This window comes from Stegostoma tigrinum, unplaced genomic scaffold (genome assembly GCF_030684315.1).
Source record: "Stegostoma tigrinum isolate sSteTig4 unplaced genomic scaffold, sSteTig4.hap1 scaffold_197, whole genome shotgun sequence".
Lineage (NCBI taxonomy): Eukaryota > Metazoa > Chordata > Chondrichthyes > Orectolobiformes > Stegostomatidae > Stegostoma > Stegostoma tigrinum.
The window spans coordinates 222,991-346,857 of record NW_026728136.1 but is presented as its reverse complement, the minus strand read 5'-3'; the positions used below and the strand labels follow the sequence as shown (position 1 = coordinate 346,857).

At 54.5% G+C, this 123,867-nt stretch overlaps 1 protein-coding gene across 2 annotated transcripts; it reads right to left on the bottom strand.

Moving 5' to 3' along the window:
- Positions 1–5,475: 5,475 nt before the first annotated feature.
- On the bottom strand, positions 5,476–120,122 carry LOC132207893 (uncharacterized). Of its 2 annotated transcripts, none has more exons than XM_059643729.1 (4): positions 119,383–120,122; positions 80,343–80,504; positions 5,724–5,885; positions 5,476–5,509 (listed from the first exon to the last, which is right to left on the bottom strand). In XM_059643729.1, the coding sequence occupies exons 1-4, from the start codon at positions 119,641–119,643 to the stop codon at positions 5,486–5,488; spliced, it is 609 nt and encodes a 202-aa protein (XP_059499712.1). In that variant the 5' UTR covers positions 119,644–120,122; the 3' UTR covers positions 5,476–5,485. The 2 variants fall into 2 exon arrangements, with proteins under 2 accessions (XP_059499712.1, XP_059499713.1); XM_059643730.1 differs by lacking the exons at positions 5,476–5,509; positions 5,724–5,885 and adding exons at positions 31,459–31,606; positions 75,176–75,235.
- Positions 120,123–123,867: the final 3,745 nt, after the last annotated feature.

The following is a 123,867-nucleotide window of genomic DNA, read 5'->3' as shown; positions in this document are numbered from 1 at the left end:
CGATGCCAATGTCCCATGAATTCAAACACATTTCTGCCATGCCACCATCATTTGAACAATGTACATCGATAATTATGTTCACACCGTGCCAAATTGCTCAGATAATAATCCAGAGATTATTACCATTCTGGTTCTGCTTTCTCACCTCAGCACCTCGGTGCTCATAATCCCTCAGGAGAACCTCTTTCCCCTTTCTTCCATATCAATGGTACCTGTGTGGACCACGATAGCTGGATTTCTACTCCTCCCACTTCAAGTTCCTTTGTAGCCGAGATGGAATCTCCTGAACCTGGGCACCAGGCAGGCAACACTACTTTCGAGACTCTCGATCCTGGTCACAACGAACAGTGTTCATTCCCCTAACTATACTACCTCTGATTATAACTACATTTCACTTTTTATCCCCTCCTGAATGTCCCACCTATACCACAGTGCTACAGTCAGTTTACTCATCTTCCCTATACCCTGCACTCTCATCCACACAGGAAGAAAGAATCTCAAACCTGTTCGATAAGATCAAAGGCCAAGGTTCCTTCTGCACTACATCCTGGATCCTTCCACCTGCCCTGTTCTTTGTCATTGGCCACTGACCGAGTTTCAGCTAGTTAATCTGAGGTGTGTGACTGCCTCCTGAAGCACAGCATTCCCTGGTAACTCTGCCCCACATGATTTGTTGATTGGTCAAAACTGAGATTCCAGTTCATCAGACGTAAGCTGGAGTATGGGGCCTGACCACTCGCCCGTCATGTAGGTACAAATCATCATCTGGCCTGGCATCTCCATTTCAATTACTTCGATCTTAATTTGATTTGAAAACATTCTGGTCTTTTAGTTTGTAGCCTGTAAATATTTCTCCGATTTACTTTCAATCTGAAAGCTACCGATAATAGATTCTTAAACCAGTAGCGATCACCAACCAATGAACCTGGTTCACCCTCTCAGTCCCTGATTCTGGCTTCAATTCACCCTGTCTCAAAAAAAAATGCTTATGAACTGTCAGGCAAAAAAAGCAAGCAAATGGCACCTCTTACACTCTGCACTGACTTACCGCATTGCCACCAAGTTCCCCAAAATATATATTCACTTGGTGCATTTCACTCGAGATGTGATCTCTTCTTCCAGAACATGCAAAGCATACTGATCCATAGCAATATACTACCTTCAAAACCTCAGCTCTTAGCTTATTACTTTTGTGTACATTCTCAATGCTTTCTCCAAGTCCAAACACAACACATTTACTGGTTTTCCTCTGTTAATTCTCCTCCCAAAACTTCCTCCAAAAACCCAAACAAATTAGCCAGACATAATTTCTCTTTCATCAGGCTATGGTGATTCTGTTTGATTAGATTATGATTTTCCAAATGTCCTGCTATTATTTTCTTCATAGTTGATTGCCACACGTTTCCAACAATATTAGACTGGTTCGGTTGTAGTTATCTTCTTTTTGCCTCTCTCCTTTTTAAATAGGGACATCACATCCGCATTTTTCCAGCCCTCAGATGCTTCTCGAGAATCTGAACCTTTTTGGGAAATTACAGTCAATGCATATACCGACTCTGAAGCTCATTGTTTAGAATCTTAGAAAGTCAACCATCACGGCGAAGAGTCCAATCTGCTTTCACTCCATTAGATTGTCTACTCCAACTTCTCTCATGGTAGTAATGGTGTGGTAGTGATGTGTTTAAATCCTCCCTGTATTCTTTAGTAATAAGGGGATCCTTGAAGTATCTTCCACTGTAAAGGCTACCCTTTTCTCATTGTCGTTGTTCCTTGATTTAAAAATTAACCTGGCCATCTCAGCCGAGCATATAATTAATGGCATTACCTCTAAAACCTTCTCTGCTAAAGTGTTGAATAGATTGCTACAACCTGAAAGAAGTAATTCTTCCCCTAAATTAATTGGCAACCAATTTGAAAATGTGGCCTCTGGTCGTAAAATCTTTCACAATATTAAGGGAGTGCTGCACTGTCACTGGAGGCCCCAAACCCCACCTCTTCCTCCGGTACATTGATGACTGTATCGGTGCCGCCTCTTGCTCCCCAGAGGAGCTCAAACAGTTCATCCACTTCACCAACACCTTCCACCCCAACCTTCAGTTCACCTGGGCCATCTCCAGCACATCCCTCACCTTCCTGGGCCTCTCAGTCTCCATTTCAGGCAACCAGCTTGTAACTGATGTCCATTTCAAGCCCACCGACTCCCACAGCTACCCAGAATACACCTCCTCCCACCCACCATCCTGCAAAAATTCCATCCCCTATTCCCAATTCCTCCGCCTCCGCCGCTTCTGCTCCCACGATAAGACATTCCACTCCCGCACATCCCAGATGTCCAAGTTCTTCAAGGACCGCAACTTGCCCCCCACAGTGATCGAGAACGCCCTTGACCGCATCTCCCATATTTCCCGCAACACATCCCTCACACCCCGCCCCCACCACAACCGCCCCAAGAGGATCCCCCTCGTTCTCACACACCACCCCACCAACCTCCGGATACAACGCATCATCCTCTGACACTTCCGCCATCTACAATCCGACCTCACCACCCAAGACATTTTTCCATCCCCACCCCTGTCTGCTTTCCGGAGAGACCACTCTCTCCGTGACTCCCTTGTTCGCTCCACACTGCCCTCCAACCCCACCACACCCGACACTTTCCCCTGCAACCGCAGGAAATGCTACACTTGCCCCCACACCACCTCCCTCACCCCTATCCCAGGCCCCAAGATGACATTCCACATTAAGCAGAGGTTCATCTGCACATCTGCCAATGTGGTATACTGCATCCACTGTACCCGGTGTGGTTTCCTCAACATTGGGGAAACCAAGCGGAGGCTTGGGGACCGCTTTGCAGAACACCTCCGCTCAGTTCGCAACAAACAACTGCACCTCCCAGTCGCAAACCATTTCCACTCCCCCTCCCATTCTTTAGATGACATGGCCATCATGGGCCTCCTGCAGTGCCACAATGATGCCACCCCAGGGTTGCAGGAACAGCAACTCATATTCCGCCTGGGAACCCTGCAGCATAATGGTATCAACGTGGACTTCACCAGTTTCAAAATCTCTCCCACCACATCCCTAAACCAGCCCAATTCGTCCCCTCCCCCGACTGCACCACACAACCAGCCCAGCTCTTCCCCTTCACCCACTGCATCCCAAAACCAGTCCAACCTGTCTCTGCCTCTCTAATCTGTTCTTCCTCTCACCCATCCCTTCTCCCACCCCTAGCCGCACCCCCATCTACCTACTAACCTCATCCCACCTCCTTGACCTGTCCGTCTTCCCTGGACTGACCTATCCCCTCCCTACCTCCCCACCTATACTCTCTCCACCTATCTTCTTTTCTCTCCATCTTCAGTCCGCCTCCCCCTCTCTCCCTATTTATTCCAGAACCCTCACCCCATCCCCCTCTCTGATGAAGGGTCTAGGCCCGAAACGTCAGCTTTTGTGCTCCTGAGATGCTGCTTGGCCTGCTGTGATCATCCAGCCTCACATTTTGTCATCTTGGATTCTCCAGCATCTGCAGTTCCCATTATCTATGGTGATTCTGTTTGATGAGATTCTGATTTTCCAAATGCCCTGCTATTATTTTCTTCATAGTTGATTGCCACATATTTCCAACAATTGATGTTACGTTGTTTCGGTTGTAGTTATCTTCTTTTTGCCTCTCTCCTTTTTAAATAGGTATGTCACATCGGCAGTTTTCCAGCCCTCAGATGCTTCTCTGGAATCTAAACCTTTTTGGGAAATTACAATCAACGCAGACACCGACTCTGAAGCTCATTGTTGAGAATCTTAGAAAGTCAACCATCACGGCAAAGAGTCTAATCTGCTTTCACTCCATTAGATTGTCTACTGCTACTTCTCTAATGGTAGTGATGGAGTGGTAGTGATGTGTTTAATTCCTCCCTGTATTCTTTAGTAATAAGGGGATCCTTGAAGTATCTTCCACTGTAAAGACTACCCCTTTCTCATTATCACTGATAATGGGAAGCTCAGATGCTGGAGAATCCAAGATAACAAAGTGTGAAGCTGGATGAACACAGCAGGCCAAGCAGCATCTCAGGAGCACAAAAGCTGACGTTTCAGGCCTCGACCCTTTTCTCATTATCATTGTTTCTTGATTTAAAAATTAACCTGGCCGTTACAGCCTAGCATATGATTAATGGCATTACCTCTAAAACCTTCTTGGCTAAAGTGTTCAATAGAGTGCTACAACCTGAAAGAACTAATTCTTCCCTGAATTAATAGGCAACCAATTTGAAAATGTGGCCTCTGGTCGTAAAATCTTTCACAAATGGGAGTAATCTCTACGGATATACACTATCAAGCCTCTTTAGAATCTTACATGTTGAAAAAACAAGATTTTTTCAATCTTATAAACGCCAATGAACGTAGTCCCAGCCTGCCCAACTTTCCTAAGCATAGCAATCCCCTACGCCATTTCCGAAATCAACCCAGTCAACATGAGGTGTATGGCATCCGCGGCATTCGCTCTGTGGCCGTACATGACTTGTCAGTTACCATCCTGCTGCTACGACTCTACTTCTATTTACGATGCAGTCCTCTGTCCATCCGAACAAACTACCCTTGAACACATGGGCTCTTTTCATTTGAGACACCTTATGAGCTGTACCTTATCAAATGCTTTGTTGAAATCTCAATGTACGACATCAACTGGTGGTCCTTCATCAGTAATGTTTGTTTCCTTCTCAAAGCACTGTAGCAAGTTTGTCAAGTATTATTTCCCCTTTATAAAAGGATGTTAACTCTGTAGGATGTTATAGCACACTAAGTACCCTGTTATTTCATCTTTCATTGCCGGCATGAACATCTACCCAGGTTGACCTAAATTGGCAATACTGGCTTGCTATTTTGTCGAAGTATCTTTGAAATAATGGTGTTATGTTCACAATCTTTCAATCCTCTGAGAATTTTCCACAATCTAAGGATTCTTGGAAGATTATCATCAGTGCCTCCATTGTATCTGTAGCTGCATTGTTCAACATGAGAGGATACAACTCATGATACCCCTTGGATATTTTCTCTACTGATTGGAGTCATGTTTGGAATTCTGTGCAGTGACATTCACTTTTAACAGTTTGCTAAATACTACCAGGAACAGAAATTGTCATCCAGCTGCAACTGAACTAAAGCTTTCAGCACAGAAGGAAGTCTTTCAATTCATTATGAACCTAACAACTCCTGTAAAGGGCAATACAATTTGCCTTAGTCCATAAATGTTCTTTCTCCAACATCCTGAGATGCATCATCTGTATTTCTTCAAATTTACCACAGATTCTGTTTCAATCATCCTTTCAGCAATACGCATGACAACAATTCGGCATTCTTAGTCCCCCTGTAGCCTCCGTTGCACACGTGCATTGTTAGATGATTATTTATTTGTGTGCCTGCTTTTTTGCTCGAATGGATAAAGGTAAATTTCTGTTCTTTTGTCATCAGAGCTATTGCCTCCTCACTCTCATCTTCCTTGTTTTATCCTGTGCTGGAATATTTAATTTGTTGACATATCTGAAATATGTGGTTGAATGGATTGGGTTTTGTAACATTGCATTCCCCATAGACCATCTACCGATACTGTTGCTTGTTCTAACAGTTATTATCTTGCAGAGTGGAAAATGCAGTTTGAAAGCAATGGAACATTATTGATGAACAAGTTGATGCATAAATTGCTGCGATCTTCCAAACTACAAACTCACCTTCAATTCTTTCTCGGTCAGAGCATTATGCCGGCGCAAATGAATCGTGTTCTCAATGGGACTTCCAAAACCATGGAATTGAATTTGCATGTTGATTTCTTCTTCCCTCTTCAGAAATGCAAAGTAGTATCGTGATGAAGCTTCCAAGGCGATGATTGTGTCCTTCAATGAACGGAAAAGTGACTCTTAGATTCATGGAAATATTTCACTACTTCTATAGACATGAAAGGCAAACATTCTCCCTACATATGACCCAGTCTCATTTTATCGTATCTTTCTGATTTTACATGCCACGGGATAATCATTGCAGTGTAACAGAAATGTTGCTCATGGAAATTTATCACTGTTTTCATAAATAATGGCAAATTTTCAACATCTTGCAATTGTATGAAGGCTCCGTCTCATCACAACTCGCCTGCTGCACAAAGACATTCTTGCACTGCTTTGAATGTTAGGGCTGAAACAAAACACAATCATGACACAAATGCATCAACACCCCACTTTCAACAGGATCTGATATCCTTGCCAGGCACTGGAGGGGTTGCGGAGACTGGTGAGTGGATAAAGTCGTTCCTCTGTTCAAGCAGGAAAACAGGGACTTTCCAGGAAACTACAGACTGGTGAGTGTCTCATGTCTCAAAGGTATGGGCTAATAAGGGACAGCCAGCATGGCATTATGCGGGGCAGGTTATGTCTTACCAAGTCAGTTGAAGTTTTCAAGGAGGTGACAAGGGTGATCAATTAGGGCAGAACAGTTGATAACATATACATGGATTTTACGAAGGTTTTCAACAAGGTCCCTCATGGTATGCTCATCCAGAAGATTAAGATCCATGAGATCCGTGGTGACTTGGCCTGCCCATATAAGGCAGACGGTAGCGGTGGAAGGCTAACAAAGAGAACACAGCAGGCCAGGCAGCATCAACAATGTCAGCTTTCCTGTTCCTCTGATGCAGCCTGACCTGCTGCGTTCCTCCAGCTCCACACTTGGTTATCTCTGATTCCAGCATCTACAGTTCTTGCCGTCTCAGTGGTGGAAAGCTGTTTTTCTGGCTGCAGCTCAGTGACGAGTGGTGTTCCGCATCGATGTGACTTCTGCTGTTTGTGATATATGTAAATGACTTGGTTGCAAATGTAGATGGGGGATTAGTAAGTTTGCAGATGATATAAGGACCAGTGGACTTGTGGACAGCATGGAAGGTTGTCAAAGGACACAGCAAGATACAGACCAATTGCAAACACGAGCGGAGAAATGGCCGATGGAATTTAATCTGGGCAGGCATGAGGTGTTGCATTTTAGGAGACCAAGTGTTCAGGAAAGGGATACACAGTTAATGGCAGGACCCCAAACAGCAGTGATGTCCAGAGGGATCTTGGGGTCCTAGACCATAACTCCCTGACAGTAGCCACACAAGTAGATAGGGTGGTCAAGAAGGCATATCGCATGCTTGCCTTTATTCAAAGGGGAACTCAGTGCAAGAGTCAGGATGTCACATTGCAGCTTTACAAGACTTTGGTGAGACCACACAGAGTATTGCATTCAATTCTGGCCGCCACATTACACGAAGGACGTGCAGGCTTTGGACAGGGTGCAGAAGAGATTTACCAGCATGCTGACTGGAATAGAGGGTATGAACGAGAGGGAGAAGCTGGAAAAACTCTTCATTTTCTCTGGAGCAGTAGAAGCTGAGGGCAGGCTTGATAGAAGTCTATAAAATTAGGAGATACATAAATACAGCTAACGGTCAGAAAATTTCTCCCCCGGAGTTGAAGTGTCCACTATTAGGGGGCATGCATTTAAGCTGAGAGGGGGGAAGTTCAAAAGAGATGTGAGGGGCAAATATTTCACACTGAGCATGTTAAAAGTGTGGAATACAGTGCCCGGGGTGGTAGTGGATGCAGATACGATGAAAGCATTTAAAAGGGACTTTTAGTTAAGTGCACGAATATGCAAGGAATGGAGGACTATGGATCAAGGACAGGCAGAAGGGATTAATTCATTTGTTGTCATGTTTGGCCCAACATGGTGGGCCAAAGGGCACATTCCTGTTGCTGTCGTGTTCCAAGTTTTATGCTCACCTGTGTCATGATTGCAAAAAGTAGGATTGGGAAGAATTTTTGAGAAGCGTTTGTGAACATTATTTCATGTAAGGACAAATGGGATAAGGATTAGGTGACACAGCACAATCAGATCTTGGAGCCCATGATGAATCATAGGGACCTCACAAGCACCAATGATCAGAGGGATCTCAGGATCTTGATGTGCATGCCTGTTGATCCCCCAATGTAATGGACCAGGTCGTTGAAGTGGTTTGGAAGGCAGATTGGATACTTGTCTTTAGTAGACTTAATATTAAGTGGTAAAGTTTCAGAATAGGCAGGGTATGTACAACACTGTTGGGCCGAACCAACATTAAGTCAACGATGAGAAAATACAGTGAGACTTGGACAACGATCAGGCTTGGCCTGATAAAGGATAAGTTACATTTGCACCATACAAGTGCTAAGCAGCAATCAGCTCCAACAAGAGAGAATATGACCATATCAAAAAAATTCCATGTCCTTACACTCACATCATCGTTACATTTATTTTTTTTTGATGTGCAAGTGCAATCCAAGCCATGCAAGGCTACGGGCCAGGTGTTGGAAATGAGGTCAGAACAATTCAGTGCTTGTTCTTGACTGTCACAGAATCTGTCAGCTTATAATGTATTTCTCCTGTATTGTAGACTACTGAGGTGCTTGGCTATCCACTAAACCAAGGTTAACACTGATCTAAAACTAAACTGGGTCAGTTATATAATCAGCAGTAGCCAGGTCCATAGTACAAACCACCCTGCTGTGGGACAGAGTAAGGCAAATCCAAGTGAGCGAACGTGGTTGGAGACTCATTCGTTGGGGGCATAGATTCTGTTGCCACATTTGAGACACAAGGGCCGCGTGTTGCTTCCCTGGTGCCAAGGTCAAGGACATCTCTGAGTGGTTGCAACAAATTCTTAAAGGGGAGGGTGAGCAGCCAGAGGCCACGGGGCACGTTGGTACCAATGACATAGGCCGAAAGAGGGATGACATCCTGCGGACTATGTGCAAGGAGTTAGCAAAGAGGCTGAAAGGCAGGACCGAGAGGGTAATAATTTATGGGTTGCCATGAGTGCCACATGTTTGTGAGCTAAGTCATAGAAAGATAGGTGAGATGAATGCATGGTTAAGGAGCTGGCACAGGGGGCAGGGTTTCCGGTTCATGGATAATTGGGACCGTTTCTGAGCAAGGGGTGACCTGTCTAAGAGGGATGGGAGGCAAGACGCTGTGAGCGGGTCAGGACGGAGGGGGCAAGTCGTTGTGAGCGGGTTACGACGGAGGGAACAAGTGCCTGTGAGCAGGACAGGAAGGAGGGGCAAGTCGCTGTGAGCAGGTCAGGGCTGCGGGGGCAAGTCCCTGTGAGCAGGTCAGGGCTGCAGGGTCCAGTGCATGTGAGCGGGTCAGGGCTGCGGGGGCCAGTGCTTGTGAGCGGGTCAGGGCTGCGGGGGCCAGTGCTTGTGAGCGGGTCAGGGCTGCGGGGGCCAATCCCTGTGAGCGGGAGAGGGCTGCGGGGGCCAGTCCCTGTGAGCGGGTCAGGGCTGCGGGGGCCAATCCCTGTGAGCGGGTCAGGGCTGCGGGGGAAAGTCCCTGGGAGCGGGTCAGGGCTGCGAGGGCAAGTCCCTGTCAGCGGGACAGGACTGCGGGGTAAATCGCTGTGAGCGGATCAGGGCTGCGGAGGCCATTCCCTGTCAGCGGGACAGGGCTGCGGGGGCCAGTCACTGTCAGCGGGACAGGGCTGCGGGGGCCAGTCCCTGTCAGCGGGAGTGGACTGCAGGGGGCAAATCACTGTGAGCGGGTCAGGGCTGCAGGGGGCAAGTCGCAGTGAGCGGGTCAGGGCTGTGGGGGGCAAGTCGCAGTGAGCGGGTCAGGGCTGTGGGGGGCAAGTCGCAGTGAGCGGGTCAGGGCTTGGGGGGCAGTGTCGTAGTGAGCTGGTCAGGGCTCTGGGGGGCCGGTCCCCGTAAGCGGGTCAGTGCTGCGGGGGGCCAGTCCCCCTGAGCGGGTCAGGGATGCGGGGGGGAGGTCGCAGTGAGCGGGGAGGTCTGCGGGGGGTATATCGCAGTGAGCTGGTCAGGGCTGCGGGGGCCAGTTGCAGTGAGCGGGCCAGGGCTGCGGAGGCCAGTCCCTGTGAGCGGGTCAGGGCTGCGGGGGGCAAGTTGCAGTGAGCGGGTCAGGGCTGCGGGGGCCAGTCCCTGTGAGCGGGTCAGGGCTGCGGGGGCAAGTCCCTGTCAGCGGGACAGGTCTGCGGGGGGCAAGTCGCAGTGAGCGGGTCAGGGCTGCGGGGGCAAGTCGCAGTGAGCGGGTCAGGGCTGCGGGGGCCAGTCCCTGTGAGCGGGTCAGGTCTGCGGGGGCCAGTCCCTGTGAGCGTGTCAGGATCGCGGCGGGCCAATCCCTGTGAGCGGGTCAGGGCTGCGGGGGGCATGTTGCAGTGAGCGGGTCAGGGCTGCAGGGGCCAGTCCCTCTGAGGGGGTCAGGACTGCGGGGGCAAAGTCGCACCGAGTGGGTCAGGACTGCGGGGGGCCAGTTCCTGTGAGCGGGTCAGGGCTGCGGAGGACAGTTCCTGTGAGCGGGTCAGGGTGTGGGGACCAGTCCCTGTGAGTGGGTCAGGGCTGCGGGGGAAAAGTCGCAGTGAGTGGGTCAGGGTTGCGGGGGGCAGTGTCGCAGTGAGCTGGTCAGGGCTGCGGGGGGCCAGTCCCCGTGAGCGGGTCTGGGCTGCGGGGGCAGGTCGCAGTGAGCGGTTCAGGGCTGCGGGGCCAGTCGCAGTGAGCGGGTCAGGGCTGCGGGGGCCAGTCGCAGTGAGCGGGTCAGGGCTGCGGGAGCAAGTCAATGTGAGCGGGACAGGACTGCGGGGGCAATTCCCCATGAGCGGGTCAGGGCTGCAGGGTGCAAGTCGCAGTGAGCGGGTCAGGGCTGCGGGGGCCAGTCACTGTGAGCAGGTCACGGCTGCGGGGGCCAGTCACTGTGAGCAGGTCACGGCTGCGGGGGCCAGTCCCAGACAGCAGGTCAGGGATGCGGGGGCCAGTCCCGGTGAGCGGGTCAGGGCTTCGAGGGCATGTCCCTGTCAGCGGGACAGGACTGCAGGGGGGCAGGTCCCCGTCAGCGGGACAGGACTGCAGCGGGGCAGGTCGCAGTGAGCGGTTCAGGGCTGCGGGGGCCAGTCCCTGTGAGCGGGTCAGGGCTGCGGCTGAGAGTCCCTGTGAGCGGGTCAGGGCTGCGGCGGGCCAGTTCCTGTGAGCGGGTCAGGGCTGCGGGGTGAAAGTCGCAGTGAGCGGGTCAGGGCTGCGGGGGGAAAGTCGCAGTGAGCAGGACAGGGCTGCAGGGGCAAGTCCCTGTCAGTGGGACAGGACTGCGGGGGGCAAGTCGCAGTGAGGGGGTCAGGGCTGCGGGGTGCAGTGTCGCAGTGAGCGGGTCAGGGCTGCAGGGGCAAGTCCCTGTCAGTGGGACAGGACTGCGGGGGGCGAGTCGCAGTGAGGGGGTCAGGGCTGCGGGGTGCAGTGTCGCAGTGAGCGGGTCAGGGCTGCAGGGGCAAGTCCCTGTCAGTGGGACAGGACTGCGGGGGGCAAGTCCCCGTCAGCGGGTCAGGGCTGCGGGGTGCAAGTCGCAGTGAGCGGGTCAGGGCTGCGGTGCCAAGTCCCTGTCAGCGGGACAGGACTGCGGGGGGCAAGTCGCAGTGAGCGGGTCAGGGCTGCAGGGGGCAGTGTCGTAGTGAGCTGGTCAGGGCTCTGGGGGGCAAGTCGCAGTGAGTTGGTCAGGGCTGCGGGGGGGCCAGTCGCAGTAGGCGGGTCAGGGCTGTGGGGGCCAGTCCCTGTGAGCTGGTCAGAGCTGCGGGGGCCAGTCCCTTTCACCGGGTTAGGGCTGCGGGGGGCAGTGTCGCAGTGATGCGGTCAGGGATGCAGGGGCAAGTCCCTGTCAGCGGGACAGGACTGCGGGGGGCAAGTCGCAGTGAGCGGGTCAGGGCTGCAGGGGGCAGTGTCGTAGTGAGCTGGTCAGGGCTCTGGGGGGCAAGTCGCAGTGAGTTGGTCAGGGCTGCGGGGGGGCCAGTCGCAGTAGGCGGGTCAGGGCTGTGGGGGCCAGTCCCTGTGAGCTGGTCAGAGCTGCGGGGGCCAGTCCCTTTCACCGGGTTAGGGCTGCGGGGGGCAGTGTCGCAGTGATGCGGTCAGGGATGCAGGGGCAAGTCCCTGTCAGCGGGTCAGGGCTGCGGGGGGCAAGTCGCAGTGAGCAGGTCAGGGCTGTGAGTGGCAGTGTCGCAGTGAGCGGGTCAGGGCAGCGGGGGGCAAGGCCCCGTGAGCGGATCAGGGCTGCGGGGTGCGAGTCGCAGTGAGCGGGTCAGGGCTGCGGGGGGGCCAGTCGCAGTAGGCGGGTCAGGGCTGTGGGGGCCAGTCCCTGTGAGCGGGTCAGGGCTGCGGGGGGCAAGTTGCAGTGAGCGGGTCAGGGCTGCGGGGGCCAGTCCTTGTGAGCGGGTCAGGGCTGCGGGGGCAAGTCCCTGTCAGCGGGACAGGTCTGCGGGGGGCAAGTCGCAGTGAGCGGGTCAGGGCTGCGGGGGCAAGTCGCAGTGAGCGGGTCAGAGCTGTGGGGGCCAGTCCCTGTGAGCGGGTCAGGTCTGCGGGGGCCAGTCCCTGTGAGCGTGTCAGGATTGCGGCGGGCCAATCCCTGTGAGCGGGTCAGGGCTGCGGGGGGCATGTTGCAGTGAGTGGGTCAGGGCTGCAGGGGCCAGTCCCTCTGAGGGGGTCAGGACTGCGGGGGCAAAGTCGCACTGAGTGGGCCAGGACTGCGGGGGGCCAGTTCCTGTGAGCGGGTCAGGGCTGCGGAGGACAGTTCCTGTGAGCGGGTCAGGGTGTGGGGACCAGTCCCTGTGAGTGGGTCAGGGCTGCGGGGGAAAAGTCGCAGTGAGTGGGTCAGGGTTGCGGGGGGCAGTGTCGCAGTGAGCTGGTCAGGGCTGCGGGGGGCCAGTCCCCGTGAGCGGGTCTGGGCTGCGGGGGCAGGTCGCAGTGAGCGGTTCAGGGCTGCGGGGGGCAGGTCGCAGTGAGCGGGTCAGGGCTGCGGGGGGCCAGTCGCAGAGAGCGGGTCAGGGCTGCGGGGGCAAGTCCCAGTCAGCGGGACAGGACTGCGGGGGTCAAGTCGCAGTGAGCGGATCAGGGCTGCGGGGCCAGTCGCAGTGAGCGGGTCAGGGCTGCGGGGGCCAGTCGCAGTGAGCGGGTCAGGGCTGCGGGGGGAAGTCAATGTGAGCGGGACAGGACTGCGGGGGCAATTCCCCATGAGCGGGTCAGGGCTGCAGGGTGCAAGTCGCAGTGAGCGGGTCAGGGCTGCGGGGGCCAGTCCCTGTGAGCAGGTCACGGCTGCGGGGGCCAGTCACTGTGAGCAGGTCACGGCTGCGGGGGCCAGTCCCTGAGAGCAGGTCAGGGATGCGGGGGCCAGTCCCGGTGAGCGGGTCAGGGCTTCGAGGGCATGTCCCTGTCAGCGGGACAGGACTGCAGGGGGGCAGGTCCCCGTCAGCGGGACAGGACTGCAGCGGGGCAGGTCGCAGTGAGCGGTTCAGGGCTGCGGGGGCCAGTCCCTGTGAGCGAGTCAGGGCTGCGGCTGAGAGTCCCTGTGAGCGGGTCAGGGCTGCGGCGGGCCAGTTCCTGTGAGCGGGTCAGGGCTGCGGGGTGCAAGTCGCAGTCAGCGGGTCAGGGCTGCGGGGTGCAGTGTCGCAGTGAGCGGGTCAGGGCTGCAGGGGCAAGTCCCTGTCAGTGGGACAGGACTGCGGGGGGCAAGTCGCAGTGAGGGGGTCAGGGCTGCGGGGTGCAGTGTCGCAGTGAGCGGGTCAGGGCTGCAGGGGCAAGTCCCTGTCAGTGGGACAGGACTGCGGGGGGCAAGTCCCCGTCAGCGGGTCAGGGCTGCGGGGTGCAAGTCGCAGTGAGCGGGTCAGGGCTGCGGTGCCAAGTCCCTGTCAGCGGGACAGGACTGCGGGGGGCAAGTCGCAGTGAGCGGGTCAGGGCTGCAGGGGGCAGTTTCGTAGTGAGCTGGTCAGGGCTCTGGGGGGCAAGTCGCAGTGAGTTGGTCAGGGCTGCGGGGGGGCCAGTCGCAGTAGGCGGGTCAGGGCTGTGGGGGCCAGTCCCTGTGAGCTGGTCAGAGCTGCGGGGGCCAGTCCCTTTCACCGGGTTAGGGCTGCGGGGGGCAGTGTCGCAGTGATGCGGTCAGGGATGCAGGGGCAAGTCCCTGTCAGCGGGTCAGGGCTGCGGGGGGCAAGTCGCAGTGAGCAGGTCAGGCAGGGCTGCGAGTGGCAGTGTCGCAGTGAGCGGGTCAGGGCAGCGGGGGGCAAGGCCCCGTGAGCGGATCAGGGCTGCGGGGTGCGAGTCGCAGTGAGCGGGTCAGGGCTGCGGGCGGGCCAGTCACAGTTAGCGGGTCAGGGCTGCGGGGGGCCAGTCGCAGGAGGCGGGTCAGGGCTGTGGCGGCCAGTCCCTGTGAGCTGGTCAGAGCTGCGGGGGCCAGTCCCTTTCACCGGGTTAGGGCTGCGGGGGGCAAGTCGCAGTGAGCGGGTCAGGGCTTGGGGGACCGGTCCCCGTAAGCGGGTCAGCGCTGCGGGGGGCCGGTCCCCCTGAGCGGGTCAGGGATGCGGGGGGAAGTTCGCAGTGAGCGGGGAGGTCTGCGGGGGGCAAGTCGCAGTGAGCGGGTCAGGGCTGCGGGGGGCAGTGTCACAGTGAGCGGGCCAGGGCTGCGGAGGCCAGAACCTGTGAGCGGGTCAGGGTGCGGTGACCAGACCCGGTGAGTGGGTCAGGACTGCGGGGAGAAAGTCGCAGTGAGTGGGTCAGGGCTGCGGGGGCCAGGTCGCAGTGAGCGGGTCAGTGCTGCGGGGGACCAGTCGCAGTGAGTGGTCAGGTCTGCGGGGGGCCAGTCGCAGTGAGCGGGTCAGGTCTGCGGGGGGCCAGTCGCAGTGAGCGGGTCAGGGCTGCGGGGGGCATTGTCGCAGTGAGCGGGTCATGGCTGCTGGGGGCAAGTCGCAGTGAGCGGGTCAGGGCTGCGGGCGGCAAGTCGCAGTGAAATGGGTCAGAGCTGTGGGGGCCAGTCCCTGTGAGCGGGTCAGGTCTGCGGGGGCCAGTCCCTGTGAGCGTGTCAGGATTGCGGCGGGCCAGTTCCTGTGAGCGGGTCAGGGCTGCAGGGGGCAGTGTCGTAGTGAGCTGGTCAGGGCTCTGGGGGGCAAGTCGCAGTGAGTTGGTCAGGGCTGCGGGGGGGCCAGTCGCAGTAGGCGGGTCAGGGCTGTGGGGGCCAGTCCCTGTGAGCTGGTCAGAGCTGCGGGGGCCAGTCCCTTTCACCGGGTTAGGGCTGCGGGGGGCAGTGTCGCAGTGATGCGGTCAGGGATGCAGGGGCAAGTCCCTGTCAGCGGGTCAGGGCTGCGGGGGGCAAGTCGCAGTGAGCAGGTCAGGGCTGCGAGTGGCAGTGTCGCAGTGAGCGGGTCAGGGCAGCGGGGGGCAAGGCCCCGTGAGCGGATCAGGGCTGCGGGGTGCGAGTCGCAGTGAGCGGGTCAGGGCTGCGGGCGGGCCAGTCACAGTTAGCGGGTCAGGGCTGCGGGGGGCCAGTCCCTGTGAGCTGGTCAGAGCTGCGGGGGCCAGTCCCTTTCACCGGGTTAGGGCTGCGGGGGGCAAGTCGCAGTGAGCGGGTCAGGGCTTGGGGGACCGGTCCCCGTAAGCGGGTCAGCGCTGCGGGGGGCCGGTCCCCCTGAGCGGGTCAGGGATGCGGGGGGAAGGTCGCAGTGAGCGGGGAGGTCTGCGGGGGGCAAGTCGCAGTGAGCGGGTCAGGGCTGCGGGGGGCAGTGTCACAGTGAGCGGGCCAGGGCTGCGGAGGCCAGAACCTGTGAGCGGGTCAGGGTGCGGTGACCAGACCCGGTGAGTGGGTCAGGACTGCGGGGAGAAAGTCGCAGTGAGTGGGTCAGGGCTGCGGGGGCCAGGTCGCAGTGAGCGGGTCAGTGCTGCGGGGGACCAGTCGCAGTGAGTGGTCAGGTCTGCGGGGGGCCAGTCGCAGTGAGCGGGTCAGGGCTGCGGGGGGCATTGTCGCAGTGAGCGGGTCATGGCTGCTGGGGGCAAGTCGCAGTGAGCGGGTCAGGGCTGCGGGCGGCAAGTCGCAGTGAAATGGGTCAGGTCTGCGGGGGGCAAGTCGCAGTGAGCGGGTCAGGTCTGCGGGGGCTCGTCCCTGTGAGCGGGTCAGGGGTGCGGCGGGCCAGTCCCTGTGAGCGGGTCAGGGCTGCAGGGGCCAGTCCCTGTTAGTGGGTCACAGCTGCGGGGGCCAGTCCCTGTGAGCGGGTCAGGGCTGCGGGGGCCAGTCCCTGTGAGCGGGTCAGGGCTGCGGGGGGCAAGTTGCAGTGAGCGGTTCGGGGCTGCAGGGGACAGTCCCTCTGAGGGGGTCAGGGCTGCGGGGGGCAAGTCGCAGTGAACGGGTCAGGGCTGCGGAGGACAGTTCCTGTGAGCGGGTCAGGGCTGCGGGGGAAAGTCGCAGTGAGCGGGTCAGGGCTGCGGGGGCAAGTCCCTGTCAGCGGGACAGGACTGCGGGGGTCAAGTCGCAGTGAGCAGGTCAGGGCTGCGGGAGGGCATTGTCACAGTGAGCGGGACAGGGCTGCGGGGGCAAGTCAATGTGAGCGGGACAGGACTGCGGGGGCAATTCCCCATGAGCGGGTCAGGGCTGCGGGGTGCAAGTCGCAGTGAGCGGGTCAGGGCTGCGGGGGGGGCCAGTCGCAGTGAGCGGGTCAGGGCTGCGGGGGCAAGTCCCTGTCAGCGGGACAGGGCTGCGGGGTGCAAGTCGCAGTGAGCGGGTCAGGGCTGCGGGGGCCAGTCGCTGTGAGCGGGTCAGGGCTGCGGGGGGAAAGTTGCAGTGAGTGGGTCAGGACTGCGGGGGGCAAGTCGCAGTGAGCGGGTCTGGGCTGCAGGGGCAAGTCGCAATGAGCAGGTCAGGGCTGCGGGGGGCCAGTCCCTCTGAGCAGGTAAGGGATGCGGGGGCCAGTCCCTGTGAGTGGGTCAGGGCTGCGGGGGCATGTCCCTGTCAGCGGGACAGGACTGCCGGGGGGCCAGTGCCTGTGAGCGAGTCAGGGCTGCAGCAGGCCAGTCCCTGTGAGCGGGTCAGGGCTGCGGGGGGCAAGTCGCAGTCAGCGGGTCAGGGCTGAGGGGGGCAAGTCGAAGTGAGTGGGTCACGGCTGCGGGGGGCGAGTCCCTGTGAGCGAGTCAGGGCTGCGGCGGCCAGTACCTGTGAGCAGGTCAGGGCTGCGGGGGGCAAGTCGCAGTGAGCGGGTCAGGGCAGCGGGGGCAAGTCCCTGTCAGCGGGACAGGACTGCAAGGGGCAGGTCCCTGTCAGCGGGTGAGGACTGCGGGGGGCAAGTCGAAGTGAGCAGGTCAGGGCTGCGGGGGACAAGTCGCAGTGAGCAGGTCAGGGCTGCGGGGGGCCAATCGCAGTGAGCGGGTCAGGGCTGCGGGGGGCCAGTCCCTGTGAGCGAGTCAGGGCTGCGGCGGAGAGTCCCTGTGAGCAGGTCAGGGCTGCGGGGGCCAAGACCTCCGAGCGGGTCAGGGCTGCGGGGTCCAGTCCCTCTGAGCGGGTCAGGGCTGCGGGGGCCAGTCACTCTGAGCGGGTCAGGGCTGCGGGGGCCAAGTCCTCTGAGCGGGTCAGGGCTGCGGGGGCCACGCCCTCTGAGCGGGTCAGGGCTGTGGGGGACAGTCCCACTGAGCGGGTCAGGGCTGCGGGGCGCAGTGTCGCAGTGAGGGGGGTCAGGGCTGCGGGGGGCCAGTCCCCGTGAGCGGGTCAGGGCTGCGGGGGGCAGTGTCGCAGTGAGCGGGTCAGGGCTGCGGGGGCCAGTCCCTGTCAGCGGGACACGGCTGCGGGGGGCAAGTCCCAGTCAGCGGGACACGACTGCGGGGGGCAAGTCGCAGTGAGCAGGTCAGGGCTGTGGGGGGCAAGTTGCAGGGAGCGGGTCACGGCTGCGGGGGGGCAGTGTCGCACTGAGCGGGTCAGAGCTGCGGGGGCCAAGTGGGGGACAGTCCCTCTGAGCGGGTCAGGGCTGCGGGGGACAGTCCCTCTGAGCGGGTCAGGGCTGCGGGGGACAGTCCATCTCAGCGGGTCAGGGTTGCGGCGGCCAGTCCCTCTGAGCGGGTCAGACCTGCGGGGGCATGTCCCTGTCAGCAGGACAGGACTGCGGGGGGGCAAGTCCCTGTCAGCGGGACACGACTGCGGGGGGAAAGTCGCAGTGAGTGGGTCAGGGCTGCGGGCGGCCAGTCGCAGTGAGCGGGTCAGGGCTGCGGGCGGCAAGTCCCTGTCAGCGGGACAGGACTGCGGGGGGCAAGTCGCAGTGAGCGGGTCAGGTCTGCGGGGGTCAAGTCGCAGTGAGCGGGTCAGGGCTGCGGGGGGCCAGTCCCTGTGAGCGGGTCTGGGCTGCGGGGGCCAGTCCCTGTGAGCGGGTCAGGGCTGTGGGGGGCCAGTCCCTGTGAGCGGGTCAGGACTGTGGGGGGCAAGTCGCAGTGAGCGGGTCAGGGCTGTGGGGGGCAAGTCACAGAGAGTGGGTCAGGGCTGCTGGGGGCCAGTCCCTGTGAGCGGGTCTGGGCTGCGGGGACCAGTCCCTGTGAGCGGGTCAGGGCTGCGGGCGGCCAGTCGCAGTGAGCGGGTCAGGGCTGCGGGCGGCAAGTCCCTGTCAGCGGGACAGGACTGCGGGGGGCAAGTCGCAGTGAGCGGGTCAGGTCTGCGGGGGTCAAGTCGCAGTGAGCGGGTCAGGGCTGCGGGGGGCCAGTCCCTGTGAGCGGGTCTGGGCTGCGGGGGCCAGTCCCTGTGAGCGGGTCAGGGCTGTGGGGGGCCAGTCCCTGTGAGCGGGTCAGGACTGTGGGGGGCAAGTTGCAGTGAGCAGGTCAGGACTGCGGGGGGCAAGTCACAGAGAGTGGGTCAGGGCTGCTGGGGGCCAGTCCCTGTGAGCGGGTCTGGGCTGCGGGGACCAGTCCCTGTGAGCGGGTCAGGGCTGCGGGGGGCCAGTCCCTGTGAGCGGGTCAGGGCTGCGGGGGGCAAGTGACAGTGAGTGGGACAGGACTGCGGGGGGCAAGTCCCTGTCAGCGGGTCAGGACTGCGGGGGGCAAGTCGCAGTGAGCGGGTCAGGGCTGCGGGGGGCAAGTCGCAGTGAGTGGGTCAGGGCTGCGGGGGGCAAGTCGCAGTGAGCCGGTCAGGGCTGCGGGGGGCAAGTCACAGAGAGTGGGTCAGGGCTGCTGGGGGCCAGTCCCTGTGAGCGGGTCTGGGCTGCGGGGACCAGTCCCTGTGAGCGGGTCAGGGCTGCGGGGGGCCAGTCCCTGTGAGCGGGTCAGGGCTGCGGGGGGCAAGTGACAGTGAGTGGGACAGGACTGCGGGGGGCAAGTCCCTGTCAGCGGGTCAGGACTGCGGGGGGCAAGTCGCAGTGAGCGGGTCACGGCTGCGGGGGGCAAGTCGCAGTGAGCCGGTCAGGGCTGCGGGCGGCCAGTCCGCGTGAGCGCGTCAGGGCTGCGGGGTGCAGTGTTGCAGTGAGCGGGTCAGGTCTGCGGGGGCAAGTCCCTGTCAGCGGGACAGGACTGCATGGGGGAAGTCCCTGTCAGCGGGTCAGGTCTGCGGGGGGCAAGTTGCAGTGAGCGGGTCAGGACTGCAGGGGGCAAGTCGCAGTGAGCGGGTCAGGACTGCAGGGGGCAAGTCGCAGTGAGCGGGTCAGGGCTGCGGGGGCTAGTCCCTCTGAGCGGATCTGGCTGCGGGGGCCAGTCCCTCTGAGCGGGTCAGGGCTGCGGGGGCCAGACCCTCTGAGCGGGTCAGGGCGGCGGGGGCCAGGCCCTCTGAGCATGTCAGGGCTGCGGGGGCCAGTCCCTGTGCGCGGGTCAGGGCTGCGGGGGCCAGTCCCTGGGAGCGGGTCAGGGCTGCGGGGGCCAGTCCCTCGGAGCAGGAGACAGTGACACCTGTCCAAGTCAGGCAGGGAATCCACTTCCATCAGTCACCACACCCTATTCCCCACAGTCACTGCATCCCATTTCAGTCAGTCACTGCATCCCATTACACTCAGTCACTGCATCCCATTTCACTCAGTCACTGCATCCCATTTCACTCAGTCACTGCATCCCATTTCACTCAGTCACTGCATCCCTTTTCTCTCAGTCACTGCATCCCTTTTCTCTCAGTCACTGCATCCCTTTTCCCTCAGTCACTGCATCCCATTTCATGGAGACAGTGAATCCTATTCAACTGCGACAGTGAATCCATTTCCATCAGTCACCGCACCCTATTCCCCACAGTCACGGCATCACATTACACTCAGTCACTGCATCCTATTTCACTCAGTCACTGCGTCCCATTTCCCTCAGTCACTGTATCCCGTTTCTCACTGACGCTGCATTCAATTTCCGTCAGGTACTGCAACCCATTTCCTCAGTCACTGCCTCCCATTTTCCACATTCACTGCATCTCCTTTCCCACATTCACTGCATCTCCTTTCCCTCACTCACCGCATCGCATTTCGCTCAGTCACTGCATCCCATTTCCCTCAGTCACTGCGTCCCATTTCCCTCCGTCACTGCGTCCCATTTCACTCCGTCACTGCGTCCCATTACCCTCAGTCACTGCGTCCCATTTCACTCAGTCACGGCATCCCATTTCACTCAGTCACGGCATCCAATTTCACTCAGTCACTGCCTGCAATTTCCTCAGTCACTGCCTCCCACTTCACTCAGTCACTGCCTCCCATTTCATTCAGTCACTGCCTCCCATTTCACTCAGTCACTGCCTCCCATTTCACTCAGTCACTGCCTCCCATTTCACTCAGTCACTGCCTCCCATTTCACTCAGTCACTCCCTCCCATTTCACTCAGTCACTCCCATTTCAGTCAGTCACTGCATCCCATATCCCATAGTCACTGCATCTCCTTTCGTCAGTCACTGCATCCTATGTCACTCAGTCACTGCATCACATTTCCCACGTTCACTGCATTTCCTTTCCCTCAGTCACTGCATCCCATTTCACTCAGCCACTGCATCCCATTTCACTCAGCCACTGCAACCCATTACCCCAGTCACTGCATCCCATTATCCCAGTCACTGCATCCCATGTCCCCACAGTCACTGCATCTCATTTCCCTCAGTCACTGCATCCCATTTCAATCAGTCACTGCCTCCCATTTCACTCAGTCACTGCCTCCCATTTCACTCAGTCACTGTTTCCCATTTAACAGAGACAGTGAATCCTATCCAAGTGAGACAGTGAATCCATTTCCAACAGTCACCGCACCCTATTCCCCACAGTCACGGCATCACATTTCCCTCAGTCACTGCGTCCCATTTAACTGAGACAGTGAATCTCATTGAACTGAGACAGTGCATCCCATTACCCTCAGTCACTGCATCTCTTTTCCCTCAGTCACTGCATCTCTTTTCCCTCAGGCACTGCATCTCATTTCCCTCAGCCACTGCATCCCATTTCACTCAGCCACTGCATCCCATTTCACTCAGCCACTGCATCCCATTTCACTCAGCCACTGCATCCCATTTCACTCAGCCACTGCATCCCATTTCACTCAACCACTGCAACCCATTTCACTCAACCACTGCAACCCATTTCACTCAGTCACTGCATCCCATTTCACTCAGCCACTTGATCATATTCACTCAGTCACTGCATCCCATTTAACTGAGTCACAGCATCCCATTTGACTCAGTCACGACATCCTATTTAACGGAAACATTGAATCCTATTCAACTGGGATCGTGCATCCATTTCCCTCAGTCATCGCACCCTATTCCCCACAATCACCGCATTCCATTTCCCTCAGTCACCACATCCCATTTCCTTCAGTCATTGCATCCCATGACCCTCACTCACTGCTTCCCATTTCACTCAGTCACTGCGTCCCATTTCACTCAGTCACTGCGTCCCATTTCACGCAGTCACTGCCTCCCACTTCACGCAGTCACTGCCTCCCACTTCACGCAGTCACTGCCTCCCACTTCACGCAGTCACTGCATCTCCTTTTGCCATTAACTGCATCGCATTTCACTCAGTCACTGCATTACATTACCCTCAGTCACAGCATCCCAATTCACTCAGTCACTGCCTCCCGTTTCACTCAGTCACTGCATCCCCTTCCCCACAGTCACTGCATCACATTACCCTCAGTCACAGTATCCCATTTCCATCAGTCACAGTATCCCATTTCCATCAGTCACAGCATCCCATTTCCATCAGTCACAGCATCCCATTTCACGCAGTCACTGCATCCCACTTCACGCAGTCACTGCCTCCCACTTCACGCAGTCACTGCCTCCCACTTCACGCAGTCACTGCCTCCCACTTCACGCAGTCACTGCCTCCCACTTGACTCAGTCACTGCATCTCCTTTTGCCATTAACTGCATCGCATTTCACTCAGTCACTGCATTACATTACCCTCAGTCTCAGCATCCCAATTCACTCAGTCACTGCCTCCCATTTCACTCAGTCACTCCCTCCCATTTCAGTCAGTCACTCCCTCCCATTTCAGTCAGTCACTCCCTCCCATTTCAGTCAGTCACTCCCTCCCATTTCCCTCAGTCACTGCATCCAATTTCCCACATTCACTGCATGTCCTTTCCCTCAGTCACTGCAGCCCATTTAACGGAGACAGTGAACACTATTCAGCTGAGACAGAGCATCCGTTTCCGTCAGTCACCGCACCCTATTCCCCACAGTCACCGCATTCCATTTCCCTGGTCACTGCTTCCCATTTCACTCACTCACTGCATCCCATTTCACTCTGTCACTGCACCCATTTCAGTCAGTCACTGCATCCCATTTCAGTCAGTCACTGCATCCCATTTCACTCAGTCACGGCATCCCATTTCACTCAGTCACGGCATCCCATTTCACTCAGTCACGGCGTCCCATTTCACTCAGTCACGGCGTCCCATTTCACTCAGTGACTGCGTCCCATTTCACTCAGTGACTGCGTCCCATTTCACTCAGCCACTGCCTCCCATTTCACTCAGTCACTGCCTCCCATTTCACTCAGTCACTGCCTCCCATTTCACTCAGTCACTGCATCCCATTTCACTCAGTCACTGCATCCCATTTCACTCAGTCACTGCATCACATTACCCTCAGTCACAGTATCCCATTTCCATCAGTCACAGCATCCCATTTCACTCAGTGAGTGCATCCCATTTCACTCAGTCACTGCCTCGCACTTGACTCAGTCACTGCATCTCCTTTTACCATTAACTGCATCGCATTTCACTCAGTCACTGCATTACATTACCCTCAGTCACACCATCCCAATTCACTCAGTCACTGCCTCCCATTTCAGTCAGTCACTCCCTCCCATTTCAGTCAGTCACTCCCTCCCATTTCAGTCAGTCACTCCCTCCCATTTCAGTCAGTCACTCCCTCCCATTTCCCTCAGTCACTCCCTCCCATTTCCCTCAGTCACTGCATCCCATTTCCCTCAGTCACTGCATCCCATTTAACGAAGAGAGTGAACACTATTCAGCTGAGACAGTGCATCCGTTTCCGTTAGTCACCACACACTATTCCCCACAGTCACCGCATTCCATTTCCCTCGGTCACTGCTTCCCATTTCACTCACTCACTGCATACCATTTCAGTCAGTCACTGCATCCCATTTCACTCAGTCACTGCATCCCATTACCATCCATCACTGCATCCCATTTCACTCAGTCACTGCATCCCATTTCACTCAGTCACTGCATCACATTTCACTCAGTCACTGCATCACATTTCACTCAGTCACTGCATCACATTTCACTCAGTCACTGCTTCCCATTTCACTCAGCCACGGCATCCCATTTCACTGAGCCACTGCATCCCATTTACATCAGTCACTGCATCCTATTTCACGCTGTCACTGCATCCCATTTCACGCAGTCACCGCATCCCGTTTCCCACAGACACGGGATCCCACTTCACTCAGCCACTGCGTCCCATTTCCCTCCGTCATTGCATCCCATTTCCCACAGTCACTGCATCTCCTTTCCTCAGTCACAGCTTGCCATTTCTCACAGTCACTGAATCACCTTTCCCTCAGTCACTGCATCCCATTCCACTGAGGCACAGCATCCCATTTCACTCAGTCACTGCATCCCATTTCACTCAGCCACTGCATCCCATTCCACTCAATCACTGCTACATATTTCACTCAATCACTGCAACCCGTTTCCAAAAGTCACTGCGTCTCCTTTCCTTCAGCCACTGCATCCCAATTCCCTCAGTCACTGCATCCCATTTCACGCAGTCACTGCATCCCATTTCACTCAGTCACTGCATCCCATTTCACTCAGTCACTGCATCCCATTTTACTCAGTCACTGCATCCCATTTCACTCAGTCACTGCCTCCCATTTCACTCAGTCACTGACTCCCAATTCACTCAGTCACTGACTCCCAATTCACTCAGTCACTGACTCCCAATTCACCCAGTCACTCCATCCCATTTCACTCAGTCACTCCATCCCATTTCATTCAGTCACTGCACCCCATTTCACCGAGTCACTGCCTCCCACTTCACACAGTTACTGCCTCCCACTTCACACAGTCACTGCCACCCATTTCACTCAGTCACTGCATCTCCTTTTGCCATTAACTGCATCTCATTTCCCTCAGTCACTGCATTCCATTTCCATCAGTCACTGCATCCCATTTCCATCAGTCACTGCATCCCATTTCCCTCAGTCACTGCATCCCATTAACTTCAGTCGCAGGATCCCATTTCAAACAGACACTGCGTCCCAGTTCACAGTCACTGCATCCCATTTCACATAGCCACTGCATCCCATTTCACACAGCCACTGCATCCCATTTCACTCAGTCACTGCAGCTCATTTCACTCAGTCACTGCATCCCATTACCATCAGTCACTGCATCCCATTACCCTCAGTCACTGCATCCCATTACCCTCAGTCACTGCATCCCATTACCCTCAGTCACTGCATCCCATTACCCTCAGTCACTGCATCCCATTACCCTCAGTCACTGAATCCCAGTTCACTCAGTCACTACATCTCCTTTCCATCAGCCACTGCATCCCATTTCCCACAGTCACTGCATCCCATTTCCCTCAGTCACTGCATCCCATTTCCATCGGTCACTGCCCCCATTTCCTTCAATCACTGCATCCCATTCCACTCAGTCACTGCATCCCATCTCACTCAGTCACTGCATCTCCTTTCCCTCAGTCAGTGCATCTCCTTTCTCGCAGTCACTGCATCTCCTTTCCTGCAGTCACTGCATCTCATTACCCTCAGTCACTGCATCCCATGACCCTCAGTCACTGCATCCCATTACCCTCAGTCACTGCATCCCAGTACCAAGAGTCACTGCATCCCATTTCCCACAGTCAGTGAATCTCCTTTCCCTCAGTCACTGCATCCCATTTCCCTCAGTCAGTGCATCCCATTTCCATAAGTCACTGCATCCCATCTCCACAAGCCACTGCATCCCATTTCACTGAGTCACTACATCCCGTTTCACAGAGTCACTGAATCGCATTTGTTGTTCTCACTTGAATGCAATGGTCATGAATCTCTGGTCACTGGCTGGTCATGTATTTCCAATGCAAAATTTTACCAAGTTTTGATTTTCAATTTTGATTACATGTGTCTCCTCTATTCTATAAGATGCTGCAATAAACTCAAATTTGATAAATCATAATTCAACCACCATTACCTACAGAGTTAATTTCATCAAACAGATCCAATTAGAATTGTCACATTCCCAAATCCTGATTCAAGTTTTTCTAATTATGGGCCACGTGGTTCAGAAAAAAGACACTGAGAATCAGAGAGATGTACAGTCGGGAAACAGATCCTTTGGCCCAATTTGTCTATGTTGACCAGATATCCTAAATTAATTTAGTCCCATTTGCCAGCATTTGGCCCATATTCCTCTCAACCCGTCTTATTCATGTACCCATCCACATGCCTTTTAAACGTTTCAGCCTCCACCACTTCCTCTGGCAGCTCATTCCATACCTGCACCACTATGAAAAAAATCCGGTCCATTTTAAATCTTCCCTCTCTCATTTTTAACCTATTCCCTCCAGTTTTGGATTCCAGCAACCCGGGGAAAAGATCTTGGCTGTTTGCTCTATCCACGTCCCTCGTAATTGTATAAACTTCGATATGGTCAGCCCTGAACTCCAAAGTTCCAAGAAATAGCTGCCTGTTCAAGCCCACGGTATACCTCCAACCTCCGATGCTGGTAACATCCTTGTAAATCTTCTCTGAACCCTTTCAAGTTTACAACAGACAACAATACAGCGCACAACAGGCCTTCGGCCCTCAATGTTGCGCCGACATCCTTCCTCTCGCAAGGAGACCAAAAGCGATTGCAGTATTCCAAAAGCAGCCGAACCAACGTCCTACATGGCTGCTAAGTGATCTCCCAACTCCTATACTCAATGCACTGACGAATAAAGGCGAGCACACCAAATATCTCCTTCATATCCTTTCTACCGGTGGCTGTACTTTGATGGAACTACGAAACTGCATTCCAGCGTCGCTTTATTAAGCAACACTCCCCACAACCTTCAGTGTAAACGTGCTGCCCTGATTTGCCTTTCCAAAATGTAGCACCTCACATTTAGCTAACCTCAACACCATCTGCCATTCCTCAGTTTATTCGCCCTTGTCAATGTCCCATTGTATTCTGAGGTGACCTTCTTGGCTGGCTACTACACCTTCAATCATTGGGAAACTTATTAAACACACCTTCTATTTTCATATCCAAATCATTGCATCACTTCAACTCCCCCTCCCACTCCCTGAATGACATGTCCATCCTGGGCCTCTTCCAGTGTCACAACCAAACCACCCAGAAACTGGAGGAGCAGCACCTCATATTCTGCCTCGGGAGCTTCCAACTCAATAGCCTCAATATGGACTTGGCCACCCTCAAAATCTCCCCACCCGCCAGCCTCATCCCAAGACTAGTTCCTCCCCTCATCCCCGCCTCCATGACCTGTCCGCCTTCTCTCCCACCTATCCACTCTTCCCACCTCACTGACCAACTCCCACCACTGCTTGGAATTATTTTTCTTTTCACACTTCATCAGCTCGACGTTATTTCTAAAATCTATTTTCCAATTGTTGGAAAAAGTGAGACAAAGAGAAGTAAAAGAAGTTACATTCTTCCCACTCGGGAAATCTCTGAATATTCTGTTGAAAGGCCGCCAAGGAACGATGCAATTCTTTTGTCACAAAAACTGTGAGGGAGACATCTTTTTCGGTTTCACTAACTCCACCCTAAGGAAGACAAACCCACGTAACATATCTAGTGACTTAAAGCATACTCTATTGTTGCCCAAGGTGGAGAGCTGGATGAACACAGCAGGCCAAGCAGCATCAGAGAAGCAAGAAAGCTGATGTTTCGGGACGAGACCCTACTTCAGAAAATTGGCGCTGGAGAATCTGAGATAACAAGGTGTCGAGCCGGATGATACTGCTTGGCCTGCTGTGTTCATCCAGCTTTACACCTTCTTATCTCAGATTCTCCAGCATCTGCAGTTCCTACTGCCTCTATTGTTGCCCTTTCACTTTACTGAACTAATATGAGCCAGTAGTTTTGTTTAGGCTCGTGTAATCTTACGGTTATTGGTCTGTACAAAATCCTGAATTAATTTTGATCGACTGACGGGAGGAGATGAATTTTATAGAAATTTTTGTTTTCTACCAATTTGCAGAGGGCATTGTGGGCGATTGAAGGACAGTGTTATTATCCTCCAGGTCTGTGGACTGCATCATTACCAACTTGCCCATTTGCATATACATACAGTATTCATGATGTACCAATGAAACATAATAAACCAATACAGCGTACTAAAAACAACGCTCACACATCAATGGAAATTTAAATATTTATCATAGAGTTTGAAGAATTGAATTCAATGATACAAAGCAAAAACCAGTGAAGATGAGTGCAGTTGGTCAGCACTTTTGCCACTAAGTGGAGGTTGGCAGTTTGATGCCACCCAGGAACAAGCAAGTTCTGTCTAACTCCAAGGGCAGCACGGTGGCTCAGTGGTTAGCACTGCTGACTCACAGCGCCAGGGACCCAGGTTCGATCCCACCGTTGGGCGATCTTCTGTGCGGAGTTTGTACATTCTGCCCATGCCTGCATGGGTTCCTGCTGGGTGCTCTGGTTTCCTCCCACAGTCCAAAGATGTGCAGGCTAGGTGTATGGGCCATGCCAAACTTGCCCATTGTGTTTAGGGATGTGTAGATTAGGTGTGTTAGTCATGGGAAATGTAGGGTTACTGAGGAAAGGGTCGGGGGATGAGTCAGGGTGAGATGCTCTTTGGAGGGTGGCTGTGGACTTCTTGGGTCAAAAGGGGCTTGTTTCCACACTGGAGGGATTCTATGATATGGAAGTATCTTTTGAAGTGGACATTCATGGGTATGCTGTAACAGAGACCTTGAAATACTGCACAACAAATATTTGGAACTAGACTGTCAATTCAGACATAGCATCAAAAAAGGTCATGGAAGTTGTCACCGATATAAAGCAGGATAGATGAAAATCCAGCAGGAAATGGTGTCAAAAGGCACAGTATCTTTTATTCATCTCCAGTTATTTTGTCCAAGGCACTGGATGCTGGCAGGATTGAAACATTTAAGAAATGCTTCACAAATCACATATAAGGACCTGCACATCTTTGAACAATGGGAGGAAACTGCAGCACCTGGCAGAAGCCTCTCGCAGACGCGGGGAGGACGTGTCAATTCCACACAGATAGTTACCCAAGACTGGAATCTCAACTGGCTCCCCACTGCATGAGCAGCTCTAACCAGTGAGCAACTACCTTGCCCAGAAGGGGTTTTATAAGCGCATACATTATTTCCATTAAGACAGATCCAATCCTCTATTTCCAATCAAAATAACATATTGTAGATATCATGACAACAATCAGAAATGATTTTGAATAAGTCAATCAAAACACTTGAAATAGTTTCCAAGCCGAAATATTAGATATGGGGCAGTTAAGATGAATAGCGCAACAACAAAAAGGCCATATTTTATGTGACCATCGGTAACACTTGAAAACTTGCAACAATTTGTCGCCAGTAGTGCTCTGAAGTGGCTTGATGATGCACTCCTTCATACACTGGAATGAAACTCCAAAGATCACAAATTCTCCTTCAATACCCTGTTGTAACAGTGACTGCATCAACCTGTGTTTATGGGCCTGACTAGAAACCCACACAACATGCATAAACAAAAAAATAATCTAAGGTAATAGGAGAAAAAAATCTATGTGTGCAACGTCTTTGAAAAGCAATTATTTGTAGCGGCTGCAAGCCCATAAGGAATCTCGTTTCGCAGATGATATTCATTTGCACTGCAGGTCATGCCAGTCAGAATCAGTTTTCGTTTCATGACAGATAACTAAAATGTCCATTACAATGAACTTTGGTTGATCAGAAGATTTTAAGTAAGGACTATGTCTTATGTGAGCTGACAGCATTCGGGGATGGAGAAGGTACACTCACTGCTGGCATTTGACACCATTGAATGAGCAAGCGTGGACGCAAAGGTTGTAACAGGTCACAATTGTACAGGCAATATCTTTTGAGCTCCTTCCCAGCAGGCCTGTAATACTGTAAAGCTGTGCTAGACCCTCACTTCCTCCACCTTACGTACGCTGCCTTTTCTTTTTGACAAGAAGCACCTCTGTACCCGTCATCCAAGGCTCCTTAATCTTACCCTTTCTTACCTGTCTCAGAGGAACAAATTTATACATCACTCGCAACAACTGCTCCTTGAACAGCCTCCACATGTCTGCCGCGCCCTTTCTGTGGAACAATTGCTCCCAATCTGTACTTCACAACTCCTGTCTGATAGTATCATAATTTCCTTGACCCCAGTGAAATATCTTCCCCTGGTAACTGCTCCTTTCCCTTTCCATGGCTATGGTAAATGTGAGGCTCTTGCGGTCACTGTCGCCAAAGTGTTCTCCCACCACAAGATCTGACACCTGTCCTGGCTCATCGCCGAGCACCAAATCCAAAATGGCCTCCCCCCTCGTCGGCCTGTCCACAAACTAAGTCAGGAAACCCTCCTGAACACACCTGACAAAAACGGCTCCATCCAAACCATCTGCACTGAGGAGGTTTCAATCTATATTGGGAAAGGTGAAGTCACCCATAACAACAACCCTGCTACGTTTGCACTTTCCAACAATCTGCCGGCCAATGAGTTCTTCGATCTCCCAACTGCTATTTGGGGTCTGTAGAAAACCTCCAGTGAGGTGACTGCTGCCTTGTTGTTCCAAACTTCCACCCACACTGACTCAGTCGACAAACGTTCCTTGGCAACATCAGCCCATACCGCCTCAGTAGACGAGTCCTCAAAGGTTCTTTCAGCCGCCGTTATACTGTCCTTGACCAACAAAGCCACACCTCCCCCTCTTTTACCACCTTCCCAGACCTTAATGAAAGATCTAAACCCGAGAACCTGCAACATCCATTCCTGACCCTGCTCTATCCATGTCTCCGAAATGGCCACAACATCGAAGTCCGTGGTACCTATCCAAGCTGCAAGCTCACCTACATTATTCCGGATACTCCCGGCATTAAAGTCGTCACACTTCAATCCAGCTTGCTGTCTGCCAGCACACTTCTGTGACAGTGAGGTCCTGACCATGTCCTCCCTACGCTCATCCTCCTGTGTACTGGGACTACACCTCAGTTTCCCATCCCCCTTCTGAGCTCGTTTAAATCCAACCGAATGGCACTGGCCAATTTCCCACCCAGGATATTAGTGCCCCTCTGGTTCAAGTGGATATCGTCCTGTTTGTACAGGTCCCACCTTCCCCAGAATGAACCCCAATTGTCCATGTACCTGAAGCCCTCCCACCTGCACCATCCCTGCAGCCACGTCTTCAGCTGAAATCTCTCCCTGTTCTTTGCCTCGCTATCACGTGGTACGGTGACAAACTAGTGACGACCACTCTGTTTGTTCTCGCTCTCAACTTCCACCCTCGCTCCCTGAAATCCTGCCTGACATCCCTATCCCTCTTTCTACCTATGTCGTTGGTGCCTACGTGTCCCACGACTTGGGGCTGGTCAACCTCTCCCCTCAGGACCCTAAACACATGATCCGAGACATTACAGACCCTGGCACCTGGTAGGCAACACACCAATCGTGAGTCTCTTTCGTTCCCGGCAAATCTTCTATCAGTCCCTCTAACTATTGAGTCCCCAATGACTATCACTCTCTTCCTATCCCCGCTTCCCTTCTATGCAAGAGGGACAGACTCTGTGCCAGAGACCTGCACCCTACTGCATACCCACTGCCAACTCGTCCCCCGGAACAGTATCCAAAATGGTATAGTTGTTTTTCAGGGGAGCGACCGCAGGGGATTTCAGGGGAACGACCACAGGGGAAGGTTAGTCAAGCTACACCGGGTAAACGTGCATTTTTGGCTGAAGAAACATGTGTTTCAATGTGAGCTAATGGAAGCAGCCATGGAGTCAAAGCTAAACGTTTTGACAATAAGACAACCATTCTTAAAAGCAGCAGACAGTGTGAAAAAGAAATGAGCTGCTTTAATATCCACTTAAAATTTATGTGGAATATCAGATGGAATTTTCTTATTGACTCCATTGTGCAATCATGTCGAGCTAAAAATGTTAACTGCATTAATTAAAACTAACCAGAAACGGACTTTGTCGTAAATGGTTTGACGATTTTCTGTATCTGGAACATCCCTTTTCCTTCTCCAACGAAGATCGTACCAACCTATGGTACCAAACTGTGAGTCAAACGGATGGGACACATAATCTTTCAATTCCTCATCAAAACAGTCTCATCGTATGGTTCTGTGCAATAAAAGAGAAAGAATAAACATGTTTCCAACAATTTTGCTGATGTTTACGAACAGAATGCTCAAATTCAAAAAGTTTGGGCTGGCATGTCTGCTTCCTCCAGCCTGTTTGAACTGTTCCATTCAATGTGAAATTTGTGTTAAGTTTTAGCACACAGGTCTATTTGATCTGCGCCACCACCTTCTATTAGTCATACATGCTTTCCCCCTCTTCCTGTAATACGTTCCTTGAAGTGTTCAATGAGATTTTGATTTTAAATCTTATCGTCATATTCTTTTGATTCTCAAGCATCAATGAATCTGATGTTGCCGCCATTCCATGCAGTGCACAGCACGTCAAACAGGAGTCTTGCTCTTGCCATGAGCACTGAGGTAGTATGGGGTCACAACTGTCTCATAGTTCGGAATGAAATTCTACATATAGGGCTATGAAGAGTCATGCAGTTAATTTTATTTGACATGCTATTTCTTTTCTTAACAAATATGCTGGATTTAAAGTGATCTTCACCCTCATTTAAAATGAATCCAACGTAAAACCAGCAAATCGAAATTTTAATTTGAGTTCAGTGTTACACAAATATATGACTTTTTAAAAAATTATATTCGAGTCAACATTAACATTTAATTCCTTGACACCGGGTGAACTTACTTTTAAATTCGAATTTTCCTTCGGTATTAACGGACAAGTGAGCCTTTTTGCAAGCACCGAAAGGCTGCACCAGTTTATGCTAAAACTTGCGGAACTGTAAGTTTCACAAATATGTTCCTATTAAACACTAATTCCTATTGAAGCAGTATGAAGCCAAATTCATTCAACTGGACAGCAAAAACGGTCAAGATTTTAAAAGCAAGCAACTATTTTGAAGTCACTCTTCGAACTAAATTCCATCTTGGTGTGTGAGAGTCCATAGGTTCCTCACTCTCAACGAACCATTCAACTGTCATGCAATTACTGAAACACACAGACAAAAAACATCAACGTTAACAGTCACTAAGATTTTGAGAGTGATTTGGAATTGGTACTAATTCCCCCCTGGGGAAAATCTGTTCCAATCTGGATAGTACTCACTTATTACCATCCAACCTACCTTCCCCAGCACCTCCTCCCCCTCCACGCTATTTGTTTCTGAGCTCCCTTCCACCCTCCATTTCTCAGGAAGGGTCCTGACCCAAAACCTCAACTTTCCTCAGCCTCTGATGCTGCCTGACAAAACGTCAGCTTTTACGCTCCTGAGATGCTGCTTGGCCTGCTGTGCTCATCCAGCTCCACACTTTGTTATCTCTGCCCATTTGCCTGTTCTTTCTATCGGACATGAATCATTGGCTATTTCGTTCCCAACACTTATCCCCTAACAACCACCTCTCTGTGATACCCAGAGTGATGTATCTGTCAATTTCAATCTGCACCACAAACTCATTCACTTTGTTTCATACACTCCCTGCAATTCAATACAAGATCTTCAGTCTGGCATTTACAGCCACCCTTCTTATCTGCTGCAGCTGAAGTGAGACTCCTGACCATTTCCATACTTTTTGTCCTATTACTTGCTCTGGAAACTTTGCTGAGCACTTACCAGCTTCTAACTTTTTCCACAATTTTCCATGCAACTGAGCTCACCCACTCCACACTTTTTATTTTTACGCCCTAGCCCCAGACCTAGCTCTGTATTTTGCCAGGATACTTGTCCCAATATGATTCTCGTCGAGCCTATAACACCAGAACGACTCCCTCCTTCCCCATACCGATGCCAATGTCCCATGAATTCAAACACATTTCTGCCATGCCACCATTTGAACAATGTACATCTATAATTATGTTCACACCGTGCCAAATTGCTCAGATAATAATCCAGAGATTATTACCATTCTGGTTCTGCTTTCTCACCTCAGCACCTCGGTGCTCATAATCCCTCAGCAGAACCTCTTTCCTCTTTCTTCCATATCAATGGTACCTGTGTGGACCACGATAGCTGGATTTCTACTCCTCCCACTTCAAGTTCCTTTGTAGCCGAGATGGAATATCCTGAACCTGGGCACCAGGCAGGCAACACTACTTTCGAGACTCCCGATCCTGGTCACAACGAACAGTGTTCATTCTCCTAACTATACTACCTCTGATTATAACTACATTTCACTTTTTATCCCCTCCTCAATGTCCCCCCTGTACCACAGTGCTACAGTCAGTTTACTCATCTTCCCTATACCCTGCACTCTCATCCACACACGAAGAAAGAATCTCAAACCTGTTCGATAAGATCAAAGGCCAAGGTTCCTTCTGCACTACATCCTGGATCCTTCCACCTGCCCTGATCTTTGTCATTGGGCACTGACCGAGTTTCAGCTAGTTAATCTAAGGTGTGTGACTGCCTCCTGAAGCACAGCATTCCCTGGTAACTCTGCCCCACATGATTTGTTGATTGGTAAAAACTGAGATTCCAGTTCATCAACCGTAAGCTGGAGTCTGGGGCCTGACCACTCCCCCGTCATATAGGTACAAATCATCATCTGGCCTGGCATCTCCATTTCAATTACTTCGATCAGCGGGGGGCCAGTCGCAGTGAGCGGGTCAGGGCTGCGGGAACAAGTCCCTGTCAGCGGGTCAGGGGTGCGGTGGGCCAGTCCCTGTGAGCGGGTCAGGGCTGCGGGGGGAAGTCGCAGTGAGCGGGTCAGGGCTGCGGGGGGCCAGTCCCTGTGAGCGGGTCAGGGCTGCGGGGGGCAGTGTCGCAGTGAGCGGGTCAGGGCTGCGGGGGGCCAGTCCCTGTGAGCGGGTCAGGGCTGCGGGGGGCAGTGTCGCAGTGAGCGGGTCAGGGCTGCGGGGGGCAAGTCGCAGTGAGCAGGTCAGGACTGCGGAGGGCAAGTCGCAGTGAGCGGGTCAGGGCTGCGGGGGCATGTCCATGTCAGCGGGACAGGACTGCAGGGGGGCCGGTCCCCGTGAGCGGGTCAGGGCTGCGGGGGGCCAGTCCCTGTGAGCGGGTCAGGGCTGCGTGGGCCAGTCCGTGTGAGCGGGTCAGGGCTGCTAGGGGCAGTGTCACAGTGAGCGGGTCAGGGCTGCGGGGGCCAGTCCATGTAAGCGGGTCAGCGCAGCATGGGCCAGTCCCTCTGAGTGGGTCAGAGCTGCGCGGGGCAAGTCACAGTGAGCGGGTCAGGGCTGAGGAGGGCAGTGTCGCAGTGAGCGGGTCAGCTCTGCGGGGGGCAAGTCGAAGTGAGCGGGTCAGGGCTGTGGGGGGCAAGTCACAATGAGCGGGTCAGGGGTGCGGGGGGCCAGTCGCAGTGAGCGGGTCAGGGGTGCGGGGGTCCAGTCCCTCTGAGCGGGTCAGGGCTGCGGGTACCAGTCCCTGTCAGCAGGACAGGACTGCAGGGGGCAAGTCGCAGTGAGCGGGTCAGGGCTGCGGGAGGCTGGGTAGCATTGAGCGGGTCAGGGCTGCGGGGGGTCAGTACCTGTGAGCGAGTCAGGGCTGCGGCGGCCAGTCCCTGCGAGCGGGTCAGGGCTGGGGGGGGCAGTGTCGCAGTGAGCGGGTCAGGGCTGCGGGGGACAAGTCGCAGTGAGCGGGTCAGGGCTGCGGGGGGCAAGTCCCTGTCAGCGGGAGAGGACTGCAAGGGGCAGGTCCCTGTCAGCGGGACAGGACTGCGGGGGGCAAGCGGCAGTGAGCGGGTCAGGGCTGTGGGGGCCAGTCCCTGTCACCGGGTCAGGGCTGAGGAGGGCCAATCCCTGTGAGCGGGTCAGGGCTGCGGGGGGCAACTCGCAGTGAATGGGTCAGGGCTGCGGGGGCAAGTCCCTGTCAGCAGAACAGGACTGCGGGGGGCCAGTCCCTGTGAGCGGGTTAGGGCTGCGGGGGCCAGTCCCTGTGAGCGGGTCACAGCTGCGCGGGCCAGTCCCTGTGAGCGGGTCAGGGCTGCGGGGGGCAAGTCGCAGTGAGCGGGTCAGGGCTGCGGGGGCCAGTCCCCCTGAGCGGGTCAGGTCTGTGGGGGACAAGTCGCAGTGAGGGGTCAGGGCTGCGGGGTGCAAGTCGCAGTCAGCGGGTCAGGGCTGCGGGGGGAAAGTCGCAGTAAGCGGGACAGGGCTGCAGGGGCAAGTCCCTGTCAGCGGGACAGGACTGCGGGGGCCAAGTCGCAGTGAGGGGGTCAAGTCGCAGTGAGGGGGTCAGGGCTGCGGGGGGCCAGTCCCGGTAAGCGGGTCAGGGATGCGGGGGTCAGTCCCGATGAGCGGGTCAGGGCTGCGGGCGGCAACTCGCAGTGAGTGGGTCAGGGCTGCGGGGGCAAGTCCCTGTCAGCGGAACAGGACTGCGGGGGGCAAGTCGCAGTGAGCGGGTCAGCTCTGCAGGGGGCCAGTCCCTGTGAGCTGCTGAGGGCTGCGGGGGCCAGCCCCTATCAGCGGGTCAGGGCTGCGGGGGACCGGTCCCCCTGAGCGGGTCAGGGCTGCGGGGGGCCGGTCCCCCTGAGCGGGTCAGGGCTGCGGGGGGCTTGTCGCAGTGAATGGGTCAGGGCTGCGGGGGCAAGGCCCTGTCAGCGGAACAGGACTGCAGGGGGCCAGTCCCTGTGAGCGGGTTAGGGCTGCGGGGGCCAGTCCCTGTGAGCGGGTCACAGCTGCGCGGGCCAGGGCTGCGGGGGCCAAGTCGCAGTGAGCGGGTCAGGGCTGCGGGGGCCAGTCCCCCTGAGCGGGTCAGGTCTGTGGGGGACAAGTCGCAGTGAGGGGTCAGAGCTGCGGGGTGCAAGTCGCAGTCAGCGGGTCAGGGCTGCGGGGGGAAAGTCGCAGTAAGCGGGACAGGGCTGCAGGGGCAAGTCCCTGTCAGCGGGTCAGGGCTGCGGGGGGAAAGTCGCAGTGAGGGGGTCAGGGCTGCGGGGGGCCAGTCCCGGTAAGCGGGTCAGGGATGCGGGGGTCAGTCCCGGTGAGCGGGTCAGGGCTGCGGGCGGCAACTCGCAGTGAGTGGGTCAGGGCTGCGGGGGCAAGTCCCTGTCAGCGGAACAGGACTGCGGGGGGCAAGTCGCAGTGAGCGGGTCAGGGCTGCGGGGGGCCAGTTGCAGTGAGCGGGTCAGGTCTGCGGGGGGCCAGTCCCTGTGAGCTGCTGAGGGCTGCGGGGGCCAGCCCCTATCAGCGGGTCAGGGCTGCGGGGGACCGGTCCCCCTGAGCGGGTCAGGGCTGCGGGGGGCCGGTCCCCCTGAGCGGGTCAGGGCTGCGGGGGGCTTGTCGCAGTGAGCGGGTCAGGGCTGCGGGGGACAAGTCGCAGTGAGCGGGTCAGGGCAGCGGGTGCAAGTCCCTGTCAGCGGGACAGGACTGCAAGGGGCAGGTCCCTGTCAGCGGGACAGGACTGCGGGGGGCAAGTCGCAGTGAGCGGGTCAGGTCTGCGGGGGGCAAGTCGCAGTGAGCAGGTCAGGGCTGCGGGGGGCAAGTCGCAGTGAGCGGGTCAGGGCTGCGGGGGGCAAGTCGCAGTGAGCGGGTCAGGGCTGCGGGGGCCAGTCCCTGTGAGCGGGTCACAGCTGCGCGGGCCAGTCCCTGTCACTGGGTCAGGGCTGTGGGGGGCAAGTCGCAGTGAGCGGGTCAGGGCTGCGGGGGCCAGTGCCCCTGAGCGGGTCAGGTCTGCGGGGGGCAAGTCGCAGTGAGGGGTCAGGGCTGCGGGGTGCAAGTCGCAGTCAGCGGGTCAGGGCTGCGGGGGGAAAGTCGCAGTAAGCGGGACAGGGCTGCAGGGGCAAGTCCCTGTTAGCGGGACAGGACTGCGGGGGCAAGTCGCAGTGAGGGGGTCAGGGCTGCGGGGTGCAGTGTCGCAGCGAGCAGGTCAGGGCTGCGGGGGCCAGTCCCCCTGAGTGGGTCAGGTCTGCGGGGCGCAAGTCGCAGTGAGGGGTCAGGGCTGCGGGGTGCAAGTCGCAGTCAGCGGGTCAGGGCTGCGGGGGCAAGTCCCTGTCAGCGGGACAGGACTGCGGGGGTCAAGTCGCAGTGAGGGGGTCAGGGCTGCGGGGTGCAGTGTCGCAGCGAGCGGGTCAGGGCTGCGGGTGGCCGGTCCCTGTGAGCGCGTCAGGGCTGCGGCGGTGAGTCCCTGTGAGCAGGTCAGGGCTGCGGGGGACAGTCCCTGTGAGCGGGTCAGGGCTGCGGGGGCCAAGCCCTCTGAGCGGGTCAGGGCTGCGGGGGACAGTCCCTCTGAGCGGTTCAGGGCTGCGGGGGGCCGGTCCCCGTGAGCGGGTCAGGGCTGCAGGGGAACGGTCCCCCTGAGCGGGTCAGGGCTGCGGGGGGGCAGGTCGCAGTGAGCGGGTCAGGTCTGCGGGGGGCAGGTCGTACTGAGCGGGTCAGGGCTGCGGGGGCCAGTCCCCGGGAGCGTGTCACGGCTGCGGGGGCCAGTCCCTCTGAGCGGGCGAGGGCTGCGGGGGCCAATCCCCGGGAGCGGGTCAGGGAGGCAGTCCCTCTGAGCTGGTCAGGGCTGCGGGGGCCAGTCCCTCTGAGTGGGTCAGGGCTGCGGGGGCCAGTCGCTGTCAGCGGGTCAGGGCTGCGGGGGCCAGTTCCTGTGAGCGGGTCAGGGCTGCGGGGGCCAGTCCCTGTCAGCGGGACAGGACTGCAAGGGTCAAGTCGCAGTGAGCGGGTCAGGGCTGCGAGGGCAAGTCCCTGTCAGCGGGACAGGGCAGCGGGGGAACAGTCCGCGTGAGTGGGTCAGGGCTGCGGGGGGCAGTGTCGCAGTGAGCGGGTCAGGGCTGCGGGGGGCAAGTCGCAGTGAGTGGGACAGGACTGCGGGGGTCAAGTCGCAGTGAGCGGAGTCAGGGCTGTGGGGGCCCAGCCCTCTGAGCGGGTCAGGGCTGCGGGGGCCAGTCCCTCTGAGCGGGTCAGGGGTGCGGGGGACAGTCCCTCTGAGCGGGTCAGGGCGGCGGGGGACAGTCCCTCTGAGCGGGTCAGGGCTGCGGGGGCCAGTCCATCTCAGCGGGTCAGGGCTGCGGCGGCCAGTCCCTCTGAGCGGGTCAGACCTGCGGGGGCATGTCCCTGTCAGCAGGAAAGGACTGCGGGGGGAAAGTCGCAGTGAGCGGGTCAGGGCTGCGGGGGCCAGTCCCTGTGAGCGGGAGAGGACTGCGGGCGGCAAGTCCCTGTCAGCGGGACAGGACTGCGGGGGGCAAGTCGCAGTGAGCGGGTCAGGTCTGCGGGGGCCAGTCCCTGTGAGCGGGTCTGGGCTGCGGGGGCCAGTCCCTGTGAGCGGGTCAGGGCTGCGGGGGGCCAGTCCCTGTCAGCGGGTCAGGGCTGCGGGGGGCAAGTCGCACTGAGCGGGTCAGGGCAGCGGGGGCTAGTCCCTCTGAGCGGCTCTGGCTGCGGGGGGCCAGTCCCTCTGAGTGGGTCAGGGCTGCGGGGGCCAGTCCCTCTGAGCGGGTCAGGGCGGAGGAAGCCAGTCCCTCTGAGCGGGTCAGGGCTGCGGGGGCCAGTCCCTGTGAGCGGGTGAGGTCTGCGGGGGGCCAGTCCCTGTGAGCGGGTCAGGACTGCGGGGGGCAAATCGCAGTGAGCGGGTCAGGACTGCGGGGGGCAAATCGCAGTGAGCGGGTCAGGGCTTCCGGGGGCAGTGTCGCAGTGAGCGGGTCAGGGCTGCGGGGGGCAAGTCGCAGTGAGCGGGTCAGGGCTGCGGGGGGCAGTGTTGCAGTGAGCGGGTCAGGGCTGCGGGGGGCAAGTCGCAGTGAGCGGGTCAGGTCTGCGGGGGGCAAGTCGCAGTGAGCGGGTCAGGACTGCAGGGGGCAAGTCGCACTGAGCGGGTCAGGGCAGCGGGGGCTCGTCCCTCTGAGCGGCTCTGGCTGCGGGGGCCAGTCCCTCTGAGTGGGTCAGGGCTGCGGGGGCCAGTCCCTCTGAGCGGGTCAGGGCGGAGGAAGCCAGTCCCTCTGAGCGGGTCAGGGCTGCGGGGGCCAGTCCCTGTGAGCGGGTGAGGTCTGCGGGGGGCCAGTCCCTGTGAGCGGGTCAGGACTGCGGGGGGCAAATCGCAGTGAGCGGGTCAGGGCTTCCGGGGGCAGTGTCGCAGTGAGCGGGTCAGGGCTGCGGGGGGCAAGTCGCAGTGAGTGGGTCAGGGCTGCGGGGGACAGTGTTGCAGTGAGCGGGTCAGGGCTGCGGGGGGCAAGTCGCAGTGAGCGGGTCAGGTCTGCGGGGGGCAAGTCGCAGTGAGCGGGTCAGGACTGCAGGGGGCAAGTCGCACTGAGCGGGTCAGGGCAGCGGGGGCTCGTCCCTCTGAGCGGCTCTGGCTGCGGGGGCCAGTCCCTCTGAGTGGGTCAGGGCTGCGGGGGCCAGTCCCTCTGAGCGGGTCAGGGCGGAGGAAGCCAGTCCCTCTGAGCGGGTCAGGGCTGTGGGGGCCAGTCCGTCTGAGCAGGAGACAGTGAATCCTATCCAAGTGAGACAGTGAATCCATTTCCATCAGTCACCGCACCCTATTCCACAGTCACGGCATCACATTTCCCTCAGTCACTGCGTCCCATTTCACTGAGACAGTGAATCTCATTGAACTGAGACGATGCATCCCATGACCCTCAGTCACTGCATCTCATGTCCCTCAGTCACTGCATCCCATGTCCCTCAGTCACTGCATCCCATGTCCTTCAGGCACTGTATCCCATTTCCCTCAGTCACTGCACCCCAAGCCCGCTCGGGCACTGATTCCCTATTAACTCAGAAACTCCTTCCCAGTACCTCTGTCACTGCAGCTCATGTCCCTCAGTCACTGCATCCGATGTCCCTCAGTCACTGCATCACATTTCACTCGGTCAAAGCATCCCATTTACTAAATCACTGCATCTCCTTCACCACAGTCACTGCATCACATTTCCATCAGTCACTGTTTCCCGTATCTCACAGACGATGAATTCAATTTTCCACACTCACTGCATCCCATTTCCCTCAGTCACTGCGTCCCATTTCCCTCAGTCACTGCATCACATTTCCATCAGACACTGCAGCTCATGTCACTCTGTCACTGCACCCAATTTCCATCAGTCACTGCATCCCATTTCACCCAGTCACTGCATCCCATGTCCGTGTGTCACTGCATCCCACGTCCCTAAGTCACAGCATCCCATGTCCCGCAGTCACTGCATCCCATTTCACTCAGCCACTGCATCCTATTTGACTCAGTGACTGCATCACAGTTCACTCAGTGACGTAATCACATTTCACTCAGTGACAGAATCACATTTCAGTGAGTCACTGCGTCCCATTTCACGCAGTCACTGCATCCCTTTTCACTCAGTCACTGCATCCCATTTCACTCAGTCACTGCATCCCATTTCACGCAGTCACTGCATCCCATTTCCATCAGTCACTGCATCCCATTTCACACAGTCACTGCATCGCATTTCAGTCAGTCACTGTATCCCATTTCAGTCAGTCGCTGCATCCCCTTCACCACAGTCACTGCATCCCATTTCCATCAGTCACTGTTTTCGTATCTCACAGACAGTGCATTCTCAGCTTCTCATTTCACTCAGTCACTGCAGCTCATGTCGCTCTGTCACTGCATCCAATTTCCATCAGTCAGTGCATCTCATTTCACTCAGTCACTGCATCCCATTTCCCTCACTCACTGCATCACATTTCAATCAGGCACTGCATCTCATTTCACTCAGTCAGTGCACCTCATGTCACTCTGTCACTGCATCCAATTTCCATCAGTCACTGCATCCCATTTCACTCAGTGACTGCATCCCAATTCACTCTGTGACTGAATCACATTTCACTCAGTCACTGCATCGCATTTCACGCAGTCACTGCATCCCATTTCCCTCAGTCACTGCATCCCAATTCCCTCAGTCACTGCATCCCATGTCCGTGCGTCACTGCATCCCATGTCTCTCAGTCACTGCATCTCATGTCCCTCAGTCACTGCATCTCATGTCCCTCAGTCACTGCATCTCATGTCCCTCAGTCACTGCATCTCATGTCCCTCAGTCACTGCATCCCATGTCCCTCAGTCACTGCATCCCATGTCCCTCAGTCACTGCATCCCATGTCCCTCAGTCACTGCATCCCATGTCCCTCAGTCACTGCATCCCATTTCACTCAGTCAGTGCGTCCCTTTTCGGTCAGGGACTGTATCCCATTTCCCTCAGTCACTGCACCCCAAGCCCGCTCGGGCACTGATTCCCGATTAACTCAGTCACTCCTTCCCAGTACCTCTGTCACTGCAGCTCATGTCACTCTGTCACTGCATCACATTTCCATCAGACAGTGCATCTCCTTTCAGTCAGTCACTGCATCCCATTTCCCTCAGTCACGGCATCCCATTTCCCTCAGACACGGCATCCCATGTCCCTCAGTCACTGCTTGCCATGTCCCTCAGTCACTGCTTGCCATGTCCCTCAGTCACTGCTTGCCATTTCACTCAGTCACTGCATCCCATTTCACTCAATCACTGCATCCCATTTCACTCAATCACTGTATCCCATTTCCTTCAGTCACTGCATCTCCTTCACCACAGTCACTGCATCCCATTTCACGCAGTCACTGCATCTCCTTCACCAGAGTCACTGCATCCCATTTCCATCACTCACTGTTTCCCTTATCTCACAGATGCTGCATTCAATTTCCCACAGTCACTGCATCCCATTTCCCTCAGTCACAGCATCTCCTTTCCCTCAGTCTCTGCATCGCAATTCACTCAGTGATTGCATCCCATTTCCCTCAGTCACTGCATCTCATTTCACTCGGTCAGTGCATACCATTTCACTCAGTCACAGCATCACATTTCACTCAGTCACTGCATCACATTTCACTCAGTCACTGCATCACATTTCACTCAGTCACTGCATCACATTTACTCAATCACTGCATCTCCTTTCACCACAGTCACTGCATCACATTTCCATCAGTCACTGTTTCCCGTATCTCACAGACGATGAATTCATTTTCCCAGACTCACTGCATCCCATTTCCCTCAGTCACTGCATCCCATTTCCCTCAGTCACTGCATCACATTTCCTTCAGACACTGCAGCTCATGTCACTCTGTCACTGCATCCAATTTCCATCAGTGACTGCATCCCGTTTCACCCAGTCACTGCATTCCATTGCACTCAGTGATGCTTCCCATTTCAAGCAGTCACTGCATCACATTGCACTCAGTGACTGCATCGCATTTCACGCAGTCACTGCATCCCAATTCCATCAGGCACTGCATCCCATGTCCGTGTGTCACTGCATCCCATTTCCGTGTGTCACTGCATCCCATGTCCGTGTGTCACTGCGTCCCATGTCCCTCAGTCACTGCATCACATTTCACTGAGTCACTGCATCACATTGCACTCAGTGACTGCATCGCATTTCACTCAGTCACTGCATCCCATTTCACGCAGTCACTGCATCCCATTTCGATCAGTCATTGCATCCCATGTCCGTGTGTCACTGCATCCCATGTCCCTCAGTCACTGCATCCCATTTCACTCAGTCACTGCTTCTCATTTCACTCAGTCACTGCATCCCATTTCACTCTGCCACTTCATCCTATTTCACTCAGTGACTGAATCACAGTTCACTCAGTGACTGAATCATATTTCACACAGTGATGGAATCACAATTCACTCAGTGACAGAATCACATTTCACTGAGTCACTGCGTCCCATTACACGCAGTCACTGCATCCCATTTCACGCAGTCACTGCATCCCATTTCACGCAGTCACTGCATCCCATTTCACGCAGTCACTGCATCGCATTTCACGCAGTCACTGCATCGCATTTCACGCAGTCACTGCATCGCATTTCACGCAGTCACTGCATCCCATTTCACTCAGTCACTGCATCACATGTCACTCAGTCACTGCATCACATTTCAGTCAGTCACTGCATCCCAATTCACTCCATCACTGCATCTCCTTCACCACAGTCACAGCATCCCATTTCCAGTCACTGGTTCCCCTATCTCACAGACGCTGCATTCAATTTCCGACACTCACTGTATCCCATTGCCCATAGACACAGTATCTCCTTTCCCACAGTCTCTGCATCTCATTTCAATCAGTGATTGCATCCTACTACCCAAAAATAGTGCATCCCATTTCGCTCAGTCACTGCATCTCATTTCACTCGGGCACTGCATCCCATTTCCCTCAGTCACAGCATCCCACTTCCCTCAGTCACTGCATCCCATTTCACCCAGTCACTGCATCCCACTTTCCTCAGTCACTGCATCCCATTTCACTCAGTCACTGCAACCCATTTCACTCAGTCACTGCATCCCATTTCGCTCAGTCACTGCATCCCATTTCCGTCAGTCACTCCATCCCATTTCCCTCAGTCACAGCATTCCATTTCCCACAGACACTGCATTTCCTTTCCTTAAATCACTGCATCCCATTTCACTCAGTCACTGCACCCCAAGCCCGCTCGGGCACTGCATCCCGAGTAACTCAGTCACTCCTTCCCAGTACCTCAGTCACTGCATCGCATTTCACTCAGTCACTGCATCTCATTTCACTCAGTCACTGCATCTCATTTCACTCAGTCACTGCATCCTATTTCACTCAGTCACTGCATCCTATTTCACTCAGTGACTGAATCACAGTACACTCAGTGACTGAATCACAGTACACTCAGTGACTGAATCACAGTACACTCAGTGACTGAATCACAGTACACTCAGTGACTGAATCACAGTACACTCAGTGACTGAATCACAGTACACTCAGTGAGTGCATCATATTTCACTCAGTGACGGAATCACCTGTCACTCAGTGACTGAATCACATTTCACTGAGTCACTGCGTCCCATTTCACGCAGTCACTGGATCCCATTTCACGCAGTCACTGCATCCCATTTTACTCAGTCACTGCATCCCATTTCACTGAGTCACTGCATCACATTTCACTGAGTCACTGCATCACATTTCACTCAGTCACTGTATCCCAATTCACTCCATCACTGCATCTCCTTCACCACAGTCACGGCATCCCATTTCCATCAGTCACTGGTTCCCGTATCTCACAGACGCTGCATTGAATTTCCGACACTCACTGTATCCCATATCCCATAGACACAGCATCTCCTTTCCCACAGTCTCTGCATCTCATTTCAATCAGTGATTGCATCCTACTTCCCAAAAATACTGCATCCCATTTCGCTCAGTCACTGCATCTCATTTCACTCGGTCACTGCATCTCATTTCCCTCAGTCACTGCATCCCATTTCCCTCAGTCACTGCATCCCATTTCACTCAATCACTGCATCACATTTCACTCAATCACTGCATCACATTTACTCAATCACTGCATCTCCTTCACCACAGTCACTGCATCAAAATTCTTTCAGTCACTGTTTCCCGTATCTCACAGACGATGAATTCAATTTCCCACACTCACTGCATCCCATTTCCATCAGTCACTGCATCCCATTTCCCTCAGTCACTGCATCCCATTTCCATCAGACACTGCAGCTCATGTCACTCTGTCACTGCATCCAATTTCCATCATTCACTGCATCACATTTCACTCAGTCACTGCATCACATTGCACTCAGTGACTGCATCGCATTTCACTCAGTCACTGCATCCCATTTCACGCAGTCACTGCATAATAATTCCCTCAGTCACTGCATCCCATGTCCGTGTGTCACTGCATCCCATGTCCGTGTGTCACTGCATCCCATGTCCGTGTGTCACTGCATCCCATGTCCGTGTGTCACTGCATCCCATGTCCCTCAGTCACTGCATCCCATGTCCCTCAGTCACTGCATCCCATGTCCCTCAGTCACTGCATCCCATATCCCTCAGTCAGTGCGTCCCTTTTCGGTCAGGCACTGTATCCCATTTCCCTCAGTCACTGCACCCCATGCCCGCTCGGGCACTGATTCCCTATTAACTCAGAAACTCCTTCCCAGTACCTCTGTCACTGCAGCTCATGTCACTCAGTCACTGCATCCCATTTCCCTCAGTCACTGCATCCCATTTCACCCAGTCACTGCATCCCATGTCCGTGTGTCACTGCATTCCACGTCCCTCAGTCACTGCATCCCATGTCCCTAAGTCACAGCATCCCATGTCCCTAAGTCACAGCATCCCATGTCCCTCAGTCACAGCATCCCAAGTCCCTCAGTCACAGCATCCCATGTCCCTCAGTCACAGCATCCCATGTCCCTCAGCCACTGCATCCTATTTGACTCAGTGACTGCATCACAGTTCACTCAGTGACGTAATCACATTTCACTCAGTGACGGAATCACATTTCACTGAGTCACTGGGTCACATTTCACTCAGTCACTGCATCCCCTTCACCACAGTCACTGCATCCCTTTCCATCAGTCACTGTTTTCGTATCTCACAGACAGTGCATTCTAAGCTTCTCATTTCACTCAGTCACTGCAGCTCATGTCGCTCTGTCACTGCATCCAATTTCCATCAGTCAGTGCATCTCATTTCACTCAGTCACTGCATCGCATTTCACTCAGTCAGTCCTTCCCAGTACCACAGTCACTGCATCCCATGCCCCACAGTAACTGCATCACATTTCCATCAGTCACTACATCTCATTTCACTAATTCACTACATCTCATTTCACTAATTCACTGCATCCCATTTCACGCAGTCACTGCATCCCATTTCCCTCAGTCACTGCATCACATTTCACTCGGTCACTGCATTCCATTTCACTAAGACAGTGCATCCCATTTCTCTCAGCCACTGTATCCCATTTCCCTCAGTCACTGTACTCCAAGCCGGCTCGGGCACTGCATCCCTATTAACTCAGTCACTGCATCGCTTTTCACTCAGTCACTGCATCTCATTTCCGTCAGTTACTGCATCATATTTCCATCAAACAAGGCATCTCATTTCACTCAGTCACTGCATCGCATTTCACTCTGTCACTGCATCCCATTTCCGTCAGTCACTGCATCCCATTTCCCTCAGTCACTCCTTCCCAGTACCTCAGTCACTCCTTCCCAGTACCTCAGTCACTGCATCCTATTTCCCTCAATTACTGCATCACATTGCACTCAGGCACTGTATCCCATTTCCCTCAGTCACTGCACCCCAAGCCCGCTCGGGCACTGCATCACTATTCACTCAGTCACTGCATCCCATGTCCCACAGTAACTGCATCACATTTCCATCAGTCACTACATCTCATTTCACTAATTCACTACATCTCATTTCACTAATTCACTGCATCCCATTTCACGCAGTCATTGCATCCCAATTCTCTCAGTCACTGCATCCCATGTCCGTGTGACAGTGCATCCCATGTCCGTGTGTCACTGCATCACATGTCCCTCAGACACTGCATCCCATTTCCCTCAGTCACTGCATCCCATGTCCCTCAGTCACTGCATCCCATGTCCCTCAGTCACTGCATCCCATGTCCCTCAGTCACTGCATCCCATGTCCCTCAGTCACTGCATCCCATTTCACTCTGTCACTGCATCTCATTTCCGTCAGTTACTGCATCATATTTCCATCAAGCAAGGCATCTCATTTCACTGAGTCACTGCATCGCATTTCACTCAGTCAGTGCTTCCCATTTCACTCAGTGATGCGTCCAATTTCAGTCAGTGACTGCAACACATTTCGCTCAGTCACTGCATCCCATTTCACTCAGTCACTGCATCACATTTCACTCAGTCACTGCATCACATTTCACTCAGTCACTGCATCCCATTTCACTCAGTCACTGCATCCCATTTCACTCAGTCACTGCATCCCATTTCACTCAGTCACTGCATCCCATTTCACTCAGTCACTGTATCCCATTTCCCTCAGTCACTGCATCTCCTTCACCACAGTCACTGCATCCCATTTCACGCAGCCACTGCATCACATTTCACTCAGTCACTGCATTGTATTTTACTCAGTCACTGCATCCCAATTCACTCAATCACTGCATCTCCTTCACCATAGTCACTGCATCCCATTTTCATCACTCACTGTTTCCCTTATCTCACAGACGCTGCATTCAATTTCCCACACTCACTGCATCCCATTTCCCATCGTCAAAGCATCTCCTTTCCCTCAGTCTCTGCGTCTCATTTCAATCAGTGATTGCATCCTACTTCCCAAAAATAATGCATCCCATTTCGCTCAGTCACTGCATCTCATTTCACTCAGTCACTGCATCCCATTTCCCTCAGTCACTGCATCCCATTTCCCTCAGTCACTGCATCGCACTTCCCTCAGTCACTGCATCCCATTTCCCTCAGTCACTGCATCCCATTTCACTCAGTCACTGCCACCCATTTCGCTCAGTCACTGCATCCCATTTCCGTCAGTCACTCCATCCCATTTCCCTCAGTCGCAGCATTCCATTTCCCACAGACACTGCATTTCCTTTCCTTAAGTCACTGCATCCCATTTCACTCAGTCACTGCACCCCAAACCCGCTCGGGCACTGCATCCCTATTAACTCAGTCACTCCTTCCCAGTACCTCAGTCACTGCATCGCATTTCAGTCAGTCACTGCATCTCATTTCACTCAGTCACTGCATCTCATTTCACTCAGTCACTGCATCTCATTTCACTCAGTCACTGCATCTCATTTCACTCAGTGACTGCATCCCATTTCACTCAGCCACTGCATCCCATTTCACTCAGTGACTGCATCACAGTTCACACAGTGACTGAATCACAGTTCACACAGTGACTGAATCACAGTTCACTCAGTGACTGAATCACAGTACACTCAGTGAGTGCATCATATTTCACTCAGTGACGGAATCACCTTTCACTCAGTGAGTGAATCACATTTCACTGAGTCACTGCGTCCCATTTCACGCAGTCACTGCATCCCATTTCACGCAGTCACTGCATCCCATTTCACGCAGTCACAGCATCTCATTTCACTCGGTCACTGCATCCCATTTCCCTCAGTCATTGCATCCCAATTCTCTCAGTCACTGCATCCCATGTCCGTGTGACAGTGCATCCCATGTCCTTGTGTCACTGCATCCCATGTCCCTCAGTCACTGCATCACATGTCCCTCAGACACTGCATCTCATTTCCCTCAGTCACTGCATCCCATGTCCCTCAGTCACTGCATCCCATGTCCCTCAGTCACTGCATCCCATGTCCCTCAGTCACTGCATCCCATTTCACTCTGTCACTGCATCCCATTTTTGTCAGTTACTGCATCATATTTCCATCAAACAAGGCATCTCATTTCACTCAGTCACTGCATCGCATTTCCCTCAGGTCACTGCGTCCCATTTCACTCAGTCACTGCATCCCATTTCCCTCAGTCACTGCGTCCCATTTCACTCAGTGATGCGTCCAATTTCAGTCAGTGACTGCAACACATTTCGCTCAGAGACTGCATCCCATTTCACTCAGTGACTGCAACACATTTCGCTCAGAGACTGCATCCCATTTCACTCAGAGACTGCATCCCATTTCACTCAGAGACTGCATCCCATTTCACTCAGAGACTGCATCCCATTTCACTCAGAGACTGCATCCCATTTCACTCAGAGACTGCATCCCATTTCATGCAGTAACTGCATCCCATTTCACTCAGTCACGGCATCTCCTTCAACACAGTTACTGCATCTCATTTCCATCAGTCACTGTTTCCCGTATCTCACACACGCTGCATTCAATTTCCCACACTCACTGCATACCATTTCCCATAGTCACAGCATCTCCTTTCCCTCAGTCTCTGCATCGCATTTCACTCAGTGATTGCATCCTACTTCCCAAAAATACTGAATCCCTTTTCCCTCAGTCAGTGCATCTCATTTCACTCAGTCCCTGCATCCCATTCAACTCAGTGATGCATCACATTTCACTCAGAGACAGCAACAGATTTCACTCAGTGACTGCAGCCCATTTCTCTCAGTCACTGCAGCCCATTTCACGCAGTCACTGCAGCCCATTTCACTCAGTCACTCCATCTCATTTCATTCAGTCACTGCATCTCATTTCACTCAGTCACTGCATCTCATTTCACTCAGTCACTGCATCTCATTTCATTCAGCCACTGCATCCCATTTCACTCAATAACTGCATCACAGTTCACTCAGTGAATGAATCACAGTACACTCAGTGAGTGCATCATATTTCACTCAGTGACGGAATCACATTTCACTCAGTGACTAAATCACATTACACTCAGTCACTGCGTCCCATTTCACGTCGTCACTGCATCGCATTTCACGCAGTCACTGCATCGCATTTCACGCAGTCACTGCATCGCATTTCACGCAGTCACTGCATCGCATTTCACGCAGTCACTGCATCGCATTTCACTCAGTCGCTGCATCGCATTTCACTCAGTCGCTGCATCACATTTCACTCAGTCGCTGCATCCCCTTCACCACAGTCACTGCATCCCTTTCCATCAGTCACTGTTTTCGTATCTCACAGACAGTGCATTCTAAGCTTCTCATTTCACTCAGTCACTGCAGCTCATGTCGCTCTGTCACTGCATCCAATTTCCATCATTCAGTGCATCTCATTTCACTCAGTCACTGCATCGCATTTCACTCAGTCACTCCTTTCCAGTATCTCAGTCACTGCATCCCATGCCCCACAGTAACTGCATCACATTTGCATCAGTCACTACATCTCATTTCACTAATTCACTACATCTCATTTCACTAATTCACTGCATCCCATTTCACGCAGTCACTGCATCCCATTTCCCTCAGTCACTGCATCACATTTCACTCGGTCACTGCATCCCATTTCACTAAGACAGTGCATCCCATTTCTCTCAGCCACTGTATCCCATTTCCCTCAGTCACTGTACTCCAAGCCGGCTCGGGCACTGCATCCCTATTAACTCAGTCACTGCATCGATTTTCACTCAGTCACTGCATCTCATTTCCGTCAGTTACTGCATCATATTTCCATCAAACAAGGCATCTCATTTCCCTCAGTCACTGCATCCCATGTCCCTCAGTCACTGCATCCCATGTCCCTCAGTCACTGCATCCCATGTCCCTCAGTCACTGCATCCCATGTCCCTCAGTCACTGCATCCCATGTCCCTCAGTCACTGCATCCCATGTCCCTCAGTCACTGCATCCCATGTCCCTCAGTCACTGCATCCCATGTCCCTCAGTCACTGCATCCCATTTTCGTCAGTTACTGCATCATATTTCCATCAAACAAGGCATCTCATTTCACTCAGTCACTGCATCGCATTTCCCTCAGGTCACTGCATCCAATTTCCATCAGTCAGTGCATCTCATTTCACTCAGTCACTGCATCGCATTTCACTCAGTCACTCCTTCCCAGTACCTCAGTCACTGCATCCCATGCCCCACAGTAACTGCATCACATTTCCATCAGTCACTACATCTCATTTCGCTAATTCACTACATCTCATTTCACTAATTCACTGCATCCCATTTCACGCAGTCACTGCATCCCATTTCCCTCAGTCACTGCATCACATTTCATTCAGTCACTGCACCTCATGTCACTCTGTCACTGCATCCAATTTCCATCAGTCACTGCATCCCATTTCACTCAGTGATGCATCCCAATTCACTCAGTGACTGAATCACATTTCACTCAGTCACTGCATCGCATTTCACGCAGTCACTGCATCCCATTTCACTCAGTCACTGCATCTCCTTCAACACAGTTACTGCATCCCATTTCCATCAGTCACTGTTTCCCGTATCTCACACACGCTGCATTCAATTTCCCACACTCAGTGCATCCCATTTCCCATAGTCACAGCATCTCCTTGCCCTCAGTCTCATCATCTCATTTCACTCAGTGATTGCATCCTTCTTCCCACAAATACTGCACCCCATTTCCCTCAGTCACTGCATCCCATTTCCGTCAGTCACTGCAGCTCATTTCACTCAGTCAGTGCATCTCATTTCACTCAGTCACTGCATCCGATATCCCTCAGTCACTGCATCCCATTTCCCTCAGTCACTGCATCCCATTTCCCTCAGTCACTGCATCCCATTTCAAGCAGTCACTGCATCCCATTTCACTCAGTCACTGCATCCCATTTCACTCAATCACTGCATCTCCTTCACCACAGTCACTGCATCACATTTCCATCAGTCACTATTTCCCGTATCTCACAGACGATGCATTCAATTTCCCACACTCACTGCATCCCATTTCCCATATTCACAGCATCTCCTTTCCCTCAGTCTCTGCATCGCATTTCACTCAGTGATTGCATCCTCCTTCCTACAAATACTGCATCCCATGTCCCTCAGTCACTGCATCCCATGTCCGTGTGTCACTGCATCCCATGGCTCTCAGTCACTGCATCTCATGTCCTTCAGTCACTGCATCCCATTTCACTCAGTCAGTGCGTCCCTTTTCGGTCAGGGACTGTATCCCATTTCCCTCAGTCACTGCACCCCAAGCCCGCTCGGGCACTGATTCCCTATCAACTCAGTCACTCCTTCCCAGTACCTCTGTCACTGCAGCTCATGTCACTCTGTCACTGCATCACATTTCCATCAGACAGTGCATCTCCATTGACTCAGTCACTGCATCCCATTTCCATCAGTCACGGCATCCCATTTCCCTCAGTCACTGCTTCCCATGTCCATCAGTCACTGCTTCGCATTTCACTCAGTCACTGCATCCCATTTCACTCAGTCACTGTATCCCATTTCACTCAGTCACTGCATCTCCTTTACCACAGTCACTGCATCCCATTTCACACAGTCAATGCATCACATTTCACACAGTCAATGCATCACATTTCACTCAGTCACTGCATTGTATTTTACTCAGTCACTGCGTCCCATTTCCCTCAGTCACTGCATCTCCTTCACCACAGTCACTGCATCCCATTTCACGCAGTCGCTGCATCCCATGTCCCTCAGTTACTGCATCCCATTTCACTCAGTCACTGCTTCTCATTTCACTCAGACACTGCATCCCATTTCACTCTGCCACTTCATCCTATTTCACTCAGTGACTGAATCACAGTGCACTCAGTGAGTGCATCATATTTCACTCAGTGACAGAATCACATTTCACTGAGTCACTGCGTCCCATTTCACGCAGTCACTGCATCGCATTTCACGCAGTCACTGCATCGCATTTCACGCAGTCACTGCATCGCATTTCACGCAGTCACTGCATCCCATTTCACGCAGTCACTGCATCCCATTTCACGCAGTCACTGCATCCCATTTCACGCAGTCACTGCATCCCATTTCACGCAGTCACTGCATCCCATGTCACTCAGTCACTGCATCACATTTCAGTCAGTCACTGCATCCCAATTCACTCCATCACTGCATCTCCTTCACCACAGTCACAGCATCCCATTTCCATCAGTCACTGGTTCCCGTATCACACAGACGCTGCATTCAATTTCCGACACTCACTGTATCCCATTGCCCATAGACACAGCATCTCCTTTCCCACAGTCTCTGCATCTCATTTCAATCAGTTATTGCATCCTACTTCCCAAAAATAGTGCATCCCATTTCGCTCAGTCACTGCATCTCATTTCACTCAGTCACTGCATCCCATTTCCCTCAGTCACTGCATCGCACTTCCCTCTGTCAGTGCATCCCATTTCACTCAGTCACTGCAACCCATTTCACTCGTCACTGCCACCCATTTCGTTCAGTCACTGCATCACATTTCCGTCAGTCACTGCATCCCATTTCCCTCAGTCGCAGCATTCCATTTCCCACAGACACGGCATTTCCTTTCCTTAAGTCACTGCATCCCATTTCACTCAGTCACTGCACCCCAAGCCCGCTTGGGCACTGCATCCCTATTAACTCAGTCACTCCTTCCCAGTACCTCAGTCACTGCATCGCATTTCACTCGGTCACTGCATCCCATTTCCCTTAGTCACTGCATCCCATTTCCCTCAGTCACTGCATCTCATTTCCGTCAGTTACTGCATCATATTTCCATCAAACAATGCATCTCATTTCACTCAGTCACTGCATCCCAATTCCCTCAGGTCACTGCATCCCATGTCCATGTGTCACTGCATCCCATGTCCGTGTGTCACTGCATCCCATGTCCGTGTGTCACTGCATCCCATTTCCATCAGTCACTGGTTCCCGTATCTCACAGACACTGCATTCAATTTCCGACACTCACTGTATCCCATTTCCCAAAGACACAGCATCTCCTTTCCCACAGTCTCTGCATCTCATTTCAATCAGTGATTGCATACTACTTCCCAAAAATACTGCATCCCATTTTGCTCAGTCACTGCATCTCATTTCATTCGGTCCCTGCATCCCATTTCCCTCGGTCACTGCATCCTATTTCCCTCAGTCACTGCATCTCATTTCCCTCAGTCACTGCATCCCATTTCCCTCAGTCACTGCATCCCAGTACCATCAGTCACTACATCCCATTACCCTCAGTCACTGCATCCCAGTACGCTCAGCCACAGCATCCCATTTCCCTCAGACACTGCATCCCATTTCCCTCAGACACTGCATCTGATTTCCATCAGTCACTGCATCCCATTTCCCTCAGTCATTGCATCCCATTTCCCACAGTCATTGCATCTCCTATCCCTCATTCACTGCATTCCATTAACCACAGTCACTGCATCGCGTTACCCTCAGTCACTGCATCACATTACCCTCAGCCAGAGCATCCCATTTCCCACATTCACTGCATCTCCTTTCCCTCAGTCAATGCTTCACATTCCACTGAGTCACTGCATCCCATTCCACAGTGTCACAGCATCCCATTTCACTCAGTGACTGCTACCCATTTCCATCAGTCACTGCATCCCATTTCCCTCAGTCATTGCATCCCATTTCCCACAGTCATTGCATCTCCTATCCCTCATTCACTGCATTCCATTAACCACAGTCACTGCATCGCGTTACCCTCAGTCACTGCATCACATTACCCTCAGCCAGAGCATCCCATTTCCCACATTCACTGCATCTCCTTTCCCTCAGTCAATGCTTCACATTCCACAGTGTCACAGCATCCCATTTCACTCAGTGACTGCAACCCATTACCCTCAGTCACTGCATCCCATTTCACTCAGTCACTGCATCCCATTAACTTCAGTCGCAGGATCCCATTTCAAACAGACACTGCATCCCATTTCCCTCAGTCACTGCATCCCATTTCCCTCAGTCACTGCATCCCATTTCCATCAGTCACTGCATCCCATTTCCATCAGTCTTGGCATCTCATTTCCCTCAGTCACTGCATCCCATTTCCCTCAGTCACTGCAGCCCGTTTCCCTCAGTCACTGCAGCCCGTTTCCCTCAGTCACTGCAGCCCGTTTCCCTCAGTCACTGCATCGCATTTCACTCAGTTACTGCATCCCATGTCCCACATTCACTGCATCCAATTTCCATCAGCCACTGTTTCCCCTATCTCTCAGACGCTGTATTCAATTTCCCACACTCACTGCATGCATTCCCCTCAGTCACTGCATCCCATTTCCCTCAGTCACTGCATCCCATGTCCCTCAGTCACTGCATCCCATTTCACTCAGTCACTGCATCCCATTTCACTCAGTCACTGCATCCCATTTCCGTCAGTCACTGCATCCCATTTCCGTCAGTCACTGCATCCCATTTCCCTCAGTCACTGCATCCCATTTCCAACAGTCACTGCATCCCATTTCCAACAGTCACTGCATCGCATTTCACTCAGTCACTGCATCGCATTTCACTCAGTCACTGCATCGCATTTCACTCAGTCACTGCATCGCATTTCACTCAGTCACTGCATCGCATTTCACTCAGTCACTGCAACACATTTCACTCAGTCACTGCAACACATTTCACTCAGTCACTGCATCACATTTCACTCAATCACTGCATCCCATGTCTCACACTCACTGCGTCCCATTCCCCTCAGTCACTGCATCCCATTACCCTGAGTCACACTATGCCATTTCCCACAGTCACTGCATCTCCTTTCCCTCTGTCACTGCACCCCACGTCCCTCAGTCACTGCATCCCATTTCCCTCAGTCACTGCATCCCATGTCCCTCAGTCACTGCATCCCATGTCCCTCAGTCACTGCATCCCATGTCCCTCAGACACTGCATCCCATGTCCCTCAGTCACTGCATCCCATGTCCCTCAGTCACTGCATCCCATTTCCCTCAGTCACTGCATCCCATGTCCCTCAGTCACTGCATCCCATGTCCCTCAGTCACTGCATCCCATGTCCCTCAGTCACTGCATCCCATTTCCCTCAGTCACTGCATCCCATTTCCCTCAGTCACTGCATCCCATGTCCCTCAGACACTGCATCTCATTTCACTCATTCACTGCATCCCATTTCACGCAGTCACTGCATCCCATTCCACTCAGTCACTGCATCCGATTTCACTCAGTCAGTGCGTCACATTTCACTCAGGCACTGTATCCCATTTCCCTAAGTCACTGCACCCCAAGCCCGCACGGGCACTGCCTCACTATTAACTCAGTCACTCCTTCCCAGTACCTCAGTCACTGCATCCCATTTCACTCAGTCACTGCATCCATTTCCGTCAGTCACTGCATCCCATCACCCTCAGTCGCAGCATCCCATTTCCCACAGACACTGCATTTCCTTTCCCTAAGTCAGTGCATCTCATTTCCACCAGTCACTGCATCCCATTTCACACAGCCACTGCATCCCATTTCACACAGCCACTGCATCCCATTTCACTCAATGCTTCACTTTACACTCAGTCAGAGCATCCCATTTCCATCCGTCACCGCGTCCCATTTCCTCAGTCACTGCATCGCCTTTCCTCAGTCACTGCATCCCATTTCAATCAGTCACTGCATCTCCTTTCCATCAGTCACTGCGTCCCAATTCCCAGTCACTGCGTCACATTTCCCTCAGTCACTGCATCTCCTTTCCATCAGTCACTGCGTCCCAATTCCCAGTCACTGCGTCACATTTCCCTCAGTCAGTGCATCACATTTCCCTCAGTCACTGCATCCCATTCCCCTCAGTCACTGCATCCCATTCCCCTCAGTCACTGCATCCCATTCCCCTCAGTCACTGCATCCCATTCCCCTCAGTCACTGCATCTCATTCCCCTCAGTCACTGCATCCCATTCCCCTCCGTCACTGCATCCCATTCCCCTCCGTCACTGCATCCCATTGTCCTCCGTCACTGCATCCCATTGTCCTCCGTCACTGCATCCCATTGTCCTCCGTCACTGCATCCCATTGTCCTCCGTCACTGCAACCCATTGTCCTCCGTCACTGCATCCCATTGCCCTCAGTCACTGCATCCCATTTCACTCAGTCACTGCATCCCATTACCCTCAGTTACTGCATCCCATTTCACTCAGTCACTGCATCCCATTTCACTCAGTCACTGCATCCCATTACCCTCAGTCACTGCATCCCATTACCCTCAGTCACTGCATCCCATTACCTTCAGTCGCAGGATCCCAATTCCAACAGACACTGCATCCCATTTCCCTCAGTCACTGCATCGCATTTCCTTCAGTCACTGCATCCCAGTTCACTCAGTCTCGGCATCTCATTTCCCTCAGTCACTGCATCCCATTTCCCTCAGTCACTGCATCCCATGTCCCTCAGTCACTGCATCCCATGTCCCTCAGTCACTGCATCCCATGTCCCTCAGTCACTGCATCCCATGTCCCTCAGTCACTGCATCCCACGTCCCTCATTCACTGCATCCCACGTCCCTCAGTCACTGCATCCCACGTCCCTCAGTCACTGCATCCCACGTCCCTCAGTCACTGCATCCCACGTCCCTCAGTCACTGCATCCCACGTCCCTCAGTCACTGCATCCCACGTCCCTCAGTCACTGCATCCCATGTCCCTCAGTCACTGCATCCCATGTCCCACAGTCACTGCATGTCAATTCACTCAGTCAGTGCGTCCCTTTTCGGTCAGGCACTGTCTCCCATTTCCCTCAGTCACTGCACCCCAAGCTCGCTCGGGCACTGATTCCCTATTAACTCAGTCACTCCTTCCCAGTACCTCTGTCACTGCATCCCATGTGCCTCAGTCAGTGCATCCCATATCCCTCAGTCAGTGCATCCCATGTCCCTCAGTCACTGCATCCCATTTCCCTCCGTCACCGCATCCCATTTCCCTCAGTCACTGCATACCATTTCCATCAGTCACTGCATCCCAGTTCACTCAGTCTTGGCATCCCATTTCCCTCAGTCATTGCATCCCATTTCCCACAGTCATTGCATCTCCTATCCCTCATTCACTGCATTCCATTAACCACAGTCACTGCATCGCGTTACCCTCAGTCACTGCATCACATTACCCTCAGCCAGAGCATCCCATTTCCCACATTCACTGCATCTCCTTTCCCTCAGTCAATGCTTCACATTCCACAGTGTCACAGCATCCCATTTCACTCAGTGACTGCAACCCATTACCCTCAGTCACTGCATCCCATTTCACTCAGTCACTGCATCCCATTAACTTCAGTCGCAGGATCCCATTTCAAACAGACACTGCATCCCATTTCCCTCAGTCACTGCATCCCATTTCCCTCAGTCACTGCATCCCATTTCCATCAGTCACTGCATCCCATTTCCATCAGTCTTGGCATCTCATTTCCCTCAGTCACTGCATCCCATTTCCCTCAGTCACTGCAGCCCGTTTCCCTCAGTCACTGCAGCCCGTTTCCCTCAGTCACTGCAGCCCGTTTCCCTCAGTCACTGCATCGCATTTCACTCAGTCACTGCATCCCATGTCCCACATTCACTGCATCCAATTTCCATCAGCCACTGTTTCCCCTATCTCTCAGACGCTGTATTCAATTTCCCACACTCACTGCATGCATTCCCCTCAGTCACTGCATCCCATGTCCCTCAGTCACTGCATCCCATTTCCCTCAGTCACTGCATCCCATGTCCCTCAGTCACTGCATCCCATTTCACTCAGTCACTGCATCCCATTTCACTCAGTCACTGCATCCCATTTCACTCACTGACTGCATCCCATTTCCGTCAGTCACTGCATCCCATTTCCGTCAGTCACTGCATCCCATTTCCAACAGTCACTGCATCGCATTTCACTCAGTCACTGCATCGCATTTCACTCAGTCACTGCATCGCATTTCACTCAGTCACTGCATCGCATTTCACTCAGTGACTGCAACACATTTCACTCAGTCACTGCATCACATTTCACTCAATCACTGCATCCCATGTCTCACACTCACTGCGTCCCATTCCCCTCAGTCACTGCATCCCATTACCCTGAGTCACACTATGCCATTTCCCACAGTCACTGCATCTCCTTTCCCTCTGTCACTGCACCCCACGTCCCTCAGTCACTGCATCCCATTTCCCTCAGTCACTGCATCCCATGTCCCTCAGTCACTGCATCCCATGTCCCTCAGTCACTGCATCCCAAGCCTGCTCGGGCACTGCATCACTATTCACTCAGTCACTGCATCCCATGTCCCACAGTAACTGCATCACATTTCCATCAGTCACTACATCTCATTTCACTAATTCACTGCATCCCATTTCACGCAGTCACTGCATCCCATTTCCCTCAGTCACAGCATCTCATTTCACTCGGTCACTGCATCCCATTTCCCTCAGTCATTGCATCCCAATTCTCTCAGTCACTGCATCCCATGTCCGTGTGTCACTGCATCCCATGTCCCTCAGTCACTGCATCACATGTCCCTCAGTCACTGCATCACATGTCCCTCAGTCACTGCATCTCATTTCACTCGGTCACTGCATCCCATTTCCCTCAGTCATTGCATCCCAAGTCTCTCAGTCACTGCATTCCATGTCCGTGTGACAGTGCATCCCATGTCCGTGTGTCACTGCATCCCATGTCCCTCAGTCACTGCATCACATGTCCCTCAGACACTGCATCTCATTTCACTCAGTCACTGCATCCCATGTCCCTCAGTCACTGCATCCCATGTCCCTCAGTCACTGCATCCCATGTCCCTCAGTCACTGCATCCCATTTCACTCTGTCACTGCATCTCATTTCCGTCCAATTACTGCATCATATTTCCATCAAGCAAGGCATCTCATTTCACTCAGTCACTGCATGTCATTTCACTCACTCACTGCATCCCATTTCCCTCAGTCACTGCGTCCCATTTCACTCAGTGATGCGTCCAATTTCACTCAGTGACTGCAACACATTTCGCTCAGTCACTGCATCCCATTTCACTCAGTCACTGCATCCCATTTCACTCAGTCACTGCATCCCATTTCACTCAGTCACTGCATCCCATTTCACTCAGTCACTGCATCCCATTTCACTCAGTCAGTGCTTCCCATGTCACTCAGTCAGTGCTTCCCATGTCACTCAGTCAGTGCTTCCCATGTCACTCAGTCAGTGCTTCCCATGTCACTCAGTCACTGCATCCCATTTCCCTTAGTCACTGCATCTCATTTCACTCAGTCACTGCATCCCATTTCCCTCAGTCACTGCATCCCATTTCACTAAGGCACTGTATCCCATCTCCCTCACTCACTGCACCCCAAGTCCGCTCGGGCACTGCATCCCCATGAACTCAGTCACTCATTCCCACTTCCTCAGTAACTGCATCCCATTTCCCTCAGGTACTGCATCACATTTCCATCAGACACTGCAGCTCATGTCACTCTGTCATTGCATCCCATTTCCCTCAGTCACTGCATCCCATTTCACTCAGTCACTGCATCCCATGTCCCTCAGTCACTGCATCCCATGTCCCTCAGTCACTGCATCCCATGTCCCTCAGTCACTGCATCCCATGTCCCTCAGTCACTGCATCCCATGTCCCTCAGTCACTGCATCCCATTTCACTCAGTGACTGCATCACAGTTCACTCAGTGACTGCATCAAAGTACACTCAGTGACTGAATCACAGTACACTCAGTGAGTGCATCATATTTCACTCAGTGACGGAATCACATTTCACTGAGTCGCTGCAGCCCATTTCACACAGTCACTGCATCCCATTTCCCATCGTCACAGCATCTCCTTTCCCACAGTCTCTGCATCTCATTTCAATCAGTGATTGCATCCTCCTTCCCAAAAATAGTGCATCCCATTTTGCTCAGTCACTGCATCTCATTTCACTTGGTCACTGCATCCCATTTCCATTCGTCACTGGTTCCCGTATCTCACAGGCGCTGCATTCAATTTCCGACACTCACTGGATCCCATTTCCCATAGACACAGCATCTCCCTTCCCTCAGACTCTGCATCTCACTTCAATCAGTGATTGCATCCTACTTCCCACAAATACTGCATCCCATTTTGCTCAGTCACTGCATCTCATTTCACTCGGTCACTGCATCCCATTTCCCTTAGTCACTGCATCCCATTTCCCTCAGTCACTGCATCTCATTTCCGTCAGTTACTGCATCATATTTCCATCAGTTACTGCATCATATTTCCATCAAACAATGCATCTCATTTCACTCAGTCACTGCATCCCAATTCCCTCAGGTCACTGCATCCCATGTCCATGTGTCACTGCATCCCATGTCCGTGTGTCACTGCATCCCATGTCCCTCATTCACTGCATCCCATTTCCATCAGTCACTGGTTCCCGTATCTCACAGACACTGCATTCAATTTCCGACACTCACTGTATCCCATTTCCCAAAGACACAGCATCTCCTTTCCCACAGTCTCTGCATCTCATTTCAATCAGTGATTGCATACTACTTCCCAAAAATACTGCATCCCATTTTGCTCAGTCACTGCATCTCATTTCATTCGGTCCCTGCATCCCATTTCCCTCGGTCACTGCATCCTATTTCCCTCAGTCACTGCATCTCATTTCCCTCAGTCACTGCATCCCATTTCCCTCAGTCACTGCATCCCAGTACCATCAGTCACTACATCCCATTACCCTCAGTCACTGCATCCCAGTACGCTCAGTCACAGCATCCCATTTCCCTCAGACACTGCATCCCATTTCCATCAGTCACTGCATCCCATTTCCCTCAGTCATTGCATCCCATTTCCCACAGTCATTGCATCTCCTATCCCTCATTCACTGCATTCCATTAACCACAGTCACTGCATCGCGTTACCCTCAGTCACTGCATCACATTACCCTCAGCCAGAGCATCCCATTTCCCACATTCACTGCATCTCCTTTCCCTCAGTCAATGCTTCACATTCCACTGAGTCACTGCATCCCATTCCACAGTGTCACAGCATCCCATTTCACTCAGTGACTGCAACCCATTTCCATCAGTCACTGCATCCCATTTCCCTCAGTCATTGCATCCCATTTCCCACAGTCATTGCATCTCCTATCCCTCATTCACTGCATTCCATTAACCACAGTCACTGCATCGCGTTACCCTCAGTCACTGCATCACATTACCCTCAGCCAGAGCATCCCATTTCCCACATTCACTGCATCTCCTTTCCCTCAGTCAATGCTTCACATTCCACAGTGTCACAGCATCCCATTTCACTCAGTGACTGCAACCCATTACCCTCAGTCACTGCATCCCATTTCACTCAGTCACTGCATCCCATTAACTTCAGTCGCAGGATCCCATTTCAAACAGACACTGCATCCCATTTCCCTCAGTCACTGCATCCCATTTCACTCAGTCACTGCATCCCATTAACTTCAGTCGCAGGATCCCATTTCAAACAGACACTGCATCCCATTTCCCTCAGTCACTGCATCCCATTTCCCTCAGTCACTGCATCCCATTTCCATCAGTCACTGCATCCCATTTCCATCAGTCACTGCATCCCATTTCCATCAGTCTTGGCATCTCATTTCCCTCAGTCACTGCATCCCATTTCCCTCAGTCACTGCATCCCATTTCCCTCAGTCACTGCAGCCCGTTTCCCTCAGTCACTGCATCGCATTTCACTCAGTCACTGCATCCCATGTCCCACATTCACTGCATCCAATTTCCATCAGCCACTGTTTCCCCTATCTCTCAGACGCTGTATTCAATTTCCCACACTCACTGCATGCATTCCCCTCAGTCACTGCATCCCATGTCCCTCAGTCACTGCATCCCATTTCCCTCAGTCACTGCATCCCATGTCCCTCAGTCACTGCATCCCATTTCACTCAGTCACTGCATCCCATTTCACTCAGTCACTGCATCCCATTTCACTCACTGACTGCATCCCATTTCCGTCAGTCACTGCATCCCATTTCCGTCAGTCACTGCATCCCATTTCCGTCAGTCACTGCATCCCATTTCCCTCAGTCACTGCATCCCATTTCCAACAGTCACTGCATCCCATTTCCAACAGTCACTGCATCGCATTTCACTCAGTCACTGCATCGCATTTCACTCAGTGACTGCAACACATTTCACTCAGTCACTGCATCACATTTCACTCAATCACTGCATCCCATGTCTCACACTCACTGCGTCCCATTCCCCTCAGTCACTGCATCCCATTACCCTGAGTCACACTATGCCATTTCCCACAGTCACTGCATCTCCTTTCCCTCTGTCACTGCACCCCACGTCCCTCAGTCACTGCATCCCATTTCCCTCAGTCACTGCATCCCATGTCCCTCAGTCACTGCATCCCATGTCCCTCAGTCACTGCATCCCATGTCCCTCAGTCACTCCTACCCAGTACCTCAGTCACTGCACCGCATTTCCCTCAGTTACTGCGTCACATTTCCATCAGACACTGCAGCTCATGTCACTCTGTCACTGCATCCCATGTCCCTCAGTCACTGCATCCCATTTCCCTCAGTCACTGCATCCCATGTCCCTCAGTCACTGCATCCCATGTCCCTCAGTCACTGCATCCCATGTCCCTCAGTCACTGCATCCCATTTCCCTCAGTCACTGCATCCCATGTCCCTCAGACACTGCATCTCATTTCACTCATTCACTGCATCCCATTTCACGCAGTCACTGCATCCCATTCCACTCAGTCACTGCATCCGATTTCACTCAGTCAGTGCGTCACATTTCACTCAGGCACTGTATCCCATTTCCCTAAGTCACTGCACCCCAAGCCCGCACGGGCACTGCCTCACTATTAACTCAGTCACTCCTTCCCAGTACCTCAGTCACTGCATCCCATTTCACTCAGTCACTGCATCCATTTCCGTCAGTCACTGCATCCCATCACCCTCAGTCGCAGCATCCCATTTCCCACAGACACTGCATTTCCTTTCCCTAAGTCAGTGCATCTCATTTCCACCAGTCACTGCATCCCATTTCACACAGCCACTGCATCCCATTTCACACAGCCACTGCATCCCATTTCACTCAATGCTTCACTTTACACTCAGTCAGAGCATCCCATTTCCATCCGTCACCGCGTCCCATTTCCTCAGTCACCGCATCTCCTTTCCACAGTCACGGCAATCCCATTTCACTCAGTCACTGCATCCCATTTCAATCAGTCACTGCATCTCCTTTCCATCAGTCACTGCGTCCCAATTCCCAGTCACTGCGTCACATTTCCCTCAGTCAGTGCATCACATTTCCCTCAGTCACTGCATCCCATTCCCCTCAGTCACTGCATCCCATTCCCCTCAGTCACTGCATCCCATTCCCCTCAGTCACTGCATCCCATTCCCCTCAGTCACTGCATCCCATTCCCCTCAGTCACTGCATCCCATTCCCCTCAGTCACTGCATCCCATTCCCCTCAGTCACTGCATCCCATTCCCCTCAGTCACTGCATCCCATTCCCCTCCGTCACTGCATCCCATTCCCCTCCGTCACTGCATCCCATTCCCCTCCGTCACTGCATCCCATTCCCCTCCGTCACTGCATCCCATTCCCCTCCGTCACTGCATCCCATTCCCCTCCGTCACTGCATCCCATTGTCCTCCGTCACTGCATCCCATTGTCCTCCGTCACTGCATCCCATTGTCCTCCGTCACTGCATCCCATTGTCCTCCGTCACTGCATCCCATTGTCCTCCGTCACTGCATCCCATTGCCCTCAGTCACTGCATCCCATTTCACTCAGTCACTGCATCCCATTACCCTCAGTTACTGCATCCCATTTCACTCAGTCACTGCATCCCATTTCACTCAGTCACTGCATCCCATTACCCTCAGTCACTGCATCCCATTACCCTCAGTCACTGCATCCCATTACCCTCAGTCACTGCATCCCATTACCTTCAGTCGCAGGATCCCAATTCCAACAGACACTGCATCCCATTTCCCTCAGTCACTGCATCGCATTTCCTTCAGTCACTGCATCCCAGTTCACTCAGTCTCGGCATCTCATTTCCCTCAGTCACTGCATCCCATTTCCCTCAGTCACTGCATCCCATGTCCCTCAGTCACTGCATCCCACGTCCCTCATTCACTGCATCCCACGTCCCTCAGTCACTGCATCCCACGTCCCTCAGTCACTGCATCCCACGTCCCTCAGTCACTGCATCCCACGTCCCTCAGTCACTGCATCCCACGTCCCTCAGTCACTGCATCCCACGTCCCTCAGTCACTGCATCCCACGTCCCTCAGTCACTGCATCCCACGTCCCTCAGTCACTGCATCCCACGTCCCTCAGTCACTGCATCCCATGTCCCTCAGTCACTGCATCCCATGTCCCACAGTCACTGCATGTCAATTCACTCAGTCAGTGCGTCCCTTTTCGGTCAGGCACTGTCTCCCATTTCCCTCAGTCACTGCACCCCAAGCTCGCTCGGGCACTGATTCCCTATTAACTCAGTCACTCCTTCCCAGTACCTCTGTCACTGCATCCCATGTGCCTCAGTCAGTGCATCCCATATCCCTCAGTCAGTGCATCCCATGTCCCTCAGTCACTGCATCCCATTTCCGTCCGTCACCGCATCCCATTTCCCTCAGTCACTGCATACCATTTCCATCAGTCACTGCATCCCAGTTCACTCAGTCTTGGCATCCCATTTCCCTCAGTCATTGCATCCCATTTCCCACAGTCATTGCATCTCCTATCCCTCATTCACTGCATTCCATTAACCACAGTCACTGCATCGCGTTACCCTCAGTCACTGCATCACATTACCCTCAGCCAGAGCATCCCATTTCCCACATTCACTGCATCTCCTTTCCCTCAGTCAATGCTTCACATTCCACAGTGTCACAGCATCCCATTTCAAACAGACACTGCATCCCATTTCCCTCAGTCACTGCATCCCATTTCCCTCAGTCACTGCATCCCATTTCCATCAGTCACTGCATCCCATTTCCATCAGTCTTGGCATCTCATTTCCCTCAGTCACTGCATCCCATTTCCCTCAGTCACTGCAGCCCGTTTCCCTCAGTCACTGCAGCCCGTTTCCCTCAGTCACTGCATCGCATTTCACTCAGTCACTGCATCCCATGTCCCACATTCACTGCATCCAATTTCCATCAGCCACTGTTTCCCCTATCTCTCAGACGCTGTATTCAATTTCCCACACTCACTGCATGCATTCCCCTCAGTCACTGCATCCCATGTCCCTCAGTCACTGCATCCCATTTCCCTCAGTCACTGCATCCCATGTCCCTCAGTCACTGCATCCCATTTCACTCAGTCACTGCATCCCATTTCACTCAGTCACTGCATCCCATTTCACTCACTGACTGCATCCCATTTCCGTCAGTCACTGCATCCCATTTCCGTCAGTCACTGCATCCCATTTCCCTCAGTCACTGCATCCCATTTCCAACAGTCAGTGCATCCCATTTCCAACAGTCACTGCATCGCATTTCACTCAGTCACTGCATCGCATTTCACTCAGTGACTGCAACACATTTCACTCAGTCACTGCATCACATTTCACTCAATCACTGCATCCCATGTCTCACACTCACTGCGTCCCATTCCCCTCAGTCACTGCATCCCATTACCCTGAGTCACACTATGCCATTTCCCACAGTCACTGCATCTCCTTTCCCTCTGTCACTGCACCCCACGTCCCTCAGTCACTGCATCCCATTTCCCTCAGTCACTGCATCCCATGTCCCTCAGTCACTGCATCCCATGTCCCTCAGTCACTGCATCCCATGTCCCTCAGTCACTGCATCCCATGTCCCTCAGTCACTCCTACCCAGTACCTCAGTCACTGCACCGCATTTCCCTCAGTTACTGCGTCACATTTCCATCAGACACTGCAGCTCATGTCACTCTGTCACTGCATCCCATGTCCCTCAGTCACTGCATCCCATTTCCCTCAGTCACTGCATCCCATGTCCCTCAGTCACTGCATCCCATGTCCCTCAGTCACTGCATCCCATTTCCCTCAGTCACTGCATCCCATTTCCCTCAGTCACTGCATCCCATGTCCCTCAGACACTGCATCTCATTTCACTCATTCACTGCATCCCATTTCACGCAGTCACTGCATCCCATTCCACTCAGTCACTGCATCCGATTTCACTCAGTCAGTGCGTCACATTTCACTCAGGCACTGTATCCCATTTCCCTAAGTCACTGCACCCCAAGCCCGCACGGGCACTGCCTCACTATTAACTCAGTCACTCCTTCCCAGTACCTCAGTCACTGCATCCCATTTCACTCAGTCACTGCATCCATTTCCGTCAGTCACTGCATCCCATCACCCTCAGTCGCAGCATCCCATTTCCCACAGACACTGCATTTCCTTTCCCTAAGTCAGTGCATCTCATTTCCACCAGTCACTGCATCCCATTTCACACAGCCACTGCATCCCATTTCACACAGCCACTGCATCCCATTTCACTCAATGCTTCACTTTACACTCAGTCAGAGCATCCCATTTCCATCCGTCACCGCGTCCCATTTCCTCAGTCACTGCATCTCCTTTCCACAGTCACGGCAATCCCATTTCACTCAGTCACTGCATCCCATTTCAATCAGTCACTGCATCTCCTTTCCATCAGTCACTGCGTCCCAATTCCCAGTCACTGCATCCCATTCCCCTCAGTCACTGCATCCCATTCCCCTCAGTCACTGCATCCCATTCCCCTCAGTCACTGCATCCCATTCCCCTCAGTCACTGCATCCCATTCCCCTCCGTCACTGCATCCCATTCCCCTCCGTCACTGCATCCCATTCCCCTCCGTCACTGCATCCCATTCCCCTCCGTCACTGCATCCCATTCCCCTCCGTCACTGCATCCCATTCCCCTCCGTCACTGCATCCCATTCCCCTCCGTCACTGCATCCCATTCCCCTCCGTCACTGCATCCCATTGTCCTCCGTCACTGCATCCCATTGTCCTCCGTCACTGCATCCCATTGTCCTCCGTCACTGCATCCCATTGTCCTCCGTCACTGCATCCCATTGCCCTCAGTCACTGCATCCCATTTCACTCAGTCACTGCATCCCATTACCCTCAGTTACTGCATCCCATTTCACTCAGTCACTGCATCCCATTTCACTCAGTCACTGCATCCCATTACCCTCAGTCACTGCATCCCATTACCCTCAGTCACTGCATCCCATTACCCTCAGTCGCAGGATCCCAATTCCAACAGACACTGCATCCCATTTCCCTCAGTCACTGCATCGCATTTCCTTCAGTCACTGCATCCCAGTTCACTCAGTCTCGGCATCTCATTTCCCTCAGTCACTGCATCCCATTTCCCTCAGTCACTGCATCCCACGTCCCTCAGTCACTGCATCCCACGTCCCTCATTCACTGCATCCCACGTCCCTCATTCACTGCATCCCACGTCCCTCAGTCACTGCATCCCACGTCCCTCAGTCACTGCATCCCACGTCCCTCAGTCACTGCATCCCACGTCCCTCAGTCACTGCATCCCACGTCCCTCAGTCACTGCATCCCATGTCCCTCAGTCACTGCATCCCATGTCCCACAGTCACTGCATGTCAATTCACTCAGTCAGTGCGTCCCTTTTCGGTCAGGCACTGTCTCCCATTTCCCTCAGTCACTGCACCCCAAGCTCGCTCGGGCACTGATTCCCGATTAACTCAGTCACTCCTTCCCAGTACCTCTGTCACTGCATCCCATGTGCCTCAGTCAGTGCATCCCATATCCCTCAGTCAGTGCATCCCATGTCCCTCAGTCACTGCATCCCATTTCCGTCCGTCACCGCATCCCATTTCCCTCAGTCACTGCATACCATTTCCATCAGTCACTGCATCCCAGTTCACTCAGTCTTGGCATCTCATTTCCCTCAGTCACTGCATCCCATTTCCCTCAGTCACTGCATCCCATTTCACTCAGTCAGTGCATCACATTTCACTCAGTCACTGCATCACATTTCACTCAGTCACTGCATCCCATGTCCCACATTCACTGCCTCCCATTTCCATCAGTCACTGTTTCCCGTATCTCTCAGACGCTGTATTCAATTTCCCACACTCACTGCATCCCATTCCCCTCAGTCACTGCATCCCATTTCCCACAGTCACTGCATCCCATGTCCCTCAGTCACTGCATCCCATGTCCCTCAGTCACTGCATCCCATGTCCCTCAGTCACTGCATCCCATGTCACTCAGTCACTGCATCCCATTGTCCTCAATCACTGCATCCCATTGCCCTCAGTCACTGCATCCCATTGCCCTCAGTCACTGCATCCCATTGCCCTCAGTCACTGCATCCCATTGTCCTCAGTCGCTGCATCCCATTGTCCTCAGTCGCTGCATCCCATTGTCCTGACTCACTGCATCCCATTGCCCTCAGTCACTGCATCCCATTGCCCTCAGTCACTGCATCCCATTGCCCTCAGTCACTGCATCCCATTGTCCTCAGTCACTGCATCCCATTGTCCACCCTAAGGAAGACAAACCCACGTAACATATCTAGTGACTTAAAACATACTCTATTGTTGCCCAAGGTGGAGAGCTGGATGAACACAGCAGGTCAAGCAGCATCAGAGAAGCAAGAAAGCTGATGTTTCGGAACGAGACCCTACTTCAGAAAATTGGCGCTGGAGAATCTGAGACAACAAGGTGTAGAGCCGGATGATACTGCTTGGCCTGCTGTGTTCATCCAGCTTTACACCTTCTTATCTCAGATTCTCCAGCATCTGCAGTTCCTCCTACCTCTATTGTTGCCCTTTCACTTTCCTGAACTAATATGAGCCAGTAGTTTTGTTTAGGCTCGTGTAATCTTACGCTTATTGGCCTGTACAAAATCCTGAATTAATTTTGATCGACTGACGGGAGGCGAGATGAATTTTATAGAAATTTTTGTTTTCTACCAATTTGCAGAGGGCATCGTGGGCGATTGAAGGACAGTGTTATTATCCTCCAGGTCTGCGGACTGCATCATTACCAACTTGCCCATTTGCATACACATACAATATTCATTATGTACCAAAAAAACATAATAAACCAATACTACGTACTAAAAACAACGCTCACATATCAATGGAAATTTAAATATTTATCATAGAGTTTGAAGAATTGAATTCAATGATACAAAGCAAAAACCAGTGAAGATGAGTGCAGTTGGTCAGCACTTTTGCCACTAAGTGGAGGTTGGCAGTTTGAGGCCACCCAGGAACAAGCAAGCTCTGTCTAACTCCAAGGGCAGCACGGTGGCTCAGTGGTTAGCACTGCTGACTCACAGCGCCAGGGACCCAGGTTCGATCCCACCGTTGGACGATTTTCTGTGCGGAGTTTGTACATTCTGCCCATGCCTGCATGGGTTCCTGCTGGGTGCTCTGGTTTCCTCCCACAGTCCAAAGATGTGCAGGCTCGGTGTATGGGCCATGCCAAACTTGCCCATTGTGTTTAGGGATGTGTAGATTAGGTGTGTTAGTCATGGGAAACGTAGGGTTACTGAGGAAAGGGTCGGGGGATGAGTCAGGGTGAGATGCTCTTTGGAGCCTGGCCGTGGACTTCTTGGGTCAAAAGGGGCTTGTTTCCACACCGTAGGGATTCTATGATATGGAAGTATCTTTTGAAGTGGACATTCATGGGTATGCTGTAACAGAGACCTTGAAATACTGCACAACAAATATTTGGAACTAGACTGTCAATTCAGACAGAGCATCAAAAAAGGTCATGGAAGTTGTCACCGATATAAAGCAGGATTGATGAAAATCCAGCAGGAAATGGTGTCAAAAGGCACAGTATCTTTTATTCATCTCCAGTTATTTTGTCCAAGGCACTGGATGCTGGCAGGATTGAAACATTTAAGAAATGCTTCACAAATCACATATAAGGACCTGCACATCTTTGAACAATGGGAGGAAACTGCAGCACCTGGCAGAAGCCCCTCGCAGACGCGGGGAGGACGTGTCAATTCCACACAGATCGTTACCCAAGACTGGAATCTCAATTGGCTCCCCAGTGCATGAGCAGCTCTAACCACTGAGCAACTACCTTGCCCAGAAGGGGTTTTATAAGCGCATAAATTATTTCCATTAAGACAGATCCAATCCTCTATGTCCAATCAAAATAACATATTGTAGATATCATGACAACAATCAGAAATGATTTTGAATAAGTCAATCAAAAAAATTGAAATAGTTTCCAAGCCGAAATACTAGATATGGTGCAGTTAAGATGAATCGCGCAACAACAAAAAGGCCATATTTTATGTGACGATCGGTAACACTTGAAAACTTGCAACAATTCGTCGCCAGTAGTGCTCTGAAGTGGCTTGATGGTGCACTCCTTCAGACACTGGAATGAAACTCCAAAGATCACAAATTCTCCTTCAATACCGTGTTGTAACAGTGACTGCATCAACCTGAGTTTATGGGCCTGACTGGAAACCCACACAACATGCATAAACAAAAAAATAATCTAAGGTGACAGGAGAAAAAAATGTATGTATGCAACGTCTTTGAAAAGCAATTATTTGTAGCGGCTGCAAGCCCATAAGGAATCTCGTTTCGCAGATTATATTCATTTGCACTGCAGGTCATGCCAGTCAGAATCAGTTTTCGTTTCATGACAGACAACTAAAATGTCCATTACAATGAACGTTGGTTGATCAGAAGATTTTAAGTAAGGACTATGTCTTGTGTGAGCTGACGGCATTAGGGGATGGAGAAGGTACATGCACTGCTGGCATCTTGACACCATTGAATGAGCAAGCGTGGACGCAAAGGTTGTAACAGGTAACAATTGTACAGGCAATATCTTTTGAGCTCCTTCCCAGCAGGCCTGTAATACTCTAAAGCTGTGCCAGACCCTCACTTCCTCCACCTTACGTACGCTGCCTTTTCTTTTTGACAAGAAGCACCTCTGTACCCGTCATCCAAGGCTCCTGAATCTTACCCCTTCTTATCTGTCTCAGAGGAACAAATTTATACATCACTCGCAACAACTGCTCCTTGAACAGCCTCCACATGTCTGCTGCGCCCTTTCTGTGGAACAATTGCTCCCAATCTGTACTTCCCAACTCCTGTCTGATAGCATCATAGTTTCCTTGACCCCAGTGAAATATCTTCCCCTGGTAACTGCTCCTTTCACTTTCCATGGCTATGGTAAATGTGAGGCTCTTGCGGTCACTGTCGCCAAAGTGTTCTCCCACCACGAGATCTGACACCTGTCCTGGCTCATCGCCGAGCACCAAATCCAAAATGGCCTCCCCCCTCGGCCTGTCCACATACTGAGTCAGGAAACCCTCCTGAACACACCTGACAAAAACGGCTCCATCCAAACCATCTGCACTCAGGAGGTTTCAATCTATATTGGGAAAGTTGAAGTCACCCATAACAACAACCCTGATACGTTTGCACTTTTCAACAATCTGCCGGCCAATGAGTTCTTCGATCTCCCAACCGCTATTTGGGGTCCGTAGAAAACCCCCAGTGAAGTGACTGCTGCCTTGCTGTTCCGAACGTCCACCCACACTGGCTCAGTCGACAAACGTTCCTTGGCAACCTCAGCCCATACCACCACAGTAGACAAGTCCTCAAAGGTTCTTTCAGCCGCCGTTATACTGTCCTTGACCAACAAAGCAACACCTCCCCCTCTTTTACCACCTTCCCAGACCTTAATGAAAGATCTAAACACGAGAACCTGCAACATCCATTCCTGACCCTCCTCTATCCATGCCTCCGAAATGGCCACAACATCAAAGTCCCAGGTACCTATCCAAGCTGCAACCTCACCTACATTATTCCGGATACTCCCGGCATTAAAGTCGTCACACTTCAATCCAGCTTGCTGTCTGCCAGCACACTCCTGTGACAGTGAGGTCCTGACCATGTCCTCCCAACGCTCATCCTCCTGTGTACTGGGACTACACCTCAGTTTTCCATCCCCCTTCTGAGCTAGTTTAAATCCAACCGAATGGCACTAGCCAATTTCCCACCCAGGATATTCGTGCCCCTCTCATTCAAGTGGAGACCGTCCTGTTTGTACAGGTCCCACCTTTCCCAGAACGAGCCCCAATTGTCCATGTACCTGAAGCCCTCCCACCTGCACCATCCCTGCAGCCACGTCTTCAGCTGAAATCTCTCCCTGTTCTTTGCCTCGCTATCACGTGGTACGGGTGACAAACCAGAGATGACCACTCTGCTTGTTCTAGCTCTCGGCTTCCACCCTAGCTCCCTCAAATCCTGCCTGACATCCCTATCCCTCTTTCTACCTATGCCGTTGGTGCCTATGTATATCACGACTTGGGGCTGGTCAGCCTCTCCCCTCAGGACCCTAAACACACGATCCGAGACATCACAGACCCTGGCACCTGGTCGGCAACACACCAATCGTGAGTCTCTTTCGTTCCCGGCAAATCTTCTGTCAGTCCCTCAAACTATTGAGTCCCCAATGACTATCACTCTCTTCCTATCCCCGCTCCCCTTCTGTGCAAGAGGGACAGACTCTGTGCCAGAGACCTGCACCCTACTGCATACCCCTGCGAAGTCGTCCCCGGAACAGTATCCAAAATGGTATAGTTGTTTGTCAGGGGAGCTACCGCAGGGGATTTCAGGGGAACGACCACAGGGGAAGGTTGGTCAAGCTACACCGGGTAAATGTGCATTTTTGGCTGAAGAAACATGTGTTTCAATGTGAGCTAATGGAAGAAGCCATGGAGTCAAAGCTAAACATTTCGACAATAAGACAACCATTCTTAAAAGCAGCATACAGCGTGAAAAAGAAATGAGCTGCTTTAATATCCACTTAAAATTTATGTGGAATATCAGATGGAATTTTCTTATTGACTCCATTGTGCAATCATGTCGAGCTAAAAATGTTAACTGCATTAATTAATACTAACCAGAAACGGACTTTGTTGTAAATGGTTTGACGGTTTTCTGTATCTGGAACATCCCTTTTCCTTCTCCAACGAAGATCGTACCAACCTATGGTACCAAACTGTGAGTCAAACGGATGGCACACGTAATCTTTAAATTTCTCATCAAAACAGTCTAATCGTATGGTTCTGTGCAATAAAAGAGAAAGAATAAACATGTTTCCAACAATTTTGCTGATGTTTATGAACAGAATGCTCAAATTCAAAAAGTTTGGGCTGGCATGTCTGCTTCCTCCAGCCTGTTTAAACTGTTCCATTCAATGTGAAATTTGTCATAAGTTTTAGCACACAGGTCTATGTGATCTGCGCCACCACCTTCTCTTAGTCATACATGCTTTCCCCCTCTTCCTGTAATACATTCCTTGAAGTGTTCAATGAGATTTTGATTTTAAATCTTATCGTCATATTCTTTTGATTCTCAAGCATCAATGAATCTGATGTTGCCGCCATTCCATGCAGTGCACAGCACGTCAAACAGGAGTCTTACTCTTGCCATGAGCACTGAGGTAGTATGGGGTCACAACTGTCTCATAGTTCAGAATGAAATTCTACATATAGGGCTATGAAGAGTCATGCAGTTAATTTTATTTGATATGCTATTTCTTTTCTTCACAAATATGCTGGATTTAAAGTGATCTTCACCCTCATTTAAAATGAATTCAATATCCAACCATCTGTAAAACTAGCATATCCAAATTTTAATTTGAGTTCAGTGTTACACAAATACATGACTTTTTTTAAAATTATTTTCGAGTCAACATTAACATTTCATTCCCTGACAACGGGTGAACTTACTTTTAAACTCCAATTTTCCTTCGGTATTAATGGAGAGGTGAGCCTTTTTGCAAGCACCGAAAGGCTGCACCAGTTTATGCTAAAACTTACGGAACTGTAAGTTTCACAAATATGTTCCTATTAAACACTAATTCCTATTGAAGCAGTATGAAGCTAAATTCATTCAACTGGACAGCAAAAACGGTCAAGATTTTAAAAGCAAGCAACTATTTTGAAGTCACTCTTCGAACTAAATTCCATCTTGGTGTGTGAGAGTCCATAGGTTCCTCACTCTCAACGAACCATTCAACTGTCATGCAATTACTGAAACACACAGACAAAAAACATCAATGTTAACAGTCACTAAGATTTTGAGAGTGATTTGGAATTCGTACTCAATACCCCCTGGGGAAAATCTGTTCCAATCTGGATAGTACTCACTTATCACCATCCCACCTACCTTCCCTACCACCTCCTCCCCCTCAAAATTATTTGTTTCTGAGCTCCCTTCCACCCTCCATTTCTCAGGAAGGGTCCTGACCCAAAACCTCAACTTTCTTGAGCCTCTGATGCTGCCTGCCCTGCTGTGTTCCTCCAGCTCCACAATGTGTTATCTCAGACACCAACATTGGCAGTTCTTACTATCTGGATAACTCATTCTCACCTTGTCACAAGTGATTTATACTCATTATCTTTTCAGATGACGCACGTACATGTATATACATAAATATACATATTGCACTTTTATGCCTGAACCACTAACCGAGAGGATATTTTAAAAGAGTCTCTTCATATCTGCATGAAAGAGAAATCATCAAGGTCATAACTTTCATTTTAGGAATAAGTCGAACATTCAAAGTACTCACAGTCAGTGTCCCATTTCCTTGACCAGTCAATTTGATGTGAATCTTTCTTCCAAGTGGAAACTATAACAGCAATTATATTTGAGAGTCAAACACTTCATTGCATCACCAATATTTCCTTGTCTGTTTGAAGCATAAGATAATGAAATAATCATGGACAGATTGGCCAACAGTGTAATTTAATGTGTGTTATGGCAACTCAAAATCACAACCATTGAAGTGATCTTTAAAAAGCTACTGTCATACAACAGAGCACTTTTTGAGATGCAGTGATGAACATACTTCCTGAGATGCAAATAATATATGCCAAATTAATTCCAAAGAATACCTTTACAATTAAAAAGAAGCTAAAAATCTCTTTACATTGCGAAGCTTGTCAGATTGCTATTAGTCAATGGAAATCGTTCAGAACAATTATTTATTCCCAGATGAAAAGGAAGTGTATACATTTCATGACAACAAAATGTGAGGCTGGATGAACACAGCAGGCCAAGCAGCATCTCAGGAGCACTTTTGTGCTCCTGAGATGCTGCTTGGCCTGCTGTGTTCATCCAGCCTCACATTTTGTTGTCTTGGATTCTCCAGCATCTGCAGTTCCCATCATCTCGTATACATTTCATTTCCACATCTTATCCAAGAGAGAAAAAAAAAACACCTTCATGAATGCATTGTCAAACAAGAAGACTCACAAAAAAAGTCATTTGGCCCATTGAATATTCCTCCATCATTCGGTGAGATCATGGTTGATCTCATTACATGTATCATGACACAGCATTTCCACCAAACCCTCCTTATAGCTAATACATTCCGATTCAAGTAACATCCTGGTAAATCTCTGTTTCTGGGCCATGCCTTGTCTTTCTAAATATTTTTTCAGTCATCTACAAATTTAGCCACAGCACATGCACCGCTTTCCTCCAAGTCATTAATAAACAAGCACAAGAGCTTTGGTTCCTTCAGCGCGTTCCTTCATTTGGTTCCTTCATTTCTTACTGACAAGCCAACCCTGGCATCTCTGTCCATTTGTATCGGAGATAATGGGAACTGCAGATGCTTCAGAATCCAAGATAACAAAGTGTGGATCTGGATGAACACAGCAGGATGAACACACAGAAGTAGAAGGGTCTCGGCACAAAACGTCAGCTTTTACGCTCCTGAGATGCTGCTTGGCCTGCTGTGCTCATCCAGCTCCACACTTTGTTATCTCTGTTCATTTGCCTGTTCTTTCTATCGGACATGAATCATTGGCTATTTCGTTCCCAACACTTATCCCCTAACAACCACCTCTCTGTGATACCCAGAGTGATGTATCTGTCAATTTCAATCTGCACCACAAACTCATTCACTTTGTTTCATACACTCCCTGCAATTCAATACAAGATCTTCAGTCTGGCATTTACAGCCACCCTTCTTATCTGCTGCAGCTGAAGTGAGACTCCTGACCATTTCCATACTTTTTGTCCTATTACTTGCTCTGGAAACTTTGCTGAGCACTTACCAGCTTCTAACTTTTTCCACAATTTTCCATGCAACTGAGCTCACCCACTCCACACTTTTTATTTTTACGCCCTAGCCCCAGACCTAGCTCTGTATTTTGCGAGGATACTTGTCCCAATATGATTCTCGTCGAGCCTATAACACCAGAACGACTCCCTCCTTCCCCGTACCGATGCCAATGTCCCATGAATTCAAACACATTTCTGCCATGCCACCATTTGAACAATGTACATCTATAATTATGTTCACACCGTGCCAAATTGCTCAGATAATAATCCAGAGATTATTACCATTCTGGTTCTGCTTTCTCACCTCAGCACCTCGGTGCTCATAATCCCTCAGCAGAACCTCTTTCCTCTTTCTTCCATATCAATGGTACCTGTGTGGACCACGATAGCTGGATTTCTACTCCTCCCACTTCAAGTTCCTTTGTAGCCGAGATGGAATATCCTGAACCTGGGCACCAGGCAGGCAACACTACTTTCGAGACTCTCGATCCTGGTCACAACGAACAGTGTTCATTCCCCTAACTATACTACCTCTGATTATAACTACATTTCACTTTTTATTCCCTCTTCAATGTCCCCCTGTACCACAGTGCTACAGTCAGTTTACTCATCTTCCCTATACCCTGCACTCTCATCCACACAGGAAGAAAGAATCTCAAACCTGTTAGATAAGATCAAAGGCCAAGGTTCCTTCTGCACTACATCCTGAAACCTTCCACCTGCCCTGTTCTTTGTCATTGGCCACTGACCAAGTTTCAGCTAGTTAATCTAAGGTGTGTGACTGCCTCCTGAAGCACAGCATTCCCCAGTAACTGTCCCCCACATGATTTGTTGATTGGTAAAAACTGAGATTCCAGTTCATCAAACCTAAGCTGGAGTATGGGGCCTGACCACTCGCCCGTCATGTAGGTACAAATCATCATCTGGCCTGCCATCTCCATTTCAATTACTTCGCTCTTAATTTGATTTGAAAACATTCTGGTCTTTTAGTTTGTAGCCTGTAAATATTTCTCCGATTTACTTTCAATCTGAAAGCTACCGATAATAGATTCTTAAACCAGTAGCGATCACCAACCAATGAACCTGGTTCACCCTCTCGGTCCCTGATTCTGGCTTCAATTCACACTGTCTCAAAAAAAATGCTTACGAACTATCAGGCAAAAAAAGCAAGCAAATGGCACCTCTTACCCTCTGCACTGACTTACCGGATTGCCACCAAGTTCCCCAAAATATATATTCACTAGGTGCATTTCACTCGAGATGTGATCTCTCCTTCCAGAACGTGCAAAGTATACTGATCCATAGCAATATACTACCTTCAAAACCTCAGCTCTTAGCTTATTACTTTTGAGTACATTCTCAATGCTTTCTCCAAGTCCAAACACAACACATTTACTGGTTTTCCTCTATTAATTCTCCTCCCAAAACTTCCTCCAAAAACCCAAACAAATTAGCCAGACATAATTTCTCTTTCATCAGGCTATGGTGATTCTGTTTGATTAGATTCTGATTTTCCAAATGTTCTGCTACTATTTTCTTCATAGTTGATTGCCACATATTTCCAACAATAGATGTTAGGCTGGTTCGGTTGTAGTTATCTTCTTTTTGCCTCTCTCCTTTTTAAACAGGGATGTCACATCAGCAGTTTTCCAGCCCTCAGATGCTTCTCTGGAATCTAAACCTTTTTGGGAAATTACAGTCAAAGCAGACACCGACTCTGAAGCTCATTGTTTAGAATCTTAGAAAGTAAACCATCACGGCAAAGAGTCCAATCTGCTTTCACTCCATTAGATTGTCTACTGCTACTTTTCTCATGGTAGTGATGGTGTGGTAGTGATGTGTTTAATTCCTCCCTGTGTTCTTTAGTAATAAGGGGATCCTTGAAGTATCTTCCACTGTAAAGACTACCCTTTTCTCATTATCACTGATAATGGGAACTGCAGATGCTGGAGAATCCAAGATAACAAAGTGTGAAGCTGGATGAACACAGCAGGCCAAGCAGCATCTCAGGAGCACAAAAGCTGACGTTTCAGGCCTCGACCCTTTTCTCATTATCATTGTTTCTTGATTTAAAAATTAACCTGGCCGTTACAGCCTAGCATATGATTAATGGCATTACCTCTAAAACCTTCTTGGCTAAAGTGTTCAATAAATTGCTGCAACCTGAAAGAAGTAATTCTTCCCTGAATTAATGGGCAACCAATTTGAAAATGTGGCCTCTGGTCGTAAAATCTTTCACAAATGGGAGTAATCTCTACGGATATACACTATCAAGCCTCTTCAGAATCTTAAATGTTGAAAAAATAAGATTGTTTTCAATCTTAAAAACGCCAATGAACGTAGTCCCTGCCTGCCCAACTTTCCTAAGCATAGCAATCCCCTCCGCCATTTCCGAAATCAACCCAGTCAACATGAGGTGTACGGCCTCCGCAGCATTCGCTCTGTGGCTGTACATGACTTGTCAGTTACCATCTTGCTGCTACAACTCTACTTCTATTAACGATGCAGTCCTCTGTCCATCCGAAATTACTACCGTTGAACACACGGGCTCTTTTCCTTCGAGACACCTTACGAGCTGTACCTTATCAAATGCTTTGTTGAAATCTCAATGTACGACATCAACTGGTGGTCCTTCATCAGTAATGTTTGTTTCCTTCTCAAAGCACTGTAGCAAGTTTGTCAAGTATTATTTCCCCGTTATGAAAGGATGTTCACTCTGTAGGATGTTATAGCACACTCAGTACCCTGTTATTTCATCTTTCATTGCCGGCATGAACATCTACCCAGGTTGACCTAAATTGGCAATACTTGCTTACTATTTTGTCCAAGTATCTTTGTAATAATGGTGTTATGTTCACCATCTTTCAATCCTCTGCGAATTTTCCACAATCTAAGGATTCTTGGAACATTATCATCAGTGCCTCCATTGTATCTGTCGCTGCGCTGTTCAACATGAGAGGATACAACTCATCACACACCTTGGATATTTTCTCTACTGATTGGAGTCATGTTTGGAATTCTGTGCAGTGACATTCACTTTTAACAGTTTGCTAAATACTACCAGGAACAGAAATTGTCATCCAGCTGCAACTAAACTAAAGCTTTCAGCACAGAAGGAAGTGTTTCAATTCATTATGAACCCAATAACTCCTGAAAAGGGCAATACAATTTGCCTCAGTCCATAAATGTTCTTCCTCCAACATCCTGAGATGCATCATCTGTATTTCTTCAAATTTACCACAGATTCTGTTTCAATCATCCTTTCAGCAATACGCATGACAACAATTCGGCATTTTTAGTCCCCCTGTAGCCTCCGTTGCACATGTGCATTGTTAGATGATTATTTATTTGCGTGCCTGCTTTTTTGCTCAAATGGATAAAGGTAAATTTCTGTTCTTTTGTCATCAGAGCTATTGCCTCCTCACTCTCATCTTCCTTGTTTTATCCTGTGCTGGAATATTTAATTTGTTGACATATCTGAAATATGTTGTTGAATGGATCGGGTTTTGTAACATTGCATTCCCCATAGACCACCTACCGATGCTGTTGCTTGTTCTCACAGTTATTATCTTGCAGAGTGGAAAATGCAGTTTGAAAGCAATGGAACATTATCGATGAAGAAGTTGATGCATAAATTGCTGCGATCTTCCAAACTACAAACTCACCTTCAATTCTTTCTCGGTCAGAGCATTATGCCGGCGCAAATGAATCGTGTTCTCAATGGGACTTCCAAAACCATGGAATTGAATTTTCATGTTGATTTCTTCTTCCCTCTTCAGAAATGCAAAGTAGTATCGTGATGAAGCTTCCAAGGCGATGATTGTGTCCTTCAATGAACGGAAAAGTGACTTTTAGATTCACGGAAATATTTCACTACTTCTCTAGACATGAAAGGCAAACATTCTCCCTGCATATGACCCAGTCTCATTTTATCGTATCTTTCTGATTTTACATGCCACGGGATAATCATTGCAGTGTAACAGAAATGTTGATCATGGAAATTTATCACTGTTTTCATAAATAATGGCAAATTTTCAACATCTTGCAATTGTATGAAGGCTCAGTCTCATCACACCTCGCCTGCTGCACAAAGACATTCTTACACTGCTTTCAATGTTAGGGCTGAAACAAAACACAATCATGACACAAATGCATCAACACACCACTTTCAACAGGATCTGATATCCTTGCCAGGCACTGGAGGGGTTGCGGAGACTGGTGAGTGGATAAAGTCATTCCTCTGTTCAAGCAGGAAAACAGGGACTTTCCAGGAAACGACAGACTGGTGAGTGTCTCATGTCTCAAAAGTATGGGCTAATAAGGGACAGCCAGCATGGTATTATGCAAGGCAGGTTATGTCTTACCAAGTCAGTTGAAGTTTTCACGGAGGTGACAAGGGTGATCAATTCGGATCGAACAGTTGATAACATATACATGGATTTTACGAAGGTTTTCAATAAGGTCCCTCATGGTATGCTCATCCAGAAGATTAAGATCCATGAGATCCATGGTGACTTGGCCTGCCCATATAAGGCAGACGGTAGCGGTGGATGGCTGACAAAGATAACACAGTATAGGGCTGGAGGAACACAGCAGGCCAGGCAGCATCAACAATGTCAGCTTTCCTGTTCCTCTGATGCTGCCTGACCTGCTGCGTTCCTCCAGCTCCACACTTGGTTAACTCTGATTCCAGCATCTGCAGTTCTTGCCGTCTCAGTGGTGGAAAGCTGTTTTTCTGGCTGCAGCTCAGTGACGAGTGGTGTTCCGCATCGATGTGATTTCTGCTGTTTGTGATATGTGTAAATGACTTGGTTGCAAATGCAGATGGGGGATCACTAAGTTTGCAGATGATATAAGGACCAATGGACTTGTGGACAGCATGGAAGGTTGACAAAGGACACAGCAAGATACAGACCAATTGCAAACACGAGCGGAGAAATGGCCGATGGAATTTAATCTGGGCAGGCATGAGGTGTTGCATTTTAGGAGACCAAGTGTTAAGGAAAGGGATACACAGTTAATGGCAGGACCCCAAACAGCAGTGATGTCCAGAGGGATCTTGGGGTCCTAGACCATAACTCCCTGACAGTAGCCACACAAGTAGATAGGGTGGTCAAGAAGGCATATCGCATGCTTGCCTTTATTCATAGGGGAACTCAGTGCAAGAGTCAGGATGTCACATTGCAGCTTTACAAGACTTTGGTGAGACCACACAGAGTATTGCATTCAATTCTGGCCGCCACATTACACGAAGGACGTGCAGGCTTTGGACAGGGTGCAGAAGAGATTTACCAGCATGCTGACTGGAATAGAGGGTATGAACGAGAGGGAGAAGCTGGAAAAACTCTTCATTTTCTCTGGAGCAGTAGAAGCTGAGGGCAGGCTTGATAGAAGTCTATAAAATTAGGAGATACATAAATACAGCTAACGGTCAGAAAATTTCTCCCCCGGAGTTGAAGTGTCCACTATTAGGGGGCATGCATTTAAGCTGAGAGGGGGGAAGTTCAAAAGAGATGTGAGGGGCAAATATTTCACACTGAGCATGTTAAAAGTGTGGAATACAGTGCCCGGGGTGGTAGTGGATGCAGATACGATGAAAGCATTTAAAAGGGACTTATAGTTAAGTGCGCGAATAGGTAAGGAATGGAGGACTATGGATCAAGGACAGGCAGAAGGGATTATTTCATTTGTTGTCATGTTTGGCCCAACATGGTGGGCCAAAGGGCACATTCCTGTTGCTGTCGTGTTCCAAATTTTATGCTCACTTGTATCATGATTACAAAAAGTAGGATTGGGAAGAATTTTTGAGAAGCGTTTGTGAACATTATTTCATGTAAGGACAAACGGGATAAGGATCAGGTGACACAGCACAAACAGATTTTGGAGCCCATGATGAATCATAGGGACCTCACAAGCACCAATGATCAGAGGGATCTCAGGATCTTGATGTGCACGCCTGTTGATCCCCCAATGTAATGGACCAGGTCGTTGAAGTGGTTTGGAAGGCACATTGGATACTTGTCTTTATTAGACTTAATATTAAGTGATAGAGTTTCAGAATAGGCAGGGTATGTACAAAATGTTGGTTAGGCCCAACAGTGAAGTCAACGGTGAGAAAATACAGTGAGACTTGGACAACGATCAGGCTTGGCCTGATAAAGGTGAAGTTACATTTGCGCCACACAAGTGCTAAGCAGCAATCAGCTCCAACAAGAGAGAATATGACCACATCAAAAAAATTCCATGTCCTTACCCTCACATCATCCTTACATTTATTTTTTTTTTAAACGTGCAAGTGCTATCCAAGCCATGCAAGGCTATGGGCCAGGTGTTGGAAATGAGGTTAGAACAATTCAGTGCTTGCCCTTGACTGTCACAGAATCCGTGAGCTGAAGAATGTATTTCTCCTGTATTGCAGACGACTCAGGTGCTTGGCTATCCACGAAACCAAGGTTAACACTGATCTAAAACTAAACTGGGTCAGTTATACAATCAGCAGTAGCCAGGTCCATGGTACCAACCACCCTGCTGTGGGACAGGGTCAGGCAAATCCAAGTGAGCGAACGTGGTTGGAGACTCATTCGTTGGGGGCATAGATTCTGTAGCCACATTTGAATCACCAGGGCTGCGTGTTGCATCCCTGCTGCCAAGGTCAAGGGCATCTCTGATTGGGTGCCAGAAATTCTTAAGGGGGAGGGTGAGCAGCCAGAGGCCACTGTGCACGTTGGTACCAATGACATAGGCAGAAAGAGGGATGACATCCTGCGGACTGTGTACAAGGAGTTAGCAAAGAGGCTGAAAGGCAGGACCGAGAGGGTAATAATTTATGGGTTACCACGAGTGCCACATGTTAGTGAGTTAAGTCAGAGAAAGATAGGTGAGATGAAAATGCATGGTTAAGGAGCTGGCACAGGGGGCTGGATTTCCGGTTCATGGATAATTGGGACCATTTCTGAGCAAGGGGTGACCTGTGTAAGAGGGATGGGAGGCAAGACGCTGTGAGCGGGTCAGGGCTGCGGGGGCCGGTCCCTGCGAGCGGGTCAGGGCTGCGGGGGCCGGTCCCTGCGAGCGGGTCAGGGCTGCGGGGGCCGGTCCCTGCGAGCGGGTCAGGGCTGCGGGGGCCGGTCCCTGCGAGCGGGTCAGGGCTGCGGGGGCCGGTCCCTGCGAGCGGGTCAGGGCTGCGGGGGCCGGTCCCTGCGAGCGGGTCAGGGCTGCGGGGGCCGGTCCCTGCGAGCGGGTCAGGGCTGCGGGGGCCGGTCCCTGCGAGCGGGTCAGGGCTGCGGGGGCCGGTCCCTGCGAGCGGGTCAGGGCTGCGGGGGCCGGTCCCTGCGAGCGGGTCAGGGCTGCGGGGGCCGGTCCCTGCGAGCGGGTCAGGGCTGCGGGGGCCGGTCCCTGCGAGCGGGTCAGGGCTGCGGGGGCCGGTCCCTGCGAGCGGGTCAGGGCTGCGGGGGCCGGTCCCTGCGAGCGGGTCAGGGCTGCGGGGGCCGGTCCCTGCGAGCGGGTCAGGGCTGCGGGGGCCGGTCCCTGCGAGCGGGTCAGGGCTGCGGGGGCCGGTCCCTGCGAGCGGGTCAGGGCTGCGGGGGCCGGTCCCTGCGAGCGGGTCAGGGCTGCGGGGGCCGGTCCCTGCGAGCGGGTCAGGGCTGCGGGGGCCGGTCCCTGCGAGCGGGTCAGGGCTGCGGGGGCCGGTCCCTGCGAGCGGGTCAGGGCTGCGGGGGCCGGTCCCTGCGAGCGGGTCAGGGCTGCGGGGGCCGGTCCCTGCGAGCGGGTCAGGGCTGCGGGGGCCGGTCCCTGCGAGCGGGTCAGGGCTGCGGGGGCCGGTCCCTGCGAGCGGGTCAGGGCTGCGGGGGCCGGTCCCTGCGAGCGGGTCAGGGCTGCGGGGGCCGGTCCCTGCGAGCGGGTCAGGGCTGCGGGGGCCGGTCCCTGCGAGCGGGTCAGGGCTGCGGGGGCCGGTCCCTGCGAGCGGGTCAGGGCTGCGGGGGCCGGTCCCTGCGAGCGGGTCAGGGCTGCGGGGGCCGGTCCCTGCGAGCGGGTCAGGGCTGCGGGGGCCGGTCCCTGCGAGCGGGTCAGGGCTGCGGGGGCCGGTCCCTGCGAGCGGGTCAGGGCTGCGGGGGCCGGTCCCTGCGAGCGGGTCAGGGCTGCGGGGGCCGGTCCCTGCGAGCGGGTCAGGGCTGCGGGGGCCGGTCCCTGCGAGCGGGTCAGGGCTGCGGGGGCCGGTCCCTGCGAGCGGGTCAGGGCTGCGGGGGCCGGTCCCTGCGAGCGGGTCAGGGCTGCGGGGGCCGGTCCCTGCGAGCGGGTCAGGGCTGCGGGGGCCGGTCCCTGCGAGCGGGTCAGGGCTGCGGGGGCCGGTCCCTGCGAGCGGGTCAGGGCTGCGGGGGCCGGTCCCTGCGAGCGGGTCAGGGCTGCGGGGGCCGGTCCCTGCGAGCGGGTCAGGGCTGCGGGGGCCGGTCCCTGCGAGCGGGTCAGGGCTGCGGGGGCCGGTCCCTGCGAGCGGGTCAGGGCTGCGGGGGCCGGTCCCTGCGAGCGGGTCAGGGCTGCGGGGGCCGGTCCCTGCGAGCGGGTCAGGGCTGCGGGGGCCGGTCCCTGCGAGCGGGTCAGGGCTGCGGGGGCCGGTCCCTGCGAGCGGGTCAGGGCTGCGGGGGCCGGTCCCTGCGAGCGGGTCAGGGCTGCGGGGGCCGGTCCCTGCGAGCGGGTCAGGGCTGCGGGGGCCGGTCCCTGCGAGCGGGTCAGGGCTGCGGGGGCCGGTCCCTGCGAGCGGGTCAGGGCTGCGGGGGCCGGTCCCTGCGAGCGGGTCAGGGCTGCGGGGGCCGGTCCCTGCGAGCGGGTCAGGGCTGCGGGGGCCGGTCCCTGCGAGCGGGTCAGGGCTGCGGGGGCCGGTCCCTGCGAGCGGGTCAGGGCTGCGGGGGCCGGTCCCTGCGAGCGGGTCAGGGCTGCGGGGGCCGGTCCCTGCGAGCGGGTCAGGGCTGCGGGGGCCGGTCCCTGCGAGCGGGTCAGGGCTGCGGGGGCCGGTCCCTGCGAGCGGGTCAGGGCTGCGGGGGCCGGTCCCTGCGAGCGGGTCAGGGCTGCGGGGGCCGGTCCCTGCGAGCGGGTCAGGGCTGCGGGGGCCGGTCCCTGCGAGCGGGTCAGGGCTGCGGGGGCCGGTCCCTGCGAGCGGGTCAGGGCTGCGGGGGCCGGTCCCTGCGAGCGGGTCAGGGCTGCGGGGGCCGGTCCCTGCGAGCGGGTCAGGGCTGCGGGGGCCGGTCCCTGCGAGCGGGTCAGGGCTGCGGGGGCCGGTCCCTGCGAGCGGGTCAGGGCTGCGGGGGCCGGTCCCTGCGAGCGGGTCAGGGCTGCGGGGGCCGGTCCCTGCGAGCGGGTCAGGGCTGCGGGGGCCGGTCCCTGCGAGCGGGTCAGGGCTGCGGGGGCCGGTCCCTGCGAGCGGGTCAGGGCTGCGGGGGCCGGTCCCTGCGAGCGGGTCAGGGCTGCGGGGGCCGGTCCCTGCGAGCGGGTCAGGGCTGCGGGGGCCGGTCCCTGCGAGCGGGTCAGGGCTGCGGGGGCCGGTCCCTGCGAGCGGGTCAGGGCTGCGGGGGCCGGTCCCTGCGAGCGGGTCAGGGCTGCGGGGGCCGGTCCCTGCGAGCGGGTCAGGGCTGCGGGGGCCGGTCCCTGCGAGCGGGTCAGGGCTGCGGGGGCCGGTCCCTGCGAGCGGGTCAGGGCTGCGGGGGCCGGTCCCTGCGAGCGGGTCAGGGCTGCGGGGGCCGGTCCCTGCGAGCGGGTCAGGGCTGCGGGGGCCGGTCCCTGCGAGCGGGTCAGGGCTGCGGGGGCCGGTCCCTGCGAGCGGGTCAGGGCTGCGGGGGCCGGTCCCTGCGAGCGGGTCAGGGCTGCGGGGGCCGGTCCCTGCGAGCGGGTCAGGGCTGCGGGGGCCGGTCCCTGCGAGCGGGTCAGGGCTGCGGGGGCCGGTCCCTGCGAGCGGGTCAGGGCTGCGGGGGCCGGTCCCTGCGAGCGGGTCAGGGCTGCGGGGGCCGGTCCCTGCGAGCGGGTCAGGGCTGCGGGGGCCGGTCCCTGCGAGCGGGTCAGGGCTGCGGGGGCCGGTCCCTGCGAGCGGGTCAGGGCTGCGGGGGCCGGTCCCTGCGAGCGGGTCAGGGCTGCGGGGGCCGGTCCCTGCGAGCGGGTCAGGGCTGCGGGGGCCGGTCCCTGCGAGCGGGTCAGGGCTGCGGGGGCCGGTCCCTGCGAGCGGGTCAGGGCTGCGGGGGCCGGTCCCTGCGAGCGGGTCAGGGCTGCGGGGGCCGGTCCCTGCGAGCGGGTCAGGGCTGCGGGGGCCGGTCCCTGCGAGCGGGTCAGGGCTGCGGGGGCCGGTCCCTGCGAGCGGGTCAGGGCTGCGGGGGCCGGTCCCTGCGAGCGGGTCAGGGCTGCGGGGGCCGGTCCCTGCGAGCGGGTCAGGGCTGCGGGGGCCGGTCCCTGCGAGCGGGTCAGGGCTGCGGGGGCCGGTCCCTGCGAGCGGGTCAGGGCTGCGGGGGCCGGTCCCTGCGAGCGGGTCAGGGCTGCGGGGGCCGGTCCCTGCGAGCGGGTCAGGGCTGCGGGGGCCGGTCCCTGCGAGCGGGTCAGGGCTGCGGGGGCCGGTCCCTGCGAGCGGGTCAGGGCTGCGGGGGCCGGTCCCTGCGAGCGGGTCAGGGCTGCGGGGGCCGGTCCCTGCGAGCGGGTCAGGGCTGCGGGGGCCGGTCCCTGCGAGCGGGTCAGGGCTGCGGGGGCCGGTCCCTGCGAGCGGGTCAGGGCTGCGGGGGCCGGTCCCTGCGAGCGGGTCAGGGCTGCGGGGGGCCGGTCCCTGCGAGCGGGTCAGGGCTGCGGGGGCCGGTCCCTGCGAGCGGGTCAGGGCTGCGGGGGCCGGTCCCTGCGAGCGGGTCAGGGCTGCGGGGGCCGGTCCCTGCGAGCGGGTCAGGGCTGCGGGGGCCGGTCCCTGCGAGCGGGTCAGGGCTGCGGGGGCCGGTCCCTGCGAGCGGGTCAGGGCTGCGGGGGCCGGTCCCTGCGAGCGGGTCAGGGCTGCGGGGGCCGGTCCCTGCGAGCGGGTCAGGGCTGCGGGGGCCGGTCCCTGCGAGCGGGTCAGGGCTGCGGGGGCCGGTCCCTGCGAGCGGGTCAGGGCTGCGGGGGCCGGTCCCTGCGAGCGGGTCAGGGCTGCGGGGGCCGGTCCCTGCGAGCGGGTCAGGGCTGCGGGGGCCGGTCCCTGCGAGCGGGTCAGGGCTGCGGGGGCCGGTCCCTGCGAGCGGGTCAGGGCTGCGGGGGCCGGTCCCTGCGAGCGGGTCAGGGCTGCGGGGGCCGGTCCCTGCGAGCGGGTCAGGGCTGCGGGGGCCGGTCCCTGCGAGCGGGTCAGGGCTGCGGGGGCCGGTCCCTGCGAGCGGGTCAGGGCTGCGGGGGCCGGTCCCTGCGAGCGGGTCAGGGCTGCGGGGGCCGGTCCCTGCGAGCGGGTCAGGGCTGCGGGGGCCGGTCCCTGCGAGCGGGTCAGGGCTGCGGGGGCCGGTCCCTGCGAGCGGGTCAGGGCTGCGGGGGCCGGTCCCTGCGAGCGGGTCAGGGCTGCGGGGGCCGGTCCCTGCGAGCGGGTCAGGGCTGCGGGGGCCGGTCCCTGCGAGCGGGTCAGGGCTGCGGGGGCCGGTCCCTGCGAGCGGGTCAGGGCTGCGGGGGCCGGTCCCTGCGAGCGGGTCAGGGCTGCGGGGGCCGGTCCCTGCGAGCGGGTCAGGGCTGCGGGGGCCGGTCCCTGCGAGCGGGTCAGGGCTGCGGGGGCCGGTCCCTGCGAGCGGGTCAGGGCTGCGGGGGCCGGTCCCTGCGAGCGGGTCAGGGCTGCGGGGGCCGGTCCCTGCGAGCGGGTCAGGGCTGCGGGGGCCGGTCCCTGCGAGCGGGTCAGGGCTGCGGGGGCCGGTCCCTGCGAGCGGGTCAGGGCTGCGGGGGCCGGTCCCTGCGAGCGGGTCAGGGCTGCGGGGGCCGGTCCCTGCGAGCGGGTCAGGGCTGCGGGGGCCGGTCCCTGCGAGCGGGTCAGGGCTGCGGGGGCCGGTCCCTGCGAGCGGGTCAGGGCTGCGGGGGCCGGTCCCTGCGAGCGGGTCAGGGCTGCGGGGGCCGGTCCCTGCGAGCGGGTCAGGGCTGCGGGGGCCGGTCCCTGCGAGCGGGTCAGGGCTGCGGGGGCCGGTCCCTGCGAGCGGGTCAGGGCTGCGGGGGCCGGTCCCTGCGAGCGGGTCAGGGCTGCGGGGGCCGGTCCCTGCGAGCGGGTCAGGGCTGCGGGGGCCGGTCCCTGCGAGCGGGTCAGGGCTGCGGGGGCCGGTCCCTGCGAGCGGGTCAGGGCTGCGGGGGCCGGTCCCTGCGAGCGGGTCAGGGCTGCGGGGGCCGGTCCCTGCGAGCGGGTCAGGGCTGCGGGGGCCGGTCCCTGCGAGCGGGTCAGGGCTGCGGGGGCCGGTCCCTGCGAGCGGGTCAGGGCTGCGGGGGCCGGTCCCTGGGAGCGGGTCAGGGCTGCGGGGGCCGGTCCCTGGGAGCGGGTCAGGGCTGCGGGGGCCGGTCCCTGGGAGCGGGTCAGGGCTGCGGGGGCCGGTCCCTGGGAGCGGGTCAGGGCTGCGGGGGCCGGTCCCTGGGAGCGGGTCAGGGCTGCGGGGGCCGGTCCCTGGGAGCGGGTCAGGGCTGCGGGGGCCGGTCCCTGGAGCGGGTCAGGGCTGCGGGGGCCGGTCCCTGGGAGCGGGTCAGGGCTGCGGGGGCCGGTCCCTGGGAGCGGGTCAGGGCTGCGGGGGCCGGTCCCTGGGAGCGGGTCAGGGCTGCGGGGGCCGGTCCCTGGGAGCGGGTCAGGGCTGCGGGGGCCGGTCCCTGGGAGCGGGTCAGGGCTGCGGGGGCCGGTCCCTGCGGAGCGGGTCAGGGCTGCGGGGGCCGGTCCCTGCGAGCGGGTCAGGGCTGCGGGGGCCGGTCCCTGCGAGCGGGTCAGGGCTGCGGGGGCCGGTCCCTGGCGAGCGGGTCAGGGCTGCGGGGGCCGGTCCCTGGGAGCGGGTCAGGGCTGCGGGGGCCGGTCCCTGGGAGCGGGTCAGGGCTGCGGGGGCCGGTCCCTGGGAGCGGGTCAGGGCTGCGGGGGCCGGTCCCTGGGAGCGGGTCAGGGCTGCGGGGGCCGGTCCCTGGCAGGGCCGCCCCTGGGAGCGGGTCAGGGCTGCGGGGGCCGGTCCCTGGGAGCGGGTCAGGGCTGCGGGGGCCGGTCCCTGGGAGCGGGTCAGGGCTGCGGGGGCCGGTCCCTGGGAGCGGGTCAGGGCTGCGGGGGCCGGTCCCTGGGAGCGGGTCAGGGCTGCGGGGGCCGGTCCCTGGGAGCGGGTCAGGGCTGCGGGGGCCGGTCCCTGGGAGCGGGTCAGGGCTGCGGGGGCCGGTCCCTGGGAGCGGGTCAGGGCTGCGGGGGCCGGTCCCTGGGAGCGGGTCAGGGCTGCGGGGGCCGGTCCCTGGGAGCGGGTCAGGGCTGCGGGGGCCGGTCCCTGGGAGCGGGTCAGGGCTGCGGGGGCCGGTCCCTGGGAGCGGGTCAGGGCTGCGGGGGCCGGTCCCTGGGAGCGGGTCAGGGCTGCGGGGGCCGGTCCCTGGGAGCGGGTCAGGGCTGCGGGGGCCGGTCCCTGGGAGCGGGTCAGGGCTGCGGGGGCCGGTCCCTGGGAGCGGGTCAGGGCTGCGGGGGCCGGTCCCTGGGAGCGGGTCAGGGCTGCGGGGGCCGGTCCCTGGGAGCGGGTCAGGGCTGCGGGGGCCGGTCCCTGGGAGCGGGTCAGGGCTGCGGGGGCCGGTCCCTGGGAGCGGGTCAGGGCTGCGGGGGCCGGTCCCTGGGAGCGGGTCAGGGCTGCGGGGGCCGGTCCCTGGGAGCGGGTCAGGGCTGCGGGGGCCGGTCCCTGGGAGCGGGTCAGGGCTGCGGGGGCCGGTCCCTGGGAGCGGGTCAGGGCTGCGGGGGCCGGTCCCTGGGAGCGGGTCAGGGCTGCGGGGGCCGGTCCCTGGGAGCGGGTCAGGGCTGCGGGGGCCGGTCCCTGGGAGCGGGTCAGGGCTGCGGGGGCCGGTCCCTGGGAGCGGGTCAGGGCTGCGGGGGCCGGTCCCTGGGAGCGGGTCAGGGCTGCGGGGGCCGGTCCCTGGGAGCGGGTCAGGGCTGCGGGGGCCGGTCCCTGGGAGCGGGTCAGGGCTGCGGGGGCCGGTCCCTGGGAGCGGGTCAGGGCTGCGGGGGCCGGTCCCTGGGAGCGGGTCAGGGCTGCGGGGGCCGGTCCCTGGGAGCGGGTCAGGGCTGCGGGGGCCGGTCCCTGGGAGCGGGTCAGGGCTGCGGGGGCCGGTCCCTGGGAGCGGGTCAGGGCTGCGGGGGCCGGTCCCTGGGAGCGGGTCAGGGCTGCGGGGGCCGGTCCCTGGGAGCGGGTCAGGGCTGCGGGGGCCGGTCCCTGGGAGCGGGTCAGGGCTGCGGGGGCCGGTCCCTGGGAGCGGGTCAGGGCTGCGGGGGCCGGTCCCTGGGAGCGGGTCAGGGCTGCGGGGGCCGGTCCCTGGGAGCGGGTCAGGGCTGCGGGGGCCGGTCCCTGGGAGCGGGTCAGGGCTGCGGGGGCCGGTCCCTGGGAGCGGGTCAGGGCTGCGGGGGCCGGTCCCTGGGAGCGGGTCAGGGCTGCGGGGGCCGGTCCCTGGGAGCGGGTCAGGGCTGCGGGGGCCGGTCCCTGGGAGCGGGTCAGGGCTGCGGGGGCCGGTCCCTGGGAGCGGGTCAGGGCTGCGGGGGCCGGTCCCTGGGAGCGGGTCAGGGCTGCGGGGGCCGGTCCCTGGGAGCGGGTCAGGGCTGCGGGGGCCGGTCCCTGGGAGCGGGTCAGGGCTGCGGGGGCCGGTCCCTGGGAGCGGGTCAGGGCTGCGGGGGCCGGTCCCTGGGAGCGGGTCAGGGCTGCGGGGGCCGGTCCCTGGGAGCGGGTCAGGGCTGCGGGGGCCGGTCCCTGGGAGCGGGTCAGGGCTGCGGGGGCCGGTCCCTGGGAGCGGGTCAGGGCTGCGGGGGCCGGTCCCTGGGAGCGGGTCAGGGCTGCGGGGGCCGGTCCCTGGGAGCGGGTCAGGGCTGCGGGGGCCGGTCCCTGGGAGCGGGTCAGGGCTGCGGGGGCCGGTCCCTGGGAGCGGGTCAGGGCTGCGGGGGCCGGTCCCTGGGAGCGGGTCAGGGCTGCGGGGGCCGGTCCCTGGGAGCGGGTCAGGGCTGCGGGGGCCGGTCCCTGGGAGCGGGTCAGGGCTGCGGGGGCCGGTCCCTGGGAGCGGGTCAGGGCTGCGGGGGCCGGTCCCTGGGAGCGGGTCAGGGCTGCGGGGGCCGGTCCCTGGGAGCGGGTCAGGGCTGCGGGGGCCGGTCCCTGGGAGCGGGTCAGGGCTGCGGGGGCCGGTCCCTGGGAGCGGGTCAGGGCTGCGGGGGCCGGTCCCTGGGAGCGGGTCAGGGCTGCGGGGGCCGGTCCCTGGGAGCGGGTCAGGGCTGCGGGGGCCGGTCCCTGGGAGCGGGTCAGGGCTGCGGGGGCCGGTCCCTGGGAGCGGGTCAGGGCTGCGGGGGCCGGTCCCTGGGAGCGGGTCAGGGCTGCGGGGGCCGGTCCCTGGGAGCGGGTCAGGGCTGCGGGGGCCGGTCCCTGGGAGCGGGTCAGGGCTGCGGGGGCCGGTCCCTGGGAGCGGGTCAGGGCTGCGGGGGCCGGTCCCTGGGAGCGGGTCAGGGCTGCGGGGGCCGGTCCCTGGGAGCGGGTCAGGGCTGCGGGGGCCGGTCCCTGGGAGCGGGTCAGGGCTGCGGGGGCCGGTCCCTGGGAGCGGGTCAGGGCTGCGGGGGCCGGTCCCTGGGAGCGGGTCAGGGCTGCGGGGGCCGGTCCCTGGGAGCGGGTCAGGGCTGCGGGGGCCGGTCCCTGGGAGCGGGTCAGGGCTGCGGGGGCCGGTCCCTGGGAGCGGGTCAGGGCTGCGGGGGCCGGTCCCTGGGAGCGGGTCAGGGCTGCGGGGGCCGGTCCCTGGGAGCGGGTCAGGGCTGCGGGGGCCGGTCCCTGGGAGCGGGTCAGGGCTGCGGGGGCCGGTCCCTGGGAGCGGGTCAGGGCTGCGGGGGCCGGTCCCTGGGAGCGGGTCAGGGCTGCGGGGGCCGGTCCCTGGGAGCGGGTCAGGGCTGCGGGGGCCGGTCCCTGGGAGCGGGTCAGGGCTGCGGGGGCCGGTCCCTGGGAGCGGGTCAGGGCTGCGGGGGCCGGTCCCTGGGAGCGGGTCAGGGCTGCGGGGGCCGGTCCCTGGGAGCGGGTCAGGGCTGCGGGGGCCGGTCCCTGGGAGCGGGTCAGGGCTGCGGGGGCCGGTCCCTGGGAGCGGGTCAGGGCTGCGGGGGCCGGTCCCTGGGAGCGGGTCAGGGCTGCGGGGGCCGGTCCCTGGGAGCGGGTCAGGGCTGCGGGGGCCGGTCCCTGGGAGCGGGTCAGGGCTGCGGGGGCCGGTCCCTGGGAGCGGGTCAGGGCTGCGGGGGCCGGTCCCTGGGAGCGGGTCAGGGCTGCGGGGGCCGGTCCCTGGGAGCGGGTCAGGGCTGCGGGGGCCGGTCCCTGGGAGCGGGTCAGGGCTGCGGGGGCCGGTCCCTGGGAGCGGGTCAGGGCTGCGGGGGCCGGTCCCTGGGAGCGGGTCAGGGCTGCGGGGGCCGGTCCCTGGGAGCGGGTCAGGGCTGCGGGGGCCGGTCCCTGGGAGCGGGTCAGGGCTGCGGGGGCCGGTCCCTGGGAGCGGGTCAGGGCTGCGGGGGCCGGTCCCTGGGAGCGGGTCAGGGCTGCGGGGGCCGGTCCCTGGGAGCGGGTCAGGGCTGCGGGGGCCGGTCCCTGGGAGCGGGTCAGGGCTGCGGGGGCCGGTCCCTGGGAGCGGGTCAGGGCTGCGGGGGCCGGTCCCTGGGAGCGGGTCAGGGCTGCGGGGGCCGGTCCCTGGGAGCGGGTCAGGGCTGCGGGGGCCGGTCCCTGGGAGCGGGTCAGGGCTGCGGGGGCCGGTCCCTGGGAGCGGGTCAGGGCTGCGGGGGCCGGTCCCTGGGAGCGGGTCAGGGCTGCGGGGGCCGGTCCCTGGGAGCGGGTCAGGGCTGCGGGGGCCGGTCCCTGGGAGCGGGTCAGGGCTGCGGGGGCCGGTCCCTGGGAGCGGGTCAGGGCTGCGGGGGCCGGTCCCTGGGAGCGGGTCAGGGCTGCGGGGGCCGGTCCCTGGGAGCGGGTCAGGGCTGCGGGGGCCGGTCCCTGGGAGCGGGTCAGGGCTGCGGGGGCCGGTCCCTGGGAGCGGGTCAGGGCTGCGGGGGCCGGTCCCTGGGAGCGGGTCAGGGCTGCGGGGGCCGGTCCCTGGGAGCGGGTCAGGGCTGCGGGGGCCGGTCCCTGGGAGCGGGTCAGGGCTGCGGGGGCCGGTCCCTGGGAGCGGGTCAGGGCTGCGGGGGCCGGTCCCTGGGAGCGGGTCAGGGCTGCGGGGGCCGGTCCCTGGGAGCGGGTCAGGGCTGCGGGGGCCGGTCCCTGGGAGCGGGTCAGGGCTGCGGGGGCCGGTCCCTGGGAGCGGGTCAGGGCTGCGGGGGCCGGTCCCTGGGAGCGGGTCAGGGCTGCGGGGGCCGGTCCCTGGGAGCGGGTCAGGGCTGCGGGGGCCGGTCCCTGGGAGCGGGTCAGGGCTGCGGGGGCCGGTCCCTGGGAGCGGGTCAGGGCTGCGGGGGCCGGTCCCTGGGAGCGGGTCAGGGCTGCGGGGGCCGGTCCCTGGGAGCGGGTCAGGGCTGCGGGGGCCGGTCCCTGGGAGCGGGTCAGGGCTGCGGGGGCCGGTCCCTGGGAGCGGGTCAGGGCTGCGGGGGCCGGTCCCTGGGAGCGGGTCAGGGCTGCGGGGGCCGGTCCCTGGGAGCGGGTCAGGGCTGCGGGGGCCGGTCCCTGGGAGCGGGTCAGGGCTGCGGGGGCCGGTCCCTGGGAGCGGGTCAGGGCTGCGGGGGCCGGTCCCTGGGAGCGGGTCAGGGCTGCGGGGGCCGGTCCCTGGGAGCGGGTCAGGGCTGCGGGGGCCGGTCCCTGGGAGCGGGTCAGGGCTGCGGGGGCCGGTCCCTGGGAGCGGGTCAGGGCTGCGGGGGCCGGTCCCTGGGAGCGGGTCAGGGCTGCGGGGGCCGGTCCCTGGGAGCGGGTCAGGGCTGCGGGGGCCGGTCCCTGGGAGCGGGTCAGGGCTGCGGGGGCCGGTCCCTGGGAGCGGGTCAGGGCTGCGGGGGCCGGTCCCTGGGAGCGGGTCAGGGCTGCGGGGGCCGGTCCCTGGGAGCGGGTCAGGGCTGCGGGGGCCGGTCCCTGGGAGCGGGTCAGGGCTGCGGGGGCCGGTCCCTGGGAGCGGGTCAGGGCTGCGGGGGCCGGTCCCTGTGAGCGCGACAGGGCTGCGGGGGGCAAGTCGCTGAGAGCGGGTCAGGGCTGCGGGGGGCAAGTCGCTGTGAGCGGGTAAGGGCTGCGGGGGGCAAGTGGCTGTGAGCGGGAGAGGGCTGCAGGGGGCAAATCCCTGTCAGCACGACAGGGCTGCAGGGGCCAGTCCCTATGAGCGGGACAGGGCTGCGGGGGCCTGTCCCCTGAGCGGGACATGGATGCGGGGGCCAGTCCCTGTGAGCGGGACAGGGCTGCGGGGGCCAGTCCCTGTGAGCGGGACAGGGCTGCGGGGGACAGTCCCTGTGAGCGAGTCAGGGCTGCGGGGGACAGTCCCTGTGAGCGGGTCAGGGCTGCGGGGGCCAGGGCTGCGGGGGACAGTCCCTGTGAGTGGGACAGGGCTGCGGGGGACAGTCCCTGTGAGCGGGTCAGGGCTGCGGGGGCCAGTCCCTGTGAGCGGGACAGGGCTGCGGGGGCCAGTCCCTGTGAGCGGGACAGGGCTGCGGGGGCCAGTCCCTGTGAGCGGGACAGGGCTGCGGGGGCCAGTCCCTGTGAGCGGGACAGGGCTGCGGGGGCCAGTCCCTGTGAGCGGGACAGGGCTGCGGGGGCCAGTCCCTGTGAGCGGGACAGGGCTGCGGGGGCCAGTCCCTGTGAGCGGGACAGGGCTGCGGGGGCCAGTCCCTGTGAGCGGGACAGGGCTGCGGGGGCCAGTCCCTGTGAGCGGGACAGGGCTGCGGGGGCCAGTCCCTGTGAGCGGGACAGGGCCGTGGATGCCAGTCCCTGTGAGCGGGTCAGGGCTGCGGAGGCCAGTCCCTGTGGCGGAACAGGGCTGCGGGGGCCAGTTCATGTCAGCGGGACAGGGCTGCGGGGGCCAGTCCATGTCAGCGGGACAGGGCTGCGGGGGCCAGTCCATGTCAGCGGGACAGGGCTGCGGGGGCCAGTCCCTGTGAGCGGGACAGGGCCGCGGGGGCCAGTCCCTGTGAGCGGGTCAGGGCCGTGGATGCCAGTCGCTGTGAGCGGGTCAGGGCTGCGGAGGCCAGTCCCTGTGGCGGAACAGGGCTGCGGGGGCCAGTCCATGTCAGCGGGACAGGGCTGCGGGGGACAGTGCCTGTGAGCGGGACAGGTCTGCGGAGGCCAGTCCCTGTGATCGGGTGAGGGCTGCGGTGGCAAATAGCTGTCAGGGGGTCAGGTCTGCGGGGGCCAGTCCCTGTGAGCGGGTCAGGGCTGCGGGGACCAGTCCCTGTGAGCGGCTCAGGGCTGCGGGGACCAGTCCCTGTGAGCGGCTCAGGGCTGCGGGGGACAGTCCCTGTGAGCGGCTCAGGGCTGCGGGGGACAGTCCCTGTGAGCGGGACAGGGCTGCGGGGGCAAATCGCTGTCAGCGGGTCAGGGCTGCGGAGGCCAGTCCCTTTGAGCGGGTCAGGGCCGTGGATGCCAGTCGCTGTGAGCGGGTCAGGGCTGCGGAGGCCAGTGCCTGTGGCGGAACAGGGCTGCGGGGGCCAGTCCATGTCAGCGGGACAGGGCTGCGGGGGACAGTGCCTGTGAGCGGGACAGGTCTGCGGAGGCCAGTCCCTGTGATCGGGTGAGGGCTGCGGTGGCAAATAGCTGTCAGGGGGTCAGGGCTGCGGGGGCCAGTCCCTGTGAGCGGGTCAGGGCTGCGGGGACCAGTCCCTGTGAGCGGCTCAGGGCTGCGGGGGACAGTCCCTGTGAGCGGGTCAGGGCTGCGGGGGACAGTCCCTGTGAGCGGGTCAGGGCTGCGGGGGACAGTCCCTGTGAGCGGGTCAGGGCTGCGGGGGACAGTCCCTGTGAGCGGGTCAGGGCTGCGGGGGACAGTCCCTGTGAGCGGGTCAGGGCTGCGGGGGACAGTCCCTGTGAGCGGGTCAGGGCTGCGGGGGACAGTCCCTGTGAGCGGGTCAGGGCTGCGGGGGACAGTCCCTGTGAGCGGGTCAGGGCTGCGGGGGACAGTCCCTGTGAGCGGGTCAGGGCTGCGGGGGACAGTCCCTGTGAGCGGGTCAGGGCTGCGGGGGACAGTCCCTGTGAGCGGGTCAGGGCTGCGGGGGACAGTCCCTGTGAGCGGGTCAGGGCTGCGGGGGACAGTCCCTGTGAGCGGGACAGGGCTGCGGGGGCAAATCGCTGTCAGCGGGTCAGGGCTGCGGGGGCCAGTCCCTTTGAGCGGGTCAGGGCTGCGGGGGCAAATCGCTGTGAGCGGGTCAGGGGTGCGGTGGCAAATAGCTGTCAGCGGGTCAGTGGTGCGGGGGACAGTCCCTGTGAGCGGGACAGGGCTGCGGTGGCAAATAGCTGTCAGCGGGTCAGGGGTGCGGGGGACAGTCCCTGTGAGCGGGACAGGGCTTCGGTGGCAATTAGCTGTCAGCGGGTCAGGGGTGCGGGGGACAGTCCCTGCGAGCGGGTCAGGGGTGCGGGGGACAGTCCCTGTGACCGGCTCAGGGCTGCGGGGGACAGTCCCTGTGAGCGGGTCAGGGCTGCGGGGGACAGTCCCTGTGAGCGCGTCAGGGCTGCGGGGGACAGTCCCTGTGAGCGCGTCAGGGCTGCGGGGGGCAAGTCGTTGTGAGCGCGACAGGGCTGCGGGGGGCAAGTCGCTGTGAGCGGGTCAGGGCTGCGGGGGGCAAGTTGCTGTGAGCGGGTCAGGGCTGCAGGGGGCCAGTCCCTGTGAGCGGGTCAGGACTGCAGGGGGCCAGTCCCTGTGAGCGGGTCAGGGCTGCGGGGGCCAGTCCCTGTCAGCGGGACAGTACTGCGGAGTAAATCGCTGTGAGCGGGTCGGGACTGCAGGGGGCAAGTTGCTGTGAGCGGGTCAGGGCTGCGGGACCCAGTCCCTGTGAGCGGGACAGGGCTGCGGGACCCAGTCCCTGTCAGAGGGTCAGGGCTGCAGGGGCAAGTCGCTGTGAGCGGGTCAGGGCTTCGGGGCCCAGGCCGCTGTGAGCGGGTCAGGCCTGCGGGGCCCGGTCCCTGGAAACGGGTCAGGGCAGCGGCGGCAAGCCGCTTCGAGGGGGTTAGGGCGGTGGGGGCAGGCCGCTGCGAGCGGGTCTGGGCTGCGGGGGCAATACGCTGTGAGCGGGACAGCGCTGATGGGGCCAAGTCGCTGCGAGCGGGAGATGGTGCCGGGGCCCAGTCCTGTGCGCGGGACAGGGCTGCGGGGCCCAGGCCGCTGTGAGCGGGTCAAGGCGGCGGGGCCCAGTCCCTCCAGCGGGTGAGGAGGGCGGGGGCAGGTCGCTGCGAGCGGGTCAGGGCGGCGGGGGCCCGTCCCTGTGAGCGGGACACGGCTGCGGGGAGGCAATACCATGTGAGCGGGACAGGGCTGCGGGGCCCAGTCCGCTGTGAGCGGGACACGGCTGCGTGGGCCAGTCCCTGTGAGCGGGACACGGCTGCAGGGGGCAATACGCTGTGAGCGGGTCAGGGCTGCGGAACCCAGTCCCTGTGAGCGGGTCAGGGCTACTAGGCCCAGGCCGCTGTGAGCGGCTCACGGCTGCGGGGCCCAGTCCCTGTCAGCGGGTCAGGGCGGCGGGGGCAGGCCGCTGTGAGCGGGTCAGGGCTGCGGGGCCCAGGCCGCGGTGAGTGGGTCAGGACTGCAGGGGGCAATACGCTGTGAGCGGGTCAGTGCTTCGGGGCCCAGGCCACTGCGAGCGGGTCAGGGCGGCGGGGCCAGGGTCCCTGTCAGGGCGACAGGGCTGCGGGGGCCAGTCCGGGAGCGGGTCAGGAATGCGGGGGACAGTCCCTGTGAGGGGGTCAGGGCTGTGGGGATCAGACCCTGTAAGCGGGACACGGCTGCGGGGGGCAGTACAATGTGAGCGGGTCAGGACTGCTGGGGGCCAGGCCCTGTGAGCGGGTCAGGGCTGCGGGGGGCAATACCATGTGAGCGGGACAGGGCTGCGGGGCCCAGTCCGCTGTGAGCGGGACACGGCTGCGGGGGGCCGTACGCTGTGACTGGGACAGGGCTGCAGGGCCCAGTCCCTGCGAGCGGGTCAGGGCTGCAGGGCCCAGTCCCTGCGAGCGGGTCAGGGCTGCGGGGGCCCAGTCCGCTGTGAGCGGGACACGGCTGCGGGGGGCCGTACGCTGTGACTGGGACAGGGCTGCAGGGCCCAGTCCCTGCGAGCGGGTCAGGGCTGCAGGGCCCAGTCCCTGCGAGCGGGTCAGGGCTGCAGGGCCCAGTCCCTGCGAGCGGGTCAGGGCTGCAGGGCCCAGTCCCTGCGAGCGGGTCAGGGCTGCAGGGCCCAGTCCCTGCGAGCGGGTCAGGGCTGCAGGGCCCAGTCCCTGCGAGCGGGTCAGGGCTGCAGGGCCCAGTCCCTGCGAGCGGGTCAGGGCTGCAGGGCCCAGTCCCTGCGAGCGGGTCAGGGCTGCAGGGCCCAGTCCCTGCGAGCGGGTCAGGGCTGCAGGGCCCAGTCCCTGCGAGCGGGTCAGGGCTGCAGGGCCCAGTCCCTGCGAGCGGGTCAGGGCTGCAGGGCCCAGTCCCTGCGAGCGGGTCAGGGCTGCAGGGCCCAGTCCCTGCGAGCGGGTCAGGGCTGCAGGGCCCAGTCCCTGCGAGCGGGTCAGGGCTGCAGGGCCCAGTCCCTGCGAGCGGGTCAGGGCTGCAGGGCCCAGTCCCTGCGAGCGGGTCAGGGCTGCAGGGCCCAGTCCCTGCGAGCGGGTCAGGGCTGCAGGGCCCAGTCCCTGCGAGCGGGTCAGGGCTGCAGGGCCCAGTCCCTGCGAGCGGGTCAGGGCTGCAGGGCCCAGTCCCTGCGAGCGGGTCAGGGCTGCAGGGCCCAGTCCCTGCGAGCGGGTCAGGGCTGCAGGGCCCAGTCCCTGCGAGCGGGTCAGGGCTGCAGGGCCCAGTCCCTGCGAGCGGGTCAGGGCTGCAGGGCCCAGTCCCTGCGAGCGGGTCAGGGCTGCAGGGCCCAGTCCCTGCGAGCGGGTCAGGGCTGCAGGGCCCAGTCCCTGCGAGCGGGTCAGGGCTGCAGGGCCCAGTCCCTGCGAGCGGGTCAGGGCTGCAGGGCCCAGTCCCTGCGAGCGGGTCAGGGCTGCAGGGCCCAGTCCCTGCGAGCGGGTCAGGGCTGCAGGGCCCAGTCCCTGCGAGCGGGTCAGGGCTGCAGGGCCCAGTCCCTGCGAGCGGGTCAGGGCTGCAGGGCCCAGTCCCTGCGAGCGGGTCAGGGCTGCAGGGCCCAGTCCCTGCGAGCGGGTCAGGGCTGCAGGGCCCAGTCCCTGCGAGCGGGTCAGGGCTGCAGGGCCCAGTCCCTGCGAGCGGGTCAGGGCTGCAGGGCCCAGTCCCTGCGAGCGGGTCAGGGCTGCAGGGCCCAGTCCCTGCGAGCGGGTCAGGGCTGCAGGGCCCAGTCCCTGCGAGCGGGTCAGGGCTGCAGGGCCCAGTCCCTGCGAGCGGGTCAGGGCTGCAGGGCCCAGTCCCTGCGAGCGGGTCAGGGCTGCAGGGCCCAGTCCCTGCGAGCGGGTCAGGGCTGCAGGGCCCAGTCCCTGCGAGCGGGTCAGGGCTGCAGGGCCCAGTCCCTGCGAGCGGGTCAGGGCTGCAGGGCCCAGTCCCTGCGAGCGGGTCAGGGCTGCAGGGCCCAGTCCCTGCGAGCGGGTCAGGGCTGCAGGGCCCAGTCCCTGCGAGCGGGTCAGGGCTGCAGGGCCCAGTCCCTGCGAGCGGGTCAGGGCTGCAGGGCCCAGTCCCTGCGAGCGGGTCAGGGCTGCAGGGCCCAGTCCCTGCGAGCGGGTCAGGGCTGCAGGGCCCAGTCCCTGCGAGCGGGTCAGGGCTGCAGGGCCCAGTCCCTGCGAGCGGGTCAGGGCTGCAGGGCCCAGTCCCTGCGAGCGGGTCAGGGCTGCAGGGCCCAGTCCCTGCGAGCGGGTCAGGGCTGCAGGGCCCAGTCCCTGCGAGCGGGTCAGGGCTGCAGGGCCCAGTCCCTGCGAGCGGGTCAGGGCTGCAGGGCCCAGTCCCTGCGAGCGGGTCAGGGCTGCAGGGCCCAGTCCCTGCGAGCGGGTCAGGGCTGCAGGGCCCAGTCCCTGCGAGCGGGTCAGGGCTGCAGGGCCCAGTCCCTGCGAGCGGGTCAGGGCTGCAGGGCCCAGTCCCTGCGAGCGGGTCAGGGCTGCAGGGCCCAGTCCCTGCGAGCGGGTCAGGGCTGCAGGGCCCAGTCCCTGCGAGCGGGTCAGGGCTGCAGGGCCCAGTCCCTGCGAGCGGGTCAGGGCTGCAGGGCCCAGTCCCTGCGAGCGGGTCAGGGCTGCAGGGCCCAGTCCCTGCGAGCGGGTCAGGGCTGCAGGGCCCAGTCCCTGCGAGCGGGTCAGGGCTGCAGGGCCCAGTCCCTGCGAGCGGGTCAGGGCTGCAGGGCCCAGTCCCTGCGAGCGGGTCAGGGCTGCAGGGCCCAGTCCCTGCGAGCGGGTCAGGGCTGCAGGGCCCAGTCCCTGCGAGCGGGTCAGGGCTGCAGGGCCCAGTCCCTGCGAGCGGGTCAGGGCTGCAGGGCCCAGTCCCTGCGAGCGGGTCAGGGCTGCAGGGCCCAGTCCCTGCGAGCGGGTCAGGGCTGCAGGGCCCAGTCCCTGCGAGCGGGTCAGGGCTGCAGGGCCCAGTCCCTGCGAGCGGGTCAGGGCTGCAGGGCCCAGTCCCTGCGAGCGGGTCAGGGCTGCAGGGCCCAGTCCCTGCGAGCGGGTCAGGGCTGCAGGGCCCAGTCCCTGCGAGCGGGTCAGGGCTGCAGGGCCCAGTCCCTGCGAGCGGGTCAGGGCTGCAGGGCCCAGTCCCTGCGAGCGGGTCAGGGCTGCAGGGCCCAGTCCCTGCGAGCGGGTCAGGGCTGCAGGGCCCAGTCCCTGCGAGCGGGTCAGGGCTGCAGGGCCCAGTCCCTGCGAGCGGGTCAGGGCTGCAGGGCCCAGTCCCTGCGAGCGGGTCAGGGCTGCAGGGCCCAGTCCCTGCGAGCGGGTCAGGGCTGCAGGGCCCAGTCCCTGCGAGCGGGTCAGGGCTGCAGGGCCCAGTCCCTGCGAGCGGGTCAGGGCTGCAGGGCCCAGTCCCTGCGAGCGGGTCAGGGCTGCAGGGCCCAGTCCCTGCGAGCGGGTCAGGGCTGCAGGGCCCAGTCCCTGCGAGCGGGTCAGGGCTGCAGGGCCCAGTCCCTGCGAGCGGGTCAGGGCTGCAGGGCCCAGTCCCTGCGAGCGGGTCAGGGCTGCAGGGCCCAGTCCCTGCGAGCGGGTCAGGGCTGCAGGGCCCAGTCCCTGCGAGCGGGTCAGGGCTGCAGGGCCCAGTCCCTGCGAGCGGGTCAGGGCTGCAGGGCCCAGTCCCTGCGAGCGGGTCAGGGCTGCAGGGCCCAGTCCCTGCGAGCGGGTCAGGGCTGCAGGGGGGCAGTGCGCTGTGAGCGGGACAGGACTGCTGAGGGCCAGTCCCTGTTAGTGAGCCACAGCTACGGGGGGCAGTCCCTGTGAGCAGATCAGGGCTTTTGGGCCAGTTTCTGTGAGCAGGACACGGCTGCGGGGGGCAGTACGCTGTGAGCGGGTCAGGGCTCCGAGGGCCAGACCCTGTGAGCGGGACACGGCTGCGGGGGGCAGTACGCTGTGAGCGGGTCAGGGCTGCGGGCGCCCGTCCCTCTGAGCGGGACACGGCTGCGGGGGGCAATACCATGTGAGCGGGACAGGGCTGCGGCTCCAATCCGCTGTGAGTAGGACAGGGCTGCGGGGGCCAGTCCCAGGCTGCGGGGGCCAGTCCCTGGCTGCGGGACAGGACTGCGGGGGACAAGTCGCTGTGACCGGGTCATGGCTGCAAGGGCCAGTCCCTGTGAGCGGGTCAGAGCTGTGGGGGCAAGTCACGATGAGCGGGTCAGGGCTGCGGGGGCAAGTCACGATGAGCGCTCAGGGCTACGGGCTCCAGTCCCTGTGAGTGGGACACGGCTGCGGGGCCCAGTACGCTGTGTGCGGGACAGGGCTGCAGGGCCCAGGCCCTGTGAGCGGGACACGTCTGCGGGGGGCAGTACGCGGTGAGCGGGACAGGACTGCGGGGTGCAAGTCGCTGTGAGCGGGACACGTCTGCGGGGGGCAGTCCCTGCTGGCGGGTCATGGCTGCGGGGGCAGGTCCCTGTCAGCAGGTCAGGGCTGCTGGGGACAATACGCTGTGAGCGGGACAGTGCGCGGGACATGGCTGCGGGGCCAGTCCCTGTGAGCTCCAGCTCCAGTTCCCTAACGCGGTTTTCAAGGAGCTGGAGTTGGGTGCACTTCCCGCAGATGTAGTCCGCAGGGACACTAGTGGTGACCCTTACCTCCCACATTCTGCAGGAGGAGCATTCAACTGCCCTGACCTCCGTTCCCATTATTCTAAATTCCCAAAGAGACTGTTTAAAATAAAGAATAAAAAATAAACTAGTTACCTTCTGTCGCACAGAAACTTTTTTTTTGCTTCGAGGAGGAGGATGGGTGGGAGACACTACCCGAGTAGTGTTTCGGGTAATGCAACCAACACAAATATATTCATATAAATATTATAGATATGTAATATATAAAATATTATATGTATAAATATTATATACACAAATATAAATTAGTACATATATTTTCTCATTAGGTTTACCCATGCAACGAATTAAGTGACTATGTAGAGTGTTTAAAGGAGTTTAAATTGCTTACTCCCTGTGCACAATGTCCACGAGCATTCATCAAATGCCACTTTAAACAGAAACACATGAGTTAACCACAATAATAGTGAAAACAATGCAAGGTCCAATGGCTGGAATATTGAACTCTCATGTTAATGAAATAATAACTTACAACTAGCAGCAGCTAACCACTATTTCACAATACACAGTTCGAATGAGAAACACTCCACTTTCCATAGTGGAGAACAAATTTAAAACAACCATTGATCCAACTTTGTCCACGAAGACATTCTACGAATTCGGGAAATGTTTTCTGTGTGGTGTATTCCTGATGAAGTTGATGCTAATAATGAAGCATCATTTCACTGAACTCTTGAACTTCCTGGTACGGTTACAGCCAGGAAACGTACAGATTTATCACCAATGCAGCACAGCAGGACAAGAAATGAGAACCGTTACGATTCCAGCTGCTTCAGCAAGTGGAATAGTCAAACCCCAGAATAAAACCTGCCTCGCTCGATCTTTTTCCCCTTTGTCAAACCTTGTGGTCTTTCACTGAAACATAAGCACATCAGACTACAGATTAGATTTTACCAATAAAACAGAAGTTTATTACATTGAAGAAATAAAATAAACCAAAATATCAAATATAGCAGTTTCAAAAATTTCAGAACACATTGCAAAAGAAAGTTACCCATGAGAACTTTCCCCTTGACTACTCACAAACTTAAGCTTAGCCTTCCTCAGTTTTTTCACAGTCTGCAGAATTCAAACAAAATACTCGGGGTCTGAAAGATTCACAAATAATAACCCTTACTCTGAGACAACTTATTCCTTTAACTGTTCTAAACAATCGCCTTTTCTGGAGAGACTGTGCTTAATTCTGAAGTCAATGCTTAACAAACAGAGCTTGCAGTACAGAAACAGGCTCATGATGTTATCTATGTTTCACACAAGACTCTTTCTACCCCTTTTTAACCCTACCATCCCCTTTACCTCATGTGCTCCTCTGGCTTCCTCTTAAAAGTATCTGTGCTATCATTTCAGCCACTCTTCCTGGTTCAAATTTTAACCACTTTCTGGGCAAAGTTGCTTCTCCTGAGTTTCCTGTTAGATTTATTAGTGGCTATGTAGCATCTATATTAATAAAACATTCTTCTATCTGGTCTCAAGAATGAAGCTCCAATAATAGAATTACGAGGTGTGAAGATTTGATAGAGTATAAAACTTGTGCTCTTGCCCCAACATTTTCCACTGAGGAATGAACAAGGAGAGTTCAAGAGCATCCCTGTTACATCCATTGATCAGGAGACTAAAATATCCATTAAACATTCAGTCGGCATTCCACAGCAGTAACACTGATCATATTGTAGTATTCCTCAGAGAGTTTCATGACTGATTCACTGAGAAGCAATCTTGGCTGAGGTTTCTCAGTGGATATTATTCAGAATAAAGCAACATGTTGCCTTCGGCTGTATTGGAAAGCTGCTGGTAATGGAACTGTTGAAAGCATTCACACCTTTTCTGGATCCATCTTTTATTCCTGTACTTATCTCATTGCTACACTTTTTGTGCTTTACAAAAGCATTTCCTTTGTCATTTAAAACAATGCAGTCTCTGTCTCTGTAACTTCTATCTCTGTCTAATTTTACATTGTTGCATTTTTCTTGATTCATTCACAAGATGAGGGCGTCACTGGTCAGGCAGCATTTATTGCCCATCCCTTATTGCCCGGAGGGCAGTTAAGAGTCAACCACATTGCTGTGGGTCTGGAGTCACATGTAGGGCAGACCAGGTAAGGAATGCAGTTTTCTTTCCTAAAGGACATCAGTGAACCTAGACAGGTTTTTCCAACAATCGACAATGGATTCACGGCCATCATTAGATTGTTAATTCCAAATATTTATTGAATTCAAATTCTACCATCTGCCGTGGTGGGTTTCGAACCCAGGTCCCCAAAACATTACTTGGGTTTCTGGATTAACAGTCCAGCGATAATATCACTAGACCATCACCCCTCCTCCAACTTTTAGCTGCCTAGGCCCGAATCTCTGGAATTCCCTTCCCATGCCCCTCCATTTTCACTCTTTCCTCCTGAAAGCTGCCTTTTTGGCAATACTTTATGTCACTTGTCCTAATAACTACCGATTTGTAATTAAATACACTCAGTGTGGATTTGTTCACGGGTGATCACGTCTGGGTAGTACAACAGCAAAATACTGCAAATGCTGGCAATCTAAAGTAAGACCAAAACACGCTGGAAATATTCAGCACAATGGACCTATCTTTGGACTTCTGATGGCAGGTTAATGAAACATTAATTCTGTTTCTCTGTCCACAGACGCTGCCAGACCTTCTGAGCAGTTCTGGGATTTTCTGATTTCATTTGTGTCTGATGAACTTGATTCTATATTTGAATTTCATGATTCATAGAATCCCTACAGGGTGCAAGCAGGCGATTCATCCCATCAAGTCAACACCAACCCTCCAAACAGCGTCCCAGCCAACACATCCCCTATCCTATCCCTGTAACCCTTCATCTCCAATGGCTAATCCACCTAATCTACACGTCCCTGCACACTATGGGTAATTTAGCATGGCCAATTTAGCATGGCCAATCCACCTACCCTCCACATCTTTGGACTGTGGAAGGAAACCAGAGCACCTGGAGGAAGCCCACACAGACATGGTGAGAGTGTGCAAACTCCGCACAGACAGTCTCCTGAGGCTGGAATCAAACCCTGATCCCTGGTGCTGTGAGTCAGCAGTTCTAACCACAGAGTCACTATGCCGCACCAATTTGAATTGGTGTTAAAGAGGGTCAAGGAGAGTAGAGCATTTGATGCAGCTTACGTAGGTTTCAAGGTGGCTTTGGACTAGTTCACACATGATGAATTGGTCAAAACAGAAGGTGGTGATGGAATCTGAGGGAAAGTAGCAAATGGAACAAAATAAACTCAGTGACTGCAGACAAAGGGTAATGCTCACTGTAGTTGTAGTTGAAAGGTCATTTCTATTGGGATTCCACAGGGTTCAGTATTGGGTCCTTTCCCTTTCATGGTAGATAGCAAAGAAGCAAACTTAAGTGCAGGGGGCACCATTAAAAATTTGCAGATGATAGACTAAAAATGAGTGCATGGTTGATAAAGAGGAAGAAAGCTGCAGACTTGGAATATAGTAACAATGGGCTGATCGGTTAACAGAAAGGGACAAATAGAATTTAATCTGCCGGAATGTGCAGTAAGGCATTTGGGGAGGGCAAACTAGTCAATAGGATACACAATAAATGATACAATACTGATCAGCTTAGAGGCACAGCGTATGTTTCCAGATACTGGGGGGGAGCAATGAGCAGCACATGGTTTGCAACTCTATCAGCTACAAGTTCCCCTCCAAGTCATACTCTCAACTCAGCTGGGGTCAGAACCAAGTATAATCTATCCTAGAAATGGAGACTGTTCAGAGGGGCTAAGGAAATAAGCTATTTTTGTGAAAGGGTGTAGTTAGTGAAACTTCCAGAGCTGGAATGTCTGGGGAGAACCGTGTGGATTAGTAAAACACTGAGGAAGTCTAAACTCTCAGTTGTGTGAATGGTGAAGGAGGAAGACCCCACAATTTGAGGGACAGAAACTGAGCAGAAGCAGTTAAATCTAACATGCAGATTTGATAGAGAAAGAAAACCGCTCCAGATTGTTAAGTAACTGTAAAGTGACTGTTTTAGGGAGTACATGGGATGCTGTTTTGTTGTGTTTTGCAACCTTTCAAACTGAGTTATATAGTTAGTTTGGTTTGCTTTATTGTATTTTACTTTCTTTAGTGCAATGAACTGTTTTATTGTTAAAACCAAATGTGCAGCTTTGTGTGCTTATGTTTCAGTGAAAGGCTGCCACACTAAATTGAAGAAAAATTGATAATCAAGTCAGATTTCATTCTCGGATGTGGCCTGGCTTGTAACAACAGCAGCTGGAATCATAGCACCAGCAAAAGAAGAATAAATGAAAAAACTTTGTTGGGAGCAGACTGTATAGTTTTCGACATTGTAGAAGAGAAAGAGGACTAACAGAGGTGCTTCTGATCCGGAAGGGAAACAACCAATGATTCTGTTGTGCACATTATTTGCCCAAAGACAAGCATTGAATACAAGTTAATTGTGCCCTTGGACACAGCACTGTTTTAGTAGGATATGAAATTTCACTTTAGAATCCATTTTCACTCGCAAATATTGATGGGGAGCACTATTTAATAAAGTGAATTTCTTCAACATCTTCAGAGCTGCATGTTTATCATTCGTATACATGGGAAATCTCAAATTCATTTTGCAGTTACATGAAAATAATGTACAAGGAAAGGAATTTAAACTCAGTATTTTGCACTTCAATTGAGCACAGGCCTTACTCATAAAAATCTCATCTCCTGAATCCCTCTCCAGAATTGATTAACGATGGATACTATATTCATTACAGACAGTATAGGAGATTTTCCGTGTTGTAGCCCATTCCGAAATCTAGGCAAAGCTTCTTGGCGCCTCGCTGCAGGAGTTAAAGATCTGGGGAAATTGCTACATCTTACATCCCTGCCTAGGGGATGCTTCAACATCATTTCCTAAGATAACCACATGTCCATATACATGTTTTCATATTGGGGAGGTCTAAACAGGACACAAACACCTCCAAGGGTATGCCAGCTGACGCCTACATTGAAAGCGTAATACTGAGAATGCTGGAAATCTGAAATAACAGCAAGCGCTGGAGAAACTCAACAGGCCTGGCAGAATTTATGGAGAGAAAAAGGCCGAATTTTACTGTCAGCTATACATCAGTGACTAATACTATTTATTTCAGAGGAAAGGTGACCGGACCTGAAGCCTTAACTTTGATTTCTCTTCACAAATGCTGCCCAGACCGGCTGAGCTTTTTCAGCAACTTCTGTTTTTTGTCTCTTATTTACAGCATCCACAGTTCTTTTGGTTTTTAACACTATTTATTTCTTGAGTTGTAAGGTTTTTGGATTTAAGTTCTTGCCCACTGAGGTGAAAGCTATATCTAGCCCATGTAGTATGGTAGTAAAGGGATGGTGCACTGACTGTGGGGCTGCCTTATGGATGTGTGGTTAAACATTAAACATTCAGTAGGCATTCCACAGCAGTAACACTGATCATATTGTAGTATTCCTCAGAGAGTTTCATGACTGATTCACTGAGAAGCAATCTTGGCTGAGGTTTCAGAATAAAGCAACATGTTGCCTTCGGCTGTATTGGAAAGCTGCTGGTCATGGAACTGTTGAAAGCATTCACACCTTTTCTGGATCCATCTTTTATTCCTGTACTTATCTCATTGCTACACTTTTTGCGCTTTACAAAAGCATTTCCTTTGTCATTTAAAACAATGCAGTCTCTGTCTCTGTAACTTCTATCTCTTGTTTAGAACAGTTAAAGTATTTTGTTAGAATTCTGCAGACTATGAAAATACTGAGGAAGGCTAAGCTTTAAGTTTGAGAGTAGTCAAGGGGAAAGTTCTCATGGGTAACTTTCTTTTGCAATGTGTTCTGAAATTTTTGAAACTGCTATATTTGATATTTTGGTTTATTTTATTTCTTCAATGTAATAAACTTCTGTTTTATTGGTAAAATCTAATCTGTAGTCTGATGTGCTTATGTTTCAGTGAAAGACCACAAGGTTTGACAAAGGGGAAAAAGATCTAGCGAGGCAGGTTTTATTCTGGGGTTTGACTATTCCACTTGCTGAAGCAGCTGGAATCGTAACAATTCTCATTTCTTGTCCTGCTGTGCTGCATTGGTGATAAATCTGTACCTTTGTTTGCTCTCCCAGGTGGAAGTAAAAAAAATCACATGGTATTCTTTAGAGGAAAAACAGGTGAGATCTCACTATCAACATTGCTAAAAGTGATTATCAGGTCATTATCACATTACAGTTTGTGGGAGCTCATGCAAGTAAATTTACTGTTTGTAGGAACTTATGCAAATACATTCTCTATGTTACAGCAGTGACTACACTTTGTCTGTTTCAAAGCACTTTGGTTTGTCCTTATTGGGGAATATCAATCAAGTCTGAATCCTATTTATGTGTGTTTGGAACTAGGTCAGTGAGTTATAAATGTTCAGTTTAATTTTATGCTTAAAGCAATAATTAATTAACTACCGGATTATCCATTCCCCTTTCCCAATTTAACATAGAAACAGAGAAAATTGGACTGGGAGTAGGCCATTCAGTTCTTGAGCCTGCTCCACCATAAAATATGAGCATGCCTGCTCATTGCTGTTCCTGCTTTCTCCCCATATTCTTTGATCTCTTTAGCTCGAAGAACAATATCTAACTCTGTCTTAAAAATATTCAATGATAGAAAATTCCACTGGCTCACCATTCTCTTGGCGAAGACATTTCTCCTCATCTTCGTTCTACTGTGCATCCTTAGTCTGTGACCTTTGGTTCTGCAATCTCCAGTCATGAGGAACACCCTTCTTCACTTACCCTCTCTGATACTCTCCAGCTGTGTGACTTGAATCCACAACCTTTTGACTCAATGGTGATATTTCTACTAAGCCAATACAGTAACAATGGAATCTGTCATGTACCTTCACATCACAGCTATTTCTTTTCTCCGTGACTTCATCTTGATTGGCAGCTTGTAAAAGTCAGCACCATGCAATACTAGCATAGTAAGTGACTCCCTACACTCAGAATAGAGAATCTCGAATGAGGATGCAAGTAGATGCCTTAAAGTGGATGCTCCAACTGGAATCTACAAGATACAGTGCAGTAACGCAACAACATTTCTTCAAAGGTTTCTCCAGAACCCACAACATCTACCAACCAGCAGGGCAAGGACAGCAGGCACATGGGGGCATCACTTCTCAGTTTCCCTCCAATCTTCGGATGTACACACAATCCTGACATGAAAATGTTGCCATTCCATCATCTTTACTGATTGAGAATTCTGCAGCTCCCTCCTTATCATCGCTTTGGGAATACTGTGGTTTTGGAAGGCAGCTCAGGAGCATCTGCTCATGAGCAATTAATGCTGGCCCCGTAACAGTGATGCCCACATTCAATAAATAAATAATATTTTAAAAAGAGGCATTCAGAATGAATCACCTCTCTTGCCACCCACTTTGCCAATTGTGTTTCTAGGCCAACCCAAGCAGCACAATGAAAGCAAGATGCTCTGAGGCAGGAGGAATGAAGTAGTTTAAAATGGGAAATATTTGCAGTGGTGCAGAGAAAAGACTGGGAAGTGGGGCAGATCAGAAATCTCTTTCCGCCAGTCAACCCAGGCATAATGGATTGAATGGACTCATTCTGTGCTGTACAATTTTATGATTTTAACCATTGTGGAAAGTGGATGGCAAAGCACAAAGCCATCTATACAAAGTCTAAGTGCTTCAGCAAGCAGCTAGGCTGCCACGTTACTTTCTGATTTATTGTGCAATTCCATTTCTTTGGTTTAATAGCTTTTTTAAAAAATAAATCTGTATGTACTTACAATGTGTTCTGCAAAACCCACAGCAATTGCTATTCGCCTTCCTTGAAGTTATAAGCAGTTTTACGACAAGGTACGAGAGGCAAGCAAAATCAATAAGGCCATACAAAGCAACCAATTCTGTTCAGGCCAGCATTCATTTCCTCAATCTGAATACACCTTTTACTTTCCCTCACCATGATACAGTACATCCCACATGCACCCACAAAAAAACTATTCATTTCCTGAGTTAGACACTATAACACTTAAAAGACACTTAGAATCGTACATGAACAGGAAAGATTTGGAGAGTTATGGACCAGGAGCAGGCAGGTGGGACTAGTTTAGCTCGAAAATATGTTTGGCACGGGCTGGTTTGACTGAAGAGTCTGTTTCCATGCTGTATGATTCTATGACTCTGTTTCTCAAGCAGTTCTCAGAAATATTATAAAAAGATTGAATCTAAAATGAGAAGAACAAAAGGTACTCATATACTCCTTTTTCCTCTCTCCAAGTTTAATAAGTGACACCCAGAAAAAAAGAGTCACAATTTTGGCTATTTGATCTGAGCTTACAAGCTAAGAGATTCTGGACAGCAGCAGGAAGAGGGGTCAACCTATGTGCAGTTGGATGATGGATGTTAGAACGGAATATAGGAACATGTCATTTGAGAGCAACAGAAAGCCATTCAGCCCTTTAACTCTGCTCCACCATCCAGTGGCTGATCTGCTTGTGGACTCAAGCCCCTCTGTCCCTTTTCCCCAAGCCCTCGTCTCCCACATCTATCAAAAAACCATCTAACTCAACCTAGAATAAAGTCAATGGTACAGCCGCCAATACTTTTTGGGGAAGAGAATTCCACAGACCCATACCCCTCTGATGGAAATCCTCCTTGTCTCCATCATAGAAAGAAGACCTCCTGTTCTTAAATTGTACCCCCTTTTTTGAGATTCCCTCACGAGAGGAAACATTTTCCCTGTACACAATGTATCAAGTCCCCTCAGGATTTTATATATTGCCATAGGATCAATTCTCATTCTTCTAAGTTCCAACTGGTACAGATCCAACCTTTCCTCACTGGAGAACCCTATCTTCCCAGGAACAGGTCACAGAGTGGTGTCACAGAATGGCTGCCAACAAACCACAACCGATGTATGAGGGTGGCATAAGACAGACAGAATTGGCACACCATGACAGCAGGTCTCCTGGCAGGAGCGGCTACAAGCAGCAGCTTAATAAGAAGGTGCACTCACTATCTACTGGCAAGTTTCTGAAAATTTGCTCCGAGTGAGTGAATGAGAGCAGGCTGCACAGTGTGGTGTTTACACCATTTTCCTTTCACTCACTATACAGATCAATCATTGGATATGAACCCTTTGAAGAGCAGGTGTGCATGCTGGAATGGATAGAGATAGACGAAGCTGATGTGCTGAAAATTTTGTCAAACATTAACATTGACAAGTCGCCAGGCCAGGACCAGATTTGTCCTCGGCTGCTTTGGGAAGCGAGAAATGCAATTGCTTCGCCACTTGCAAAGATCTTTGCATCCTCGCTCTCCACTGGAGTCGTATCTGAGGACTGGAGAGAGGCAAATGTAATTCCTCTCTTCAAGAAAGGAAATAGGGAAATCCCCGGCAATTATAGACCAGTAAGTCTCACGTCTGTCGTCTGCAAGGTGTTAGAAAGGATTCTGAGGGATAAGATTTATGACCATCTGGAAGAGCATGGCTTGATCAAATACAGTCAACACGGCTTTGTGAGGGGTAGGTCATGCCTTACAAACCTTATCGAGTTTTTTGAGGATGTGACTAGAAAAGTTGATGAGGGTCGAGCTGTGGATGTGGTGTATATGGATTTCAGTAAGGCATTTGATAAGGTTCCCCATGGTAGGCTCATTCAGAAGGTCAGGAGGAATGGGATACAGGGGAACTTAGCTGCTTGGATACAGAATTGGCTGGCCAACACAAGACAGCGAGTGGTAGTAGAAGGAAAATATTCTGCCTGGAAGTCAGTGGTGAGTGGGGTTCCACAGGGCTCTGTCCTTGGGCCTCTACTGTTTGTAATTTTTATTAATGACTTGGATGAGGGGATTGAAGGATGGGTCAGCAAGTTTGCAGACGACACAAAGGTCGGAGGTGTCGTTGACAGTGTAGAGGGCTGTTGTAGGCTGCAGCGGGACATTGACAGGATGCAGAGATGGGCTGAGAGGTGGCAGATGGAGTTCAACCTGGATAAATGCGAGGTGATGCATTTTGGAAGGTCGAATTTGAAAGCTGAGTACAGGATTAACGATAGGGTTCTTGGCAGTGTGGAGGAACAGAGGGATCTTGGTGTGCAGATACATAGATCCCTTAAAATGGCCACCCAAGTGGACAGGGTTGTTAAGAAAGCATATGGTGTTTTGGCTTTCATTAACAGGGGGATTGAGTTTAAGAGTCGTGAGATCTTGTTGCAGCTCTATAAAACTTTGGTTAGACCGCACTTGGAATACTGCGTCCAGTTCTGGGCGCCCTATTATAGGAAAGATGTGGATGCTTTGGAGAGGGTTCAGAGGAGGTTTACCAGGATGCTGCCTGGACTGGAGGGCTTATCTTATGAAGAGAGGTTGACTGAGCTCGGTCTCTTTTCATTGGAGAAAAGGAGGAGGAGAGGGGATCTAATTGAGGTATACAAGATAATGAGAGGCATAGATAGAGTTGATAGCCAGAGGCTATTTCCCAGGGCAGAAATGGCTAGCACGAGGGGTCATAGTTTTAAGCTGGTTGGTGGAAAGTATAGAGGGGATGTCAGAGGCAGGTTCTTTACGCAGAGAGTTGTGAGAGCATGGAATGCGTTGCCAGCAGCAGTTGTGGAAGCAAGGTCATTGGGGTCATTTAAGAGACTGCTGGACATGTATATGGTCACAGAAATTTGAGGGTGCATACATGAGGATCAATGGTCGGCACAACATTGTGGGCTGAAGGGCCTGTTCTGTGCTGTACTGTTCTATGTTCTATGTTCTATGTTCTATATTAGCTGCAGCTCAGTGGGTTTCACTCCAACCGTTAAGACAGAATGTCATTGTTCAAGTCAGGATCTATAGACCTGAGAAGAAAATCTAGGCTAACATACCCAGTGCTCCATTGTTGGAGGTGCTGACCTTTGGATGATACCATTCGAACCAACACTCTACCCATTGAAATTGTGGCTTCAGGTGTCTAGTTGTTAAATACTCGTATTCCCTCTCAGGTAATGTAATGCCTCTGTTGTCAAGCAGAGTTATCCTGGTGTTTTGGTCAATACTAAGCTCTGAACTGATATTACTGAAGGGGTTTTCTGGTCACTGTGATGTTGCCGTTTGTGAGATCTCACTGTGCACAAATGGACTGCCGTGTTTCCACATTACGACAGTGACTCCAATTCTCAACTATTCTCTTGGCCAGAAGTTGTTTGGGATATCCTAAAGCTGTGAAATGCACAATGTTAAGAAAGAAAGCCTTCTCTTTCTTCCCTTTCATGGCCTCAGGACATTCCAAAGCACTTTACAGCCAATGAAGTATTTTGGCAGTCATCAGTTGGTAATACAGAACTTGAAAAAAATACATTTTGTTTATCCTTTTCATCTTGCACTTATTGGGGCAATTTGCAAGAAGTGAAGGGAAAAGCTGTACACAAAGAGAGTGCTGATTCATTTGGAAGTGGAACCACATCAATATTTAGGAACAGGTACAGCAAATGGTTGAAGTAAAGATGAATAAAGCAATTACAGTGGACTCTGAGGTGTTTCCACAGGGAAAACACCAGGACTCACTTCTTATTTACTATAATAGTTGATCCTTTTACATTGTATTTGATGTGAATTGTCCTGTTAAGTGCAAGTTGAAAAACTGGAGCAAAATATGACTTTTCTCAGCAGTATTCATATTTTGGAAGTGTAGTCACTATTGCAATGTCAGGAAATGCAGCAGTCAATTTAGGCACAGCAAGCTGCTACAGTTAACAAAGCAACAGCGAGAAAAATTCATTCCCTCCACCAGTGATGGGAAGTAGCAGCTGTGCACATCATCTACAAAATCCCCTGCATAAATTCACCAAGGCTCTTTAGAAACCAACACTTTCATAAATACTACCATCTAGAAGGATAAGGGCAGCAAATTTATGGGAATACCACCACCTGCAAGTTGCCCTCCAAGCCATGGTTCAAGAAGGCAGCTCACCAACACCTTGTCAAGGGCAGCTATGAGTGGGCAATAAATACTGGCCAGCCAGCAGCAGCTCCATTCTAAGAATGAATACAAAAAAACCCCAGGTAATTGATTCAGTGCCAGTTCTTCCTTTCTTTAATGACTATTTAAAGTCTCTATTGATGGTATAACTAAAGCAGCACAAGCCCTTGTTTCCAACTGCTGCATCAAACACATAGAGTTCAAAATGTGCAACCAGAATTAATGACTGAACAGGCAGCCAAGTCAATATTTAGGAATAGGTTAAGCAAGTGGTCAAAGTAAGGATGAATAAAGCATTCACTGGAACAGAGTGGACACATGGGATTAAGACTCATGTCCATGTAGAGGGTAAAATCTTTATACAAAAACGTTGGTTAGAGTGAGTGGCAACTGTTTGCCTTTATTCACGTCTTTAATGGATTCTAAGGCATGTCTCAGAAACTGATACTGCAATAACAAGTAGATAGTAGCAAGGGGAAGAGGTAGGTTTTCATCAGACTGATGCTCTATGTCATTAGCGAAACTTCTGGAAGAGCTTTACATTGTACTTCAATATTCAAAGGGGAGACCAAAACCTCTCCAAAGTAACGCCACTGATTATATCAAATGATTATATCAAATATCACAAGGTACACACACACACACACACACACACACACACACACACACACACACACAGTATCCATATTGTAATTTCCACGTCATTTTCATTGTGATTTTGTTGAAGGTCAAAAGGCATGGAATTGTCACAGCAAACCTCAAACTGCTGAATTCTGGCAGAAATCCAAGAATCATCCCAACTGAAATAAAATGCACCTTTCAATCTGTAAAGACATGTTACAGCACAGGAGTTGACATAGGTGCAGTTGGAATTTTGAGTTTTATCATTAAGAGAATAAAAATGTCTCATGATTTTAATTTGTCATACCAACTTGCAGAGAAATCATGTACTACACATCTGGCACGATAGTAAAATAACAGTGGGACACATAGATGCTCTACAATAGCGATAACAAGGTGTACAGCTGGATGTACACAGCAGGCCAAGCAACATCAGAGGAGCAGGAAGGCTGATGTTTCAAGCCAAGACCCTTCTTCAGAAATCTTTGACATGATTTTGGAGTATCGTGGAAATTTGTAGCAATGGAAGGAGAGCATTTGGCCCAGCGCATCTTTGCCAGCCAAATTAAAACTATCGAGTTGAATCCTGTTTTCCAGCTCTTGGCCCTCTACATTAACGTTAGTTCAAATACAGATCCAAGTTATTTTTCAACTCTAGCAGCTTTTATGTCTTCAGTTGCAAAACTTTATGGACCCTCTCGACACTCTAAATATTTTGTCTCATCCTCTCCTAAAAACATTGCTTCGTGTTTTTGGCTGCCAACTAAGTGACCACAGTCTCAGCCAAGAAACCAATCAGTCAGTACCTTGTATTATCATGGGAGGTGGAGACAGAACACTGGGCTTAGCCAGGATCTGTACTTCCATTAGCATTGCACACACCACACAGAGTTCCCAATTTAATAAAGAAAAGTTCTAATTATGTGGATTATGCTGGCAAAGTCACCATTTTATTACCCATTTTTATGAACTATTTGCTATACTACTTCAGAAGGCAAGTAAGGGTCAACTGCCTCAGGGCTGAATGACACAAGACTCTGGGTTCCCCACCTCTTTGACTAAAAGCACAGAGGTGGGGAAGTCTGCCAAGCTCTGCAACCATCTGATGGGTTGATTGCTCCGCTTATACATGAAGATGTCCTGCCTCAGAGAGATTCAGGCCAGTAAGAGATTGGCAGCATTCCAGCACTGTACCAGCAGCACCACCAGAAGACGTGATCATTACTGGTATTGCACTTGGGACTTAGACAATTGTTCCAGATTCAGCTTACCAAGTGAGAAGAATTGGTAGGCCCTAGTGAGGATATGTTGGGGAGTTGGGGTGTTGTCAGAATTTTGAAGACTGGTGATAAGCAAGGCATTACATATGATCCTCTAATGGGAGCATGGGCCAATTTAGAAGAGACAGTCACCATCTGCCACCCCACCCTCAAACCCAGCCCCAACACAGCTACCTGCTGGGTATTTGGCGTTAGGCCTCTCCAGCCATTTAAATCCCAATGATACCGCACCCTCCCACCTCGACTTATTGTCTAATAACAACAGCATGTATGCATCTTGCATTGGTAAAAGTAAAATGTCTCACAATATTTCATAGGAGGAATGATCTAATCAAACGTGACACTGGCGATATCAACACAGGTAACCGCTCTGGTATTTTATAACCAATAATGTAAAGGAGAACATGGTCGGTGGGGGGGGGGAGGGGTGGTAAAGGAGTGGTGAGGTTTATGGAAGAAATTCCAGAGCTTAAGGCATTGTCAGCTGAAGGCATGGTCACCAATTATGGAGCACCAATAGACACGAAGACAGACTTTGTGAAGCATGGAGATTTTCATTATCTGTCCCAAGGAAAATAGCATCATCATCACAGATATGATCATTATTGGTAAACATTGATACAGTGTTGCATTCAGTCAGTGAACTTAGAGAACCAATAGAGAGAAATCCAACAAATGCACAGGCCACGCATTCAAAATCTAAACTCAACAGGGATCATGAGGTCAAAGGGAGAGTCAACCCACAAAGGTTCTCAACACCAGAGAATAAGCCAGAAAATTACAAATCAAAGTACTGTGTGTGACATGATAAATCAGTAAGAAACTATTTTTAAAAGGGACATGGTGTATTCTCCTGAAAGACTTCCACTGCATCCAACAATTGGAGTCTTGTAGAACACAACTACAGCAGCTCTTCATAACTGGATAGCAGAGCAGCGCATCTCCAGACTATGACAGAATCTCATCCTGGCAAATAATGCTTTTAGTTTATTCCATCATCCTTAATCACAATATGTTTTACTCATGTAGGAGCAAGTCACATCAAAATAAATTAACATTTTCCCACGATTTACTCACAGTGTACCCTTCAAATCCCATTATTCTTTTATTTTTAACAAAATATCTGGAGTGAAGCTTTAGGCAAATATAGAACTGAATAAGATTCCCCCTCCCACATTGTGGCGTACATTATCAAGTTTCCAGTTAAGCGATACATAAATGTTTCAGAAATCCTCACTGTGCCTTGTTCGGAAAGGGTTGCCTTTTCCTCCTCCTTGCAGCCAGGATAGCTGGGAGAGACATCACTCCTGCGTCTCAGACAATCTGTCCGAAAATACTGTTATTACTACATCATAGATCAGCCAGCTCGAGGTTTTCCCCGTTTAATCCTGGTTAATTTTAGAATTGAAATCTATCAATTAAAGCGTCTCCCAGCAAAACTGCTTCTAATTACCAGATCTGCAGCATCTATTGCTTTGTCATCAACAGGCACTTGTCAGCCCATCAGTCAAGGGGTTAAAGTTAAAATAGCCCCGGTTGTTTGGGGCGTGCGAGCCAGTGAGCATCCGGCAGTAAGGGAACAGCGTCAGAGGGCTGCAAGCTAACGGGGTCCGAATCATGTTGCCAAACCACTGCCCGGGTGTGGAGTCACTGCATTTGTCACATCCGAGTCCCCCCTCACGTCTCTAGGCTCTCTTTGCAACACAGCAGCAACAACCTGCACAGAGTGGGTCAAACAAGATCTCCAGTTTGCACTTCCTCAGAAGCGAGACTCTGAGCTATTACCTTCTTGACAGCTTTCCACTAGAATTAGCTGTTTAACCATCTTAGTCACTGGCCTGATATTCTCTGGTCGGGCACTTTTTTTGCCGAAACAGAACAGTGCAAACCTCCAGAACCACCTTTCCCCTTATACGAACTGATTCTGTGCGTTGTATCTCAACCGTGGATTCGCTACAAACCATCTGCAATCTCTTGCCCGGTTGATAGGGAATCTAGGATTCCCAGTATTGACCTTATCAATCCTCAACGTCCAATCTGCGCTGTTAGGAGCAGAAAGCGCCGGCTTGTGAAGCTAAGGGATGCAGGGGAGCTGTCTGAGGGAGAGAGAACGCACTATTCAGGCTAATGCTACATTCCCACCGATTGCACTGTATCAAGAGTCACGAACAGCATCGGTCAAGATAGGAGAGCCCATATTGAACAACAGACCAAACTCCCTCCCCTCCTACTCCACAATAACAGGACATTTGCAAAACACACACACACACAAAAAAACGCAGGCACATTCACATCAGCCAATGGAACGGTGTGTAAAGGGTACTCACTCGCTTTGCCTTGTTTCGGCCTTTGCAACAGCTTCTGCATTGCTGCACTAAGTACACAGCGGCGATGCCATGGTTCTTCAGTCCGTCCTCACCCCCATCGCGTTTCGCAGCCGCTGCCTCACGCTCTCTCTCTCTCCACAAGAGCTGAGATCTGCTTTCAATGCTCCTACCCTGCCGCATGGCGGAGGAAGATTGTACAGGAGCCACAGGAGCTTCATCTTCGGTTTTGACAGCTTGCAGTAATTCCTGATCTTTCTCCATGGCTTGTTGATGTGTGTGTGTGTGTTTATGTGCGTGTTTTTATATCCGATGCATCTTAGGTTTTAGGAGCTGAAGCGAGAGAGAGACACACACACACACACACAGAGGGAGGAAGACTATGCCTGGCAGAGTGTGTGCATAGAGGCAGGGACAGGAGGAGAGCTACCGATGGGTGAAAGGCATAGACAGCCTCGTCTCTTCTATCACAAACCAAAACAGCTCTCTCTCCTAAAATAATAAAATGTGAGGCTGGATGAGCACAGCAGGCCAAGCAGCATCTCAGGAGCACAAAAGCTGACGTTTCGGGCCTAAACCCTTCATCAGAGAGGGGGACGGGGAGAGGGAACTGGAATAAATAGGGAGAGAGGGGGAGGCGGACCGAAGCTGGAGAGGAGAGAAAAGGTCAGTCCAGGGAAGTCGGACAGGTCAAGGAGGTGGGATGAGGTTAGTAGGTAGATGGGGGTGCGGCTTGGGGTGGGAGGAAGGGATGGCTGAGAGGAAGAACAGGTTAGGGAGGCAGAGACAGGTTGGACTGGTTTTGGGATGCAGTGGGTGGAGGGGAAGAGCTGGGCTGGTTGTGTGGTGCAGTGGGGGGAGGGGACGAACTGGGCTGGTTTAGGGATGCGGTGGGGGAAGGGGAGATTTAGCATCCCTAAACCAGCCCAGTTCGTCCCCTCCCCCCACTGCACCTCACAACCAGCCCAGCTCTTCCCCCCCACCCACTGCATCCCAAAACCAGTCCAACCTGTCTCTGCCTCCCTAACCGGTTCTTCCTCTCACCCATCCCTTCCTCTCCCCGACAAGCCGCACCTCCATCGACCTACTAACCTCATCCCACCTCCTTGACCTGTCCGTCTTCCCTGGACTGACCTATCCCCTCCCTACCTCCCCACCTATCTTCTTTACTCTCCATCTTCGGTCCGCCTCCCCCTCTCTCCCTGTTTATTCCAGTTCCCTCTCCCCATCCCCCTCTCTGATGAAGGGTCTAGGCCCGAAACGTCAGCTTTTGTGCTCCTGAGATGCTGCTTGGCCTGCTGTGTTCATCCAGCCTCACATTTTATTATCTTGGAATTCTCCAGCATCTGCAGTTCCCATTATCTCAGCTCTCTCTCCCCTTCCCCACCCCGGATTATTGCAAATAAAAAGGACAACACAAAATTCTCCTTGCTGTCCTCCCCCGAGAGCCTGGTGGCTGCACTAAGTGCACAGCGGCGATGCCATGGTTCTTCAGTCCGTCCTCACCCCCATCGCGTTTCGCAGCCGCTGCCTCACGCGCGCGCTCTCTCTCTCTCTCTCTCCACAAGAGCTGAGATCTGCTTTCAATGCTCCTACCCTGCCGCATGGCGGAGGAAGATTGTACAGGAGCCAAATCATCACATCCCTCTCATACCAAATAGGACAGATCCTGGGCCAAGGCAGGTTTATTTCTGGAAGCGCTCTTAAAGGAAACCCCTACCAAAGAGTGCGTGTTGGGGGTGGGGTGGGGTGGGAAAGGGGTGGAACTAATCCTTTTAAAATCTCTGGTTTGTAACCATTTTCTGAAAATAACACCGCTTTGCTTTCTAACATCCCGCTAATCCTTCCCACCATTGCAATATCTGTATTTATTGGTCGATAGACAAGAATTGAACAGGTGAAACTGCACATTTAAACATTATGCTCGTCACAATATTAACTGATGGAAATGGATGCTGTAACTTCAACTTGGCCGGGACTGTTCCAAACTCTCTGTCATCCTCGATTAAGAACTGCAAGGTGATGCAGCGTTGGTACCTGGTCCCTTTTCACTGGGGGTTGCCAACCTGCTGTCTCAGGAGTCAGCATAACATTTGGCGATTGCAATCTTACGCTGCAAATAGCGCCAATTTGAAAATAATACCGGCGTCTCCGGAAGTGAATTAAACTTGGACAAGAAGCAAATGCGGCTTCCATCAATCATTCCACCCGCCACCACAGCCCTCTCCCACTTCTTACGCCCCTTCAATTATACTTAACACACAAATACAGCTCAATTCCGATTAGCACGTCTCGTTATTTTTTCACTCCCTTCCCCGCCATGTTAACCAGTTATCACTGAGCACCCTGGCTGGTTCCTTATCTGGTCAATCCATAATTGTACATCCCATCTATGGTCTGGGATCAAGCTAGTTATTTGGGAATTATCTCCACACCTGTCTGAAAGGCAGTGTCTTGTTCTCCCTGGGTTATTTTTAATCTGGAAGCAATGCTAATGATGCTGTCTGACTTGGGGTCATGCTTGTCATCAAGATTTGTATGTGCACTCTGCGCAGGGTGGCAATTAACTCGGAAATGTTTTCACCTAGCGGCTGAATGGCTCTAAGTGTCTGCACCCCTCTCATGTGCGTAAATTATCACCGACATGTAAATCTCTGATGGTTCTAATTTGGGATACCACATTATCAATGAGTTATTTTCCGTGTCTTAAGATCCAATCACGTCAGTATCCACTTGCCCACATCATTTGGATGCTTGAGATAGTCGCAGGTAACAGAGAAGGTTGAAAAGGACAAAGATGCTGTTGTGCTGTGCATGGGCTATCCAAAAGCATTTTGTACAATTTTTGATGAAAATCTCAGAATGAAAGGGATCCAAAATTGTCTGAGGGATAAGAAAGAGAGTGTAATATAACAAAGTGTGTAGCTGGATGAACACAGCAGGCCAAGCAGCATCTCAGGAGCACCAAAGCTGACGTCAGCTGCTGTGCTCCTGAGATGCTGCTCAGCCTGCTGTGTTCATCCAGCTACACACTTTGTTATCCTGGATTCTCCAGCATCTGCAGTTCCCATTATCTCTGATCACAAGAAAGAGAGTGTGATGGGTGTTTTTCTGATTGAGAGTATGTTTGTTGTGGAGTTCCCCTGAGGCTGGTATTGAGACCCTTGCTTTCCTGATACGGACATAAATGATCTAGGCTTGGGTGTGCAGGGGACAACATTGTACTGTGCAGATGACACAAAACTCCAATGTACTGCGACCTGTTATGAGACATAGAGTCATAGAAATGTACAGCACAGTCGTTGGTCCATTTCATGGGCGCCATTAGACTTTCATTCCTGGGTGTTGTTTTTAAATTGAAATTGGATTCAAACATGCGTCATGGTGAAAGTTGATTCTGATTACCTGAATCTCCGGATTACTAGTCCAGTGATGTTGTCACAACGCCTCCATTTATGAGAATGATTCTCAGGGATGAGAAACTCAGTTATGAGGATTTTTTCAAGGTACTGGGACTGCTTTCCTTGGAAACTTGATAGAAACTTTCCAAAACCATGAGTGCTCAGGAGAAAGCAGATAGGAATAAAATGCTTCAGAGATAGTAGGAACTGCAGATGCTGGGGAATCTGAGATAACAAGGTGCTGAGCTGGATGAACGCAGCAGGCCCAGCTGCATCAGAGGAGCAGGAAGGCTGACATTTCAGGCCTAGACCCTTCTTCATTTTTCTGACGAAAGTTCAGAAAGCTCTTCATCCAGTTCTACACCTTGTTATCTAGGAATAAAATGTTCCCACTGCTAAAATGAATCTAGAACCAGAGGGCACAGTTTCAAAGATGCTAACAAAAGAAGCAAATGGGCAGTGAGAAAAAATACTTTATTCAGCCAGTGAGTGATCTGGGCCTGGAATCCACTGCCCGGAAATGTGGTGGTGGCAGATTCGGCGAAGGCACGCAAGAGGGATGGTTACTTAAACAGAAAAAAAAATACATGCAGGGTTTTTGGAAAAAGGTAGAAGATTGGCCTGAAATTAGAGTGCTCAGAGAGCTTGGCAAGTATGATGGGCTGAATGTCTTCCTTCTGCGTTGTAGCAATTCTGCGTTTCTGCCAGGTTCACTCTTCTGTTGTGGGCAGTGATGGATGGCATTTTTGCAGGCAATCACGTAGGTGCTGGATTTTGTACATGACGGGTAGAATTGAACACCCCTCTCTTTATGCGGGGTTTGAGCTGGAGAGTGTAAGTACGGACCTGACTGTCTTTCAAGTTTTACCCTGATGCAGTCTCGATTGGGAAGGCTGGTAAATGGTCTTTACTCCCCTGAGTGGGCAATTAATAACTGAGGCTGAACAAATATCACACAGAAAGTTTGAGAAGTAAAACTCTTAATTATAGAATCCCTACAGTGTACAATCAGACCCTTTGACCCAACATTGACCTTTGCAGCATTCCACCCACACCCATTCCACTATAACCCACCTAACCCACACAT

What these genes read in the sequence shown, in the direction of transcription:
- LOC132207893 (XM_059643729.1), bottom strand. Translation starts at nt 119,643, where the DNA reads ATGGAGAAAGATCAGGAATTACTGCAAGCTGTCAAAACCGAAGATGAA. An exon ending in GCCGAAACAAGGCAAAGCGA is followed by an intron (nt 80,505 to 119,382) that starts GTGAGTACCCTT and finishes CGTTCATTGAAG; the next exon opens with GACACAATCATCGCCTTGGA. An exon ending in TGACCGAGAAAGAATTGAAG is followed by an intron (nt 5,886 to 80,342) that starts GTGAGTTTGTAG and finishes CGTTCATTGAAG; the next exon opens with GACACAATCATCGCCTTGGA.